Raw genomic sequence first — 121,896 nt, 5'->3', positions numbered from 1 at the left:
CTTCTTATTCAGTAGTAATTAAAACATATTTTTTTCTCTTTAGTACGTGAAACAGAAACACGCAGCCATTACTCACACAATGTAAACCTCCACTCACTGCCATCTTGGTGTGGCGAGAGAACTGACCTTCAGGCTCGGGATACAAAATGCTAAGAGCACAGCTTCGTGGCGAAACGAGAGCGAAAAACACCAGTAGTCGTTTTTTGATAAAGCTGATGAAATGATGAAATCTCTGCTATGATGTAAACGAGGGACGATGTAACGTCAAGGTGCCAATGTCATTATCGTCTTGGAGTATATAACGTGAGATAACTGCTTCTCAACACGTTGTAGAGATAACAACCTAATTACGATTACAACACACGGTCTTTTCTTGGAAACAAAGACAGATTATCAGAGATACTCCGTCACATAACACAGGCAGCCGTCCAGATAACAGCAGAAAGTATCAGCGAGTTACTCTTAACATATTATTTCACAAAAATCAGTAACTTCCTAAGTTGTTTCTGTCTTCGATTTTTGATTGTTAGGAGCGTGTCCCACTTAAGAAGAAACTTCGAGCGTTCCAGGTTTTTCAAGACAAGCCAAAATTAAAAACAGGAAAGGTATGGACACACTTTTATCTTCGATATCTACGGTATTTTGGTGCTTGTAGTAGTAACAGTAGTGTGTGTGTGTGTGTGTGTGTGTGTGTGTGTGTGTGTGTGTGGGTGTGTGTGTGTGTGTGTGTGTGTGTGTGTGTGTGTGTGTGTGTGTGTGTGTGTGTGTGTGTGTGTGTGTGTGTGTGTGTGTGTGTTGATCCACTAGCGTTGCTTAGTTGAATAGACGTTCACCCTCAGTACTTAGTTTTTTTGTTTTTGTTTTTTGTTTTTCTATTTGCTTTACGTCGCACCGACACAGATATGTCTTATGGCGACGATGGGATAGGGAAGGCCTAGGAATTGGAAGGAAGCGGCCGCGGCCTTAATTAAGGTACAGCCCCGGCATTTGCCTGGTGTGAAAATGGTAAACCACGGAAAACCATCTTCAGGGCTGCCGACAGTGCGGCTCGAACCCACTATCTCCCGATTACTGGATACTGGCCGCACTTAAGCGACTGCAGCTATCGAGCTCGGTGACACTTACTTGGCAAGTAAAGATGTTTAGAAGGTGTGACTAGTAACAGGAGGCTTATAGTCACGGTAAAAGATACCTTTTGTGGAAAAATTCCAGAACCGAGGCCCTTTAAGACCGGCGGTAGTTGAGGAACGTTATATTTGGTATTACATATTATTATTAATCTGTGGTTATTTAGAAGTCCAGTGAGTTGGAATACAGTACAAAATAAAATTTTCTGAGAGTACCTGTTCATGGAGAACATCCAGAATACCTATACCGACTGGAGATATACTCTACAAACTGTCAGAAGCTGTTCATGGATGTCGGCCGTGTATTTTATTATTAGATCCAATGGTCGCTGGTCTCTTATTACTAAGTAATTGCATGTATTTTTAACTCGACGACCTTTGTGTTTGTTTGTGTGTTTGTTTGTTTACACAGAGTCCCTTTTTTCCCTATCTTTCTTCTTTCTTTCTTTCTTTCTTTCTTTCTTTCTTTATTTCTTAATCCGTTTACACTCCAGGGTTGGTTTCTCCCACAGATTCACCTCTATCGCCTCAAGGGCAGTGCCCTGGAGCGTGTGAGTTTGGGTCGGGGAGATACAACTGGGGTGGATGGACCAACCAATACCTCGCCCAGGCGGTCTCACCTGCTATGCTGAACAGGGGCCTTGTGGGGAGATAGGAAGATCGGAAGAAAGAAGGAAGGAAGTGACCGTGGCCTTAAGTTAGGCACCATCCTGCCATTTGCCTAGTGGAGGAGAAGGAAACCACGGGAAACCACTTCGTGGATCGCTAAGGCGGGAATCGAAGTCCCTCTATTCAGTTTACCTTCCTAGAATGAGTGAACCCCGTTCGAGCCCTCGTACCACTTTTCAAATTTTGTGACAGAGCCGGGAATCGAGCCCGGGCCTCCGGAAGTGTCAGCTAATCACACTAACCACTACACCACAGAAGCGAACTATGCCTTCCTTACAAGGAAAATACAATAAACCTCTCGCGACCACGACTTTTATACTTTTTTAAAGAAAAATACGTTTCTGTCAGCGAAGTTATTGTCCTATCGCCATGACGTATGTACACAGCTATATCTATCGGCATGAGTTCGAATTACGTACATCCTGACTCCTGTTGCCTTCCAACTGGAACCAGATACGGGTTATAAGAACATTCAATGCTGACCATCGTACTGTTTAGTTAAAAATGCTACCTTTCAGTAAAATGAATGAAACATTTTTCCATTCTGGAGTCCGGAAAAGCATTATCTCCATCGATAAGCACGAAAGAAAACCATCTGCCTGTACCCATCGTCGTTAAGGCATTAAGTCGATGGTGTGACACTGTTGTTGGCCGGTTCGCTATTTGTTTTACGTCGCACCGACACAGATAGGTCTTATGGCGACGATGAGAGAGGAAAGGCCTACGAATGGGGACGAATCGGCCGTGGCCTTAATTAAGGTACAGCCCCGGAATTTGCCTGGTGTGAAAATGGGAAACCACGGAAACCATCTTCAGGGCTGCCGACAGTGGAGTTCGAACCCACTATTTCCCGGACGCGAGCTCACAGCTGCGTGCTCCTAACCGCACGGCCAACTCGCCCGGTAGAACCGGTTCGAGAAAAATGTTTTAACCATCAGAATGTTAGACTTCCACAGAGGGAATAAAATAGGTACCAATCATGGATTACAAAAATAATGCAATGATGATCATCATACTTGTCTGTTCAGTGAAAAATACCATCTTTCAGCGAAATATTGATCTTTTTTTTCCTTCGTGGGTTTATCGCAATCGATCACGAGATTGAGCAGCCCACGCGGTGGCCATGGGCGTTAACGCGTCAAGTCTATATGGTCTGACACCATGGTTGTCCGGTTCGTTGAAAATATTTTTACCATCAGAATGTTTGCCGACAGGGTAGGGGAAATGAGGTGGTGTTATAGAATTTCTAATCATTAGAATGCGAGCCAAACTCCTGGATTAAATTCTAAACCTCTCCACAGCGCTTCCGCAGCCTCGGGAGGTCAACAGAGTACAGGTGGGTTCGATCCCCACCTCAGCCATTCTCGAAGTTGTTTTCCGTGGTTTCCCACTTCTCCTTCAGACAAATGTTGGGATGCTACCTAACTTAAGGCCACGGCCGCTTCCTTCCCTCTTCCTTGCCTGTCCCTTCCAATCTTCCCATTTCTCTACGAGGCCCCTGTTCAGCATAGCAGTTTAGGCTGCGTGGGCGAGGTACAGGTCCTCCTTTCCGGTTGTATCCCCTCAATCCAAAGTCTCACGCTCCAGGACACTGCCCTTAAGGCGGTGGAGGGGGGATCCCTCGCTGAGTCCGAGGGAAAACCGACCCAGGAGTGTAAACAGATTGAGAAAGAAAGAAGGGAAGAAGCAATATATATTAATAGTCCATTTAGAATTTCCAATTACTTTATGGATAGTAATTTCGACTGTCGAAGACAGGCTTAGGTACTATTACAGTGTAAATTTCTTGGTTCCTCTTCGAGCATTGGTGAAGGTCGTAAACTACGGTGATGCGAACAGTTCGCAAGGACGAATATTCACCCCGACAGCGTCAACTTGAAAGGACTAACCTACATTTCGATAGCTGCACCATGTATGATGATGTATTATTATTATTATTATTATTATTATTATTATTATTATTATTATTATTATTATTATTATTATTATTATTATTATTATTATATGTTTTAGTTATTTTTAATATGTGTAGAAATGAGCGTTTTTTCAAACTGTTGTGGTGATGGACGTGCAACTTACATGTACTTATTTGATTTGAATATATATTCAATGGTATGCTTTAGTTTCCAAAATTCTTATTTTGAACTAATTTATAATATAGGTACAATATTTCATCTCTAGGTAAAATATGCCCTCTGCGAACGTAGGAATTGCAAACTTACTCCCAAATAATTATAAATATATTTGAAACAAACAACATTGAATTTCTTACTGTGAAATTTGAATATGAAATAATACCGCGGCGGATTATGTTGTGATTATCGCTTGAAATATCATGCATGCTATGGGGGTGCAATCATTTGATACGAAATCATTTAATAACTTGTAGGAATTCCAATGTAGCAGAACAGTTGCTGTGAAGACCACGACATGTATTCCAATGTTAACTCATCAATACAACCTCAACTCTGTGAGTAAAATATAATTCGATGTAAGACTGAAAAATTGTTGTTTTGTTTCCTGGATGTAAGCCTACGTGTGAATTTTGGAATCCGACAGTCACAGTTTCTTGGGGTCGGTACCCCATGCAATTTGAGCCAAGATTTACGACCGAATGCCCTGCCTGACACCAAACTTTTGTGGTGAGAAGAATTCACTATTGCGTGTTTACGTGGTTGTTAATATTGTGGTGTTTTGTGTGTTAATGAAGACAGTCACAACTTACTCAGAACCTGGGCTAGAGGAATCAATCATTCGTGAGTAAAATACACCACCCGGCATACTGTACTTGTAACAGAAAGCGGTTAATAATACCCGGGCTCCTCTGGTGTTTGGGAAATGAAAACCGCCCATGCTCTTAATGCCATATCTGTGGCGTAATGAGCGTAATCCATGAGTGGGCAATGAGAGATCCCCGCTCCTTGAGCTCGGACAGAGCCAATAGCATCAGACTCTTAATAGTTGGTGCTGTAAAGACTAGATGGCGATATGTGGAGTCAAGGCGCAAGCAAGGTCACAGCAAAGTACCTGGCTGAGCATATTATAGCCGGTCCCATGCTGTAGGAGAAGCGCGCGTGCCTCTTACCCGGAAGACCCCAGTTCTTTTTTGTTTGTTTGTAAAAGTTGCTTTACGTCGCAAGACACAGGTAAGTCTTATGGCTACGATGGGATAGGAAAGGGCCAGGAATGGGAAGGAAGCGGCAGTGGCCTTAATTAATAAATAATATTATTTGCTTTGTCGGCTCCATGGTGTAGAGGTAGCGTGTCTGCTTCTCACCTGGAGGCCCCGGGTTCGATTTCCGGCCAGGTCCGGGATTTTTACCTAGATCAGAGGGCTGGTTCGAGGTCCACTCAGCCTAGGTGATTAGAATTGAAAAGCTATCTGACGGTGAGATAGCAGCCCCCGTCTAGAAAGCCAAGAATAACGGCCGAGAGGATTCGTCGTGCTGACGGAATGACACCTCGTAATCTGCAGGCCTTCGGGCTAAGCAGCCGTCGCTTGGTAGGCCAAGGGCCTTCAGGGCTGTAGTGCCATTGGGTTAGTTTGGTTAGTTAGTTATTTGCTTTACGTCCCAATAAGTACTTTTACGGTTTTCGGAGACGCTGATGTGTCGAAATTTAGTCCCGCAGGAGTTCTTTTACCTGCCAGTAAATGTACCGACACGAGTCTGTCGTATTCGATTGCCTTCAAATACTACCGGACTGTGCCAGGATCGAACCTGTCAAGTTGCAGTCAGAAGGCCAGCGCCTCAACCGTCTGAGCCACTCAGCCCAGCGTGGCCTTAATTAAGGTGCAGCCCCGGCAATTGCATGGTGTGAAAATGGGAAACCACGGAAATCTATCTTCAGAGATGCTGACAGTGGGGCACGAACCCACTATCTCCCGAATGCAAGCTCACAGATGCGCGCCCCTAACAGCACGGCCAATTCGCTCGGTGGACCAAGGTTCGATTCCCGGCCAGTATAGGGACTTTTACCTGGATCTGAGGCGGATATTCTGTGTACCTCGTAATTTCGATAACTCGGAATAAAATTCAGCTCGCGAGGTATTTGTTGTTCCCCTACAAGCAGTGCTATGGTGTTTTAGACCGTTATTTATTCCCCTATATGACATCAGAGTTCTCAAAATTACTCCTCAATTCAGCCCGCCAAATTCAAAGGAGTACCATTGTCCACGACGGGGATAATTACCTGCTGGAACTTCATTTAATATGCAGCCATGTATCATGGTGTTTTCCCTTGCTTTTGGAAACGTCATGACAGTCGTTCAGTGATATACAGTCGCGCATGTTATTATTTAAGTTCCTCGCAGGGGCACATTTCTCAGAAGCAATTCAACCTATGGATATGTAACATGTGTTGTGGTTATCCACTGAGTACCTACGTACACTGACTGACAGAGCAAATGCAACACCAAAAAGGAGTGGTCAGAACTTTATGCCAATTGCAGGGTAGACTGACGTCACTGAGGTATGCTCATGATGTGAAATGCGCCGCTGTGCTGCGCACGTAGCGAACGATAAATGGGACACGGCGTTGGCGAATGGCCCACTTCGTACCGTGATTTCTCAGCCGACAGTCATTGTAGAACGTGTTGTCGTGTGCCACAGGACACGTGTATAGCTAAGAATGCCAGGCCGCCGTCAACGGAGGCATTTCCAGCAGACAGACGACTTTACGAGGGGTATGGTGATCGGGCTGAGAAGGGCAGGTTGGTCGCTTCGTCAAATCGCAGCCGATACCCATAGGGATGTGTCCACGGTGCAGCGCCTGTGGCGAAGACGGTTGGCGCAGGGACATGTGGCACATGCGAGGGGTCCAGGCGCAGCCCGAGTGACGTCAGCACGCGAGGATCGGCGCATCCGCCGCCAAGCGGTGGTAGCCCCGCACGCCACGTCAACCGCCATTCTTCAGCATGTGCAATATCGACCAGAACAATTTCCCGTCGATTGGTTGAAGGAGGCCTGCACTCCCGGCGTCCGCTCAGAAGACTACCATTGACTCCACAGCATAGACGTGCACGCCTGGCATGGTGCCGGGCTAGAGCGACTTAGATCAGGGAATGGCGGAACGTCGTGTTCTCCGATGAGTCACGCTTCTGTTCTGTCAGTGATAGTCACCGCAGACGAGTGTGGCGTCGGCGTGGAGAAAGGTCAAATCCGGCAGTAACTGTGGAGCGCCCTACCGCTAGACAACGCGGCATCATGGTTTGGGGCGCTATTGCGTATGATTCCACGTCACCTCTGGTGCGTATTCAAGGCACGTTAAATGCCCATCGCTACGTGCAGCATGTGCTGCGGCCGGTGGCACTCCCGTACCTTCAGGGGCTGCCCAATGCTCTGTTTCAGCAGGATAATGCCCGCCCACACACTGCTCGCATCTCCCAACAGGCTCTACGAGGTGTACAGATGCTTCCGTGGCCAGCGTACTCTCCGGATCTCTCACCAATCGAACACGTGTGGGATCTCATTGGACGCCGTTTGCAAACTCTGCCCCAGCCTCGTACGGACGACCAACTGTGGCAAATGGTTGACAGAGAATGGAGAACCATCCCTCAGGACACCATCCGCACTCTTGTTGACTCTGTACCTCGACGTGTTTCTGCGTGCATCGCCGCTCGCGGTGGTCCTACATCCTACTGAGTCGATGCCGTGCGCATTGTGAAACCTGCATATCGGTTTGAAATAAACATCAATTATTCTTCCGTGCCGTCTCTGTTTTTCCCCAACTTTCATCCCTTTCGAACCACTCCTCCTTGGTGTTGCATTTGCTCTGTCAGTCAGTGTACATGGAATAGGAATTATATTTTTATAATGATTAAATCATATCTGATGAGATATTAAATGCGAGGAATACACTGTACCATGCGCTCATTCTTTGTTTGAACGACTATACACTTCATGACTCAATAATTGAGCGAAGCATAATACAAGTTACACTGTTGTGCAAAAATTAAGGACGAAAGTAACTTTCGCATGTTGTGTCACTCTTTAGTAACATAGCTCGATGAAACTTGACGCATATGCAGCAAGAACTGCTACAGTATGCTTTGTTCTGCTTTTCTTTTCTTTTTTTTCTTTTTTGCTTTACGTCGCACCGACACATTGGTCTTATGGCGACGATGGGACGGGAAAGGCCTAGGAATGGGAGGGTAGCGACCGTGGCCTTAATTAAGGTACAGCCCCAGCATTGCTACAGTATGGTACGGTAATGCAACTGTGAGGAATATGCGAGACGGACAGAAATGAGACAATAAAATACCCGTAAGTCACTGGACATCACAAAAGAAGGGACATGGTTTTTAAAAGGATGTGTGGTCACCACGGCCAGCGATAGGCTACAGTATATGCTTTGCAACATGGTCCCATGCTGGCCACAAGATTGGTAAGGAGTTCTTGTGGTAGGGCGTTCCATTCCTCCACCAGCGCGGTTGACAGCTGCTGGGTGGTCGTTGGTGCATGTGGACGTGCTGTAATATATCTGCCCAACATGTCCCACACGTGCTCAATGGGATTTAAGTCGGGGGAACGGGCAGGCCAGATCATTCGCCAAATATCCTCTCGTTCCAACAGCTCCTCCATCTGCGTTGTTCGATGCCGTCATGCGTTGGCATCCATAAAAATGAAGTCAGGACCGAATGCACCCCTGAAAAGACACAAATGGGGAAGGAGTACACTGTCACAATAACGTTGACCAGCAAATGTAACTCGTTCAAAGATTTGGAGGTCGGAACGCACATGCAACATTATGCCTCCCCACATCATAACACTAACACCACCAAATGATCATGTGCGACAATGTTTCTTGGTGCATTATGTGTTCCCACCTCTCGCTAGATGAGAGTACGTCTAGAATCACTACTCAGACTGAATCTGCTCTCATCTGAGAAGAGCACGCGACCCCACTCTTCGTCGCTTCCGACCTGATGCTCTTGGCACCCTCGCAAACGGTGCCACCGATATGCGGGTGTCAACGGAACACAACTTAATGGTCGTCGGGCAAAGAGACCACATCATGCAGTCGCCGTGCTACTGTGGAGCGTGAGACTGGGTGCCTTGCAGTCCTGTTAAATGTGGTTGTAATTGCACCCGCTGTTTGACGTGAGTCTCTTCTTGCCTGTTGCACAATGTAGCGGCGATCTGCTCTTGTAGTTGACCGTGCTTGATCCTCTCCTCTCCTTCGGGTAGCAATGCCTGTGGTTCGGAATGCTCTCCACGCACGATTAAAAATGCTGTGAGCAATACCAAATTCCTGGCCACACTCGTCACACTTCGTCCTTCTTCCAGTTTCCTGATGGTCCTTCCCCGTGTGAAATCATCCAAAGGTTGTCTCCGGGCCATGTTGTGATGAATAACTCCATCACAGTTCACTGAAACAGCTCGCTGATTGACTCTCACTGTCTTGTCCCGTTCCTTTCAACTGTCTCGTTTTGTGGGCCAGACACATTTGGTGCTAGGTTTTGTGCATAATTCCTGCAGAGTCCAACGCCAGACTTCTGTTGATAGGGGCGACAGACACGTCTGTGTGAGCGAACATGGAACGCCCAGTCTTCGGCAGTTCAGCAGCTGATACGCATATACGTTTGAATGCCACAACAGTTTGATATAAGGGGACGTGTACCTCATACGGTTGAGTACTGGTTTTCTGAGGTCAGGTTGGAGGGATCGATCCCAGCTCAATCCAGTGGTATTTGAAGGTGCACAAATACTTGATCCTCGATCGGTAGATTTACAACTCCTGTGGTACAACACTCCAGCACCTCGGCGTTTCCGAATGCCGTAAAAGAGGTTAGTGGGACGTAAAACCAATAACATTATTATTGGTTCGATATGGCAGAGCTCTATCACTCAACGCTTCTCTTACCTCCACATGACACTGACGTGAATTTCTGCCACTGAGAACTGACAATTGTCACGTACGACCTCTGTTCAACTGCACGTATATCCACCTTGCACCACGGCCCTGTAGCAAACTACATATTCCGTGCGTTGTTAACGCACTAAGGCGCCATCTGTCCGCTATATTCAGTAGGCACAGGTTTTGAAACGTGAATTGTGGACTTTCCATGCTCCCACGTGTTCGGAAGATATAACCAGGTTGTCATGACTGCAGAACCACTCTAGACTCACAACCTGCGAGATATTGCTTTCACAAACTGCTCCCATGCTCCCTCCTAACCGATCACCCTTGATCAACTGTTATACTTGGCATTAGCTTTGCTAGGCCGCTTCCTTCGGATCAGGTAAACGCGAAAATCATACGGAAGGAAAACACTGTTTCGGTCTACCGGCACGGGCCAGATGTTTCCTACCATTATTCTGTGGCGCATGTGCTCAATGCCTAGCAAATTTCAATCCTTAACACATATATGCGAGGCAAGGTGAAAAAAGGTATTTTTGTACAACGTCGCGCGACGTGTGAAATAAAAGGGAAGTTAAATAACAATAATAACAAAGATTATGTCAGAAATGGCCCACCTTTTCAATAAGTGATGTTAAGGTTACATTTTTAGTCGAGGAATTAGTTTCGGCCTTGGCTGGCCATCATCAGCCATATTACAAATCTGTGATGATGATGATGCTTGTTGTTTAAAGGAGCTTAACATCGAAGGTCATCGGCCCATACAAATCTGTACAAACACATCTAATATATAAAACAAATGTACAAATATACACAAGTAACGTTAGAAAGTATTAAAGACATCTGGCCAGCCAATGCCGAAACTAGTTCCTGGACTAAATAATGTACTTTAATGCAAAAATTACGTAATATAGTATTAAAAAGGCGGACCATTTCTGAAATAATCTTTGTTATTATTGTGATCACAATTCAATACGGATAAAAGCGTGAAGTTGATTTCTTATGAACACGTTAGATTGCCAATTCAATACTATTTTACTGCAGGGCTCGTCACCTGGATGGTATTTTATAATAGCCCGAGCAGGCGTGAATCTCCCCACTTCATAGGGAACAGTCGCGCGTGCGCGTATGTAAGTCGATGATTCCGAGAGGTTATAATATATGATGACACAGTTCAGTCCTATTTGAATTCCCCATTTTAGGGATATCAAACACGGTAATGTTTAAAAACATACGGTAGTTTCTGAATATATATATATTTACAATTGGCTTTACGTCGCACCGACACAGATAGGTCTTATGGCGACGATGGGTCAGGAAAAGCCTACGAGTGGGAAGGAAGTAGCCGTGGCCTGAATTAAGGTACAGCTCCAGATTTTGCCTTGCGTGAAAATGGGAAACCACGGAAAACCATCTTCAGGGCTGCTGACAGTGGAGTTCGAAGGCCCTATCTCACGAATGCAAGCTCGTAGCCGCGCGCCCCTAACCGTACGATCAACTCGCCCGGTTTTTTTAATTTTTTACACAATATAAATAGTGCCTTACTTGTTTAAGTCTACCACAACGGCACTGTATGTCGAATATAAGATTCTCTATTCAGTGATATACACGTCATGAGTAGGAATTTATATTGAAAAGTCTAAATGCAGCAAATTAAGATATTTTTACATTTTCGACCCCAACATAACTTTGTCCCTAAGTGCCGAAGTGTTACCGATGTGATATCATCATCTTGGGCTTAGAGAGAGTTTTCTGCACGATGGGCCGGAATTGACTTTAGATGTTCAAATCGCCGTTCTTCAAAACTAATTCCAGCTTCAAATTTGGGCTCTCTGATATATATATATATTGTGCCATTTCTCCGTTCTATAGTTGCAGTATTAGGAACAAAAATGGCGTTCCAGCTATTAATGGATCAATATAAAAGCAATTAACAGCGGTACGAGCCGAAAAGATAATAATTTCAACCGGCAATCACGGAAAGAACCACTCTTAGAAGGCGGTGCGAAAGAATGACGAGAGCGGATTATTTAAACTGATTATTGAAAAAAAGACTTCCATTAGAACAAAATCTCAATCCAGCACTGCATCGAAGAAAGGACGGAGTCGTGTAAAGAAAGAGTTGCTTATCAGATTCTATAATCAATTATTGAAGAAGAGATTAAATCCGCGACAGCCCACTCAACGTCAGCTGTAGGTTGACAAATATACGTGAGATTATAGACCAGCTGTAAGGAAACGTCAAGTTGGTTCTGTACTACGTCACGGTTGGGCTCGGAAACATTATATTTGCCCGATACTGCACAACGTGAAGAAAGCAGAATTCAACGGGATATAAAGTGCAATTCTAAAAGCACGTAAAATGTACATCTGTTCGGCGAGCAAGGCAGTTGAAAATAAGAGGACATTTAGAGCTGTTATAAGCAAATTAGACGGACCAGAATACATATATTCTTTTCTCATTAGCACTACGAAACAGTTTACAGCATGCATGAATCAACTAATGCCTTGTGTTTTTCTGTCCTTGACGTAATGAAGACCACTATGATGTTCTAAGAAGCTGAGGCAGAGACTACTCCGGCTATGGTGGCGCTTCACGAGATTGATGACCCAGGAGGGTGGTAATCAGCTGAGAGGACGAGATGGACCCGATTACCTAAGCCGAACCATGGAGCGAGGCCTACCATTCCCGATGAACAACAGCGAGATGGAAGTCACTACCCAATAAGTAAAGTTAAGTCCCCGATGAGTCGTTTCGTAAGTAGAAACCTTTATTCTTTTGGCTAATATGTGATGTGCATTATGACATTGTGTGTGCGTAGCTAATATACAAGTGTAGTTACAAGGAAATAGGTATTCATCTGAAGTTACCGTTAATCCCATACATAGGTGTAAAATACCAGTGAATGCCGTTCGCAAGTTTATCAATATGGTGTTAGAGAAGTGATTGATATTTTTTTTTAAATCGTTGTCAGTGAAGTGTTAGAGTATTAAGCGGAGGTTAATATACATGCGTGATGGCTTTAACCAAAATAACAAGCGTAGAGATCGTATTTAGGGAATGTTTACGACAAAATATAGTAGCACAGTTTAATGTTGTGATGTGCTGTTCTTTGATACTATGACAGTAATGATAATGGTTTTATATGTGTAGGTTATAGCACATATGCTGCGTATTTGATGAAACGAGTGCTTTGAGACGCACTAATATGAATGCTACGTGATAATTGAAATGATAAATGGTGAATGAAATAATGATATGAGTTGATAGTAGATTATGATGGTGATAGTTATTGTTATTTAGAAAGTTGGTCATAGTATTCTTCGAGAGATGATAGTATGTGTAAATTGCACATGCTAAGGTATATACATATTGAAACGTACTGTTTTCAATTGCTATTTTATTCCCTGATATATAATATAGATTAGGATACGATCTCAATGCCATCAATATAGAATTAATTGAGTATGTAGGATCATCAGAAGAGCCGAGAGGCCAATTACGTCAATATTTAGGCCTTCACTGACATATCTACGATCGTTTTCATGTATTCTCACACACGGCAACTTAATTTATGGTTTTATGGGAGCAGTTTTACACATCACTGGTAACTTAGTCTTTCATATGTGGATTTTAGATGAAGGTAGAGTCTTCTAATGTGTCAATTTTTCCACCTATGGTATTATTTGTTTGAAAGTTAGTTAAATACACTTGGCAATGCTACAGTCAGCCAAGTACGCACTTTAATTGAATTTCGACCATGAATTAAAATAATAATGGAATGATTTAGCCACATAAGCCTTATGATAGAATTAATTGGAGATTACTTACGACTTAAAGTGGACTTGAATTTGCTTATATGGAGATCGGTTAATATGAAATATGAAACATTATGAAAATTTGAAACTTAAACTAGTGGAAATCCGTAATGAACAGACATTATTTTCTCACACGATTTTCCTACTGTGCATGGACATTGATGTGAAGTTTTCAGCCAAGTGATATGCATTTCTCTAGTCACATGTGAATTTAGGTTCAAATGATTGAATTTTTTTGGTAATTTTGAGGAGCAATCCAGCTCAATAAGGAAAGATTCCAGATCTTAATTAATTAATTGATTAATTATTGGCCACTTTCATTGCGTTTTTCGCGTTCTTAATTGAAAACCCCAATTTGAAATATTGTATATAGTAGGGAGTATAGTTTTGTTTTGCTTAAACCAATTGGATGCATCTGATTATTACAACTATATTGAATAATTTTTCACTTAATTATGTATAATTTAATTTCTTCTTTTCATTTAATTTTCACGGATGTTACTTAATTACGACATAATTTTTCGACAGGCCAGGATTAGCATATCGATGAATGAGGCCTAATTTCCATTTATTTGTTGAAGGTTTTCCAAACCCGTTTTCTTTCAATGCAACATAACTACGGCACTTAGAGATGCTGATTGCGTATGAAACCAGCCACATTGTATAAAATAATTTCTCACGAAACTCTACGTGATTTTCAAATCATTCTTAGACTGATTTGTTAATAAAAGCTGAGTAGTGAAAATATTAAAATTCTTTTAATGCCTACTTAGAATAAGTGCTAGATATAAGCCTATAATGACTATTTCTGATTGCGATTTTGATGATGACATGCACGAAATTCTTGACAAGCCGTAATAACCTGGATTTTGAGATAAAATTTCGGCAACATGCAAGTATGGTATCCGACTGATAGCGTGTTGGAGACGTCCTTCTACGTAGGTTGGGATTTACCATAGGCCATCGGTGTACTTTCTCACGCGGAACTCACAACCCAACAATATTAGGTAGATGGAATCGTTATTAAGAGCTAGTCTGGAACTCATGTATCCCCACCTGGACGCGGGAGTGGTGCAATATATATATATATATATATATATAGAGAGAGAGAGAGAGAGAGCGATTTCTCACTCACCCTTCCCCTATTTTTTGTAGGGGGTTGGAAGGTAGCCCCCAGGGAGGGGGTTACGTTAGAGCCCGTGGTTGCAGGTTAGGTTAAGACGTCATTGACTAAGGGTCAATGACATTGCCTGCACCAAACATTTTTGCAGACCCAGCAAACATTCAAATTTCCCGCCAAAGCATGGGAAAATACTGACTCAGCACCTATTGTTTTAGAACATACTGTGCCCTTTTCAAGGCATGTGTGGCGGTGCTCTTCTTGAAGACTGTTGCCTCGGAAGCTGCTGAAATATAAAAGTACTCACCGCTCACGTAGACTCTTACCTCGGGTGTGGTGCGTCCGCTGGACCTCCTCGTGGTTCAAGGGCCAAAAATAATGGGGTGAGGAAATGACATAACTACGGGTCTAACTATCTACAAATAACGTTACCCAAGACTGATTCAAATTAAATGTATAGAATTTATTAATTAAAAAGTTGCAATAGCAGGATTAAGTGAAAATAAAAATAATAAAAGATCGAATTTAAAGGTGTTTAGCTAAATAAAAAACTCAAAAGATTTGCTAAAATATGCAATTTGATCAGATGGATTAGTTCCAAATCAAACAATGAACACAGTGTATAAACAAATACTCATCGATAGACGCTACTGCAAAAACCTGTAGCAATCAACGCTAGACTCAACAAACATGAACTTAAGTCTCAGATTTATAAATATCGAAGATTGCAAATCAAATGAATTAAATCATTACTTAAACCAATTAGAATAATCTGAGACAACTCACATATTTACTTATCTGCATACTCTAGAATCATGACCTTTAAAAGTTACCTAAAATGTTAAAATAAGCTTTAATGGACACTCTTCCAGTTGGATATTACTTTTCTTATAATTATATAAACGTTGACACATAATTACCTCCAATGGCTGAAAGAAGCCCAAAAAAAGGCTGTGTTTACATAAAAATAAATGTTAGAAATTAATTATTCAGCCATGATATAACCTAAATTTAATTACTATGATGGCACTGGACAAACCATTACAAAAAACTGGCCAAAAACCTCATTTACATGCGTCAAATGAACTCGCCGTTTAACATAGTCTTATTGCCGTTTGTTACCCTTAACCTAGACAAATAAAACACATCAAGTCGTTGCTGGTGGCAGATTCCACCTCATTAGATAAACTTGCGGCATTAATTCATATTACAGGCAGTACAAGGTCGGTTCATTTGCAGGATTCAACGTTAATTACAAAAATTTATGGTGGCGATTACTTTACTTATTTGCGGTGCCTTTTGGAAGCGTATAGAACTTGCCGTAATTTAATGACTGTGAATAACGGGTGGCCCTACTAATCCTATCATTTGAAACTCATATTTACAAATATACACCGCACTGTCCACATAGTGCACAAAAAAGAAAAGTCGAACACACAAATAAATCTAAGCTACACCTACACAGAATTCAATGAAATAATATGATCTCCGCGTACCTTCTATGCAAAACTGGGAATGAATCACGGTTAATCAAAAAATTAGCCATAATAACTTAATAAAGAAAGTCTCCACATAAAAAATATTAAGTACACGGCTATATAAATTCCTTATTACAAGCTTTTAGAGTCGCTGTGGTGCTATTGGTGGCAATCAAATGACATAAATACTTTCTCTATAACTGGCAACCCAAAATTTTAAACTAGAAAATAAGATAATTCCACAATATAGGTCCGAATCCCATTGCTAGCTCCGCTCAGATCTCATGTTTCAACTCGGCCCCTTTATTGGAATATCTCCGACTAACTTTTCATCCCTGTTACAATTTACGTATACCACATTTTCCTTTCATTATTATCATATGTATTACATCGTAGATTTACACTCACATTTCTTGAGCTCATAACATCATCATCATCATTTCCCATTATTCTCTCAGTATATCAACGCAGCATTGCTCTATTACACATGAGCTAAATAACCTCACAAATTCATTTTGTCCTTCTCATAAGCATAATACGACATTCGTTTGATATTCGCGACATGGTCCTCAAAACTCTATTCTTTTACCTCATGGTTGTTACACTCAGGGATGTTATTTCATACTTGCAGTCATATCTCCATATTTCATTCATATTTCATAATTCACACTAAATTTCACCATGTAAAACTGTACCAGTCAGCAATGGTTGCTTACTTAATCCTGTAATATCATCCACATCTTTGAAACTTGATTGCCTGCCAATGACCTTACTATCCAATTTCATTATGTACCAAAGGTCGCGAATTCAAATTGTTGATCTACAAAACAAAATCCACAGAATTATCATATGATTATTATTACCGTCGTGCCTAAATATTATTATTATTCATTCCAACACTCAAGATAAATTATTATTTGATGAATTATACTACCTCAGCTGAATTTAAATAACTTGACAAATTATCATTATGATTATTATTATTATTATTATTATTATTATTATTATTATTATTATTATTATTATTATTATTATTATTATTATTATTATTATTATTATTATTATTATTATTATAGCCTCCCGTGGGACAGCAATAAGTCTGAACTTGAATTAATCCTGAGGTCAAGTAATTACCTGAGTAACCACAATCATGAAGATTTATATCCTTTAACGACTCAAAATTTGATTTCTATTTCATCTTAGTTATTATTATTATAGCACTCCATCAAACATAAGACAGTTATTATTACATACAGAAAAATGCGTTAGACTTCAAAAATTTGTAACCACACAATGAAAATTTTACATTAACGCACGCACAACTTGATATTACATGATTGGCTAGTCGAGCTCGGAATATTCACATTCCGATCGTTGAATCTGACTACTCCAACCTCGACCATCGGTTATGATTATAAAACTGACGTCAACATGATTCTTATCAATATCAGGTACGCGAATTCTCACATAAAAAACTATGGAAACTTAACCTAACCGGACTACGCGTTATTCACGTCATTTTAATTACAAGAGATATAAATACAACATGCTCTTTACCTTGTGCTGATCGTGGGCTGCATTCTCTCAGTCCCCGCTTCACATCAAATTAATTCATTGTGGACATGGTGGTTATATTACACAATACATTACATACGCAAACTGGATCCATTTTTAATTATGGAACACTCGCAGGTAGGTTAAATCACACGCATTCTTCAAGCTTAAACTAAGACACAATTGATGTAACATGAGCAGAATTAATAGACACAAAGTTGGTCTTTCGTTTGCACTCAGAACGACAGGAATTCTCTAATCGAGGTACCTTCCGTGCTGCCTGCCACTGCCCTTCCAATCCATTGTTTGTGTAGTGGATTAACTGTCATTCACCTGCTACCGAAACAGAAAGGATACGTGTTGGCCTGCCTATCTCCCGTTATTTACAAACTGGTCAAGCGACTCTGTCACTCCATTGTCACAGCTGACATTGTCTTTAATGAAACATCGATTATCTCGGGGACGTTACTGATTACATAATCCCCTGCTTAGTTTGTCCTTCTGAGTTGCTGAATTTCGTGATATAATTTTTACTTAACATATGAATTATAACACAGTAGAGGTTTCCAGCTATTCAATACTAAGATGTATTTACAATATTTTAAATTACATGGGACTAGTTTCGACCCACCTAGGGGTCATCATCAGCCATTTTAAAGCATAAACAATTTTTGGCGAAATCCTAAAACATGTTATTTAAACGGTAAGAGTCTTATGGGTTTATAATTTACAATGTGAAGTGTGGTGGATGAAATGAGAGATGTTAGTGTGTTACAGGTGAGTAATAGTTAATAATTAATACAAGGAAATAATACATACTGAGAAGTTTGAAACAAAGTACAAATAGGGTGCTCAATGTGTTGAAAAAATTATACACTCATGGAAATGCGGACCTCTACATTACGATTATTTTAAAATGAAGTTTTTTTTACTATTTGCTTTACGTCGCATCGACGCAGAAAAGTCTTATGGCGACGATGGGATATTAAAGGTCTAAGGTCGTGGTTAGTATGATTAACTGCCACCCCCGGAGGCCCGGTTTCGATTCCCGTCTCTGCCTCAAAAGTTTGAAAAGTGTTATGATAACTAGAACGTGGAACGGGGTTCACTCAGCCTTGGGAGTTCAACTGAGTAGAATGGGTTCAGTTCGCACCTTAGCGATTGATTCCCATTTCCCAATCTCCACAAGGCCCCTGTACAGTATATCATCTGTTCAGATGTCATGATTCAACTCAATACATTTCACCTAGGAAGTTTCAAAAGATGTGCCCCGATTAATGCCAAAATATGTTTCGCTATAAAATTTTAAAACGTACTGTACCAGGAAAATCGGTATCAAAGAGCATGAGATCTTTCTAAGGGGTGCCTAGTCCTTAGGAGCGGGTTCAGAGAATAAGGATCGCAAGGCGAAATAACAGATATCACAACTTTCTCCCATTTATTCAATCTATGAAATGTTATCCTATTATATCGCTGAATTGTAGTGATGAAAGATGTTTATTGGAAAATATGTTCCAATTCCTACATCAAAATATCGAAAAATTGTGTTGATCGTATAGAAAATCTTTCTATCAAAATGAGTAATGGTTTTTTCAACCAGTTATGCCCATCATTCTTTTCCTGATGTAAAACAATAAAGCAGGTTGAAAGTAAGTTAATATTTTGTAACCGCACAACAGGGTTACAGATTCCATTCAGTATTTATTATTATTATTATTATTATTATTATTATTATTATTATTATTATTATTATTATTATTATTATTATTATTATTATTATTATTATTATTATTATTATTATTATTAACCCGATTCATTAGATTTTATATTCTGTTACTCATCACTTAGACTGTAATAATTAGGTATCACGTATATTATTGTATTTAATCATAGGTTAAGTGAAATTTGTTTGTAATTATTCTGTATTGTAGTAAGTGAGTCGTCAGGCTGTGGCTTGTAACTCTGGCTAGATGAGCTGGCATAGTATTTTGCAATCGAGGCTATGTTTAACTGAGAATGTTATGTGCATGTAGATTTCCCGGTGACGCATGAAACTTAGTCATCTGCAATCCGCTTGGGCACGCTTAGACAACACTTGACTGATGACATCAGTGCGTGGGCACGTGATTGCGACCAAGTGTCAGTATTCGCCAGCTACTGTATGTTGAAGTGGAAGGGATGAACAGAGAGTAGGGAGATGAGTCGTCATCGCGAGGTTATAAAAGTCGATGCAACGGTGGTGAGAGGTATTCAGATCATATCGTGCAGATCATATGTAACAGTCAGATGTATCAAATAGAAGAAGTGGTCTTAGTGTGATGGTCAGAGCTAAGAGTTGTGTTTTCAAGAGGTCTTGTAATAATCGAGGAGGTCTACAAGTGGTGGTTGTATCCGAGCAGAGACGGGTACTATGCTGATAAAGAAACATCATCTTCTTGTGAGGATGGACTTCACAAGATGTTTCAATAATATTTTCCAATTTCTTATAATATATTGAGTGGACGTAATTACATTGGAGCTCCCTACACGCGCACATGGTATGTAGGCCAACTCCTTGTTATATAAGAAGATAACAGCAGACGGCTCCCGACTTCAGCTCATAGGTTTTCCCAAGAATTTCAAGTTCAACAGTGGTGTATGCAGACATCAGGTAATTAAAGCATCAGACATGTTATGCATTCATAACATGAAGAAGAATGTAATCAGCGGCGATATCACATCTCAGTTCAAGTTCATGCCAATAGCTTTTTTGTTTAGATTAAATTTTCCTTTTATTATTACCGCAAATCTCACTATATATATTTTTTGTTAAATTAAAAGACGTCAATGCTTGTTCATTGTGACGTAAATTATAGTCATAAACTCAGTTTTATTTTAATTATAATAAGTGATTCCAGTTCCATGTACAATCCTCAGTTGAGGAAATGCAACAGTAATTTAATATTGCCCTGATCCATATCCCTGTATATTGCCAGATATGTGAGTTTATCACCTCACGCCTTGAGATAATTGATATAAGAGGTATGCTGTACCGAATTTTGTTGTTTTTCTTAAAAAAGCAACCGGCGCTCAAACAAATGTCATTTATATTGTGTGGAAGATATGAAGATATAAGAGTAGTGGTAAGAGTAGCCACAACGTGTCGCCAGCAACGTGGGACTCGAAAGGTTCAGAAAAAGTGTTTCTGAATGGCAGTATACATGGATCAGTTCTTTTAATGAGTACGCACATGTTAAATTCACCGAGTAATGTTAGGAAGGTCATTTTGTTGAAGTTTGTATTTAGGGGATAATGTCAGAGGAATTGCAAGGGGAAATAGCTTTGAGATCGCGAAAAATTAGTAGGAAACCGAAGATGGACAAGGATAGCAATATGCAGTCAGGTGATGAGGCTGAGGTTATTGTGTCCAAGGAAATCCAAAGTGGTAACAAAAATAGGAAGTTGGTGACTAAGGTGGGACCTGCTGAAAGTCAGAAAATAGTAGAAACTGAGGAAAACGCTGTCACGCAAGATCAAAGTAAAGGGGTGATTGAACTTGGTTTATTTAATTTGCTGATGTCCAAAATGACTGAGCAGAATAATATTATTAGTGAGAAAATTGAATCTCAGAGTAACATTACGAGTAAGAAAATTGAATCTCAGAATAATATTATGAGTGAGAAAATTGAATCTCAGAATAATATTATGAGTGAGAAAATTGAAACGGTCATTAGTGAGAAAATTGAATCTCAGAATAATATTATGAGTGAGAAAATTGAAGCGGTCATTAGTAAAAAAATTGAAGCTCAGAGTAATGCCATAAATAGTATTAATAAGAAGATTGATTAAGTTAGTAATAAGATAGATCATAAGGTGTTAGAAATAAGCAAATTAATAATTTAGAAAGTAAGGTAAATAGGGAGTGTAGTGACATCAGAGCTGAGATGGAATTGGGTCGGACCAATCTCCATACGGAAATAGAGCAAATTAGTGAGACATGCATCAAACAGATTGATGAATTAGGCGCCAAGATCGAGTCTAATAAAGGGGAAATCAATGAGTTAGTGGAAGAAAGGTTTGAAAAGATAACCAATACAGTGGAACAAGAAACTAGGAAATGTATTAGTAGGGTAGAAAATGTGGAAAGGAAACTTGGAGAAGTAGGTGATCTAGGGAGTGAGCAGAAATCATTATCACAGAAGGTGAGAGAATCGGAAAAAAGTTGAAGGAATTAAGAAAAATTCAAAAAAAGACTGAGGAAACAGTGGAAGAAAAATTTCTGAGTTGCCAGAGAGTACTCCAGCAAGAAGTGCGTGATAGTAAGAATGTACGTGAGATAATTGTAAATAATGGTTTAATCACTAGAGATCATGATATACCTACGTTTTCTGGGAAGGAATTTAACCCGATGGAATTTATGAGAGTAGTAGAGAAGAAATTTGCTGTCCAATTAAGAGACAATATTATTAGCTGGGAAATTGTATTGGAGATCTTATCTAATGCTTTCGTAGGAGAGACTAAGTATTGGTTTCAAGTATATAAAAGCTCGATGTCTAGTCTAACTGAATTTAAGGAGAAATTCATGGTTAAATTTTGTAGTGAAGGTGTTTAGAGTAGAGAGAGAGAGAGAGAGAGAGAGTAATGTTTGGCAAGTATAATTCTAACGAGGGTGTTAGAATGACAGAATATTTTTTGGCTCATGTTTTGGTGTGGAGAAATTTAGAATGTATTGGACCTGAGGCTGATATAGTTAGACTTATGGCTAAGCACTATCCCGATAGAATAAGAGAAGCTGTTTGTATGCAAAAAGTGGAGACTATTAAGGAAATGGAGATTTTGTTGGAAAGTTTTGATGCTTTAGGTAGTAGCTTGAATAATAGTAGGACACTAAATAGGAATGTAGAAGGAAGGGGTAACCAATCTAATAATCAGGACAGGGGTATGAATAATCGTAACTACAGAAGAGAATATCAGGAGAGACCTAATAATAATTTCAACAGGGAGAGAAATTATCAAAATAGTTCGGAACATTTCAGGACTGGGAGGCGTGATTATGGAAATCAACCAGAAGCTGGGAGGCGGGAGAATCCAGGCCATAATAATAATAATAATAATAATAATAATAATAATAATAATGACGCTAGAGGAAATAGGCAACAGGGGAGGCCGACTGAGGTGTGTAACCAACAAGTTGTAACCGAACCAAGTAATTTAAACGCGCAACGGACTGTATAAACAGGTCACTGAGACAGTCCGTAAATGGTGAGTTCACGTATAAGGTAGATAAGTATGTTAATGTCGACCAGCCTATAGTAGTAAGTGAACATGATTGTGACCTAAGTAGCAATAATTCAAATGTTTTAAGTGACGACTTAATCGTAGACAATAAATTTTATAAGTGTAATTTAAATTTAGATATAAGGCAAGATTTTGTTAAGTGATCTTATATTATGTAATGAGGATAATTTAAGTAGTGTTACTGTTACACCGACGATTGAACTGCTGATATGGGGCAGAAAAGTAAAGATTTTGTTGGACTCTGGTAGTGAGAAGTCATGTGTAAATTCCAAGCTGTATGAGGAAGTTTTGAGAGAGAAGTATGAGGTAGCGGAAATTCCAGTGAGGAATACGTTCATCGTAACAGCTGTTGGAAACAAGTCTCAAAGAGTGAATAAACAAATAGCTGTTCCCATTATCATAAGTGGAGAATGTATTTTCCAACCATGCTTAGTTGTGCCTAATTTAGTTTATGCCGTTATTTTAGGTACCGACTGGTTAACGTGTCACAAGGCTAAATTAAATTTTGATCTGTTTAATGTCAATCTTATTTGGGGAAAGAGTAGCAGGGAAGTCAGGTTACCATATGATAGTTTGTCAGAAATTAGTGCGAATAAAGTGTGTTCTAGTACGGAAGGGCCTTGTGAAATTCCCAATATTAGGAAAAATATTGATGTCTGCCATGTGTCTATACAGAGAGATTCTAGAGATGAATTGTATGAGACAGTGGAGAAATGTAATTTAGCGGAAAGTCAGAGGGACGAATTGTGTGAATTGTTGATATCACATTGTGATGCTTTTAGTGACCGACCTGGTAGAACACATCAGTAGTATAATTGGACAGTTCTGCGGCCTCCTCCCACGGGAAATTTGAATTCTGGCGGGAAATTTGAATTTTGGCGGGAAATTTGAATTTTGGCGCGAGATTTGAATTTGTAAACAAAGCCACGTGCTTTTTGACAGCTGTCATCGACAACAACGCATCGCTAACCTCACTGCTGCCATCTTGACGGGCCTAAACCTCAGTAGTGCCAACTTAACCTAACTAGCGCGAGGTAAACAAAGCCACGTGTTTTTTGACAGCCACGTGCTTTTTGACAGACAACAACGCATCGCTAACCTCACTGCTGCCATCTTGACGGGCCTAAACCTCAGTAGTGCCAACTTTAACTAGCGCGTGGTAAACAAAGCCACGTGCTTTTTGACAGCCACGTGCTTTTTTGACAGCTGTCATCCGCCATCTTTAAACCACAGAGCACTGTGCTGCCCTCTTTATCGCAGTAGCTGCAAATTCGTCACCTGTCATCCGCAGTGCTGCCATCTTGACGGGTCTAAACCTTAGTGCTACCAACTTAACCTAACTAGCGCGAGGTAAACAAAGCCACGTGTTTTTGACAGCTGTCATCCGCCATCTTTAATCTATAGAGCACAGTGCTGCCCTCTTTAGCTACTTACCTTTGAAATGTGGTGGCGGATAATTTGAAAAATGCTTTTTGACAACAGCCATCTTTAATCTAGAGAGCACCGTGCTGCCCTCTTTAGCTAGATACCTGTGGTGGCAGGCAATTCCACATGACAGCAGCCATCTTTAATCAAGAGAGCACCGTGCTGCCCTCTATGTGGTGGCGGCAAATTCTACATGCTCTTGTTTGGAAACAAACTCACGCGCTTTTTTGACAGCCGTCATCCGCCATCTTTAATCAACAGACCACAGTGCTGCCATCTTTAGCTAGATACCTTTGAAATGTGGTGGCGGCAAATTCCACGTGCTCTTGTTTGGGAACAAAGCCATGTGCTTTTTTGACAGCTGTCATCCGTCATCTTTAATCAACAGAGCACAGTGCTGCTATCATGCGGGCAATTTCGTCAGCTGTCATCCGCCATCTTTAATCCACAGAACACCGTGCTGCCCTCTTTATGGCTACTACCTTAAGCATGTAGTAGCGGGCAATTTGAAAAGTTCTGTTAGCTATCATCCGCCATCTTTAATCAAGAGAGCACCGTGCTGCCATCTTTAGCTAGATACCTTTGAAATGTGGTGGCGGCAAATTGAAAAATTTCACGTGCTCTTGTTTGGAAACAAACTCACGTGCTTTTTTGACAGCTACCATCCACCATCTTTAATCAACAGAGCATAGTGCTGCCCTCTTTAGTTTGAAATGTGGTGGCGGCAAATTCCACGTGCTCTTGTTTAGAAACAAAGCCATGTGCTTTTTTTGACAGGTGTCATCTGCCATCTTTAATCAACAGAGCACCGTGCTGCTACCATGCAGGTAATTTCGTCAGCTGTCATACGCCATCTTTGATCTACAGAGAACAGTGCTGCACTCTATGTGGTGCTGGTAAATTCCACATACTCTTGTTTGGAAACAAATTCTATGTGCTCTTCAGCTGTCATCCACCATCTTTAATCAAGAGAGCACCGTGCTGCCCTCTTTGTGGTGGCGGATAATTTGAAAATTTCTTTTCGACAAGCAGCCATCTTTAATCCAGAGAGAACAGTGCTGCCCTTTTTAGCTACTTACCTTTGAGGCGGTTAATTTGAAAAATTCTTTTCGACAAGCAGCCATCTTTAATCCAGAGAGAACAGTGCTGCCCTCTTTAGCTACTTACCTTTGAGGCGGTTAATTTGAAAATTTCTATTTAACAAGCTGCCATCTTTAATGAAAAGAGCATCGTGGTGCTATCTTGCGGGTAATATTTTACGTCACAGCTGTCATCCACCATCTTGCATTGCTAACCTTAGTGCTGCCCTCTTTAGCTACTTACCTTTGAAAAAAATCTATTTGACAAGCTGTCACCCGCCATCTTGCATCGCAAACCTCAGTGCTGCACTCTATGTGGTGGCGGATAACTTGAAAAAATCTTTTTGACAAGCAGCCATCTTTAATCAACAGAGCACCGTGCTGACATCTTTAGCTACCGCCATCTTACATCGCTTACCTCGCTGCTGCACTCTTTAGTTGAAATGTGGTGGCGGTAAATTCGAACAAGTTTAATCACGCATCGGGAAAGCTAGAGTAAGCACGTGCTGTTGTGATGACGTCATTGTGCATGTTTAAACCCGTTCGTTGACTAAAAGCTTTAGTCTTCGAGAAACAGTGATAGAGTATGGAGTGCAAACATGACGAAAACATTAATAGTTGATGTGCAAGGCTTTAAAGTAAACGGAAACAAATTTGTGTTTAAAGAGGTGGCTGTGTTAGATTGCAGTGTGTTGTGGGCTCCAAAACTTGTTAGTTTAGTATTTAGTCCACCGTTCCCTTACTGTTTGCAAACAGATGAAGATAAAAAGCAGACTCAGTGGATTGAAAACATTTTAGGTTTGAAGTGGGAAGAAAAAGGAATACCTTATCGTTTTCTACCTTTAATGATGAATGCACATTTGTCAAGAGCAGATCTTGTTCTTTTAAAGGGTTGTGAAAAGAAAGAATGGTTGCGTGATTTTCTACCATCATCATGTGAAATCGACATGCATGAATTGGGGTGCCCATCATTTAAAACTCTTCCGAAAGAGCATAGCAGAGAAACAAGTAAACAGTCTTTACAACAAGTATGCATGCTCTTTGATTGGTTGTGTCGCAGTGCATGTCGGGAAGTGAACAACATATGTAAACTGCAGTGTCGAAATAACCTTAGTGTAAAAGAAACATTTGTTGAGTAAAGACATCATGTCATTTCTAACAGATACTAAGTGTAACGCAGTTGAAAAGGCGATCGTAAAGTTTTATGCATGCAAAAAGAAACTAAACACTTTTACTGAAGAAGAGTTAAATGCATTACCAAAGGCATTTTTGGTTAATGTAGCTGCGAATGCTGTAAAGAAGATTTGGGATAAGGTGCCTCGTGAGTGGACTCAAGATCCTGTTTTGTCAGAGCTTCAAATGTGTAGTTTACATCATAAACACGTGAGTTTAGGTAGACGACCTTCTGTGAGACAGTGCCGTACATGTCAACTAATTAAACTGTATCACGGACCTAAAACTAACGAGTTGTCTTCGCTTATAAACACTTATCATGGCTGTGGAGAGAGTAAACAAGGAAAAGGTGAAGAAACGTGCTGGGAGAAAGATGAGGAAGCATGTTGGGCGTGGACTCATCAATAGAGTGATTGATCTTCTTTTCTTCGTGCTTCATCTCCCCTGCGGCCCTAGAACACGTTCGCCTGACACGTAGTTACATGCTGCCTGCATAGAGTATGTCGTGTAGCTGTTAAAATCTGCTTCGTCAAGTTATGCTGTGTGTGTGTGTGTTATTACCTAGTGCTTTAGCTGCTCAGAAGATAGCAGCACTTGTCGTTCTTGGTGCAATAAAACGAAAACTGAGTGACAAAGACCGTAAAATACACAAAGGATAAAAATGTATATATATATTCTAAAATAAATATGAATTGTCAAAACATATTACAGGTGTTATTTAATCCTACAGCATGTCCTAGTGACTTAGAAGAAAGGAAACGTGGAGGATTAAAAGAAAACACACATAAGATTTAAAGTACATCCTCTTTATTAATCCATGAATTAAAGCTGTTATTAAAACCAAGCCATTTAACATACAGTTTATTGCCACGACGTCGAATAACACGTTCAACTAAATAGTGATCAGGATATTTTGTTTTCTGCAGTTCTTCGATGTAGAATCCTCCTTCAATAGGCTGTCCTCTGAGATCGCGAAGTAAATACGTAACTGGATTAGTAAGCTTAACACTTCTGAATTGAAAAATTTCAGTGCTCCAGTTAGGTGTGTATCCTTTTGCAAAGATAGACTTGTGTTTGCTGATGCGAACAAAATCACCTTCTTTAAAGCGATGGCGACGTGGATCAGCTGTTTTAATTACAAGATGAATAGTATTTATACGAGGTGTATTCTTTGTAACAAGACGTGGCTTTGTTCCGATAGTGCGATGAGGTGTATCGTTGTAGGTAGATAAAAGTCTAGGTAGCAGATCAATCCAACGATATGAACCTTGCGCTGTAAATTCTCGCCACATCATTGTTTTGAGTGTACGATTAAAGCGTTCTACAACACTTGCTTTGAGATTGCTGAACGTAGAGTAGTGTTGAATGCCAAGTAACTTGAGGTAAGAAGAAAAATCCTTGTTGTAAAACGCTTTACCTTGATCAGTTTGAAGAAGCCTTGGGCAGCGTTTCGATTCTTCAACAATATGTTTAAATGCTTCTTTAACTTGAGCTGCTGTTTTAGAACGCACGGGTTGTGCAAAAGCAAACTTCGAGTACACATCGATAACAGTAAGTAGATACTTATACCCCTTATTACTAGAGGCATATGGAATCATTTCTATTAAGTCTGCTTGCCAGAGATCATCTTTTCCTCGTGTGATAACGCGTCTGCGACAGTAGGCGCGACGTGCTGGTTTATGTAACTCATGTGCGATGTTTACCTTTACAGGTGAGATCTTCTCTTGACGAGCCATTACAAAATAATACCGGCATAACGTAGTTATCTTTCTATTTCTAGAATTTCTGATCCGTGACCAGTGTGACCAGCCTCTTGCGATGCTCTTAAAAGTTGTAATCGTTCAACGAGTAAGTTTGGGTCATTCCAGTATCTTACATCCACATACGGCAACAAAGGCTTGTAGATAACATCAAGACTACGTGCAGTCCGAAACAGCTTAGAAATAAGCTCACGATACTTGTAACTCTTATTCGCATTTACAGCTTCTGTTCTCTTGTAATTACGTCGTGTTGCGTCAGTAGCAAAAAGTATTGCTTTATATTTTTTAAGATCATCTTGTAAAATTATATCCTTGTCAGGTATTCGTGAGAAAAGAAGTTCTAAGAGTCCTTTCGTAGGTTTATATGTAGCACCTTTTACAATGAGTTTGTTGTTATTAATCTTAACATTTGAATTTCCTATCCAGAAACAGTCATCTTCGTAGCGAATACCGTAGGTAGTGTCAGTTTGTCCTGTAAAAAGTTTTTCTATATAAGGTGCAAAGAGAGATCCATAGGTATCTTGAGTAAAAGTTCTAAACTGATTGCGATACTCTGGTGTAATCATAACCTCAGACAAAGATGGTAGATTTTGCGTCGATGTAGTAGGTGTTTCAGCAATAACATCTGTAGTTAAAAACTCAACACGCTTAGATGGTGATATATCGTTAAGTTCTTCTTCTTCTTCCTTATCTTCCCCTTCCTCTTCCTCTTCTTGATCTACATCCTGCTTCTTCTCTTCCGTATCTTCTTCATGCTTTTCTTCTTCATGCTTCTCTTTATGATATGATGTTTGCATAGAAGCAAAACTTGAAGTAGACTGCGGTAATGAAGTAGAATTAAAAATTTCTTTGAGTGGTGTACTTAGTTGTGTTTTTAAAAATAAATCCGTGTCTGCTTGAATACGTTTAAGCTCTTTAAATTTCCGTCGAATATTGTTTCGAGCTTGGATGATATGTTTTGTGATCTCCTTGCTAGATGTTAACATGATGATGGTTTTTAATCAAGTAGTTACTGTAATTCTGTGTTAATGCATATAAAATGATCGAAACCCATGCGATATCGTCCATGCTGTACATCACTTTCTTTATCAATAACTAAAAAGCTGTAACGGTGTAATGACCAACATTTAGCACACATACGTTTAAAGTCATCGAATGTCATATCAGTGTTAACATGATCGTTATACACATGTCGCATGTTGCGCTCATCTTGCCGAAAAAGCACAATAACATTTGCGTTGTCGCGTATCAACTGCTTAGGCACACGAGAATAGGTTTGGCACAAATAGATGCAATCAACATATTTATGCCGACCCATACTAAAGAATGCACGAATAACGTTTTGCTGTTCTGTTGCGACATCATCAAAGATCATAAGAGAATTAGGAAGCACATCGTCTGGTGATGGTACCTGCTCATGTGAATTAAATTTAAAATATCTTATTCCATCTTTAACTAGATCGTGCATTACAGTTTGTAGAATAGTATATAGCGGCTGATAGAGTGACTTTGCGAAAACGTAAATATTCTCAAAGCGTACACCATTTACAGAAGTAATAAGTGTGAGTAAAAGATTTGTTTTACCGCATCCCGACGGACCTGATATAATACATCGAACAGTAAAAGGAAACAACGTTCCATGACGTTTTCTTGTAGTTGTACTAGAACTAGGTAAGAAATGTGGTACAATGTCGGTAACAGGTAGCGTGTCTTGCTGCTTTATAATCTTCATGATAACTGAATCATAAAGTACGTAATAGTAATATATATATTAAACGAAACAAGAGGCAACGGTTAGTTTATGATTTGCTCTTGACTAGTAAAGTCGTGTCCAGCATGGTGAAACAACGATATCCAAACGACATGAAGAAGAAGAAGAAAGTAAAAACTGTTGGATGGAAAGATGTTATAAAGGCTGCGCAAAAAGCTATTCGAGGGGAATACAATCCTCGTGTAGCTATTACTAAGGCGTTACGCGCAGCAAGAGCGAGAATTTCTCCAAAGTGCAGAGCAATATTTAGTAAACGTGCACGAATTATTCCTGTACCAAAACGAGGAGGATTTCTTCCTGCACTGTTTGCTGGTTTAGCAGCTTTAGGGTCATCGCTAGGTGGTGCTAGTGCTGTAGCGAGAACTGTCAGAGCTGTAGAAGAAGCGAAACAACAGTTGAAAGAGAGTGAACGTCATAACAAGACGATGGAGGCAATTGCGTTACGAGGCAAAGGTGTGAACATGAAGCTAGCGCCATACAAGAAAGGGCTTGGTATCTACATTTCTCCAAAAAAGTCTATTGAATGCACTGCCATATCGAGCTCTAACGCATGATGAAGTTTTTACGTTTGCTAAACAACTAGGAATTCATTATTTTCGAGGAGTGTATATGCGCGATCAACTACCAGTGCGCCCACGTGAACGTGAAAGTGCCGTAATTAACTTGGACGACAGTCGTGGACCTGGAACTCATTACGTTGCTTATGTAAAACGTAAATCTAAAGTATGGTATTTTGATAGCTATGGAGATTTACCTCCTCCTTTTGAGCTCATACGTTATTTCGGAAGCAGTGCAGACATTGTTTACAATAAAAACCGTGTGCAAAACTTTAATACACGCATGTGCGGACGATTATGTCTTATGTTCTTATATCAAACCCAGACAGTAGAGAAAGTGCATTAGTGTCTACGTGATGACGAACAGTGAAAGAACGTTTGCTGTACGTGGAGAAGGACCTGAAACAACCGTCTATTTTAATCCACCAATCGAACTTGGTTATCAGCCGCATAGCCTTGGACTAGTATCGTTTGAAAGCTACAATAAAATCTATAATGTGCGTGATGGTTTAAACAAGTTCTATTACGATGAGTATATGCTAACACTACCCTCAGGTAGTTATACAGTAGACGATATTCACGACTATATTGAAAGTACGTTAATTGATCAGTTTGGGGAAGATAGTTTTAGTAATCATAATTACAAGTTCTCAATCACTATAAGCAACATTACACATAAATGTGTTATTGAATCATCATTTAAGATTGACTTCAAATCACAACCTGATTCGATAGGACCACTGCTTGGATTTTCATCGAGGGAGCTCCTACCGAACGTACGTTACGAGTCTGATCAACCTATAAAACTCTTCGATGATTATAATGTGAACATTACTTGTAATATTATTACAGACTTGAATAGTAATCTACAACCTTCGCACGTCCTGCACGACTTTATTGTTACAGAGGAACGTGGATATACTATTTGTGAGAAACCAGCAGTAGTTCTTTTTCATCCTGTGTCTGTAAAACACATTAGCAACATTACTCTTAGACTTGTAAATAAACATAATCAGTTTATTCATTTAGATCAGCACGCGTACGTAGCTTACAAACTACATCTTAAACCAGTATGAAAACCATCTATAAAACACGGTGTACATTCCGAAGACATACTACATGTGTGCAGAGACTCATCGAGTTAACAGATACCCATAAGCAGATACTCCAAGATTTAGGATATACACTACTACAACAGAATGGAAGAAATGCTAGACATTACGAATACAGTAGAAAGTCGTGAAGGTGTAGTACGAAGTGAGCTTCATTCCTATCAACCTTTTACGTTTGGATTAAATAACAATGATGAAATTAATTTTATTATTAATCAGCAAGATGTTTACACCTTACCACACGAAAGCTACCTCTATATTGAAGGACGACTAGAAAAGTCTGATGGAAGTGGACCAAGCACTTCACAACTAAACAACCATGCTCTAGCTTTTCTCTTTTCTGAAGCGCGATATGAAGTAAATAATGTTGAAATAGATCGAACGAAGAATGTTGGTATTACAAGTGCAATGAAACTCTACCCTTCTTTCTGTGATGATGAAAGTAATCTTTTGCGGATGGCTGGATGGTGTCCAAAAGCTACCAACAACTGGATGATTAATGAGGATGGAACTTTTACGGGTATGTTATCACTGAAACATATTTTTGGATTCGCAGAAGACTTTACACGTATTATAATCAACGCAAAACAAGAGCGTATTCTAATCCGTGATCGAAGTGATTACAATTCTCTTAAAGCAGTAGAAACACCAGTAGAATCGAAAATAACACTGCATCGTATACTGTGGCGGATTCCACATGTAACCTTATCTGATCGTGAAAAACTTCGATTGCTCAAGATTGTAGAAAATGATACACCATTACCTATACGTTTTAGAAGTTGGGAGCTGCATGAATATCCTGTGTTACCACCTACAAACAAGCATAGCTGGGCTGTTAAAACATCACGTTTTACTGAGAAGCCCTTGTACATTATTTTTGGATTTCAAACTAATCGTAAATTCAATCACGAAAAAGATAGCTCACTGTTTGATCACTGTAAATTAAGACACGTTAGACTATATCTCAACGGAATTACGTATCCCTACGAAAACATCGACATTAACTTTGAGAAAAATAAGTTTGGGATGCTCTATGACATGTTTTGTAAATTTCAATAATCGTATTATCAGAAAGAAGATCGTCCGCTATTTACACCTCAAGAATTTAAAAATAAAGCTCCGATTGTAGTTATAGACTGCTCTTATCATGAAGAATCTATAAAAGAATCTCCAGTTGATATTCGTTTAATATTTGAAACATCTGAAAACATTCCTGCTAACACAGCAGCCTATTGTCTTATTATTCATATGAGTGATGTCACTTACCATCCGCTAACGAATATTGTTACGAGACAATAAATAAGAATAGATCTTTATCATTTTCATTAGTGTGTGCTTCGACATCGTATGCTATGGAACAAAACTGTAAATGTGCATGCTGTTTGCATGCTCATACGCAACATCTTATTTATGTTTCACGAGTGAGTGAGGCTATTAAGATGTTCTATAAACATAGATCGTCGATGCCGAAACATCTTATTCAATACTTACCACCAGGATTTTTATATACGTACGCTGCCTCTTACGTACATAATTTTTGGGACATCCTTCCTCTACACAGTAAGATGTCGATCGAAGTAGCTTTATGCAGAACTTGTGAACGACATTACAAGCATCGAGGAGAAAATGGTGATGATGATTGGGATGGACCAAATCCTAGGATTGAACACTGTACACAGTGTATGAATGAACTTTCTCTAGTACCTCATGATGATGATTCCGAAAAGGAATAACAGCAAGGTAAGAAGTATATGATCTTCTCTGTAAAGCATAACATACTTAGTATAATATATTTCTAAATGCTTTGTTTAATTTGAATGTTGCAGGAGGCATTTCAGAAGCATACGTTGTTAAGAAGCACACCAACCTTGTCAGCAGCAAAAACGAACACTGTTGTAGTACATTTGTAAATAAATATTTGATCGCATTCAAAAAATGTTGTACTTATTGCATTGCTTTACACCGACTTTCTCTTAAGAAAAACGATCAGGTCTAAACGTGCACAATGACGTCATCACAACAGCACGTGCTTACTCTAGCTTTCCCGATGCATGTTTAAACTTGTCCGAATTTACCGCTACCACATTCCTTTACACCGACTTACTCTTAAGAAAACGGACAAGTCTAAACATGCATGATGACGTCATCACTGCAGCACGTGCTTACTCTAGCTTTCCCGATGCGTGATTAAACTTGTTCGAATTTACCGCCACCACATTTCAACTAAAGAGTGCAGCAGCGAGGTAAGCGATGTAAGATGGCGGTAGCTAAAGATGTCAGCACGGTGCTCTGTTGATTAAAGATGGCTGCTTGTCAAAAAGATTTTTTCAAGTTATCCGCCACCACATAGAGTGCAGCACTGAGGTTTGCGATGCAAGATGGCGGGTGACAGCTTGTCAAATAGATTTTTTTTCAAAGGTAAGTAGCTAAAGAGGGCAGCACTAAGGTTAGCAATGCAAGATGGTGGATGACAGCTGTGACGTAAAATATTACCCGCAAGATAGCACCACGATGCTCTTTTCATTAAAGATGGCAGCTTGTTAAATAGAATTTTTCAAATTAACCACCTCAAAGGTAAGTAGCTAAAGAGGGCAGCACTGTTCTCTCTGGATTAAAGATGGCTGCTTGTCGAAAAGAATTTTTCAAATTAACCGCCTCAAAGGTAAGTAGCTAAAGAGGGCAGCACTGTTCTCTCTGGATTAAAGATGGCTGCTTGTCGAAAAGAAATTTTCAAATTATCCGCCACCACAAGAGGGCAGCACGGTGCTCTCTTGATTAAAGATGGTGGATAACAGCTGAAGAGCACATAGAATTTGTTTCCAAACAAGAGTACGTGGAATTTACCAGCACCACATAGAGTGCAGCACTGTTCTCTGTAGATTAAAGATGGCGTATGACAGCTGACGAAATTACCTGCATGATAGCAGCACAGTGCTCTGTTGATTAAAGATGGCAGATGACACCTGTCAAAAAAATGCACATGGCTTTGTTTCTAAACAAGAGCACGTGGAATTTGCCGCCACCACATTTCAAACTAAAGAGGGCAGCACTATGCTCTGTTGATTAAAGATGGTGGATGGTAGCTGTCAAAAAAGCACGTGAGTTTGTTTCCAAACAGGAGCACGTGAAATTTTTCAATTTGCCGCCACCACATTTCAAAGGTATCTAGCTAAAGATGGCAGCACGGTGCTCTCTTGATTAAAGATGGCGTATGATAGCTAACAGAACTTTTCAAATTGCCCGCTACTACATGCTTAAGGTAGTAGCCAAAAAGAGGGCAGCACGGTGTTCTGTGGATTAAAGATGGCGGGTGACAGCTGACGAAATTGCCCGCATGATAGCAGCACGGTGCTCTGTTGATTAAAGATGACGGATGACAGCTGTCAAAAAAGCACATGGCTTTGTTCCCAAACAAGAGCACGTGGAATTTGCCGCCACCACATTTCAAAGGTATCTAGCTAAAGATGGCAGCACTGTGGTCTGTTGATTAAAGATGGCGGATGACGGCTGTCAAAAAAGCGCGTGAGTTTGTTTCCAAACAAGAGCATGTAGAATTTGCCGCCACCACATAGAGGGCAGCACGGTGCTCTCTTGATTAAAGATGGCTGCTGTCATGTGGAATTGCCTGCCACCACAGGTATCTAGCTAAAGAGGGCAGCACGGTGCTCTCTAGATTAAAGATGGCTGTTGTCAAAAAGCATTTTTCAAATTATCCGCCACCACATTTCAAAGGTAAGTAGCTAAAGAGGGCAGCACTGTGCTCTATAGATTAAAGATGGCGGATGACAGCTGTCAAAAAACACGTGGCTTTGTTTACCTCGCGCTAGTTAGGTTAAGTTGGTAGCACTAAGGTTTAGACCCGTCAAGATGGCAGCACTGCGGATGACAGGTGACGAATTTGCAGCTACTGCGATAAAGAGGGCAGCACAGTGCTCTGTGGTTTAAAGATGGCGGATGACAGCTGTCAAAACAGCACGTGGCTGTCAAAAAGCACGTGGCTTTGTTTACCACGCGCTAGTTAAAGTTGGCACTACTGAGGTTTAGGCCCGTCAAGATGGCAGCAGTGAGGTTAGCGATGCGTTGTTGTCTGTCAAAAAGCACGTGGCTGTCAAAAAACACGTGGCTTTGTTTACCTCGCGCTAGTTAGGTTAAGTTGGCACTACTGAGGTTTAGGCCCGTCAAGATGGCAGCAGTGAGGTTAGCGATGCGTTGTTGTCGATGACAGCTGTCAAAAAGCACGTGGCTTTGTTTACAAATTCAAATCTCGCGCCAAAATTCAAATTTCCCGCCAAAATTCAAATTTCCCGCCAGAATTCAAATTTCCCGCGGGAGGAGGCCGCAGAACTGTCCAATTATACTACTCACATCTTTACGAACACAAATTTAATGTTCTTGATAACTCAACTTTTGTAGGATTAAATTGGATGAATTTGAGCTTGGTGACAAGGTTTTACTCAGAGTGCTACTCCCGTCATCAGCAGAAGTTGGTAAATTTTCTTAGTTTTTCTTGTTATATCAGGATACTTCACCGTAGTGAAACGGATTGGGAAATGTGCTTGTTCATTAGAAGACAAGGAAGGAAATATCGTAGGCACATACAATATAAGAAATCTTAAGAAATATATCATGTGAGTTTGTTGATTAATTTTCATTATTATGTTAATTCACCATGTTTTATGAAGCTCGCATTGCGAACAGGACTTCAGTGAAATTAGCGTGTGTTGTGATATTAAATGAAGCACGGCAGTGCAATAAACTCCAGTGCTTGGAGACAGTGTATATAATGAAATGTCTCCGAGAATTACTTTCGAACACTAAATTAACGTTTGAAACGACAGAAGTGAGAAAGAAATGTAATCTGTATGTAAATAATACTGTATAATCAAAGTGAAAATGATAATTGATCAATGTTTTATATGTGTAACAACGAACATCCAGATGGATGATAACATGTACCCAATTTGTAAAGGGCATTTTATACATGTATCTATTGTGTACTCGATTTCAGGTGATTATGTATATATTTCATGTATCAATCGATTCATTTAATCGATTATTTCATGAGGGAGGCGTTCTGTAACCGTACAACAGGGTTACAGATTCCATTCAGTATTTATTATTATTATTATTATTATTATTATTATTATTATTATTATTATTATTATTATTATTATTATTATTATTATTACTAGTATTATTAACCCGATTCATTAGATTTGATATTCTGTGTATCACATATATTATTGTATTTAATCATAGGTTAAGTGAAATTTGTTTGTAATTATTCTGTATTGTAGTAAGTGAGTAGTCAGGCTGTGGCTTGTAACTCTGGCTAGATGAACTGGCATAGTATTTTGCAATCGAGGCTATGTTTAACTGAGAATGTTATGTGCATGTAGATTTCCCGGTGACGCATGGAACTTAGTCATCTGCAATCCGCTTGGGCACGCTTAGACAACACTTGACTGATGACATCAGTGCGTGGGCACGTGATTGCGACCAAGTGTCAGTATTCGCCAGCTACTGTATGTTGAAGTGGAAGGGATGAACAGAGAGTAGGGAGATGAGTCGTCATCGCGAGGTTATAAAAGTCGATGCAACAGTGGTGAGAGGTATTCAGATCATATCGTGCAGATCATATGTAACAGTCAGATGTATCAAATAGAAGAAGTGGTCTTAGTGTGATGGTCAGAGCTAAGAGTTGTGTTTTCAAGAGGTCTTGTAATAATCGAGGAGGTCTACAAGTGGTGGTTGTATCCGAGCAGAGACGGGTACTATGCTGATAAAGAAACATCATCTTCTTGTGAGGATGGACTTCACAAGATGTTTCAATAATATTTTACAATTTCTTATAATATATTGAGTGGACGTAATTACATTGGAGCTCCCTACACGCGCACATGGTATGTAGGCCAACTCCTTGTTATACACTGACTGACAGAGCAAATGCAACACCAAGAAGGAGTGGTTCTAAAGGGATGAAAGTTGGGGAAAAAACAGAGACGGCACGGACGAATAATTGATGTTTATTTCAAACCGATATGCAGGTTACACAATGCGCACGGCATCGACTCAGTAGGATGTAGGACCACCGCGAGCGGCGATGCACGCAGAAACACGTCGAGGTACAGAGTCAATAAGAGTGCGGATGGTGTCCTGAGGGACGGTTCTCCATTCTCTGTCAACCATTTGCCACAGTTGGTCGTCCGTACGAGGCTGGGGCAGAGTTTGCAAACGACGTCCAATGAGATCCCACACGTGTTCGATTGGCGAGAGATCCGGAGAGTACGCTGGTCACGGAAGCATCTGTACACCTTGTAGAGCCCGTTGGGAGATGCGAGCAGTGTGTGGGCGGGCATTATCCTGCTGAAACAGAGCATTGGGCAGCCCCTGAAGGTACGGGAGTGCCACCGGCCGCAGCACATGCTGCACGTAGCGGTGGGCATTTAACGTGCCTTGAATACGCACTAGAGGTGACGTGGAATCATACGCAATAGCGCCCCAAACCATGATGCCGCGTTGTCTAGCGGTAGGGCGCTCCACAGTTACTGCCGAATTTGACCTTTCTCCACGCCGACGCCACACTCGTCTGCGGTGACTATCACTGACAGAAAAGAAGCGTGACTCATCGGAGAACACGACGTTCCGCCATTCCCTCATCCAAGTCGCTCTAGCCCGGCACCATGCCAGGCGTGCACGTCTATGCTGTGGAGTCAATGGTAGTCTTCTGAGCAGACGCCGGGAGTGCAGGCCTCCTTCAACCAATCGACGGGAAATTGTTCTGGTCGATATTGGAACAGCCAGGGTGTCTTGCACATGCTGAAGAATGGCGGTTGACGTGGCGTGCGGGGCTGCCACCGCTTGGCGGCGGATGCGCCGATCCTCGCGTGCCCACGTCACTCGGGCTGCGCCTGGACCCCTCGCACGTGCCACATGTCCCTGCGCCAACCATCTTCGCCACAGGCGCTGCACCGTTGTCACATCCCTATGGGTATCGGCTGCGATTTGACGAAGCGACCAACCTGCCCTTCTCAGCCCGATCACCATACCCCTCGTAAAGTCGTCTGTCTGCTGGAAATGCCTCCGTTGACGGCGGCCTGGCATTCTTAGCTATACACGTGTCCTGTGGCACACGACAACACGTTCTACAATGACTGTCGGCTGAGAAATCACGGTACGAAGTGGGCAATTCGCCAACGCCGTGTCCCATTTATCGTTCGCTACGTGCGCAGCACAGCGGCGCATTACACATCATGAGCATACCTCAGTGACGTCAGTCTACCCTGCAATTGGCATAAAGTTCTGACCACTCCTTCTTGGTGTTGCATTTGCTCTGTCAGTCAGTGTATAAGAAGATAACAGCAGACGGCTCCCGACTTCAGCTCATAGGTTTTCCCAAGAATTTTAAGTTCAACAGCGGTGTATGCAGACAGCAGGTAATTAAAGCATCAGACATGTTATGCACTCATAACATGAAGAAGAATGTAATCAGCGGCGATATCACATCTCACTTCAAGTTCATGCCAATAGCTTTTTTGTTTAGATTAAATTTTTCTTTTATTTTTACCGCAAATCTCACTATATATATATATATTTGTTAAATTAAAAGACGTCAATGCTTGTTCATTGTGACGTAAATTATAGTCATAAACTCAGTTTTATTTTAATTATAATAAGTGATTCCAGTTCCATGTACAATCCTCAATTGTAGAAATGCAACAGTAATTTAATATTGTCCTGATCCATATCCCTGTATATTGCCAGATATGTGAGTTTATCACCTCACGCCTTGAGATAATTGCTATAAGAGGTATGCTCTACCGAATTTTGTTGTTTTTCTTAAAAAAGCAACTGGCGCTCAAACAAATGTCATTTATATTGTGGGGAAGATATGAAAATATAAGAGTAGTGGTTAGAGTAGCCACAATTTCACTTTAACGAAATCCTAAAGTCCTTTCTACTATCATTTGTGATTTCAGAGTATGTTTTCTACGTAAATTAAACAAGGTAATTTCTATAATTTCTTCTCGTGAAATTCTCAAAAATAATTTTAGTCATAAATATATATAAAACACTTGAAATTAACTTCGATCTTCCGGTAGAATGTTCTAAGTATTGTCCTATTTTACGTAACTTATTGTACACTTCATATGAATATTGTGAATTAAGAGTTTATTGTACGCCTTCACTACAAATAAAACACTGAATTGAAATTCTTAAGTTCTAGCAAGTGAGAGCATACGATATTACGAGAGATAACGTGATAACACAGTCTTCCAAAAGTCTGTCTGTATTTTTAATGAGAGTGAAATATTGCATTAAGTTGTAAAACGTTAATTTTCAAAGCTTATAATCTGCAAATAATTGTTCATCAAAATATTAAGTGAGCTTTTGAACTGAGTTAATGTTCTTTGTCAGCAATGACATTGTCTATAAGAATTCTGTTGAGAGTCAGAATTATGTTTCTGAATGAAAAGACACATATATCACCTGTAATATGTCTTCTTGTTGAGCTCGAACTGTTGAATACTGCTCTGCAAGCAACAATCTGGAACTCAGCTAACAGCAAGCACCGCGATGTTCCATAGTATCGCGTTCCAGGAACCGTCCCTCGTAGTATCAAGCCCACGTTCCGCGTTGATCTGTATCAATCTCCGTCGATCTGCGTCATCTTCATCGATCTGCGTCGTCTTGAGTCAGGATCCCTCATGTTTATAAAAGAGTGGCTTTAACACAAGAAAGTCCATCTGACTAGGCCACTGTTAGAGTGTCCTATGTTGAAACAAGCACAGTTTGATTTGCGGTATTAGAACTGATTAAAACGGCTTCAAAAATAATCACCATTCACTACATGAGAAATTTGTCGAAGCACTGTTTCTTTTTTACCAGCCCCAGTTTGTACGTAAGTTGAAATAATTGGAAAATGAAAAACACATTTCTATGCATAGTTCATCTTTACACTCACTGCACACCGTTCGTATTGTCAGAAATGATTCTCATTCGAAGCACAGTTTATCATGACTCACTTTCACAGTAAAAAAGGAAGTAGCTCTCTCTCGTAAAATAGAGCAATGTTCCTTCTCACTGTCACAGTTCCTCAAGTATTCGTGTACGAATCCTATAATTCACAATGTCACTGAATTACGAAGTATGCGTAATGTATTACGGCGTATTTACAGTTCATTAGACAGTCTATTTACACGAATTGGTTTCAAATGGTACAGTCTGTTACGAAAATTAGTAAACAGTCTTTTGCACAAGTTACAGTGGTTTTAGACTTTGATAACATTCAAAATAGTTAATGTGTTGCAAATCTACACTCACGGTGTTCTAAGTTGAAACAGTTCGCGACCATTAAAATTTAAAGTAGTCGTGCTAGCTTCAAGTTAAAGTTATTCACGCGGAAATAGAGATATTTTATAAGTTCTAATACTGGCGAAATATTACAAGTCTTATAACTTCAATGTTATAAACACATTAATTTCCAAAGGTCAAATGTTCCTGACGAATTGTAAGTCCAACAATTTCTCAAGGAAATTCATAGGTTACTCACTGGTGTTCAAATAAACTAAGTGTCAACTTGCTGCCGAAAATAATACAAGTATCACGACGTTCCCGTAGAATGAACACTAAGTTCGACTTCACTTGTAGCGAGCAGCATGACTGACAAGCCAGCTGTTAGTGAAGAATTGGTACTGCCTTGCTCTGGCCGGAGCCTCAGCTTTTATTTCGCAGGGTCAAGGTTACTCGCTACGTCACGAGAAAATGTGTTTCTTTCTCGCTTGATATCTCTTGAACGCCTTGGTGGAATTTGCTGAGAATGACATATGTTTGCCTTCAGAATACTAGCTACACGATGAGGTATGTCACATTTCTGTACCTTTATCGGTTAAAAAGTTAGTAAATTTTTGTTCTCGTACATTCGAGAGAAAGGCATACGACATGTGGCATTGACGTCACCCGCAAGTTCATCGCTCGCGACGTGTCCTGCTTGCCACGAGGAACTTCGTATCGAGCTCACATATTACTGCCGTCCTTTTCCAAATATTCCGGTAACTTTTAGAATAATGTACCTGGCTAAAACAGTTCCTGGTACAGTACACATAGAGGTCCGGAGTTCTTAGGAAGTGCAGTTATTGCACGCTGTTGCTCGAAAGTTGTTCTGAACTGAAGCAGCAGCACCCACCTACGTCGTGTAACGGTTAGTGCTATTGCCTGCCGTCTTCGCAGGTCTGGGTTCGAATCCCGGTACTGTCAGAAGTTTAGGAGCAGTAGGAGGGAATGCAGTTTACTTCCATATGGCCTGGCTACGACGGAATGCTAAGAACATTTAAAAGATCCTAAGTGCTTTTATGATCTCATAATGTATACAGCACGAGCCAAGGACAGTGAACTGAACACAGTAGTTCATGGAGACTTCTGAAGCAGCAATAATATTATTATTAGCTGATCCATCTTGATAGTTTTTCTAACAATAATGAATAAATTAATAATAATAATAATAATAATAATAATAATAATAATAATAATAATAATAATAATCAATGTCCTCATCTACCTTGTGCGGACCATTAGAGTTGCCACCATTTAGGCGACCACCATTGATAATGGTCCTTAAGTGAAAACATCATTGACCTATCTCGAGTTCTGGTATTCGCGTTCTATGGACTCTGGAAGTTAGGATGCAATGTTTTCAGGAAGGCAGATATCGCTACTCTTCAGTCAGACCGAAAAGTGCCGCGTTTTCGGAAGACATATTCCACAGCCTAGCAATCAAGTCATCTCCAAACAGTACACCGTCCCTTCATTTTGAGCAGTTCGAGAAACTACTGAAAGGTGGTGATCAACACGTTTATATATACGTCACCATCCTTAAAGAGAAAATTCGTACTGTATTTCAAGTACCATCGTTGTAGTACAAGACATTAACAAATATTCCCTAATTTAAATGCAATTATTTCCCCAATGAACAACTCGTTAGTAAAATATCGCACTCTTCATACTATTTGAGAAATTGTAAGTTGAACCATCTCAGAAAATAATATGGTGTTTCTATTCCCCGTGGCACTACAGCACTTAAAGCGCCTTAGCCTACCAAGCGACCGCTGCTCAGCCCAAAGGCCTGCAAATTACGGGGTGTCATGTGGTCAACACGATGAATCCTGGTGCCTTTATTCTTGGCTCTCTAGACCGGGGCCACTATCTCACCGTCAGATAGCTCCTCAATTCTAATTACGTAGGCTGAGTGGACTTCGAACCGGCCTTCAGGTCAGATAAAATCCCTGATCTGGTCGGGAATCTAACCGGGGCCTCCGGATAAGAGGCAGGCACGCTACCCCTACACCACGGGGTCAGCTTGTTGTTTCTATCAAGATTCCTTTTTACTGTGTCACCTACTAACTATACCACATCATGGAATTAGAACTACTGCACAGTACTATGAAGTAGCAGAAGACACAGAAAAATACATTAGGCTTGCATAATAACATGTCGATAATTCCCTGATAAACATATCATTGTATGCTTGAGATAAAATCATAGACTAAACATCTTGAGAAATGAGTCTGTTGGAAAGTTTATTCTTACTGAATCAACTTCAAGCATGCTTTCTTGTGATCCATTTAATTTTGGTGTCTGATAATTTCAGATAGTGTCCCGCCCATCAAAATGGCTGAAGAAGTCCAGGATACGAGACCATCACCGCCATCTTGGTTAGACAAGAATGTCATCCAGACTGCTCTACGGGAAGGAGATGGAGACCCCACCATTACCGTACTGTCCTGTGACATCACCATGGCCAATGCTTTAGGAGATGGCTACGCAAGCGACATGTACCGTGTTGTAGCTAAACTGCAAGACTCCCAGGAACGACGTGTGATTGTCAAGTGTCAACCTTTGGGAGGGCAACGGGAGGATATGATCAAGAAGTTAAACGCGTTCGAAACTGAAAGAAAAATGTTAATGGAGATCCTGCCATCTATGTGCAAACTTCTAGAAGGAGCCAAGCCTGGTGAATATGAACCGTTTTCTGCGAAGTGTTTGTACTTTGGTGAAGACCCTGTTCAGTTTCTGGTATTAGAGGACTTACGTCATTCAGGGTTTACTCTGGTTGAGGTGGCAAAGGGCTTGGACCTAACTCATTGCAAACTTGTAGTCAGAACACTTGCCCGATTCCACGCATCTTCCCTTGCTCTTTTGGAGGCAAATCCCAGTATTTTACAGAATCACCGGAAAACCATATATACTGAGGAACTTCGGAAAGACGTGACTCCAGTTTATGAAAATTCTATGAAATCTTTAGAGAAGACTGTTTTGAAGTGGCCTGGCTACGAAAAATACGCTGAGAAAATAAAAAATATTCGTAAGAATATTTATGATCGGATAATGGAGGCAACGAGAGCTAAAGATGGTGAACTGAACACACTAGTTCATGGAGACTGTTGGAACAGCAACATGATGTTCAGATATTCGGACACTCGTGTGACAGACATTAGGCTAGTAGACTTTCAAACATGTTACTATTCTTCCCCAACACTTGACCTTCAATATTTCCTACGTGCTTGTCCAAACGAAGAAGTGCGTCGTAGTGGTATAGATGGATTGATCAAAGAGTACCACTCCACATTTTCAGACACTCTGGATATCTTAAACTGCTCTGCACATAAAATAACCTTGGAGAAATTCAAGAAAGAATTTGACAAGCACTTTATTTTCGGCTTTGCAGTTGTGACCTCTTATCTTCCCTTAATATTCGTCGATCCATCACAAAGACGTGATTTAGAAGATATCATGAATCCGAATGATGCTCTCACTAATACTGTGGAGAATATCATGGTAGATGGACCCTTCGAAAGAATTATAAAGCAATTTTTGGTGGAGAGTGAAAATTTAGGATTGTTGTAAAATATAACAAAAATAACTCGTATAGAATACAATTGTACACTTCAATTAATTTGTTCTAATTTTTATAACATGCGTTTGTTCATTTAAAGTTTATATTGAAAAATGTAATCAGCAATTTTTCACTTTTTTAAATCCTTAATACTGTACTTTGTACCGTAAAATAGGTTAATTATATTGGAAGTAAATATCTATTATGTATTTATATATGTAGGCATGAAGATCAGCAGACTTTTTCACAATTTCCGGGGACTGGTATGAACATATGTAGGACTAATATCTGATTTTTTATTGTGTTAAATGTTAGTTTGCCATTCAGTTACAATAAATAAATGAATAACTTCACATACATGTTTAAAGGATGAATATTCTAATGGTACTTACTACTTATTTACTCACTTCATGTTACCACTTCCGTGACTCAAAGACTGTTGTGCTCTTTTGTTCCCACGTGTTCTACATCAAAGGTTTTCCGGTTGTTCCCGATACTAAACGGAGTTTCGCATTAAGAACAAACTGCTGCAATTTCACTTACATCTTGACAGGGGAAAACTACATTCTTTGATTATGGAATCACTTACAACACGTTAGTTTTTCAGACATTTTCAAACAGTATAAACTATTCTACTAATAACTAATATAATAACACGACGCAAGGGTGCCGTGTGTTTACAGACGTCACAATCTGCTTCAAACTAAGGGGAAGCTACACGCCACAGAAATGGCATGTCCCAGCGCTTTCTTGGCTTACGCGACCTGAAGTATGTGTAGAGAATTGTTGAGCATAAAATGCTGTACAAAATGTTGCGACGGTACCGGTACATACCTACCTAGCTAGGCTGTTACACGATTTGAATCACGTTTTCCTGAGCTTGCATTCAGGAGAACATATGTTCGAATCCCTTTGTCAGCACCCCTGAAGATGATTTTCTGTGGTTCTCATTTTCATGCCGGGCAAATACACTTTTTTCCCAGTCCTAATGCTGACCTATCTCATCGTCGCCATAAGACCTGTTTAAATCGGTGCAACGTGAAATCGATAGCAAGAATGTACCTGTACAGTCAACTCTAGATAAAGTGAACTCGGTTAAAATGAACATTCGGTTATGGTTAACCTAAAAGCATCGCCCCGATTCACATACCTTATAATACTTAAAAATTGCCTCTGTTATAATGAAACAGAAATTTTTTAAAGAAAATCTTATACAGTACGTTACATTCTAAAATAATATATACGAAGTACGTCCAGAAAGTAAGTTCCGTTTGGTAATAAAACTAAATTGTGTACAGATACAGAAAAATTATTTATTGCACAAAATTCTACAACTCTTAAACTACTTTTCCACATAACTGCCGAAATTTTGCAGGCATTTGTCATAGCGGGGCACACGTTTTTGTATACCTTCTTCATAGAAGTTTGCCGCCTGTGTCTTCAAGCAGTTGGAAACATTTTCTTTCAGCACTAATTGTAAACCTGCGGTTTTCCCGGATCTTGTCATCAATCGCGTGAACCAGTTCTTCTGTCCAAAGATGGACGCCCACTTCGTTCTTCATCGTGCACGTCACTACGTCCTTCATTGAACTGTCGGACCCACCTTCTCACCATTGAATCACTCATCGCATTTTGTCCGTACACGTCGCAAATTTGTCGATAAATTTCAATTGGTTTCACTTTCCTAGCATTCATAAAACGAATCACAGATCTGATTTCACAAGCGGCGGGATTTTCAATCAACACCGACATTGTAAACAAGCACAACAAAACGTACGTGGCTGACAGCGATCTCAAAATGGCACACGCTTCTTCTCCTTGATACAGAGCGTCTACCGTGCATGTGCGGACCTGCGATCGCAGCGCTGCAGCGGAGATAAATTGAAACGGAACTTACTTTCTGGACGTGCCTCGTATTTTTCTGCATATACTTGATTTTCAGAAGAAAAACATCCTCGTCTTCCTTCTTTCACTAAAATTAAGAACAGGTGGAGCTCCTGAAGGCGAGGCGAAAGACTCACCCTACTAATCACCGAAAAAACGACAACCTCTCGTTGGAAAAAGGCAAACCTCTGTCACTCATATCATCAATTCTGCCCTTGTCAATGTCAGTGGACTGACCATACTGGACACATCTGGGTCACTGTGTAGGGAAGAAGGAGAGCCGTTCAATGAACGCTTCTGTCTGTATCTTCCTCCTTTCACTTCTAAACAGATTTTAATTAAAACAGTGTGCAGTAAACAGCTGCGAATAACAGATTCCTTCAGGGCTCAATAACCATGAGTACAGTGTGTGAAAATGATTCTTTCCGTACTGAACAACGTACCGTACGTCGTTAATAGAACTGTTTCGACAGCAATATACTTCTTGATTAAGGTCATTTCTTGGATCAATTCTTCCCTTAATTCTTCCCGGAAGAAGATTTTAGGTTATAATGAATTTTGGATATAGTAAACCAAATATCTGAGTCCGCAGAGGTTCATTAGAGCCGGCGTTGACGGTATAAAGGTAGCTCTCAACAAGCGTTTATATTTTATACTAGCTGCAGACAACCCGCTTCACTGGATGTTATTGTACAGTACATCCGTGCGGTTTTCTCTGTATAATACAGAAGACGTGCATTAAAAGATCACCTTTTTTCTGTTTATTCTCTTATTTTTGTTCTTTTTTGGGGTACATAAATATCTTACATACTAAGTCACTTCATAAAAATAAGAAATAAATACATTCTTATACATTTATACACTTCGTGTGGAGCGTGGCATTGTATGGATGTGAAACATGGACATAACTAGCTCATAAAGAAAGAGAATAGAAGCTTTTGAAATGTGGTGTTACAGAAGAACGCTGAAGGTGAGATGGATAGATCGAATCACGAATGATGAGATAATCGAATTGGTGAGAGGAGATTGATTTGGCTAAATTTGACTAGAAAAAGAGATAGAATGATAGGACACATCTTAAGACACCCAGGACTTGTTCTGTTCGTTTTTGAAGGAAGTGTTGGTGGTAAGAACAGTAGGGGTAGACCATGATATGAATATGACAAGCAGATTAGAGCAGATGTAGGATGCAATAGTTATGTAGAAATGAAAAGGTTAGCACAGGATAGGGTGACATGGAGAGCTGCATCAAACCAGTCTATGGACTGATGACTCAAACACAACACCACTTTTGATGTCTTCTTGTCTGGCGCGTGCACAAACACATTTTCTACTTGTCCGACACGGGAGAAAGAAACGTAGAGCTGACCCTGTGTGAAACAGGAATCCTTCAAATAAACTCCACAATAGTGGAACGTTTGACCCTGAGCCTCATTGACAATCATACTGTAAGATAACCTCACTGGCAATTGTAATAGCATTATACATATCAAAAACATAGATGATGTCTTAGCTCTCTCTTCCCCTTAGGACTTAGGTAGGCTATTTACTTGTAGACACATGAAAAATCAACATTATTTTTTATGGAAGGTTCTGAATTCCAACTAAGTGAACTACAGGAGCTTACTAACAAAGATGGAATTAGAATTCTGTACATCAACTCCCAAAGTATTCGTAATAAGTGGAGTAATTTACTTTATACAATACAGGAAGCACAATATCCGGAAATCATTGTAATTGTTGAAACATGGGTTTCCCCTGAGGAAGAAAAATATTTTAATCTAAATGGATATGATGGTCTCTTTTGCTCTAGATCACATAATAGGGGTGGTGGAATTGCCATTTATATAAAGGAACCATATAAGGCTAATGTATTATTATCTATTAACAGTAATGCCAGTTCATATAGTATATTATTAATCGAGATAAAGGGTTTTGTGAATGACATTCACTTAGTAGCAGTATATAACCCTCATACCAAATTTTCCAAAGATTTTCTAAAATGTTTAGAAGATATTTGAAATAAAAGTGGTAAAACATTTTGTATTACTGTTGGTGACTTTAATATAAATAAATTAGAAAATAGTCATATATCTACTGAGCTTCAGAATCTCTGTGGGTGTTATAATCAGAGTTCATGTAACACTGTCTTTCCTACTAGAATTTCATTGACAACTAGTACACTTATAGATCATTTTTACATAAACATAGTCTGCAAATATAAAATATATAACATAATAAATGATCTGAGTGATCACAATTTATTAATCTTGGATATTAATATTACACCCAAAATGAATACACAAAGAAATCATGTAATTCAACCTACAAAATACCATGTCCCATCTATGGAAAAATACATGTCTCAAACGCCATTAACTATAAATGAAGAGGATAGCTCGGATATCATAACAAATAAATTAATGACATATTTTAAAGAAAGTACTGCTTTAGTTAAAACTGAAAGTCCTAATCTAAATAAGAAAGTTAGACCCTTTTGCCCATGGTTTACTTCAGAGCTGTTAAATTTAATCAAACAAAAAAAAATTATATTATAAAATTAAAAGACAACAATTGAGATTTAGTATGGGATGTGGCTATGTTTCACAGCAGTTAATACAAGACTATAAAGACATACGTAACAGAGTTACTAGAATGAAAAGAGATCTAGAAAATAATTATTATATCAATAAGTTAAACAGCACAAATAATCAGTGGAAAGTTATTAATAATATTCTAACAACTAATAACAGTAACAATGAAGAAATACAACTGAAAGTAAATGATAAGTTGGTGACTGATTCTAGTCAAATTTCTACTATATTTAATAACTATTTCACTGATATGGGTCTGTCTTTAGCTAAGAAAATTCCTCAGTGTAAATACCCTCACCTTGAGCCTGGCCCATCTAATTCCTTATTTTTAACCCCTACTAATGAAAATGAAATTGAACAAATAATTAATAATCTTAAAAACAGTTGTAGTGTTGACTGTTTTGGTATTAGTAATATTCTTGTAAAGAGACTCTCCAAATTTATTATACCTCACATCACAAAATTAGTTAACAAATCTCTATCAGAGGGTAAAGTACCAGCCAAACTTAAAATCGCCAGAGTTGTACCAATCTATAAAGGCATGGATAAATTTGATGTAAGTAATTACAGACCAATCTCCGTACTACCTCCTTTATCTAAGATTTTAGAACAAGTGGTTAAAAAAAGATTATTAGATTTTTTGTTAAATAATAAATATTTTTATCAATTTCAGTATGGTTTCCTACCACACTCGAGTACCAGTAATGCTATTGAGGATATTATTATTAAACTACAACAAGCTTTAGACTCAGGTATGTTAGCAGCTGGTTTATTTATAGATCTTAAAAAGGCTTTTGACACAGTTGATCATAAAATTTTATTACATAAATTAGAAGCAGCAGGCATTAGAGGCATTGCATTGGATTGGTTTGTTGATTACCTCTCTAATAGGGAGCAGTTTGTTACATGTAATTGTTACCGGGTTTTAGCGGTAGTTATGCGTAAAAGAAGGTGCGGGTGTGAATGGGTTTCAAGCTACGAAATTATAGTGCATGAAAATTAATTTAAAATTTAACAAGGTTATATTTTCTTTTCAAAAACAAAGAAACAACAAACATGGCAGGTACAACGTAGCAAAACAAGGGGAGTTACAATATTTACAGGTTTTGGGCTTCACGCCCTGGCTTCAGCGATCAGCTCAGTTTTACCACAAACACAAGTTTTAACAGAGGGGCAGAAAACCCCATTCATACCTAGGAGCTCCTGGCTCCGAATTACATAGAAAAGCCTCCACGAGGCATATGACACACCATTTGCAAAAGAGCCACTCGCGCTCAAGATTTAAGCCTCTCAAAGGCCACGCCAAACTCTACCTTTAAGCTGTCCTCAAGGGACCTATACACAGGGGTAGAATACCCAACCTACTGAGGTCTATTGAATGAAAAAGAAAGTTGATTACATGACCTCTAAAATAATAATTTGAGAGGAGGCTAACCGCACTCCTGATACACTTTGTTTAAAACCTACTTGGCACTAGGCCGATAATACAAGGGCTAATCCCATACTACAGAGGTGACTTAAGAAAATAACAATTTACATTACATCACGGAAGAATTGGTTTGGGAAAATAAGTTCACCTCAAAACAATATGAGTGGGAACTCGAGAGGGTTAGCACTCTCTATCCCAATATGTAGTTTAGAAGATAGGATAGGTACCAGTAGTCTTTACATTTTAAAGGAAAGTTACATGGTGGAAGGCCTAGAACCCGCCGCGAGTGTTAAACTGCCGAGCAAGCAAAGAAAGAAGTTATTACTTGGCCATTACCTTGTTGTAGACGCCGCCGAAGAAAGAGGCGCTTCCCGCCTCCTGCTATGTACTTAATACACTGAAAGATGGAACAGAAGTGGCCCCGAGACCCTAAAATCAGCAGTTTATATCCTCTCGCGGAAGATTCTAGGCGTTATGGGAAAGAAAACACCCTCCCACAAAATTTTTATTGGCTAGGGAAAAGAAACCCCTACATAGAGGAAAAAGAAACACATTATTGGTGGAAAATTAATTAAAGAAATTCGGGATTGGCTAGATCCAAACTAAGGGGAAAAAGAGGGGTATACAGCCAACTTAAACAATGACAGAAAGAAATTTAACAAAGAACAAACTCTTGAAATAAAAATTTCTCCAACAAAATAGTTCTTTGACTCCGCACTAGGTCGCACTATTGTTGATCTTCAGTAGTGTCCTCTAGAAGGGAAAGTTCGCACTTCTTACTTCAAGCGAAACAAAAACACATCAAAAATGACACAGTTCACAAACTCAAAAATTTCCAGGTAGTGACATCTTCTGAGGAATTAGTAGATTAATAGTGTAGATAAAGTTCAGACTTCCTCCAGAAGAGGAGTTTCAACTGGCGCAACTTTTAAATAAACCGAGTAGAGGTGTACCGCCCGGTACAGACCTCCCCCCCCAAAAGTTCCTCCAGGGGTGACACATGAAATCAGTTTGAAACAAGTTCCAAGTTATAAGGTGAATGTGAAAATAGATTACAAGATTTTCAGAATGTTGTGTGATTCAGTTTCATAATTTGTTGTTGCAGGTGAAGTAAAGTCTTTCTGTTTGTAGAAGTTGAATTTCTGAAGATAAACTTTTAATACTTGAAAGTGATGAAACATTTGGCAATGTCCACCAAATATAGTTGTTGAATTCCCAAGTGTAATCATTACTTATAGTAACTGTTCATGTAGTTGATGTTGATGAAGTGAGGTGGCCAGACCGGCCGTTGCCGCTTGCGTCCAAAGGAGGCCGCTCGGACCCCTCAAGTACCCTGAGATACCGCTCGCCCGCACTATGAGGGGAGCAGAGGTGTTGAAGTACGCCGCGCCCGCGGTGAACAGATACAGGCTGCAGGCATGTAGCAGGTCGTGCGCCGCACATCAGCCTTGGCCGGGAGGAGAGCTCCGGCTCGCCGTGCACATGTCGTCCTCGCTGGAGAGGAGGGGGCCCATCCCCCTCCCCAGTCGCTGCACGGCGCTGCGCGGCTGCGGGGGCGCTGAAACATTAAAGCTAGGCGGCAGAATTGTGTTGGACTATCATCTTCTTTGAGGGTACGGGCTTGTGGAGAGGTTGAGGGGCCAGCGGCGTGTAGATATCCATGGCATTTACTATTATGAAGCCACAGTGTAAGGTGGAGCAGGAGACGGGAGCGTGGTAATGCCGTGGCAAGAACAGGATGGCAGTTTAACGGGTCGGGGCAGGTTTTACACAAGGCTTACATCTAAAACCAAAATATTACAGAAGGGGCAGAATGCCTTAAAAGTGAAACTAAAAAAAAAATATAACCTTCATATCCTTTCAAACTAATATGAAGCAAGTTAACACAGAAATTACACCGGTTTCACCTGGGACAGGTGAACTCTAAATATCCTCTCGGTGGCTGGATTACTTAGCAATAAGGTAACCGGCGTAAGAAAATCGAGAATGATACAAGGCCCATGAAATCTGGGGGCAAGCTTGCCCGCGGGAACAAAATTTTTGACCATAACCTGGTCACCTACCTTCAAAGTGGTGGGTCTCCGTCCACGATCATACCTTTCCCTAACCTTTTCATGAGACACTTTAAGATTGGCTTTAGCCTTCTTCCAAAGATCTTTAATGTTATCCGGATCTATTGTCTCGGGTAGAATGTCATTCAAAGACCAGAGGTTAGAGAGCGGCGAGTTGGGAACAAACTTGAACATCAAAGAAGCTGGAGTAAACTTGTGAGATTCATGAACCGCCGAATTCAAAGCAAAAGCTATCCAATGCAGGGACGTGTCCCACCTGGAAGGATCTTCATGATGATAGGCAATGAGTGCGGACCTGAGATTACGGTTAACCCGTTCAGCCAGAGATGGTTGAGGGTAATAAGCAGATGTAGTTACATGAGAGATGGACAAGTCAAAACAGAATTTACGAAACAGATTTGATGTAAAAGCTTTAGCATTATCAGATACAATGTATTGGCACGGGCCAAAAGAAGCAAAAATAGAATTTAGGCAAGTAATGGTGGACTGAGCGGTAGCCATCTTAGTCGGAAATAACCAAGAAAATCTAGTAAAGCCATCTACGCACACAAAGATGAACTTGTTAGCATTACCCTTTGACTGGGGGAAGGGTCCTACATAATCAATATACAGGCGTTCCATGGGGCGCGACGCTTGCTGAGAAGACAAGAGGCCTACCTTGGTGGACATGGTCGGTTTACTAAGCAAACAAGATTTACAAGCTTTTACAAGTTCACGGATTTCACCGTCCATACCTTTCCAAATGAACATTTCACGAATTTTTTCACGGGTTTTAAAGATTCCAAGATGCCCTCCTAATGGGGTCTCATGATAATACTTGAAGATCATAGGCACAAGAACAGCTGGAACGACAACCTTCATCATCTTATCATGCCTCGATGGGCAACATAAAACACCATTCCTCAGAACATAAGGGACGACATGTTCCCCAGAAGAAAGGGTTTCCATTATCGGACCCAGCGTCGGATCTTCACGTTGGTATTTCTCAATATCCCTAAAGAGCATGGGAGCATCTGTTAAGATGGCATTAACCTCAGATAGTATGGACTCGGGAGGTGATGAACTGTCGACAGGTTCATGGGTCTCGGCGTCGTTAGAAAACATACGGCTGAGTCCATCAGCAACAACATTTTCAGTACCTCTGATATGTCGTACATCGAATTGGAAGGCAGAAATACGGATGGCCCAACGGGCTATACGACCAGTACGACGCGGCCTACCTAAGACCCAGCTTAAGGCTTGATTATCTGTCTCCAAGTCGAATTTGACATGTTCCAGATAGAGACGGAACTTTTCTAAGGCAAATAAAACTGCCAAACCTTCAAGCTCATATATGGAGTACTTTGCTTCTTGAGCCGAGAGAGTCCTAGATGCATAGGCGATGGGACGCCTCCCTAGTTCAGTCTCTTGAAGAAGGACTGCAGCTACAGCTGACGACGACGCGTCCGTTTGGACGATGAATTTCTTCGAGAAATCAGGCATAGCAAGTACAGGGGCATTACAGAGAGCTAATTTAAGATCTTCGAAAGCGGCTTGTTGAGAAGGTCCCCACTCGAATTTGATGCCTTTCCTACGAAGAAGGTTTAAGGGCGCCGCTCTATTAGCGAAGTTAGGAATAAACTTCCTGAAGAAATTCACCATACCAATGAATCTAGCGATACCTTTCATGTCCTTGGGAGGTTTAAAATCACGGATGGCCTGTGTTCTAGAATGATCGACTGCTACTCCATCGGGTGACACAATATGCCCTAGGAATGACATAGAGGGCTTAGCAAAGGCAACCTTGGACAACTTAACAGTTAACCCAGCCTTACGAAGGCGATCGAGAACTTCTCGCAGATGATCTAGATGTTCTTCAAAAGTCTCTGAAAATACGACGACATCATCTAAGTAGTGATATAAGTACTCAAATTTGATGTCGGAAAAGACCCTATCTAGTAGCCTAGTGAGCACAGCTGCCCCCGTGGGGAGCCCGAAAGGCACGCGGTTGTATTCGTATAAATTCCAGTCCGTGGCAAACGCTGTAAGATGTTTAGACTCTTCGGCTAGAGGAATTTGGTTGTAGGCCTGATTCAAATCCAAGATAGTAAAGAACTTGGCCTTACGAAACCATGAAAAACAAGAATGAAGATCGGGAAGGGGCACAGATTGTAACACCACCTTCCGATTGAGAGCCCTGTAATCAATGACAGGCCTGAAGCCCCCTTGGGGTTTCGGGACTAGAAAAATAGGCGATGAATACGCTGACTTAGAGGGCCTAATAATACCATCTTTCAACATCTGCTCGATAATTTCTTTTAGAGCCTTCATTTTAGGTGGAGATAGCCTATAAGGTGGAAAACGGACAGGAATCGAATCCGTGACCTCAATTTTGTATTCAATAAGGTCAGTAACACCAAGAGTATCAGAGAACACCTCGGGAAACGACTGACACAATTTGCGAATACTATCAGCCTGTTCCTCAGGTAGATGTCTAAGGTCTAACAACATCTCATCCTGGGTAGGCGAAATAGATGAACATGATGCAGAATTACACTTTAATAGAGGGATTTTATAATTAGAGGCAAATTTGAATGTGCACGACTTACTCTGAAGATCGAGCACAAGACCTGTGTGAGACATGAAGTCCGCTCCCAGTATGATGGGGCAAGACAAATGCTTGGCCACAAACAATTTGATTTTCCATGTAAATTTAAAAACCCGAATTTTGACATGTAAGGAACCTAGAATTTCTAATGGAGATGAATTAGCCGAAACATATTTAACAGGAGATGAGTCATAGTCAGGGAGTTTACAAACAGATTTCAATTTAGAATACCAATCAGCCGAAATAATGGAACAAACACTGCCTGAATCTAAGAGAGCTGTTATAGGCTCGTTATTTAACTCAATCTTAAGAAAAGGAACAGGTGCGGGGGTATCCGCCGCAATCCTAAGACACTCTTTAGGGCATTCAAAAGATGAATTTGAAGGCTGGTCGTTCTCTGCATTTACAACCTGTTTACTAGGGGCTGAGTCTCGGGAAGATGGATTAGTCGGCTCAGCCGACGCCACTAGTCACTTTTTATTATTGGCATGGGTGGAATTTGCACCAGAAGTTGAGCAGGAGGGGGTGCTATTCGAATTGGGACAATTCTTGGCGATATGTGAGAAAGCCCCACATTTAAAACAGCCTTGTGATGACCCGGCTCCATTCCTTGTCCCACTTGACTTGATCAGAGGACACTTATTCCGCAGATGGTCAGGCGACCCGCAAGCATAACATTTACGGGGATTGACTGGTCGGCGAGGTGGAGGCCGAGTGTTACTAAAGGAAGGCGGGGGTTCTTTCGCGACACGCAAAGAATCGGCGTATCTAACTCCTTCCGCTGAGACGGCCAATGCTTCAAGTTCAGAGAAGGTTTGCGGACACGCCGCGAAACACAAATATGACCTGTAGGATGGCGAAATACCTTCTACAATAGCCTGCACAATCTGATCTTCAGGAAAGTGCAGAGCAAACACTCTAGTGTAGAATTTGATATCTTGTATGAAATCAGCCAAGTTTTCATCCAAGCGCTGTACACGGTAATAGTACTTCTGAATCAGGGAGGACCTGGCCCTAGCCGGGATGAAGTTAGCTAGCAAATGGGCATGGAAATCCTCAATAGATGATTGCTCGGCAATGGCTCTTACGATTTTATCAGAGAGAATACCAATAGCATACGGATAGATAATTTGCAAAATTTGACATGGCGAAAGAGAAAAAACAAGAGCATGATCCTGAAATTCCACTAGAAATCTTAAAAATGAAATTACATCACTGGTGGTGTTGACGGAAAACTTAGAGATACCTCTAAGCAACATTGCCAATGGATGAGGCAAGCTACTGAACCCAGGTGACATAGTCGTTAAAGGTTTCAATGGCAAAGAAGTTAATTCAGAGCGGATGTTACCCAATGACGCACGGCGTTCAGATTCGTTGTTCGATGGGGCAGAGATAGTTTGAGCAGCAACGGTTATCCTATTGACTTCTCCCTGAGGAGGCTCTTCCTCGTTACCTACATTCACCGTGGCGAGTTGATCAGTTTTGGGAGGAACTTCGCCGGTTAGCAATTGAGTGACCTTATTAGACAATTCAGAAATAGTTTCAAGGAGCGTATTAGCGTCCTTCCTCTGAACGTCATTCACCTTTAGAGACAACAGATCATTAACTCTATTTGCAAAGTGATACAGCCTGCCTTGCACACGCTTAATTTGATTAGGAGACGGATCGTTTTCATCAAAAAAGCTGACTACAGATGCTAGCCCAGTAATATTCTCCGTGATCGTGGAAAGAGAGTCGTCAATTTCTTTCTCTCTCAAATTGGGGATGGAAATGGGCAAATCAAGGGACTCTCTAAGCTTGTTGGTGTCGATTGCAACCGTGCCTCCAGATTGCACATTTCTGATAGTTAACTCGTATATCAACTCCTCTTTGCGCAAGTAGTTAAGGAGGAGAACATCGCGAGGGCCGGGCATGATGACAGAACAATTTTGAAAAACTCAAAAAAGTCCAGCAACTGAGAAAATTGTTAGAGTTCGAATCAAAGCAATGTTTAGCCGTCAAAAGGGGCTAAATTGAGACCCATTCAACCACGCTCTGCTACCACTTGTTACCGGGTTTTAGCGGTAGTTATGCGTAAAAGAAGGTGCGGGTGTGAATGGGTTTCAAGCTACGAAATTATAGTGCATGAAAATTAATTTAAAATTTAACAAGGTTATATTTTCTTTTCAAAAACAAAGAAACAACAAACATGGCAGGTACAACGTAGCAAAACAAGGGGAGTTACAATATTTACAGGTTTTGGGCTTCACGCCCTGGCTTCAGCGATCAGCTCAGTTTTACCACAAACACAAGTTTTAACAGAGGGGCAGAAAACCCCATTCATACCTAGGAGCTCCTGGCTCCGAATTACATAGAAAAGCCTCCACGAGGCATATGACACACCATTTGCAAAAGAGCCACTCGCGCTCAAGATTTAAGCCTCTCAAAGGCCACGCCAAACTCTACCGTTAAGCTGTCCTCAAGGGACCTATACACAGGGGTAGAATACCCAACCTACTGAGGTCTATTGAATGAAAAAGAAAGTTGATTACATGACCTCTAAAATAATAATTTGAGAGGAGGCTAACCGCACTCCTGATACACTTTGTTTAAAACCTACTTGGCACTAGGCCGATAATACAAGGGCTAATCCCATACTACAGAGGTGACTTAAGAAAATAACAATTTACATTACATCACGGAAGAATTGGTTTGGGAAAATAAGTTCACCTCAAAACAATATGAGTGGGAACTCGAGAGGGTTAGCACTCTCTATCCCAATATGTAGTTTAGAAGATAGGATAGGTACCAGTAGTCTTTACATTTTAAAGGAAAGTTACATGGTGGAAGGCCTAGAACCCGCCGCGAGTGTTAAACTGCCGAGCAAGCAAAGAAAGAAGTTATTACTTGGCCATTACCTTGTTGTAGACGCCGCCGAAGAAAGAGGCGCTTCCCGCCTCCTGCTATGTACTTAATACACTGAAAGATGGAACAGAAGTGGCCCCGAGACCCTAAAATCAGCAGTTTATATCCTCTCGCGGAAGATTCTAGGCGTTATGGGAAAGAAAACACCCTCCCACAAAATTTTTATTGGCTAGGGAAAAGAAACCCCTACATAGAGGAAAAAGAAACACATTATTGGTGGAAAATTAATTAAAGAAATTCGGGATTGGCTAGATCCAAACTAAGGGGAAAAAGAGGGGTATACAGCCAACTTAAACAATGACAGAAAGAAATTTAACAAAGAACAAACTCTTGAAATAAAAATTTCTCCAACAAAATAGTTCTTTGACTCCGCACTATTGTTGATCTTCAGTAGTGTCCTCTAGAAGGGAAAGTTCGCACTTCTTACTTCAAGCGAAACAAAAACACATCAAAAATGACACAGTTCACAAACTCAAAAATTTCCAGGTAGTGACATCTTCTGAGGAATTAGTAGATTAATAGTGTAGATAAAGTTCAGACTTCCTCCAGAAGAGGAGTTTCAACTGGCGCAACTTTTAAATAAACCGAGTAGAGGTGTACCGCCCGGTACAGTAATAATAATCAGAGTAATGTGAAGGTGATCTCAATTGGTGTGCCTCAGGGTTCTGTGCTTGGGCCTTTATTGTTTCTTATCTTCATTAATGATATTGGTCACCTTAAATTAAATGGAAGACTATCCATTTTTGCTGATGACACTAATATTTTTTATACAGGCTCTAGCAATCATGAACTTGAACAAAATATGCAGCAGGATATTCGATTACTTGAAACATGGCTTAATTCCAACCGATTAACTATCAATCTAACAAAAACAAACTACATAAATTTTCACAAACCTTTATATGTATTAAATTTGGATAAAAATCTGCTTTTCTTCAATCAAAGAGTAATGAAAGTGCACAGTACTAAATTCTTAGGACTGATTATAGATGAAAATCTGTTGTGGAGTAATCACGTGGAGACTATCTGTAATAAAATTATCCCTGTGATTGGTATCCTCAGTAGATTGCGATATAAGTTTTCTCGTGGGTTGTTGAAGGGTATTTACTATGCTCTTATTGAAAGCCACATCTCTTGCATGATACATGTCTGGGCATGCTGTAATAAAGAATTATTTGGAAAGGTAGAGGTCCTTAGGAAGAGAGCACTAAAAATAATTTTCAAACTGCCCATTCTGACACCGACTAAAGATCTGTATAAATATTGTAATATATTATCACTTCCAAACCTCCGCATAAAGGCTTCTATAATTATGATCTATAAAATTCAAAACAAATTAGTCCGCTCAAACACATCAGTAATTACCAATTCACAGATTCATAATTATGAAACAAGAATTATTTATAATATTCACTACAATCAGATTCATTCCACTAGTTATGGTCAAAACTCTCTTTGGCATTTCTCTATAACTATGTATAACTCGCTTCCAAAAAATATAAAAATGTTACCAACTTTATCTATCTTCAAAAGTAATTTAACTAAATACCTGAAGTAGTATGGTAATTATGGTTAGGAAGCTTTGTCCTATCTTATCTCTTACACCATGTTAAATTATATACTTACTGTATTTTATTTTGTAATCAGATTGTGAATATAGCTGCCATTGTCATTTATTTGTATTGCACCAAGAAGAGCCTTGGCTCAGGTGCCTATATTGAAATGAAAAAAAATGACAAATCAATCGATATCGTTAGAATTCTTGGTATGAAATCGATTTTCCTTTTTCTTTTCCGGTTAGGATTACTGCTAAAATGATATTGTTAAGGAGCTGTTTCAGCAAGTATCCGCTTTATATTCAAGAATTACAGAAAATACTCACAGACAGCGGCAAACTGTTATGATTCTGAGATCACCATACTCCTGCCAGATGAATCAAAGATGGTATATAAAACGAAGCCTTTTAAACTACATCCTCACTCCGATCCTTCCAGCACATTCTCTATCATTTTAATACATTCAATGACGAGGTCAGCCAATAACAAGCCCCACCACATCTCCCACACCACCACAGCTACAGACACGAAACCTCTGTAGTGCACGACGGGAGACTCGAAGCTACTACTACACACAAAATCCAGTTGTCTATGATAGGTAGTTGTTGCTGCAAGGTGAAATATACGAATACACACACGTCAATTTGCATGTATAGTCGCCCAATTTCAACCCCCACATCTCCCACACCACCACAGCTACCGACACGCAACCATTATAGTGCACGATGGGGGAATCGAGGCTACTACCACACAGTGGTCCACAATGGATAGTCGTGGCTGCAAGATGAAATATACGAATACGCAGGTCTATCTATATAAAAAAAAGTTGTAGGGACCCCACTGTCTGTAATTTCATTTGTTATGCCAATTTTTCAGATATTTATCCGCTATTTTTTGCTAGTGGCTTTACGTCGCACCGACACAGTTCTTATGGCGACAGTGGGATAGGAAAGGCCTAGGATTTGGAAGTAAGCGGCCGTTGCCTTAATTAGGTACAGCCCAGCATTTGCCTGGTTTGAAAATGGGAAACCACGGAAAACCATCTATAGGGCTCCCGACAGTGGGATTCGAACCCGCTATCTCCCTGATACAAGCTCACAGCCGCGCTACCCTAACCGCACGGCCAACTCGCCCGGTGGTTTCGATGAAAATACTTCCCTGTGTTTTCTCAACACATATAACAATCGGTCCCTCTGACCTTCTTCCAACTTGCTACTGTCTACCGCTTCTCTCAAAGCATCATCTTGGTTCTCCTCTAACCACACTTCACACAACTTAAAATCCGCTGTCTCTTCTTCATCCTTTGAAACCTCATTAACACACCACATGTTACAAACCTCCACTTTCGTCTGAACTTCGGCATCCCACGTGACTTTAACATCCTCATTATCCCACCTTAAATATACTATCGCCTCATTGTAATCTAACCGAGCTGAGTATAAACTTAGCCAGTCAGATCCCAAGATAACATCAAATATAAGATTCGGAATAACAAGACATATCTGAATTTTAAACTTCCCGTTAATACAAATACGCATTGCAACTTGTTTGCATATTTGCTTGGATCGTTTACCTACAGCAGTGACGATATATGTGGATTTCACAGGCATTTCCTCAATCTCCATATTCTCCTTTTTTCTGTCCTCATACCACTTCAAACTTACACATGATATTTGGCTGCCTGAATCCAATAAAGGCTGATACTGCGCCCTCCATATAACGATCGTAACAACGGGGTTATCACTTTTACTAGCAACTACGACTTGATCCGCTTCCACCTCTCGTAATAATTCATCTCTGATATCGAGATCATAATTCATGTGCGTCATTACACAGTTTCTCGCAACATGTACTGAAGACTGATAATCTGATCTCTCATTACCGTCTACTATCAGTTTAAATTACTTTGTCTCCTTGTATCCTGATTTCGGCTAGTGCCTTCTTCAACATTACGTTCTCTCTGAACATTCCTATTTTGCTGGTGTGACTGATTACCTATAGGTTGTTGTCTCGGTTGAAACTGACCACGGTGATTGTGTTCTTGTCTTCTGGGTGGTGTTTGATAGTTTGTGTGCTCTCGTGTACTATTACTATTTCCTAACGCATCGAAACTTGCTAGCAATCTTTCCATTCCCTGAATAGACTCTATCTGTTGCATACAGCTAGCTTCGCGGATTTTGTTGGGAAAATGTCTGAGTAATAACTTCACAATATCACTCTCCGTTGACATCCCATCTACGTTTTTTAAAAATCATAACGTGGACCAAAAATATTCTGTCATAGAAACTCCTTCGTGTGGCCTAAATTTCCCAAAGACAATGCGTTCTCTTTCCCTGCTTTGTATAGCTTCACTCCAAAAATTTTCCGTGAAATATTTCTGGAATTCCACCATACTGGTTATGCTGCTCTTATACACCGCAAAACATGATTTCGTTTCCCCAATAAAAGCTTTACCAATTATTTCTAACGCTTCTTCCCATTCAATTATTCCTTCTTCTATTCGCTTTTCAAACCGTTTCTTAACAGTATTTAAAAAATCTAAAGGGTTTGTCTGCCTCCCATTAAATTTAGGTAGTTCTGTCTCATAATGAAATTTGTACCATGGCACTGACTTCCTATATTACCTTGCTTTTCTCTAATTTCTTTACGTATTTGTGCCTCCGACCTATCAATACGTTCATTTATCCTTTTCACTTTAGTTTCTACGTCATTCGCAATGTGTTCCTGTCTTTCCTTGGTGGCTTTAATTTCAACCACATATTCCTCTGCTTTCTTAAACTTTTCATTACATATTTTAGCATTAATCTCTACCTTACCACACAGATCATCGTATTGTCCTTGTACTTCTTCTCTAACTTTACTAACTTCTCCTACTTGTTCCTGAATTTTACAATTAATTGCTGTGATCTGCTGGTCTACTTCGCTCCTATGTTCAGTTAACTTGCTTTCTACCACTTTCTCATGTTGGCTGCGTCTCATCTCCTGTTCCGCTAACCGATTCTCAAAGAGTGTCTGCTGCTCTAGTGCTTCATCTAATCTATGATTTAAAGCATCCATCTTAGTATTAACTTCTCTGCTAACTTCGGTTTTCGTCTGTTCTATTTCTCTGCTAATTTCGGTTTTCGTTCTCTCTACCTCCTTCCTAATTTCATTTATCCCTTTCGTTTCCTTCCTAATTTCATCAGTTTCCTTCCTAATTTCATCTATCCCTTTCGTTTGCTCTAATATCCCTTGCATCATCACAAACAGTTGTTGAATATTCATTTCACTATTCGTATTACTTTCTTTCTCGCCCTCCATCCTAGCTACATCAGATTCTGTGCAATTTTCCATGCCCCCACCACTCTCTACCGTTTTATCTACTTCAATGCTTTCATCTACAACATTCCTAGAATTCAGCGTCTCGCCTCCCTTTACTAAGTTTCCGCTAGGTAATTTCATGTCCTTTTCACCTTGTGCAGCCATGATTCCCCCAAAATCACACACATAAATTATACGGACACTCACTTAACCCCCACAAACACAGACTCTAGTTTACTGCTTTCTTTCCGCGAGTACTTAATGGTTTTCGAGCCCCACGTTGGGCGCCAAATGTAACTGTTCGACCCTAAGCTTCTCACTAGAGGAGACGAAAGTTAATACCTTGGGACACATGAATATCAAATAAACTATATGTGGCTTGCCCGCAAATTGCCACGCAAATAGAAACAATTAACATTCCATGGTTTCCCATTTCTCTATGTGAAGTATGGGCGCCAGCGTTACAGTTTTAAACACAACTGTAAAGCAAAATTTATAAATACGAGCATAGAGACTTATACTTATATCACAGGGGTAGGATTTTAAATAATTAACCATTAAGTATCGCTTAAGAAAAAAATTAACGCAATATAAAATACAAATGAATTTATTATACAAAAATAATGAGATGAATCGGAAAAGTCCCTTAAAGCGTGGAGGGATTTAGAATTTACGTTACTCAAATTACTATTGCTTGCTTTATCTAATTGAAGCTCACCAATTGCAGTTTCCGTTGAAGTCATCTGTTTTCCATGGTTACTCGTTCTCTTCTTCTCGATGTAGAATTGACTCCATGGACATCCTTCCTTCTCTAATGTGATACGGGCTATCTGGACTAGCACTCCCTAATTGCCTAGTCTTTAAATTAGACATTGGCCCTATACTTGTAAAAACTGATCAGCGTTGATCGTATGAGGAGAAAATTCAGAGATATGAATTTTTCCATGTTAGTAGAAATCGCAATTCAACTGAGCTATACTATTGATACGGTACAGACTTATACCAAATTCCATGGACGTGAACTAAACATAGTTCTTCGTCCAGAAGATTTACTGAATATAACACAAGCCGTAAGCTTGTTTCGTCTCACGTAGGTCCGATAACATTACCGCAGCTGAGTAAAGTGTTGAAGCGACAACACGCTGTATAAAAATAACTATGTCTCGGAGAGACCACACACTGTCTCAAAATCAATAACGTCGTTCAAAGTAGATGTTCACAGTAGAAGTTCTAATAGTAGTTAGGTTCTCAGCAGAAGTAGCGATGTGAGTGAGTATCCGTGACTCCGTGAATCGAGGAATGCTCTGTGCTACATAATATATCACCGGGCTCTCCCCACTCTTGTTAATGGCTCAATATCAATTCTCTATATAACGAAGCATCTGATTCGTAGATCGCATTATCATCTCCCTCTTCTTTCTTCTTGACAAGACCAGAAGGCGTGGTGATGATGTAGTCTGCAAGCCTAGCCTTGCACGCAGGTCGCTGTTTACTGCCTTGCTCATGAGTTTAACCCAATGACTCATGTAAATTTCCCCCGCTATAGGAATAACCTTTTCCGTATACACAAATATGAGATGAAATGACAACAACTATGCCTCAACATATTGACCATATTTACAGTACATAATGAATTCCTATCCTACCTAATATAATAATTTAAATAATAAATGATGTTATAACTATATAATATGATTCCTTGTTTACAAATGATTGGCGTAGAGTAAATATGTTATTACGAATAATTGCCGATGGCGGATAAACTTGATATCGAGTGATATCGCGTAAAATGATAGTATATTAAGTTAGTCTGGCTGGAGAAGCCTGGAGGGTTACAGTGTGAATGTGGGGATCTTCAAAAGGCAGAAGTATTCAGTCAGCAGTATGTAAAGATTGTTGGTTACAAGGATAATGTCCGGATAGAGGAGGTGACTAATGCTAAAGTAGTATTAAAATTTACCTATGACAACAATGACATTTACAGTAAGATACAAAAGTTGAAAACTAGAAAAGCAGCCGGAATTGATAAGGTTTCGGGGGATGTACTAAAGATAATGGGTTGGTATATAGTACCATATCCGAAATACTTGATTGATTATTGTTTTCATGAAGGAGCTATACCAAGTGAATGGAGAGTTGCTATAGTAGCCCCTGTGTATAAAGGAAAGGCTTCTAAGACAGAAAGCTGAACATTAGAGACCTGTCAGTTTGACATGCATTGCATGTAAGCTTTGGGAAAGCATTTTTCTGATCATATTTTAGACATGTTTGCGAAATTAATAACTGGTTCGTTAGAAGGCCTGCCGAGCAATTACACCTGGAATGCTTCAGCGCGCAAAACGATCTATTGGACACCGGGCCCGAATGTGCATGAACCAAAACGGTCATCACATCGAGCATTTGCTGCGGTAAAACATTGTCAGAGCAGTTGTGTTCCTATTATTTCCGGTCTGTATGTATCCGGCCTGCTAACTAATCGGCCCTTCTTAGGGCCACAGACACATTCATTCACACACAATTTGCATGAAATGCAGTCGGGTTCAGGGAAGATTATTCCACTGAAGCTCAATTTGTAGGATTCCAGCAAGGTATAGCAGATATCTTGGATTCAGGAGGTCAAATGGACTCTATCGCGATTGACGTGTCTAAGGCATTTGATAGGGTGGATCATGGGAGACTACTGGCAAAAATGAGTGCAATTGGACTAGACAAAAGAGTGACTGAAGGGTTTGCTATAATTATAGAACACTAGCTGATGTACCCGTGCTTCGCTACGTCATTCTACATTGAATACAGAATTCTAGGTTAGGTAGTGTACACGCTGTGAGCAAGATTGTATTAAATCGCATAGCTCTTAACGTTAACCTAGTGACATCAGCTAGTGTTCTATAATTATAGCAAACCCTTCAGTCACTCTTTTGTCTAGTCCAATTGCACCAAACATCTTTTCTCATATGAAGACTGAGTTGGCAACTTGCCTACCATCAGTCACAATCAGGTTGGGGAGTTTTCATTATAATGGCAGACACTCACTCTCCTCCTGCCTTTTACATCCTCAGAAAGACTGTCTTAGTGGTTTTCACAACAACTGAAATGAGCATAGGTCATTAAAATGACGTCATCAGGAATGGCGCGATTAAAAGCACTGCTTTATGAAATACTCGATCAAATGAAAAACCACACATTTTCCCACTCTTGACGAACAGTACTACGCTGCCGATCTAACAGTCCAAATTTCCAGAGCTGGAATGACCAAACCGCAGTCAGCCATGATCCGTGAACACTCTTCGTCTTTTTTCGGCGGGGTGAGGGATGAGGTGAGGTCGAATAGTGGAAAGTCCCATGGCAAAAATTATTCCCTTTTACCAATATGTTTCCTAGGAGTACCCGATGTGTCGGAAAATCTCAATTCACTACACTGGCGGCGGAAAAATCTACCTGACTTGGAGGTAAATTTTCCTCCCAGCCAGAGGAGAATCCCCATCTTCACTGCTAATGTGGTTACTACTAAGTGAGCCTCTGCCTGAAGTGTGCACACTGCTCATTGAAAACAACTTGCCAGAGTAGGGATCTAATAGCTGGAATACTATGACGATCCAGTGTGTTACGTTCCAGCAGTATCAGAAAATGTGTGAACCGGAGGAATGACATGCTAAAGAAGAAAATTTCTCCACAGATGTAGGGAAAAGAAGTAAAATTTTATTATTATTATTATTATTATTATTATTATTATTATTATTATTATTATTATTATTATTATTATTATTATTATTCGACCATCGGCTAAAGCCAACTTCGGCATAAGTAGATCTAGTGTCCTCCAGAAATGCATGTGGTAAGCTGAAGGAAGTTCATTATTACTACTATTTATCAGCTACTTCCCGTCAGTATTCAGTCAGGCTGTTATACCTGGTACGCAGCAGTAATCCCATCTATCGTAGTTCAGTGCTTTCCGTCGCACCGACAGAGATATGTCTTATGGCGATGATGGGATAGGAAAGGCCTAGGCATGGGAAGGAAGCGGCCGTGGCCTTAATTAAGGTACAGCCCCAGCATTTGCCTGGTGTGAAAATGGGAAACCACGGAAAACCATCTTCAGGGCTGCCGACAGTGGGGTTCGAACCCACTATCTCCCGATTACTGGATACTGGTCGCACTTAAGCGACTGCAGTTATCGAGTTATTGTTGATCAATGTTATGCGCTTTCAATATTGTTCGCCTTCACATTTAGGTTTCTTCCGACTCTGAAATACAAGTCTTATCATAGTCGGTACGGTAAAACCGAATAAAACACAAATAATGGGAAATTGTATTCTCTATAACTTTTGTTATGTTGAACTTTTCGATAGGACCAATAACTTAGGTATATAATTTTTAGGCGTCTTCCACTAAACTACAATTTCACCCAGGGTAAATAAAATTGTGTATATTCCCCGACTCTATATATCAATTTTCATTAAATTCTGTTATCCCATGTTCTCGTGACTCGGCGTTGATATGGACTTAGCACTAAAAATACAAATCCATGAATATCTGTGTTTGGCCTATCATAGCCGGTGCGGTAAACATGCATAAGACATAAATGATCGGAAATTTAATTCTATATAACTTAGTTATGTAGTATTTAACGATAGGACCCCTAAAAAATATTTGAGAATTGAATTTTAGGTCTTCCCCTAAACAAACATTTCACTCAGCGTGTATAAAATAATGTATAGCCTAGATTGTAGTGACTCATTCCCGACAATACATACCGATTTTCATTAAATTATCTTCAGCCGTTTTCTCGTGATGCGTGTACGTACATACATACATACATACATACATACATACATACATACATACATACATACATACAGACAGACAGACAGACAGACAGACAGACAGACAGACAGACAGACAGACCGAAATTACAGAAAAGTAAAAAAGTGCATTTCCTTGTTACTGTGAACATGATCGATACAGAAATACCATTCTTTTCAAATTCTAAGCAATGTACAGACAAAACCTATATTATATATACTTCAGAAAATTAGAGTAGGCGAAGCTTTATCTGGCCCTGCAATAATTAACAGGGGAATTCCTCAAGGCAGTATTATTGGACCTTTATGTGTTCTTGTACAGGGTGACCAAAAAATGCCGCACTTGGAGGTCGGCATGCGATTCCTCATCCCATTTCAAGACAAAAGTTTCTATAGCCAAATCAGATCTGGTGTTGTTCGAAAACTAGTCGAAAACGAGAAGCTGGCAACACTGTCACATCCTGCAGCGCATCGGAATGTAATAGAGAAACGTGCATCAACCCGCTCTACCGTATCCGCCGTCGCATCTCACTGAGTACACGGCTGGTTTATCAAACTCACATGCACCATGGAGCTACGGTTCGAATCTATGGAAGGTTGTTTTTCCCTTTCGTGTGTGTGACGTCAGGTCTCTAGTTCCCATCGGGTAACTGCGTTTAAAAGCATAACGTCTTGTTGTCACATGACAATAGTCGAGCACACGACAGTGTGATCCATTCAACTGAATGCATGAGTCGACTAACCACGCAGTGCACAGCCATAACTGGTCCTGCCAAGTGCATGTAGGGCGGCTTCCTGAGGGAGTACACAAACGGCGAATACGTCGATATGCTTTTAATGTTGGGTGCAGCCGATAACCAAACTTTTGCTGCTGCTCGTGAGTATGCAGCACGGTACTCTCAAAGGCGCCATCCCGATAAGAATGTTTACCGTCGCCTTGAGCAACGCCTGCGGGAAACCGGTAATCTTCGTCCACAAGCAGTGGACAGAGGTCGTCCAAGGACTAGACGTACTCCACAAAGAGAGGACGACATTCTTGAGGCCGTTCACCAATCACCTCGGCGAAGTACCCGTGATATTGCAAAGCAGTTCCAGGTATCTCAAACACTGGTTGTTGAAGTGTTGCACGACGAAAAACTGCAACCATATCATTATGTTACCTCAACACCAGCGGGCAGAAGCCCGCATTCAACGAGTACAGTTCTGTGAATGGCTTTTACAACAAGTTGATGATAAGGAACATTTTATAAAGAATGTGATATGGAGTGACGAATGTAGCTTCACTCGGGAAGGTATTTTCACCCATCACAACAGCCATTAATGGTCTGACCACAACCAACATGTCACCCGTGAACGTGGCTTTCAGGTACGCTTTGGCATAATCCTGTGCGCTGGAATCGTGGGAGGAGTGCTTTTAGGACCTTACCTATTGCTGGACAAGTTGAATGCGCCCCGCTATTGTACGTTTCTGGGCAATTATTGCCTGACACTTTAGAAAATATTCCACTTGGTGTTAGGCGACAACTATGGTTTCAGCATGAAGGTGCCCGCCACACGTTGGAATGACTGCGCGTAACTGGTTAAATGGAGCGTTCCCCGGGAAATGAATTGGTCGTGGAGGTCCGATGTTCTGGCTTCCATGTTCCCCGGACCTTAATCCTTAATTTGTAGGGACACTTAAAGGAACATGCTTATAGTACCCCACCCATGGATGTACAAGTCCTAATAGCTCGCGTGCATGCCGCATGGGCAATGGTGGATGCAGGTGTGTTGCGTAGGATCCGGCAAGGTATGCTCCAGCGAGTGGCGAAGTGTTTGCAAATGCAAGGTGGTCGCTTTGAACACCTGCTGTGAAGTGAACGTTGCTCGTACGTGTACGTACCGGCCAGGGGCGTATTCTCCTTGAACGCAAGGCATTCATTGCATGCGTTACGATAACGCAAAGAACTGTCTGAAGTATGATTTTTAGGTTGTTTCAAGTTAAATATTAACGATTTCATCTCTCAGAAGTTGAAGAGTTCCGCGCAACTGTACTAGATCTGTTGCTTCATTACGTGTGGTGCTGGTGTAGTCTCGCCATCTATTCCACTCTAGAATGAAAGAGACAGCAAATGAAGGAGTTGAGGATGCAAGGTATTCAATCTTAAAATTGCATTCGGTGGCAGACATAGGTCTGAAACCCTCCTGAATTCTATGCAACCCGTTAAGTACAGTATGTATTGTGGGCTGGCGTAAGCATTCGCCTGCAATTATTGGAGTGATCATTTAATGGTCCGCCTCTGTGTTGTAGTGGTTAGTGTGATTAGCTGCCATCCCCGGAGGTCCGGGTTCGATTCCCGGCTCTGCCATCCTGGAAGTGGTTTTCCGTGGTTTCCCACTTCTCCTCCAGGCAAATGCCGGGATGGTACCTAACTTAAGGCCACGGCCGCTTCCTTCTCTCTTCCTTGTCTATCCCTTCCAATTATCCCTTCCCCCGCAAGGCCCCTGTTCAGCATAGCAGGTGAGGCAGCCTGGGCGAGGTACTGGTCATCCTCCCCACTTTCATCCCCAGACCCAGAGTCTGAAGCTCCAGGACACTGCCCTTGAGGCTTAGAGGTGGGATCCCTCGCTGAGTGCGAGGGAAAAACCGACCCTGGATGGTAAACATCTTAAGAAGAAGAAGAAGAAGAAGAAGATCATTTAATGAATATTGAATTTTCACGACCGCATTGTAATCGAAATCGACTTTCAACCTATTGGGTCGTGTTACGTACATATAGACCTCGTGCGCATGGATGTTGCTGCGCTCTGGCGGCAAGTTGCTCGAATATATCATGTGACTTGCTCTCGTCAGTGAAGTGAAGCAACGCGATTATTAGGCTGCATTTGTTGAGATACGAAATCAAGTTCGAAATGGAAGGACTACAAAGAGTAGAACAAATTGTTCTATGGTGGGATGTAACTATTCCTATAGAAATTGTCCTCCTGGAACGAAATTCTTCGTATTCCCAAACAATAAGCGCACAATTGGTACCTAACTCATTTAGACAAAATTGTTAGTCTCATAGGTGTCTTAGTGAACTTCAGTCCACCGATCATTAAAGCAGACGACTAGTATCTTTTAGGTAAAAGCCTAAACTTAAACATGATTATATAATTATTGAATTGTACATGGTTCCATCAATTTAGTTCACTGTTTTTTTAATTTTTTTAAACTTCTAACTCAAGTAGAAATTATATCATGTTTGAAATGTCTGAATAGTGGTAAAATCTATGCATGAGCATGGTAACAATGTAACACTATGCATAACGCTTGAAAATTAGCGGAAGGTAATGTTCGAAATAAAACCTCCGTGCCGTGAGAATAATATTTGAAAGTAATTCTTCTTTTCTGGAGACACCCACTTTCACACTTTTCTTTGGAGAATATACAAAATAGTCACGGGAGTTGAGGTTCAAATACAATGATGCCTGTATCTGGGTGTAATATACGTGAGTTTCCTTAACTTGATATCACCATCAATGTCAATATTCAAATTTGGAACATTACACATGTTCTCATCAATCACGGGCTTTTCCCAACACGAGTAAGGGAACTTAACCTCCAAAAGAGAGGGTCAGTCCAGACCTAGCACTATCCCGTTCAGGCTACTAAGGTTGTTCTTCGTTTGTTAACAAACCCAGCTGTGACACGCAACATTGGGACGATAAACAGAACTCCTGAAGTGCCCTCTGCTCATTATTTCTGCCATATCTCACTGCAGGACTGTTTATGTCCTTAGAAATAAGAAGCTGAGTTGTCAGTTTATTAAAATCTCCACTCTGCAGTGTCATGATCTTGTGTACACTCTGGCTGGCAGATATGTGTAATTTTCTTTGATCGAACCACGCAGGATTTTTAGACTGAACCCTAGTCTCAATCGCAATAGCATACGTCTACGATTTTGTGACTTTTACGCTGTCATAATAAAAATTCAGGACGTCACTTTGCAACGTGCACTCATAATAATTGTTTGGCACTATTGATATCTTGCCACTTGACAAGTAATTTATTCCATAGCATCTAAACAGTTTATTAACGTGTTGAAGATCTAATTGCTGAAGACACACTGAAGTAAAAGTCTTGTTTCTCTCTGTTCTACAGCATCATCCACGATAGCTTCAACAGTGGAATTGGAGATAATTAAGGATTCACCTTCACACTCGGCCTTCAAAATTCTTGTAAAAGCACAGTCTATAAATTTAATTTTCTCATATAGTTCAGTGTTGCTGTATGTTTCAAATCCCTCACTTTCCAGTACGCTACAAACTAGCCGCTCACTTAATCTGTCCTTGAACATTTCTCCTAAATGTTCACCTTTAGAATATTCTGCGGCAACATTTTTAGGTTTTTCCCATTGTTGCAGAAAGGAAATCTTCGAAGAATCTCTTTTTGTATTAATATAAATGCAAAGCGCAGCAATGTGCTTACAGCATTTGGGAAGGCTTGCTTTGCATTCACACTCGGCTGGCTGAATATTCCTGTTGCAATCGATCTCTTAAATGTTAAAACAAGACTAGCATTAATTAATGAAAAAATAATTTACAACGGCAATGGACACGGAAAATGTGTACTGTATATTAAAGTTACGTTTGAAATTAATAGTCTGTATATACATATGACTTATGATGTAAAAAGAAAGGTAACTATTACTGTAAGTTTAAGTGCATAAGGCGTTTGATTAATGCTCGTTTCCCTCAAACAGAAGCTGGATATTTCTTTTCCCACTCGATCTTTCACCTGGAATATGTGATTACTGAAATATGACTTATCCCAACGAATATTCTGAAAGTCCACACACATCTCTATGGACGACGACAGTTCAGCTTTAAATAGCTTCCTTCACTGTCACACACGATTCTCCCGCACAAGCCACTACACACAGTCGTCACATGAATGTTCTGAGCGAGTTGCCGCTAGGAGCGCCAGCAGGTAAAATATCGCCATTCGCACGAGGTCTATAGTCCGTGTTGAAGAGATGTTCACTGAGTTGGCCCACAACGGGCGACTTGCACGCTAGTGATGGGTCGAACTAGCTCTTTCGAGGGAGCTAGCTCATTCGCTCCCGCTCCCAGCTGAGAGTCGTTCACAAGAGTCGACTCTTGGGAGCGGAAAGGTTGGAGCGAGCCGAGAAAGTCGGCGCTCTCCGCCTCCAGGTTCGTTCGTTCATTCGTTCTTCCGGTTTAGGGCAGACGGCTCTGTATTGGGCCCCATACACGCGCAGACTTAGTCGGAGGTAAGTCTGCACAAACCAGTCTCTTCAGACAAGTCTCTATGTGTATGGCTGATAAGTCTGCCGACAAAAAGTCTGCAGGCAAGTCTCTGACATTCTAGCGCTGCTTGAATTCAGCCGGAGACTTCGCGACGAAAGCGCCATCTCGGAGTTGCGGCAGAAAATGTAAATGTGGTAACCTACAAAGATGAAAACTGACATTTATTTTTTGCGCGTCTTTTTCGTGCAGAGCGCTAAATTGTGTCCAAATAACAACTCATCTTCTATACCGACTATCTAATTAATTTCGATCCGTATACATTTTTCAACCATCCGAGCCCATAATCTTAAACAGAAAACAGCTGAGCGTGACGTATTCAACTTCCTCGGTAAATAGTCATTTAGTCTGAGCGTGTGTGGGCAACTGCATACTTCCGACTTACCTCCCGGAGGCAAGTCTGTGCAGGTAAGTATTCCAGAAGTCTGCGCGTGTATGTGGCCCTTATGACTTCCGTTCGCTCTTCATGACTTTCGGCCGCTCTTTATGACTTCCGAGAACGAACGACATAGCGCAAATAGTTTACATTTCCCACGACAGATAGCAACACAATATCCAATTTGGCACGCTAGTTTTGGAATAAAACAAATGAACAACTAAATTATGCACAGCTGGCAACATTGACAATTAATCCAATGATAAAACTTTATATATATAGTAACGAAGAAATATATCACAAGTATACAGTATTAATGGATGACATCCGTGTCTGATGGCATCTAATATTACTTTGACTAAGTTCTATTCTTCTTAAATGATACCTTTCAAGGCTGGATGCGCCGTGCAAGACGTATATTCGAGATATTGGCACTACTTACACGTTAATAAATGATTATTTAAATGTAATGCCATGTAAGTTACTGTGATAGATATTAAGGCATGAGTTATTTATTAATTAGAGCCCAAAATAGTGTTATTTTACATTTTATAGACTACTCATGACTCCAGTTTTTATTTGAAGGAACGAAGTAGCGCGAGATAGTTCACGTTTCTCACAACAGATGGCAACACAATATCCAGTTTGGCACACTACTCTTGGAATAAAACAAATGAATTATTAATATAAACATTATTGGCAACATTGGCAAATAATCCAATGATAAAGCTTTATATACAATAACGAAGAAACGTATCACAAATATACAGTATTAATGGATGGCATATAATATTACTTTACCTAAGTTCCATTCTTCTTAAAATGATGTCTTTCAAGATTACATGCACCGTACGAGACGTATGTTCGAGTAGTGGCACTACTGCCGTTCGGTCGCATTAATCTACTGGAATTTCCTGTTCACGCAGTTCACATTTCACTCAACAGATGTCATCAGAATATTCTTGGTTTCGACAGAAATTTTTCCGTTCCACTCTGCACGTTGAAACAACAGATTCTTTCATTGAATAGTGCAGTGTAGGAAACATACTGATTAAATGCCATCTTTAACGAAAATAATGGAAAATACTATCAGCACAAAAGTAGCCTACATATAACCACGTATAGCATCTATTACTACGTTCTGTATTTTTTTTTTTCGCGTACAGTATGTTACACACTCTTCCAATATTTTTTCAAGAACGAGTAGGCCCTACACCGTAGGAGACGTATATGTTTGACATACAGTATTGACACTCCTTACACGATTAAACTACTACTTCTACCGTTTTTCCCACACCTGTGGGGTCGTGGGTGTGAACTGCTTCGCACATGTGGAGTTGGCCCTATTTTAGGGCCGGATGTCCTTCCTGACGCTAACCCTATGTGGAAGGATGTAATCACTATTGCGTGTTTCTGTGGTGATTGGCAGTGTGGTGTGTTGTCTGAATATGACGAAGAGAGTGTTGGGAAAAACACAAACACCCAGCACGAACACCCAGTTCCCGAGCCAGAAGGATAATCAGAAGAGATTAAAATCTCCGACTTTGCCGGGAATCGAATCCGGGACCCTCTGCACTGAAGGCCTCATCGCTGACCATCCAGCTAAGGGGTCGGACTCCTTACAGGACTACACGTTAATAAATAATTAATTCAAAATGTACTGCGGTATATACTTTGGTATGAGTTATTTAGCCTATATTTTAAAGTCAAAACTAGCGTTATTTCATATTTTCCTTAATTCGATTTAAAACTACGATATATCATTTTATCCACTGCACCGTAAAACCAAATGATGTTGGCAATATGTTGATTCATAGCTACAAACAAGACCTACTACAATTACATCAGACCCTAATGCAGAAAAAACATGGCGGACATCGGCGTGCGATATGAGAGGTTGAGGGAAAGGTTATGCATGTTTATTCCGAGTCACATAAAGAAAATATCACAAGTCGAACCTCATGAAATGCAACTCACTAACTCAAAATATGAATAATTAAACACCATAAGTAGCGTTATCGCGTATTGTAAGTCTAAATGAAATTTCAGAGGGGAAAAACGAAGGGAGAATTATTGTATCAACGTCAGGTAGAAACACAGAGTATAAAAATATTTCACATATGAATCTCCGGTCAGCAAATACGATATATAGATGTCAACAATAGTACATTATTAACCTTACATGAAATACTATGTAACACCGCCATTAACCACAGCCCGTTATGTAAAACACGCAAACAAATTACCCCAACAAAATTTCAACCCTCCAAAATCCACCTGTATTGTTGAGTAGGTACAAGCGATATTTGTATGATTAACTTGACCGTCCAAAGCACTCGTCACCTTAAAACTCGTCAGAATTGATGGTATAATTGTATTTTATATAAAAAATAACAATCCTCACGTTAACTCACGGGAAATGGGGTTAGGTTTAGTTTACGCATGTTCACTGTAAAACGTTGAAAATTAATTAACATCATTCTTGCACTACCGTTTAAGATTAATTTAGTCTCTAAATCATAAATCTTGGTCATAATTTTCCGGATCTTTGTGGGACTGATTTAATTTTCTTTGTAGTAAGGTACGTTGGCTGATAGGGTAAATGCTAGGATAGGCATCATTAGTTTTAACTTCGGAAGTTTGCGCGGCACTGGAATTAGATGACCACCTTCTACAGGTATATGTCTTCCCTCAGAATACATTTGATTTCAAAAATGATAAAATCATTAATGCACACAACATTATTAGTCCTATGATTCGTTTCGAAGTTTTCCTTACGAATGCTCTTAACCCAATTTTGCCTTAATACCAGCTCTATTGGAAACGGGAACACTGAGCTCTTACTTACATCCAGGCACACAGCACATTGAACTATAAACATATTGCATAGGTAACTAAAAATAAAGAAAGTACTTTCGGAGAAGAACACGAGAATCAAAATTAACCTAATCACCACCGACATTGTTGGAATAAATAAGCTCTTTGAGATCAAACAGCTTCTTACGGCACTGAAAGAGGATCTATAATCTTCTTAAGACCATAAATAAATATCATGTACGTTTAATAATATTCACATTTCCATAAATATTTGGTAACTACACGGCTTACACAAATCAAAACAAACGCATGCTAGCACTCCAGCTGCCGCCATTATGGACAGTTTCGATAGGTCGGTTAAGGTCTGAGATACTGTAGTTGGTCTTGCTACAAATACAGTAGAGACAATACGCGACACTGAGCGAGATATCGAGGGACAGCTATTGGAGCTCACTCTAGCGGATAGACCTGAACAGTACTGATTCTCTCAAAAGAGCACGTGTATTTTTGTGTGAAGTTTTTGGTGTTATTTATGCGTTTTCAGTGAGTTGACATAATTAAATAGTAGCGTGTGTCATTCCTTGATATCTCCTCTCAACATGAGGGGAAAGGTATGTGCTGTGTTTGGCTGCAGTAATTACGAAGTAGAGAAAAATGCGCGATCGTTCTTCAGGTTCCCTCGTGGCAAGAACATGTAAGTAATATTGTGTTTGCAGATATATTCTTCCAGTGACAGAGATCTTTATAGTACTTCATAATCTTCTGACCTGCCCGACCCATATTTTAATTGGCATAAAATGTACTACGCATATTTTATTGTTAGTGCAGCAGTTAACCTTCAATACCGATGTGTTGTTGTAGGTGTGATCTGTGGGTTTTGAAATGTCACAGAAGTGATTTGGATAAGGTGTACAAGAAAGAAGGGACGTTACGCATATATAAGATCTGTTCAGATCATTTCCAGGGCAGCGACTTTAAAAATCCTCGACTATACAGCCAAGGGTATGTTACATTTTTACTCTTAATTGTACGTAAATATTCCTCAAAGCATCACTATCGACAACATTTTCATACTTTTCTTTCTTTAATCCCTATTCTCAGTTTAAAGGCGGAATTTTATAGATTTTCTTTCTGTTAGTAGGCTTCATGTTAAGAGGAAAATTGTCCAGCTTTTAAATGTTAATTCATTGCATCATGTGTGTGAGGAATGTGCCGATATTTTTATTGACAAGTGTCTTAATGTGATCATACAATGTTTTTAAATGAGATAAAAGACAAATCCAACCGTAAAAGTTCAGGCAGGAATGCTAAAGCTAAAAAAGTAATGCATACATGAAAGATCAAGCCATTTCACAGCAGCCCATTTCATATCTTGTTTATGTGTCTAATTTCAGTCTTTGAATAATAACCTTTTAAATAATTCTTCATTCATTTATCCGGAATTGTTTTAGCAACTTCGAAGTTAATATCTCAATACCACTTTCTTTCTAGACGTAATTTATTTATCCATTTCCGTATATACATTTCCATTGATATTTGAATTTAGCGCGATTTGTTCAGGTCAAGTCACTAGGAGCGCCACCGTCGAATTGTCTCCCATTTTATCAAGGCGAAATCCGTAAGTGTCGCGTATTGTCTTTACTGTATTTGATAGCTATGACCGCATTTAAGAAATAGGTGAGGATTTGTCATAGTATTTCTTAATTATTTAGATAGAATAAAACAACGCCCTTTCTACTTGCCGGATGGTATATTCAGTATTCTGGATAGTGACTGTTGTTCGTGCTTAGTTTAAGATAGTTAACTCGAACTTGGTGTCGTTCATTTGCTCTTAACCTACTGGATCTACAGTACATCCTTCATAGACTATGAGTGACTGGTAAGTATTGCTCAATGATATGTTTACTTCAGTTTCTTGTTTCCTTAGGTAGCAGGCTGCCAGAACTATGGCACAAATAACATACATGGCCTACAGACCACAACCACTGGCGCACTGAGTGCGGGAAGAGGCTAGTCTGGGTAGTCTATAAGAAAGAAAGCGGCATCTGTATGTCACGTGATTATCTGAAGCATGGTATTGGCTAGAAATGAACGAGAGTCGATGTGACGAGCTAGCTCTTTCGTGGAGTTGCAGTTGATAAAAGAGTCGGCTCGTACTAGCTCTCAAGGAGCAAGGAGGGAGCTAGCTCATACAAGAGTCGACTCGTAATTGAATGACTAGCTCTCAAGGAGCGAGGAGGGAGCTAGCTTTTACAAGAGTCGGCTCTCAATGAGAGAGCTAGAGCTAGCTCTCTCCAATGAGTCATTCAAAAGAGACAGTTCGTTCATGAACTACCCATCACTATTGCACGCACTCTACTGTGTGATGGCAGTAGTGCCAGACCTGTATCTTAACATTCTTTCAAACGGATCAAATACGACCTAGGCCACCATAGCTCATTGGCAGAGCAACCTACACCAATTTGGCAGGTTGTAGGTTCGGATTCCACTGGTGTCTGGTTGGCCATTTTTGTTCTGTACTTAATAGCTCTCCAACATGTACGATATGTACGTAACACGACTTAATAGGTTGAAAGTCGATTTCGATCATTTGATGATTTGATTTGCTGATTACTCAAAGGTTACTGAACGTACAGGCCTATGAGTGCTTGATGATTCACCGACAGTTAATTCCAGAGAGAATAAAACAAAAAAAAAAGGAACCAGATCGGTCCAGTAGAATGGCCGGACGGACTAGACAAAGCTATTTTAGTAAACTTTTTAATATAGAGATAATAATAATGGCGTGTGTCCTACGAATACAGTAGGCCCAGTACAGGTCTTTCGAGCTGACGCCGTACAGGGGACCTGCACGTCTATCAGAATGGGGCCCTGGCCCTACCTATGAAGATTTTTAATGCTGAAGACGGTAAACACACCCTGCCTCCGGGCCAGGAAGGTTAAAATCCCTATCCTGACAGAGAATAGAACCAGGGACCGCCTGCACCCAAGGCCAGAACGCTAACCAGTTAGGCATGAAGCCGGACATAATAATAATAATAATAATAATAATAATAATAATAATACCAAAACCAAACCCCATGGCGCAAGAGTCCGTGAAGGGCCTTGGCATACCAAACGACCACTGCCCATCCCCAAGGTCTGCAGATTATGAGGTGACGTAAGGTCAGCAGGACGAATCCTCTCGGCCGTTATTCTTGGCTTCCTAGACCGGGGCCGCTATCTCACCGTGCGATAGCTCATCAGTGCTAATCACGTACCTGAGTGGACGTCAGACCAGCCCTCAGATCCTAGTAAAAATCCCTTGCGTAGTCAGAAATCGAACCCTGATTCTCCGAATAAGACGCAAGCACGCTACCCCTACTCCACGGGGCTGGCAATAATAATACACTGACTGACAGTGACAATGCAACACCAAGGAGGAGTGGTTCGAAAGGGGTGAAAGTTGGGAAAAAAACAGAGTCGGCACGGAAGAATAATTGATGTTTATTTCAAACCGATATGCAGGTTACACAATGCGCACGGCATCGACTCAGTAGGATGTAGGACCACCGCGAGCGGCGATGCACGCAGAAACACGTCGAGGTACAGAGTCAATAACAGTGCGGATGGTGTCCTGAGGGATGGTTCTCCATTCTCTGTCAACCATTTGCCACAGTTGGTCGTCCGTACGAGGCTGGGGCAGAGTTTGCAAACGGCGTCCAATGAGATCCCACACGTGTTCGATTGGTGAGAGATCCGGAGAGTACGTTGGCCACGGAATCATCTGTACACCTCGTAGAGCCTGTTGGGAGATGCGAGCAGTGTGTGGGGGGGGCATTATCCTGCTGAAACAGAGCATTGGGCAGCCCCTGAAGGTACGGGAGTGCCACCGGCCGCAGCACATGCTGCACGTAGCGGTGGGCATTTAACGTGCGTTGAATACGCACTCGAGGTGACGTGGTATCATACGCAATAGCGCCCCAAACCATGATGCCGCGTTGTCTAGCGGTAGGGCGCTCCACAGTTACTGCCGGATTTGACCTTTCTCCACGCCGACGCCACACTCGTCTGCGGTGACTATCACTGACAGAACAGAAGCGTGACTCATCGGAGAACACGACGTTCCGCCATTCCCTCATCCAAGTCGCTCTAGCCCGGCACCATGCCAGGCGTGCACGTCTATGCTGTGGAGTCAATGGTAGTCTTCTGAGCGGACGCCGGGAGTGCAGGCCTCCTTCAACCAATCGACGGGAAATTGTTCTGGTCGATATTGGAACAGCCAGGGTGTCTTGCACATGCTGAAGAATGGCGGTTGACGTGGCGTGCGGGGCTGCCACCGCTTGGCGGCGGATGCGCCGATCCTCGCGTGCTGACGTCACTCGGGCTGCGCCTTGACCCCTCGCACATGCCACATGTCCCTGCGCCAACCATCTTCGCCACAGGCGCTGCACCGTGGACACATCCCTATGGGTATCGACTGCGATTTGACGAAGCGACCAACCTGCCCTTCTCAGCCCGATCACCATACCCCTCGTAAAGTCGTCTGTCTGCTGGAAATGCCTCCGTTGACGGCGGCCTGGCATTCTTAGCTATACACGTGTCCTGTGGCACACGACAACACGTTCTACAATGACTGTCGGCTGAGAAATCACGGTACGAAGTGGGCCATTCGCCAACGCCGTGTCCCATTTATCGTTCGCTACGTGCGCAGCACAGCGGCGCATTTCACATCATGAGCATACCTCAGTGACGTCAGTCTACCCTGCAATTGGCATAAAGTTCTGACCACTCCTTCTTGGTGTTGCATTTGCTCTGTCAGTCAGTGTAATAAAAATAATAATAGTAATAATAATAATAATAATAATAATGACTGTGTCCTTGAAAAGTTCATCCGGGAGTGGTGCAAAGAACTGAATAATCAAGGAGTTCAAATCGGAGTCAGGCTATGGTGCAAAAGCCAGAATATTTATGTTTATTGCCTAGCCTTGGCAGATGATCTTGCAATTTTTTCCGATTCCTTAAACACACCCAAGGAACAGGTTTTTCAGCTTAGAACACCAGCAGCGAATGCTGGCCTCCAGATCTCTTGTGAAAAAACAAAATCTTTAACTACTGTAATATGAAGCTAGCACCAAGAGAGCTCATGGTAGGACAAGAAAAAGTTGGGCGAGTAGATAAGTTCAAGTATCTGGGAGAACTGATAACACCGAAAGAAGCCGTTACATTACGCATGAACAACATGGAAATGGCGTACCATTTAACCAAGGGCGTCTACAACAAAAGGTCCATGTCTTTCAAAGCAAAGCTGAGGTAATACTGCAGTGTCATCCGTTCAGAGGTCATATAGGCCCTACACTTCAGAATGTTTTGCAATAAACAAGAAAGGCTTGATCGAGAAACTGGAAGCCAAAGAAAGAAATATTTTGAGGAAAATCTTAGGTCGCGTCAAAGACAAGGGAGTACAGAAGACGGCATAACGACGAACTATACACCCACGTAGAAAAAATGAAATGGCGTATGGCTTTTAGTGCCGGGAGTGTCCGAGGACATGTTCGGCTCGCCAGGTGCAGGTCTTTCGATTTGACACCCGTAGGTGTCCTGCGCGTCGTGATGAGGATGAAATGATGATGAAGACGACACATACACCCAGCCCCAGTGCCAGTGAAATTAACCAAAGATGGTTAAAATTCCCGACCCTGCCGGGAATCGAACCCGAAACCCCTGTGACCAAAGGCCAGCACGCTAACCATTTAGCCATGGAGCCGCGTAGAGAAGATTACCGTTACTATCCGGAAAAGATGAATTACCTTTTATGGGCATGTGACACGAATGCACGGAACAAGACTGACTAACCGCATCATTACCTTCTCTCAGCAGCAGTAGCGGCGATTGGGGATTTAAAATGGGTGGGTGGGGGCAAAAATATACAGACAACAGAAAGTAGCCGGGTTGAGGGATATAGCGGGCGGGGGAGGGCGGTATACACATCAAAACTGAACAAAAGAGCTACAAAGTGGTTTTTGATGTTCTTTGAGCGAATCTCGACAGAGAGGTAAAGGTTGACACTTTACTAACTTAAGTGCGGCAATAATAGCTTTTTAGATTCTGATTCAATACTATACTATACTATACTATACTATACTATACTATACTATACTATAGTATTTGACTAAACTCTAAGAAACTAACAGACACTATTAAAGAGACTGCCAGACTGACGAATGCATGCAGGAAGCAGGTGAATCATACCTCCGTGTCCACGACCATGGCAAAAATATACCGCTGTTACCTTTCCTCATAGCATTTGCGAAGTCTCCACTACTTGCTGTGCCGCTATACAAATCGTTTAGCCGCAACGAACGACATTTTGTGCGTATATTCGATAATAATTTTGTTAATAATTAAAAATTAGCACAAATTGTTTTTTTGTAAATAATTGCTATAATTCCTAGTTTCAGCCGGCTGTAATAGAATACAAATGTAATGCTTTCTCTACAAAGTGTCGCCCCCCCCCCACTCTACTTAGTCGCCACTACTGGCAGAAGAAAACCAAAGGGGCTTGGTTCGCTGAGGTGGATAGAGACCTTGAAAGAATGGGAATCACACGTATTGACATCCAGGAGCGTGTCCCACTTAAGAAGAAACTTCGAACGTTCCAGGTTTTCCGAGACAAGCCAAAATTAAAAACAGAAGAGGAAAGAACGACACCGAGAACGCAGGCGGGAGTACTGGGCAGACATCAAAGCCAGAAGTAGCCAGTTGAAATGACGTGGTCCAAAGTTGGCCGATACGACATGAATGAACGAATTAATAAAATGTATGCTCCATTCTCCGTTGTACATGAAATTGAAATACAAAAATAACTTTATCACATCTGTTCTATAATTACAATTCTTCTTATTCTCTTATTCAGTAGTAATTAAAACATATCCTATTTTCTTTTGTACGTGAAACAGAAACACGCAGCCATTACTCACACAATGTCAACTCCACTAACTGCCATCTTACAACTGGTGTAGCGAGAGAACTGACCTTCAGGCTCGGGACGCAAAATGCTAAGGGCACAGCTTCGTGGCGAAACGAGAGCGAAAACCACCAGTGGCCGCTTTTTGATAAAGCTGATGAAATGATGAAATCTCTTACATCTGATTATCTGTGCTACAAACGATGGATGATGTAACGTTAAGGTGCCCATGTCGTTATCGTCCTGGGGTATATAACGTGATATGACTGCTTCTCAACACGTTGTAGAGATAACAACCTGATTACGATTAAAACACACTGTCTTTTCTTGGATACAAAGACAGATTATCAGAGATACTCCGTCACATAACACAGGCAGCCGTCCAGATAACAGCAGAAAGTATCAGTGAGTTACTCTTAACATAATTATTTCACAAAAATCAGTAACTTCCTAAGACGGCTTAGTTTGTTGTTTCTTTCTTGGATTTTTGATTTTGAGGTCTAAGTTCCATATCTACGTTATTTCGGTGCTTGTAGTAGTAACAGTAGTGTGTGTCTGTAACTCTAGTAATTTGATCCACTAGCATTGCTTAGTTGAATAGGCGTTCACCCTCAGTACTCAAGTACGGGAGATTGACACTTAGTTGGCAAGTAAAGATGCTTAGAAGGTGTGAATAGTAACAGGGGGCTCATAGTCACCAGTCATGGTGGCCATGGGCGTAAACACGCCAAGTCTGTATGGTCTGACACCATTGGTTGCCCCATTCGTTGAATATTTTTACTATCAGAATGTTTGCCGACAGGGTAGGGGAAATGAGGTGGTGTTACAGAATTTCTAATCACTAGAATGCGAGCCAAAATCCTGGATTAAATTCTAAACCTCTCCGCAGCGCTCCTGCAGCCTTGGGAGGTCAACTGAGTAGAGGTGGGTTCAGTTCCCACCTCAGCCATCCTGGAAGTGGTTTTCCGTAGTTTCCCACTTCTCCTCCAGGCAAATGTCGGGATGGTACCCAACTTAAGGCGACAGCTGCTTCCTTCCCTCTCCCTTGCCTGTCCCTTCCAATCTTCCCATTTCTCTACAAGGCCCCTGTTCAGCTTAGCACTTGAGGCTGTCTGGGCGAGGTACAGGTCCTCCTTTCCGGTTGTATCCCCTCAATCCAAAGTCTCACGCTCCAGGACACTGCCCTTAAGGCGGTAGAGGGGGGATCCCTCGCTGAGTCCGAGGGAAAACCGACCCAGGAGTGTAAACAGATTGAGAAAGAAAGAAGGGAAGAAGCAATTATATTAATAGTCCATTTAGAACTTCCAATTACTTAATGGATAATAATTTCGACTGTCGAAGACAGGCTTAGGTACTAGTGCAGTGAAAATTTCTTGGTTCCTCTTCGAGCGTTGGTGAAGGTCGTATACTACGGTGATGCGAACAGTTCGCAAGGACGAAACTTCGAAATTCTCACAGTTCACCCATACAGCGTCAACTTGAAAGGATTAACCTACATTTCGAGAGCTGCACCATGTATGATGATGAATTGTATTATTATTATTATTATTATTATTATTATTATTATTATTATTATTATTATTATTATTATTATTATTATTATTATTATTATTATTATATGTTTCAGTTATTTTTAATATGTGTAGAAATGAGCGTTGTTTCAAACTGTTGTGGTGATGGACGTGCAACTTACATGTCCTTATTTGATTTAATATATATTCAACGGCATGCAATAGATACCAAATTCTTATTTTGAACTAATCTGTAATATAGATACGATATTTCATCTCTACGTAACATATGCACTCTGTGAACGTAAAAATTGCAAACTTACTCCAAAATAATTATAAATATATTTTAAACAAACAACATTGAATTTCTTACTGTGAAATTTGAATATGAAATAATACCGCGGCGGATTATGTTGTGATTATCGCCTGAAATATCATGCATGCTATGGAGGTGTAATCATTTCCTACGAAATCATTTAATGACCTATAGAGCTTCCAATTAGTGATGGGACATTCGATTCATTTTACTGAATCGATTCATTTGATTCCGTTCACGTTACTGAATCGATACAGTGATCCGATTCACGGCTCATTGGTCACCGCTCCTACTGCATCTGTGTACTATGTGCTGGTAAGACAGCAGCAACAGCATTCAGTGCTCGCAGCTGCCATCTGGTCTTCATACCATGAATTCCTTTCTTAGAAAAGTGCTAGTTACTCTAATACATCGAAGGTTTCCGGCGACGCAGGGTGGGAAAGGTTAGAATTAGGAAGGTAGCAGCCATGGCCTGAATTAAGGTACAGTCCCAGCATTTCCTGGTGTGAAAATGGGGAAACTACGGAAAACCATCTTAACGGCTGCCGACGGTGGGATTCGAACCCACCATCCCCCGAATGCAAGCGCATAGCCACGCGATATTAACCGCACGACAACTCGCTCAGTCATTTTTGAAAATATGTATTTTTCTATCCGCTGAGGATTTTTTAATCGTCATATTTTGTATAGGCTACCCGAGATGTACAGTAGCCCGCTGGTTTTCTGATTCAACATTCTGTTATTGCGTCTGTCCACATATGATTGAAGTCTTGTGCAACGATGTGACATATGAACTGAGAAAATACTGAGCCGTTCTTCCCAATATAAAACAGGTACTTTTGAGTGGTCATGAGCATGACTCATAGTCATAGGGTAGGCTAGAGACGAGTTTAATTGTCAAATGTCAACTAAGTTATAATACTAAGATTCATTAAACTAATAAATAGTATAACCTAATAGCCTACCTACTTACTAGCTACTTCAGAATTATGTTGTGACTAACTTTTTAACACTGCAAATAAATCCATCTATTATTTAAACCTCCCTGTAAGAAGAGGACAGTGAATGCAAATGGGTATGCAAATGAGCTGAACTCGAGAGTTCATTATAGCATACGATTCTTTCAGTGTAGCATGGCTCACTGTATGTCTCGCTGCAGTGAGCCGATAAGGAGCCGTGCGTATCTTGTGTCTCACTGTGCCGGCTCGTTCACGATTCTTTCCGTGTGCTATGGCTCACTGTATGTCTCGCTGCAGCGGAAGGTCGGCTCTCCGCGTGTCCAGTGAGCCGATAAGGAGCCGTGTGTATCATGTGTCTCACTGAGCCGCGCTCGTTCACGATTCTTTCGGTGTGCCATGATTCACTGTCTCGCTGCAGCGGAAGCTCGGCTCTCCGCGTGTCCAGTGAGCCGATAAGGAGCCGTGTGTATCGTGTGTCTCACTGAGCCGCGCCCGTTCACGATTCTTTCGATGTGCCATGATTCATTGTCTCGCTGCAGCGGAAGCTCGACTCCCCGTCAACGTCCAGTGAGTGCGCCACTCAGCACTGTCCGCTGGGAGTAAGCTGAATCGTGTGCCGTGAGCTCGCCGTTCCTGTGAATCGATTCACTCGGACACTTGAATGAATCGATACACTGCTTCGAATCATGCATTCAGTAGCCAACACTACTTTCAATGTGGCAGAACAGTTGCTGTGAGGGCCACAACAGGTATTCCAATGTTAACGTATCAATACAACCTAAACACTGTCAGTAAAATATAATTCGATGTAAGACTGAAAAGAAATATTGTTTTCTTTCTTGGATGTAGGCCTACGTGTGAGTTTTGGAATCAGACAGTTACAGTTTCTTGAGGTCGGAACCCCATGAAATTTGAGCCCAGTTTTTACGACCGAATGCCATTCCTGACACTAAACTTTGGTGGTGAAAGAATTCACTATTACGTGTTTCCGTGTTTGTTAATGTTGTGGTGTGTTGTGTGTCAATGAAGACATTAACAACTTACTCATAACCTGGGCTAGAGGAATTAATCATTCGCGAGTAAAATACACCATCCGGCATACTGTACTTGTAACAGAAAACGGGTAATAATGGCCGGGCTCCGCAGGTATTTGGGAAATGAAAACCACCCACGTTGACCGGTGAATGTACCCCGTTCAAAGATTTGGAGTTCGGTTCGCCCATGCAACATTATGCCTCCCCACATCATAACACTAGCACCATCAAATGATCATGTTCGACAATGTTTCTGGATGCATTATATGTACGTCTAAAATCACTACTCAGACTGAATCTGCTCTCATCTGAGAAGAGCACGCGACCCAATTCTTAGTTGCTCCAGACCTGACGCTCCTGGCATCATCACAAACGGTGCCGCCAATATGCGCATGTCAACGGAACACAACATAATGGTCGTCGGGCAAACAGACCAGCTCTTGCAGTTTCCGTGCCACTGTGGAGTGTGGGACTGGGTGCCTTGCAGTCCTGTAAAATGTGGTTGCAATTGCACCCGCTGTTTGACGCGAGTCTTTTCTTGCCTGTTGCGCAATGTAGCTGCTATCTGCCCTTGTAGTTAAACCATGGTCGACCCTCTCCTATCCTTCGGGTAGCAGTACATGTGGTTCGGAATGCTCTCCATGCACATGCAACAATGCTGGGAGCAATACCACACTCCTCGGCTACACTCGTCACACTTCGTCCTTCTTCCAGTTTACCGATGATCCTTCCCCGCGTGAAGTCATCCAAATGTTATCTCCGCACCATGTTGTAATAAATAACACCACCACAGTTCACAGAAACAACTCGCTAATTGACTCGCACTGTCTTGTCCCGTTCCTTCGACTGCCTCGTTTTGTGGGCCAGACACATTTGGCGCTATAGTCGCGCTGACCTGACGCCAGTTTTTGTGGATAATTCCTGCAGAGTCCAACACCAGACTTCTGTTGATAGGGGCGACAGACACGTCTGTGTGAGCGGACAAGGAACGCCCAGTCTTCGGCAGTTCAGCAGGTGATACGCATATACGTTTGAATGCCACAACAGTTTGATATAACGGGACGTGCAGCTCAGACTGTTGAGTACTGGTCTTCTGAGGCCAGGTTGGAGGGATCGATCCCAGCTCAGTCCAGTGGTATTTGAAAGTGCATAAATACTTCATCCAAGCATCGTTAGATTTACAACTCCTGTGGTACAACACTCCAGCACCTCGGCGTCTCCGAATACCGTAAAAGAAGTTAGTGGGATGTAAAACCAATAACATTAATATTAGTTCGATATGGCAGAGCTCTATCACTCAACGCTTCTCTTACCTCCACATGACACTGACGTGAATTTCTGCCACTGAGAACTGACAATTGTCACGTACGACCTCTGTTCAACTGCACGTATATCCACCTTGCACCACGGCCCCGTAGCAAAGTACATATTTCGTGCGTTGTTAACGCACTAAGGCGCCATCTGTCGGCTGTGTTCAGTGGGCACAGGTTTTGAAACGTGAATTGTGGACTTTTCCTTCTCCCACGTATTTGGAAGATATAACCAAGTTGTCATGACTTCAGAACCACTCTAGACTGACAACCTTTGAGACTGGGAGTGACTCCAGTCTGATATTGCTTTCACAAACTGCTGCCATGCTCCCTCCTAACCGATCACCCTTGGTCAACTGTTATACTTGGCATTAAGTTTGCTAGGTCGCTTCCGTCGGATCAGGTAAACGCGGAAATCTTACGGAATGAAAAACACTGTTTCGATCCACGGGCACGGGCCAGTAGTTTTCTACTATTCCGTGGCGCATGTGCTCAATGCCTAGCAAATTTCAATCCTTAACACATATAGGCAAAGAAAGTTGAAAAAATGTATTTTAGCACAACGTCACGTGACGTGTGAAATAAAAGAGACGTTAGATAACAATAATAACAAAGATTATGTCAGAAATGGCCAACCTTCTCAATAAGTGATGTTAACTTTACATATTTTAGTGGAGGAACTATTTTCGGACTTGACTGGCCATCATCAGCCATAACACAAATCTGTATAAACACATCTAATAACTAAAACAAATGTACAATCATACACAAATAACGTTAGACAGTATTAAAGACATCTGGCCAGCCAATGCCGAAACTAGTTCTTGGACTAAATAATGTACTTTAATGCAAAAATTACGCAATATAGTATTGGAAAGGCAGACCATTTCTCAAATAATCTTTGTTATTATTGTGATCACAATTCAATACGGATAAAAACGCGAAGTTGATTTCTTATGAACACGTTAGATTGCCAATTCAATACTATTTTACTGCAGGGCTCGTCACCTGGATGGTATTTTATAATAGCCCGAGCAGGCGTGAATCTCCCCACTTCATAGGGAACAGTCGCGCGTGCGTGTATGTAAGTCAATGAAATGTCGTATGGCTTTTAGTGCCGGGATATCCCAGGAGGGGCTCGGCTCGCCAGGTGCAGGTCTTTCTATTTGACTCTCGTAGGCGACCTGCGCGTCGTTATGAGGATGAAATGATGATGAAGACAACACATACACCTAGCCCCCGTGTCATTGGAGTTAACCAATATAAGGTTAAAATCCCCGGCCCGGCCGGGAATCAAACCCGGGACCCTCTGAACCGAAGGCCAGTACGCTGGCCGTTCAGCTAACGAGTCGGACTGTCAGTGATTCCGAGAGGTTATAATATACGAAGTCTGATGACACAGGCCAGTCATATTTGAATTCCCCATTTTAGGGATACCAAACACGGTAATGTTTACAAACATTTGGTAGTTTTGAATATATATATATATACAGGGTGTTAGGTGTATACGTGCAGATATTTATTGTAGCAATAGAGAACGATGTGACGAACCACTATATATCAAACTTTTAGTAATCCTCGGAAGTTATTTTCGAGAGCAAAGGGGTACGATGTTTTTAGAATAGGTAGTATGCCTTGTTCTTTTGAATGAATAGCTTTCCTTTGATAACAGGCAAGTCACGCGCCATCCCTGCAAACTGGTTTCTGTTCTGTTTATGTTTAAGAGCAAATCTACTACTGTGACAGCTGAGCGCTCCCTATTCAATGCCACGAGATGTTACGTAATATACTTGCCAAACTGGTTTTATGTTTACGAGCAACTGACCTACGGTAACAGTTGAAGGCTACCAGTCTACAACATGTTACGTTACATTATCGCCAGACTGGTTTGTTGTTGTTAGTATTTAGTTTTCGTCTTAGGGGTTTCAGACAACACTAGTTATCGGTTTCGGACCCTGGAGATGTATTGAATTCTCAGCGTTAATACTGGTTCATTTGCTGTTACGTCCTTTAGGGGATAGGGATATCCTCTGGTGCTGGTCGTCAGCCCTGTGATCTAGTGAGTATGGAAATGACCTGAAAACCTGTGTCGGTGCGCGACCTGTACGAGCGTGTGATATAATTATTGGTTGGGATAGGCACGCCGGGACGTGAAATGCGGTACGATCCCCGTTGTGCATTGCGTAAAGGTAGAAGAAGGAAGACAGTTCCTTACGCCAACGAACAAATGCATGGCATAGGATATCCATATGAGTAGAATCAGAATTGAATTATCGAAGCACATCGAACGTTTTGTTTCAAACGAAAAATGGACATATTATACAACTAAGTAAATTAAACGTACCTACATTTCGTGCTTCCTGCCTGGTTGAGTGGCTAAAACGGTTGAGGTGCCAGCCTTTTGACTCCAACTTCGCATGTTCGAACCTGGCCCCGTGCAGTGGTATTTGAAGGTGCTCAAATACGTCAGCCTCGTGTCGGTATATTTACTGGTACACCGAGCTCGATAGCTGCAGTCGCTTAAGTGCTACCAGTATCCAGTATTCGGGAGATAGTGGGTTCGTACCCCACTGTCGGTAGCCCTGAAGATAGTTTTCCGTGGTTTCCCATTTTCACACGAGGCAAATGCTGGGGCTGTACCTTAATTAAGGCTATGGTTGCTTCCTTCCCACTCCTAACCCTTACCTGCCCCGTCATCGCTATAATACCTATCTGTGTCGGTGCGACGTAAAGCAACTTGTCATTCGAGCCAAGACACCACTGTGGTTCAGAATATCCTCTGGTGCTTAAACATACGTTCACGGAGGTCATCCGAAGTGGTTACCTCAGTTCGGTATACTTTGTTTCTCATGTCCCCCCAGGCATAACAATCCACTGGAATAAGGGCTGGCCAATTGATAGTTCCACATCGTCCTGTCTACCGTTGAGGAAATGTCTGCACCATCGTGTAAAATCCACGTGGTTCGGCGTAGTCGAAGCGACACGTCCTCTGAAAGCTCCAGTAACGTACTGTATCTACTGTACAGGAGCAAGATAACATTAATAAAAAGATGTAACCGACCTCCAACTACACCCATCCTGATATTAATTAGAACCGGTGCTGGAAACTGCCTTGTCCTATTGAATGGGGATATTCCACAGCTCATGAGTGGGATATAGTGGGTTCCAACCCCTCTGTCGGCAGCCCTAAAGGTGGTTTACCGTGGTTTTCCATGTTCACACCAGGCAAATGCTGGGGCTGTAACGTCATGAATGCCACGATCACTTCCTTTCCGATACTAGCCCTTTCCCGTCCCATCGTCACCATAAGGAAAGCTACACCGATCAAATTTATGCAAGTAAGGTGATTGGTACCGGTCTGAGTGTCTGAGACCGTTGAGGTCCTTATCTTCCGACCTCCAACTTGGCAGGTTCAATCTTGGCTCAGTCTGATGATATTTGATGGGGCACACATACGTCAGTCTCGTGTCGTAGAAATACTGGCACGTAAATGAACTCCTGCGATATGAAATTTCGTCACCTCAGCGTCTCAGAAAACGGTATAAATAGTATGTGGGACGTAAAGGAAAATAACGCTAATAAAAAGACGATTGGTCAAAGAGACAGACTTCCCACTGCATCCATCCAGATATTAATTGAGAGCCGGTGCTAGAGGTTGCCTTGGTATACTAAATATTAAACACTCCTTCTATAAAAATTGCCTCATGTGTCACTAATACACTTGACAGAAATTCTGGATTGAGTGCTTGATCAATTAACCAGCGGCAGAAATCCAATCTTAAATCATCACCGAGCTTGATAGTAGCAGTCGCTAAAGTTCGAACAGTATCCAATATTCGGGATGTACTGGCTTCGAATCCCTCTGTCGGCAGCTTTAAAGATGATTTTCCGTGGTTTTTCATGTTCACACCAGGCAAATGCTGGGCTGTACCTTAATTAAGACCACGGTTGCTTCCTTCCCGATCCTAGTCCTTAGTTATATCTGTCGCCATAAAACCTATCTGTGTCGGTGCGACGCACCGATACAGATAGGTCTTATAGGACGATGGGATAGCAAAGGCCTAGGAGTTGGAAGGAGGCGGCCGTGGCCTTAATTAAGGTACAGCCCTAGCATTTGCCTGGTGTGAACATGAAAAACCACGGAAAACCATCTTCTGGGCTGCCGACAGTGGGATTCGAACCCATCATCTCCGGGATGCAAGCTCTCAGCCATGCTTCTCTAACCGCACGGCCAACTCGCACGGTAATAATAATAATAATAATAATAATAATAATAATAATAATAATAATAATATTTTTTGCTGCCGGGCAGAGTGGCTCAGACGGTTGAGGCGCTGGCCTTCTGACCCCAACTTGGCAGGCTCGATCTTGGCTCAGTCCGATGGTATTCGAAGATGCTCAAATAAGTCAGCCTCGTGTCGGTAGATTTACTGGCGCGTAAAAAGAACTCCTGCGATTCTAAATTACAGCACCTCAGCGCCTCCAGAAACAGTAAGAGTAGTTAGTGGGACGTAAAGCAAATAACATTACCGGTATTATTATTATCAGGTCATTAGGAGCTGAAAGGCAGGGAAGAAAATAGTAAAATATGCGTGGTGTAGGAGGAAACAAAATGAAATGTACTTCACCCGTGCCTACATCGCTCGCAGTAGTTTACTACAGGATAGTATGCGTAAGACCAGAACCAGGTCTCTTTGCGATGAGTCAGGTGTATCTCGTATTGTGGTTAGCACTAGAGGACAAAGTGTGACAAACAGGTTTTGTGTATAAACATCAAACATGCACAGCAACAGACACACACACGCAATGTACCCAAACCAGTACAGTGTAGAATGAAGAACTGCCATGCTGTGTTCAAGGTCAATATCTAGCGTTTTAACAAGCACGTCTTCCGTGTGTTGTGTTCAGCTTGCGCCACGTACAAGGCAATCGCGAACTGAAACTCTAGATTTATAATTTTTGTTACCGGTACTTCAATTTTTCTGCTCGGATTTATGAGAATATCGAACTATCGAGACTCGAAATACTACATCGATTGAGAACTGAATTCCCAACTCAATACGCTGCAGAAATGGTGTATCATCTGACATACCAATGTGAAACACGTAGCAATTGTTCAAGTGACCTCCCTGGACTACTCTGCAGGCTTCACTTCTCCGTACCCGGCGAGTTGGCCATGCGGTTAGGAGCGCACAGCTGTGAGCTCGCATCCGGGAGATTGGGGCTTCGAACCCCAATGTCGGCAGCCCTGAAGATGGTTTTCCGTGGTTTCCCAAGTTCACACCAGGCATTGCGGGGGTTGAACCTTCATTAAGGCCACGACCACTTTCTTACCATTCCTAGGCCTTTCTTGTCCGATTGTCGCCATAAGACCTCTCTGTGTTGGTGGGACGTAAAGCAACTAACAAAAGAAAATCACTTCTCCGAATCCAGTCTTCCGTAATATCCACTGGAGATCTGGCGGGCCATTTGATGGGTCCATGTAGTTCTATTCGCCATAGACCAAAGGACTGATCCAAATGATCACGCACTAAGCGGCTTATATCAGGTGGTGGACCATCGTGTAAAAACCACATGTTTCGGCGTAGTCGAAACGGAGCGTCCTCTGAAAGCTCTAATAACGTACCTATGAGGAACTCCAGGTAAGATACCCCTATGAACTGTGCAGGTAAGATGATGATAATAATGTCATTGGCTTTACGTCCCACTAACTACTTTTCACGGTTTTCGGAGACGCGGATTTGCAGGAATTTAGTACCATAGGAGTTCTTCACGTACCAGTAAATCTACTGACACAAGGCTGACGTATTTGAGCACCTTGTCAAGTCTGGACTCAGAAGGCCAGTGCCTCAACCGTCTGAGCCACTCAGCCCGGCAAGATGATTGGTGCAGCACTGCGTAAAGTGCTGGCCTTCTGAACCCAACTTGGGAGGCTTGGTTTTGGCTCAGTCCGGTGGTATTTGAAGGTGCTCAAATACGTCAGTCTCGTGTCTGTAGATTTATTTGCATTAAAAGATACTGCGATAAAAAAATTCTGGCATTTCAGCGTCTCCGAAAACCGTGAAAATTAGTTAGTGGAACGTAAAGATATTATTATTATTATTATTATTATTATTATTATTAGTAGTAGTAGTAGTAGTAGTAGTAATATTATTTTTACGGAAGTTCTAATTAAACGGGTCCATTACAGTCATCATTTTACCTATCGGTACTTGCTGTTCAGTAATAAGCCTTCCGTCCGCCTCTGTGGTGCAGTGGTTAGTGTGATTAGCTGCCACCCCCGAAGCTCGGGTTCGATTTCCAGCTCTGACAAGAAATTTGAAAAGTGGTACGAGGGCTGGAACGGGGTCCACTTAGCCCCGGGAGGTGAAATGAGTAGAGGTGGTCCGATTCCCACCTCAGCCATCCTGAAAGTTGTTTCCCGTAGTTCCCCCCTTCTCCAGGCAAATGCCGGGATGGTACCTAACTTAAGGCCACGGCCGCTTCCTTCCCTCTTCCTTGTCTATCCTTTCCAATCTTCCCATAGCCCCGCAAGGCCCCTGTTCAGCATAGCAGGTGAGGCCGCCTGGGTGAGGTACTGGTCATTCTCCCCAGTTGTATCCCCGATCCAATGTCTCACGCTCCAGGACACTACCCTTGAGGCGGTAGAGGTGGGATCCCTTGCTGAGTCCCATGAAAAACCAACCCTGGAGGGTAAACAGATTAGGAAAAAGAAGAATAAGCCTTCTATTAGAAATGCCCGGCGGCAATTCCACAGTAGGTCTTTTTCCTTCGAGCAATGTTCACGATGGATGCAACTACGGTTTTTGAAATTTGTCTCATTAATAACAATTTCACTGAATACTTATAGCCTTTTCTTTCAGTGTCCACCGTCCTTTCAATGACCTAAAAAGTTTATGAATAAGCATCGACAACCCGCATTGTCTATTGTCAGAAATTCATCGTAGACTGTCGCAATAACAGCACAGAAATGTTGCGCCCATATTTCATTTACTTATTAACCATTTCCTTTCATTTTGTCAGCTTGGATCACTGAGTAATGCCATTGACGTTTAAAAATCGCACACAAATACACAACACTTGATTCGCACGTATGTGCTTGTACGGATCTTCGACGTCACTGTAAGGATTCTGTGTACTTTTCACACAGAGTACCCTACACCGGTTTTCGAGTACAGCAAGTGACCTGGCACGTGAGTCATCCTCTTCTACTTGCCAAGCCTTTAGGGGAAGTGCACAACAACATGTGTTGGCCTGCGATAAGAAACAGGTTCAACAAGCTCTATACTCGGCTACTGTACTTCCGCTACGCGTGGACAGAATGACATCACCGGCGTATCCTGCTACGGCCGTTCAAAACACATTAGGTCCTGAAATATTTGGCTCAGTTATGGGCAAACTAATAGGACAAGGTAAAAAGTACATAGCATATATTATGAGATGTATTTTTCTTAGCCGACTAGCTTAATATCTGCACGTATACACCTAACACCCTGTATATATATATACAGGGTTATTCACCTAACATGTTACACGGAAATAACTTCTAAACCATTAACGATGTCGCCATTCAGTTTTCATATTCGTAAATGGTACCCAGGGACTTATAAAATATCGTGCTACTTAGTAGCATAAAGTGATTAATAACCGATATATTGATACTAACTTCAGATTTTTAAATGGAACGGCACAAATTTATGCAGCTGGCATAGAAGTTCAACTTCTTACAAGTTCAAATATGTAATTATTTTCAAACTCGGACAAGTACTTTTTGAGATATAAATAAGAACAGCATGCGCGGTTTTGCAAGTTGGGCAAGGACATATTGACGCGCAAGCAGGTTCTTGGGTGTGATTCCGGCCACAGGATGGATACCAGGAATGTAAGCATATCGTACACATGTGAAGGGTTCGCAAAGTGTGTATGCCAGGCGAACTCATGACAGGACAGGGAGGGTTGGTGTGTTTAAAGGGAATAAATTAAGTACTTTGGCTTGAAAGGAACATAACGAAAGCTATCATTGTCACTGGTTTTAGTGCACAGTACATACTACTGTATGAGTTGAGAAATGAACATAACCAAAACACCGGAAGAGCTCCTTCTAGAAAAGCGAATTAATAATGTCCGAGGTACGTGATTAAGACATTCGAAGTGGTACAGAGAATAGTGGTTGTCATTTCATTTCCGGGGCTTGAACATCGTGGTCGTGTAGCCCCATTGTAATTCAGGTGGGGAATTGGGATGGAGGCGGCCGTTGTCGTAAGTAAGGAACCATCCCGACATTTCCCTGGAGTAGAGGTGGGAAACCACGGGAACACTTCCAGGATAGCTGAGATGGTTACCGAACACATCTCTTCTCCGTTTTGCCTCACGAGGCGAAGTGTACCCCGTTCCAGCCCTCCAACCAGAATGAAATTGCTCATCAGAGCAGGGAATTGAACCTGGACCACCGCGGCGACAGCTACGAATGCTAGCCGCTACACGTGATTGAGAAACTCGACAGACTGCGGAGAAGAGTGGCTGTTTGTTGTTATTTCATTTCCGGGGATCTGACAGTGTGGTCATGAAGCCCCGTTTGCATGGGTGTGTGTGTAGTACAAAGCGCACCTCGTTTTGTGCTGGGCTATTTCAGGCGAAGGAGCAGTGTTACCAATGCTGGATTATTTGGGTTGGAATAGGTTAGATATTAGGAGACAAACAGCTCGACTTATTATGTGGGATGTTCAGCGCTGATCGTGGTGTGATGGTATCAACACTACCATTTATTTATTTTACACGCATTAATCTCCACGGAGCTCAAGCGCCACTGTAGTAGCGTGCAATCAGGAGAGCGCAGATTCGAGTCCTGCCTCGCCCAACCTGAAAGTGATTTTCATAGCGTCCCTTGTTCAACACCATGCAAATGCCGAATAGGTACCTTTGGTATAGGCCACGGCCGACGTCTTTTCCAAATCCTTCCCATTCCCCTCCGTGAAAAACGACTCTAAACTGAGCGCAACCTATTACACATGGATGTCAAAACAAAACAAAACAAAACAAATTTAATTTCCCTTCCCCGTTGTGTGTTTGCCAGTCATACAATAACGTTGCAAACCCAGGGTATGTTACGGTACATCACATTATGTTTACAGTACATGCCTGGTATCCGTTCTGTGGCTGGAATCAATGCCAGGAAGCAGCTTGCTTGCCAATACGTCCTTGGCCGACTGCACGCCGTCTGATGTGGCACGCAAAAGCCCAAATGTGGTTTTTATTAATATCTCATAAAGTAACTGTCCGATTTTGAAAATACTTACATATTTGAAGTTGTACGCAGTTGACCTTTTAGGACAGCTGTAGGAATTTGTGCTATTCTATTTAAAAATATGGAGTTAGTATCAATATCTCTGTTATTAATCATCCCATGAGACTAAGTAGCACGTTATTTTACGCGCCTCTGGGTACCATTTACGAATATGAAAACATAGTCTCGATATATTTAATTGTTTAGAAGTTATTTCCGTGTAACATATTAGGTGAATAACCCTGTATATACAGTGACTCACATAATTATTCGGACACGTTAGTAATTATAGTCTATGCTACACACTGGCCCTATATTTCAGAGAAGATATCGTACATGCAAACTAGTTTCTGACAGAACCCAGTTTGACAGATTCAACACGGCGTTCAAATGTGTACTTTTAGAAAACAGGAGAGAACCAGTGACCACAGAACCTCAGAACGCAGTTAACGTGCTTCAACAAAATTATTCGGACAAAAGTCAGTTGCCGTGCAGAGGTCGTGTGTAAAAGAGCCACGGACAGAGTGAACGTAAACATTCAGTGTGTTAGAGTGCTGTGTACATTGTAGGTGAAAATGGGCCGCAGAGGAAGAGAGAGCACAATCGAACAGCGGCAGCTAGTAATTTTTCACCATGCTAAAGGTAAAAGTTGTCGTAAAATTGCTGAAATGTTACAAATGAAGAAAAGTACAGTCTCTGATATTATCACAAGATTCCGGGAGGAAGATAGGATTGACATCTACCACATACGGGACGTCCAAGAACTTTTTTCTGTGAGGGAAGAGTGTTATATCATCAGAAAAATTAAAAAGGCACCCAAGTTAAGTGCTCCAAAACTCGCTACGGAGATTGCTGCAGACACCGGAAAGAAAGTGCATCCCTAAACATTACGGAGAGTGCTCGGAAGAAGTAACTTTCACGGCCATATTGCAAGAAGGAAGCCCTTCATAAATCAAGTAAATCGAAGAAAGAGAATGCTGTTTGCCAAAGAGCATGTTAAAGACAATGAGTGGTGGAATGACGTTATATTTGCTGATGAGAGTAAATTTAACATATTTCAATCTGATGGGAGGATAACAGTTTGGCGGCGTCCTAGTACTGAGCTTCAAGAGAAAAATCGGAAAGCAACTGTGAAGCATGGTGGTGGACATGTGATGGTGTGGGGGTGCATGTCGACGAATGGAGTTGGTGAATTGGTTTTTATTGAGGGTAAAATGGACCATTTTCAATACCTTAAAATACTGAGGGACAATATGAAAAAGAGTGCCGAAAAGATGGGGATTGGTGAACATTTTAAGTTTTATCAAGATAACGACCCAAAGCATATGGCCTGGAATGTAAGGATGTGGTTATTGTTTAATTGCGCAAAGGTGCTGCATCCTCCCCCTCAATCACCAGACTTGAATGGGATTGAGAATCTTTGGGACAACCTGGATAAAGAAATAAGGAAAATAACAATCACATCTAGAGAATAACTGAACAATGGACTTCAAGAAGAGTGGCAGAAGGTATCTCCCGATTACATCCAGAAATTTGTGGAGAGTATGCCAAGTCGACTCAGGGAACTAATTATAATTAAAGGAAAGCCCACCAGATACTGACCCTTTAGGACCATAAGTAAAACGGCAAGTGTCCGAATAATTTTGTGCAATATTGGTTTTGATTTTGATTTTATTTTTAATGATTATATTTTCATTGAACGTGTTCATTAGAAGAATGATGGATGTTTAGCTTTTATATTCCATACAGAAACTTGTATCTAATTTATATGAGTGTTTTATTATTACTGACACCATTAATACAAAGGAAACTATAATAAATCATGTCTGTCCGAATAATTATGCGAGTCACTGTATATGTATTTACAATTGGCTTTACGTCGCACCGACACAGATAGGTCTTATGGCGACGATGGGTCAGGAAAAGCCTAAGAGTGGGAAGGAAGTGGCCATGGCCTGAATTAAGGTACAGCCCCAGATTTCGCCTTGTGTGAAAATGGGAAACCACGGAAAACCATCTTCAGGGCTGCCGACAGTGGAGTTCGATGACCCTATCTCCCGGATGCAAACTCACAGCTGCGCACCCCTAACCGAATGGTCAACTCGCCCGGTTTTTTAAATTTTTACACAATATAAATAGTGCCTTACTTGTTTAAGTCTACCACAACGGCACTGTATGTCGAATATAAGATTCTCTATTCAGTGAAATTCAGTGAATTTATTTGAAAAGTCTAAATGCAGCAAATTAAGATATTTTTACATTTTCGACCCCAACATAACTTTGTCCCTAAGTGCCAAAGTGTTACCGATGTGGTATCATCATCTTGGGCTTTGAGAGAGTTTTCTGCACGATGGGCCGGAATTGACTTTAGATGTTCAAATCGCCGTTCTTCAGAACTAATTCCAGCTTCAAAATTTGGGCTCCTTTCTTACCGTGTTATTCCTCTTGGGATTCGGATTACTTTATTATGCTAATATAAGAAGTCAAATGCTCTATCTCTAGGTATCATAACAACCTTCATACGTCATTTGGTTTCGGAGTTATTAATATCAAACCAAATCATTTACCTCAAAATCGTCACTCGTTTAGGTCCTTTCAGGATGAATTTCAGTTCGCGGAACAGAAAATAGTCTGCAAGCGTCTTCGTTGTCTTAGTGTTCATCAAAAATTCACGAATCAACAGCGACACATGGGCAGGCGTGTTGTCATCGTGGAGGCTCTAGGTGTTGTTTCTCTCCTAGTCTGGTCATTTTCTCTTGACATTTCCTCTGAAACATCTCAACTGTTCTACATAGTACCAGCGGTTCACCGTTTGACTTTCAGGATTTCCTGATTGATGCAGAAGTGTACGAGGTGGAAATTCACTATTTAGTCTCCTACGGACATTCTGTAACATTCTAATGGAGTAGAAATTATGTAAAGATTACGTGGAATACCGTGTAGAGGGTAGATGCCTTCATTACGAGAGCCAGGGAACCATCGGCCAGCCCCCAGAAGTACATTTACTTTTACAGCATAATTAAATGTAGCGCGCACCATTTTCCATTGCTCAAGCACGGACTAGCATTTTCATTGGCTGAGATATAATCGGACATGATGTCATTCCCAGCAATCAAGAAAAACGCATTCGGTTACCAAACCGCGCGCAATAAAAACGCAACTAAATGCAACCTGTAAAGGAAACCATGTACCGCATCGATGCCTATGTTTGCACATCCAGGGCAATGTTTGTCATCTTCGGGGCCACACTCTCTTCCAAACGATTTTTCTATGGCCGCGGCGCATACTGCCCGCACATCAAGATAAAATGTAATTTATTAGCTGCAACCTATCTTTACGAACCCAGGCCATTTAGCCTTCAAATTTGATCTGGGGATTGTGCAATCATCTTCTGCCTAGTTCCTAAGCTGGCAGCCTTGTGTACCAAGTGATCACATCGTCCGCGAGAAAGAAACAAATGACAGTGAAATCCCGCTTAGATATCTGCGCTGCAAGCGGTGGCTCATGGTACTAATATTCCGCAGTACATACTTGATCTTTGCGGTGTGCGTTGATACACAGCTCGTAATTACCAGACATCTCGACAAGCAACACATATTGTATTTACACACTTGAAACTAACAGCTGCTGATCGATAACTGATTGTTTGGGAAATGGCTAGATAGGCCTAATTACAAAGGATACCACTTTACAGGGTGACTTTCTGGAAACCGCTAAGACAACAAGGTGTTTTCAAAGTTCGTTCAGTTTTTGAACAAACCTCTCACATTTCATTTCCAAAACGATAAACCTCGCGCTAAATGAAGAACACGTCCCCAACTATCCTGACACGCACGTAAATAATATATACTTTTGAAGAATTTGGAGCGATATTTAGTGTTATTTCGGTTCTGAAATATTAAATTTCTAATTTCGAACTGCCAAATTGAAGTTAAAGGTGTTCGTGACACTAGTGATCATAAGACGCAGGACCTAGAAATAGTACATATAATCTGTATTCAATGAAAAATATCACGCAAGTTATCGGGAAACTAAAATGAAATAGAAGACACCCGTCTCCTAGTTTCGGAAAACTTGAAAGTAGAGAGTATTAGTTCATTGTGACTCAAATTACTTTGATACATGAAGTTCGTTAATATTACTTATTAATGTAATTTGTTCCTACTTCTATATTATACATTAAACTACTGTGAACGAATGGAGTACCCATTGGTAGAAGGGCAATTTATGTTTTAAAACAATGGGTGCAGAGTCAGGAACATTTTCAGTGCAGGCAAAATCATTGACCCCTAGTCAATGACGACATTGTGATGTCAAACCTTACCTACGTGAGCAGGCCTGATCTCACGTAGGTAAGGTTATGACGTCACAATGACGCCTTAACCTACAGTAACTTGCAACCGCGGACGCTAACCTAACCTCATTGGGTTAGGTTAGGGACCGAGGTTTTAGTTTTTTGTGAGGGTGGAGAGGGTCTTCACCTCCCTCCCTGGGGGCTATCTCCCAACCCCCTACAAAAATAGGGGAAGGGTGAGTGAGAGATTGCTCTCTCTCTCTCAGAGGACCACCTCCCGGTCCTCGACCAAAAATATCGCCGGCTTCTTAGCCAGGCATGGACGTCTTCCCTTGCGGTAAGACTGACAGTTATCTCTCTTCTTCTTGAGAAGGTTTCATTCCCCGCCCGACCGGGCGAGTTGGCCGTGCGCGTAGAGGCGCGCGGCTGTGAGCTTGCATCCGGGAGATAGTAGGTTCGAATCCCACTATCGGCAGCCCTGAAGATGGTTTTCCGTGGTTTCCCATTTTCACACCAGGCAAATGCTGGGGCTGTACCTTAATTAAGGCCACGGCCGCTTCCTTCCAACTCCTAGGTCTTTCCTATCCCATCGTCGCCATAAGACCTATCTGTGTCGGTGCGACGTAAAGCCGCTAGCAAAAAAAAAAAAAAAATCCCCGCCCGAATGGCGGGACGGGCCCCGTACAGAGTTACGCTCTCTGTCAGGTCGGGAAAAGTGCAGAGAATAGGGCGGTGTGGTAGTTGAGAAAGATGGGTAATGGGGCTACGGTGTTAGGAATGAAAGAGGATTTGTGAGAGAGAATGCGTAGAAAATGAGTGGGGTTATACAAGAGTGCCAGGGTGTAGTTGACTGGAGGGGAGAGTGGCAGCGATCTGGTTTAACGAAGTGGTGAATAGTCTGAAAAGGGCAGCTTGCAATTGGAGTGGGAAGAAGGAGCAAATGGAGAGGGGAGGTGGGCGAACAGAATATCGATATTGTGGTGGAGGGGCTGGCCGGGTACGACGTCGTGAGGGTCTAGGAGTGTTCGTGGAGGGGAACGGGAGGGTGATGGCTGAAGATGTAGATTACGTTGAGAAGGAGATGGCGGACGTCTGCTTCCGTAGGTAGTTGTAGCTGGACCAAGAATGTAGGTCTAGTGGGATACTTGATTCGAAAAGCTCTGTGTGTCGGAATGCGTGCAGCGTGGGGTTCTCGCAGTATGGTTGAGACAGAGATGGAAGGGTCGACACCTCGGATGACGCAGCTATATATTTCTGGAGAAGACTGAGGTGGTGTAGCTGGTGCGTCTTGAAGTGGCTGACGTTGCAGATGAAGGGGCGGTTCAGGGACATAAGTAAAAAGGAGGACATGATCGGAGAAGGATGAGAAGACGTAGTCGTGGTGAGAAAAGCAGAAAGATGGATGCGACTGGAGGTTGTGGTTGTAGTGAGGGTGGTGGTTGTGATCAATGTGAGAAGAAGGAAAGGATCGTAGATGGGGAGGCCAACTGCCAGTGCGGAATCAGCCTATGTGCTTTCTTGAGGTCGGTGGGAGCTGCAATTAAAGATGAAGAGCCACCCGGCCGAGCAAAAATAGGAGTCGCGGAGATTGGAGATGCCCAATAACAGCGATGTCGATGAAAGACGAGTGATATCTCTGTGCTCTGACGTTTTATAGCATGGTCGTGCGGGTGGGGTGATGTGCGAGGACTAGGGGGAATGAAACCGCGCCTGCGCACTGATAAGAGGGGAGACTACAGCGCAGTCACGCGAGGATTTGGCGAGCGTGTGGTGGGGAGGAGGACACATATCAGCGCACACTTTTGCCGTCTTTGTGAGTTACTACAATCAAATATCGCGCTAGAGAGATAACAGCACACTCTTTGTGTGGACTTGCGTAAGTTACTGTAAGCAAATGACGGAAAGATCGCACAAGAGACATATCACTGCCCACCTATACGGCGACTTTGTGAGTTACTCTAATCAAATGACTATCAGATCCCGCTTGTGTCATAACAGTCCACTCTTGCAGCTAAGAACAAAGCAAGCAGAAGTTGTGCCGCCTAGCAGCTAGTTGGTAAAAATGGCCAACAGATCACACAATAGCATAATATATTATGAAGAGTAATTTTCGAGTCAACTGGCGATTCTGCTGCTTTTAAAAAGAGAACTAGAAGTTCTTCTGTCTACATTTTCATAAAAATAATATGGTGACGACAATTTACATTAATGCTTAAGTTTGCCACATTGAAATGAAAAGGCGTATGGCTTTTAGTGCCGGGAGTGTCCGAGGATATGTTCGGCTCGCCAGGTGAACTTCTTTTGATTTGACACCCGTAGGCGACCTGCGCGTCGTGATGATGAAGATGAAATGACGAAGACGACACACACACAGTCCTCGTGCCAGCGAAATTAACCAATGATGGTTAAAATTCCCGAGCCTACAGGGAATCGAACCCGGGACCCTTGTGGCCAAAGGCTCGCACGCTAACCTTTTAACCATGGGATTATTTATGGCAAACAATATATTTGTCTTTCCCGGTATGATACACTCTCTGTTCAATAGAGGGACGATAGAGAAACTAGCGACGATGTCATTGACACTAACAATAATTACACTGACTGACAGAGCAAATGCAACACCAAGAAAGAGTGGTCAGAACTTTATGCCAATTGCAGGGTAGACTGACGTCACTGAGGTATGCTCATGATGTGAAATGCGCCGCTGTGCTGCGCACGTAGCGAACGATAAATGGGACACGGCGTTGGCGAATGGCCCACTTCGTACCGTGATTTCTCAGCCGACAGTCATTGTAGAACGTGTTGTCGTGTGCCACAGGACACGTGTATAGCTAAGAATGCCAGGCCGCCGTCAACGGAGGCATTTCCAGCAGACAGATGACTTTACGAGGGGTATGGTGATCGGGCTGAGAAGGGCAGGTTGGTCGCTTCGTCAAATCGCAGCCGATACCCATAGGGATGTGCCCACGGTGCAGCGCCTGTGGCGAAGATGGTTGGCGCAGGGACATGTGGCACGTGCGAGGGGTCCAGGCGCAGCCCGAGTGACGTCAGCACGCGAGGATCGGCGCATCCGCCGCCAAGCGGTGGCAGCCCCGCACGCCACGTCAACCGCCATTCTTCAGCATGTGCAAGACACCCTGGCTGTTCCAATATCGACCAGAACAATTTCCCGTCGATTGGTTGAAGGAGGCCTGCTCTCCCGGCGTCCGCTCAGAAGACTACCATTGACTCCACAGCATAGACGTGCACGCCTGGCATGGTGCCGGGCTAGAGCGACTTGGATGAGGGAATGGCGCAACGTCGTGTTCTCCGATGAGTCACGCTTCTGTTCTGTCAGTGATAGTCACCGCAGACGAGTGTGGCGTCGGCGTGGAGAAAGGTCAAATCCGGCAGTAACTGTGGAGCGCCCTACCGCTAGACAACGCGGCATCATGGTTTGGGGCGCTATTGCGTATGATTCCACGTCACCTCTAGTGCGTATTCAAGGCACGTTAAATGCCCACCGCTACGTGCAGCATATGCTGCGGCCGGTGGCACTCCCGTACCTTCAGGGGCTGCCCAATGCTCTGTTTCAGCTGGATAATGCCCGCCCACACACTGCTCGCATCTCCCAACAGGCTCTACGAGGTGTACAGATGCTTCCGTGGCCAGCGTACTCTCCGGATCTCTCACCAATCGAACACGTGTGGGATCTCATTGGACGCCGTTTGCAAACTCTGCCCCAGCCTCGTACGGACGATCAACTGTGGCAAATGGTTGACAGAGAGTGGAGAACCATCCCTCAGGACACCATCCGCACTCTTATTGACTCTGTACCTCGACGTGTTTCTGCGTGCATCGCCGCTCGCGGTGGTCCTACATCCTACTGAGTCGATGCCGTGCGCATTGTGTAACCTGCATATCGGTTTGAAATAAACATCAATTATTCGTCCGTGCCGCCTCTGTTTCTTCCCCAACTTTCATCCCTTTCGAACCACTCCTTCTTGGTGTTGCATTTGCTCTGTCAGTCAGTGTATTATGTTCCAAATTCAAAACTGTGTACTGTTCGAAAATCACTTGTTTGCTAGCGCGGGTTTTAAGTGTGCAGCAGAGGACGTGCTACTCTCTCCACACAGCAGCCTCCTTACCACTAGGTAGCGGAAAATATCGTACCGCTCTTCAGACATTGTCTGAGTGGCTTTCTTGGTGCTGATCAGTTCGTACCTGCGCTCCAAGTCGTTATTACCACGCACTGCTGTGGGTTCTTGTTTTCTCTTGAGACTTCCTAAGACATTTCTTTGAGTGGGCATAAATTTTTATGATTCGGCAAATATATGTTTTGTCCTCTTTACGTCTAGCATGTACAAGAAGTACAAACCTAGGAAAATAACAGGAAACATTATTAAGCAGTATGATGAAGAAACTCAAACTCAAGTACTGTACTGTTTGAGTCAATTAAAACGTGTGTGCTACTGTTTACACTGGTATTTGTAATAATAATAATAATAATAATAATAATAATAATAATAATAATAATAATAATAATAATAATAATAATAATAAAAAGAACAAGAGGAATGTTATTTTCTTTGCATCGTTCTAACTACGTTCACGGTTTTCGGAGACGCCGAGGTGCCGGTATTTAGACCCGCTGGAGTTCTTTTACCTGCCAGTAAATCTACCGACAGGAGGCTAACGTATTTGAGCACCTTCAAATACCAACGGATTGAGCCAGGCTCGAACCTGTGAAATTGGGGTCAGAAGGCCAGGGCTTCAACCATCCGCGCCATTCAGCTCGGCTATCTGTTCGAAGTATCACTACTATTCGAATGGAGGGAATTTCTGCTTGTTAATCTTCACTTAATACCCCAGATAAAATACGACGAGTGACAAGATCCATTATAAGGGAAAACAATTTCTACTTCGTTTTTAAAAACTCGTAATGAAGAGTTCGTTCGGTGCTAATGATTAATCATAGCACTTTTTACTCAGGACGTTTCAGTAGATGTGCCGATGAATTCCAAACTATGTGTTGCTATAAAGCTTTAAAAGTACTTCCTACAGCATCAAAACTTCTTGCTGCCATTCAGGAAAAAATTAACTTTCCATTCAAGGTCAACTCTTTGAGGGGATTGTTTTATGAATTGGGAGTCAAGTGGAAGAGATGTGGTAAAAACATGGAAATATTAATTGAGCGTCCGAATATTGTTAACTGGCTAGCCAAGAATTTAAGGAGAAAAGTATTTATGTATGAGGACTGGGTGGATTATAACCTTACGTTTGGTAAATGTTGGCAGAATGAAAACTTTCCTGGAATAGTAAGCAACAGAAGCTCTTCAAATAGGTTAGTACTCGTCCATGCTGGATCTACAACTGGCTTTATTACTGGAGCATGGTTAATCTACAGAACAGGTGTCGTCACGGATGGTTACAATGGGCAATTGTATATTTGGGAGGTGGCTGACTGAAAGATTGCTTCCTAACATATCCAAATAAATACCCTATCACGTAGTAGTTAAACCAACCTGTCAATATGCTCAATCAATCAATCAATCAATCAATCAATCAATCAATCAATCAATCAATCAATCAATCAATCAATCAATCAATCAATCAATCAATCAATCAATCAATCAATCAATCAATCAATCAATCAATCAATCAATATTGATCTGCATTTAGGGCAGTCGCCCAGGTGGCAGATTCCCTATCTGTTGCTTTCCTAGCTTTCTCTTAAATGATTGCAAAGAAATTGGAAATTTATTGAACATCTCCCTTGTAAGTTATTCCAATCTCCAACTCCCCTTGCCATAAACGAATATTTACCCCAATTTGTCCTCTTGAATTCGAGCTTTATCTCCATATTGTGTTCTTTCCTACTTTTAAAGACACCACTCAGACTTGTACGTCTACTGATGTCATTCCAAGCCATCTCTCCACTGACAGCTCTGAACATACCACTTAGTCGAGCAGCTCGTCTCCTTTCTCCCAACTCTTCCCAGCCCAAACTTTGCAACATTTTTGTAACGCTATTCTTTTGTCGGAAATCACCCAGCGCAAATCGAGCTGCTTTTCTTTAGATATTTTTCCAGTTCTGTCAAATGCTGTCGAATGAAACGTGATGGAATGGCTACAGTAAAAGCAATGTTCAGTTTACTGAACATTTGAACTTATTCGAAAGTTCAAAAGTTATCACTGAAAAAAATGCAGGAAATGACGAGAGATACTGTCTCATCTGAAACACCAGGAGACTGAAAATTATTTGAACGGCAGTTGTTCATCATCTGATTCTGAACTATCGCGACCTCTGGATGACAGTGGCAGCGATTACAATAATTTTCAAGACATAAACTTTTCTTTAGTGGGGGTGAGGGGATGTATCTGTTACTTGCTTTTAAATTTCGCTATTCTTAGGCCATTCTTATTTATGTCCTATTATTGCTCGTAAAAGTTTAAGCTGTTGCAAGTCACAATCATCTTGCAGTCTGCTATATATTGTTTTTAGAAGTGTTTTGAGTGGAATGGAATTATCTTTATCTCAAAAGTAGTAGAAATCTTCTTCTTTCCCTTCTTATACCGCTTTTCCCGCATGTGGATTTGGCCCTGTTTTACGGCCGGATGCCTTTAATGACGCCAACCCTGTATGGAGGGATGTAACCACGATTGGGTGTTTTTATGATGGTTTGTCGTGTAATGCCTTACCAGAATATGAAAAGGAATGTGTTGGGACAATAAAAATCACACACACCCAGTCCTCGAGAAAGAAGAATTAATCACACGCGATTAAAATCCCCGACTCGGCCGAGCATCGAACACGCGACCCTCGGAACCGAATGCCTCAATGCTAGCCATTCAGTCAAGAATTCGGACCTGACAAGTACTAGAAATGACTGAAGTAAACATCACTTTCTGCGAGTCGGATCATACAACTACTTCATTCTAAACCGGGCGAGTTGGCCGTGCGGTTAGGGACGCGCAGCTGTGAGCTTGCATCCGGGTGATAGTGGGTTCGAACCCCACTGTCGGCAGCCCTGCAGATGGTTTTCCGTGGTTTCCCAATTTCACACCAGGAAAATACTTGGGTTGTACTCTAATTAAGGCCACGGCCGCTTCTTTCCCATTCCTAGACCTTTAATATCCCATCGTCGCCATAAGACCTTTCTGCGTCGGTGCGACGTAAAGCAAATAGTAAAAAGAACTTCATTTTAAAATAATCGTAATAAAGAGGTCCGCATTTGTGGTGTAGTGGTTAGTGAGATTAGCTGTCATCCCCGGTGGCCCGGTTTCGATTACCGTCTCTGCCTCAAAAATTTGAAAAGTGGTACGATAACTGGAACGTGGAACGGGGCAGCTGAGTAGAATGGGTTCAATTCCCAACTTAGCCACCCCGGAAGTGGCATTCCGTTGTTTCCCACTTCACATTCTCCACGAGGCCCCTGTTCAGCATACCAAGTGTTCGGATGTCATGATTCAACTCAGCACATTTCACTCAGAATGTTTTAAAAGATGGGCCGATTAATGCCAAAATATGTTTCGCTATAAAACTTTAAAATGTACACATAGAGGTCAGGAGTTCTTAGGGAGTGCAGTTATTGCACGCTGTTGCTCGATGGTTATTTTGAACTGAAGCAGCAGCATCCACATACGTAGTGTAACGGTTAGCACTATTGTCTGCCGTCTTCGAAGGTCTGGGTTCGAGACCCGGTACTATCAGAAGTTTAGGAGTAGCAGGAGGGCATGCAGTTTACTTCTATGTGACCAGGCTACGAAGAAACGCTAAGAACATCTAAAAAAATCCTATGTGCTTTTTGATCTCATAATGTATACAGCGAGAGCTGAAGATGGTGAACTGAACACAGTAGTTCATGGAGACTTTCGAAGCAGCAATAATTTTATTATTAGCTAAGTCATCCTGATAGTTTTTCTACCGGGCGAGTTGGCCGTGCGCGTAGAGGCGCGCGGCTGTGAGCTTGCATCCGGGAGATAGTAGGTTCGAATCCCACTATCGGCAGCCCTGAAGATGGTTTTCCGTGGTTTCCCATTTTCACACCAGGCAAATGCTGGGGCTGTACCTTAATTAAGGCCACGGCCGCTTCCTTCCAACTCCTAGGCCTTTCCTATCCCATCGTCGCCATAAGACCTATCTGTGTCGGTGCGACGTAAAGCCCCTAGCAAAAGATAGTTTTTCTAACAATCAAGATTAAGTTAATAATAATAACGATAGTAATAATCAATGTTCTCAACTACCTGGTGCGGACCATTAGAGTTGACACCATTGTCCTTAAATGAAAACATCATTGACCTAGCTCGAGTTCTGGAATTAGCGCTCTATGTACTCTGGAAGTTAGGATGCAATGTTTTTAGGACGACAGATATCGCTACGCTCCAGTCACACCGGCAAGTGCCGCGTTTTCGGAAGACATATTCCACAGTCAATAATCAAGTCATCGTCATCCCCAATCAATCAATCAATCAATCAATCAATCAATCAATCAATCAATCAATACTGATCTGCATTTAGGGCAGTCGCCCAGGTGACAGATTCCCTATCTGTTGCTTTCCTAGCCTTTTCCGAAATGATTTCAAAGAAATTGGAAATTTATTGAACATCTCCCTTGGTAAGTTATTCCAATCCCTAACTCCCCTTCCTATAAATGAACATTTGCCCCAGTTTGTCCTCTTCAATTCCAACTTTATCTTCATATTGTGATCTTTCCTACTTTTATAAACGCCATTCAAACTTATTCGTCTACTAATGTCATTCCACGCCATCTCTCCGCTGACAGCTCGGAACATACCACTTAGTCGAGCAGCTCTTCTTCTTTCTCTCAATTCTTCCCAACCCAAACAGTACACCGTCTCTTCATTTTGAGCAGTTCGAGAAACTACTGAAAGCTGGTGATCAAGACGTTTATCCCCTACTCTATGATAAACGTCACCATGCTTAAAGAGAAAGTACGTACTGTATTTCAAGTACCATCCTTATAGTACAAGACATTAATAAATATTCTCTAACTGAAATGCAATTATTTGCCTCATGAACAACTCGTTAGTAAAATATCGCACCCTTCATACTATTTGAGAAATTGTAAGCTAAACCATCTCAGGAAATAATATGTTGTTTCTATTAAGATCTCTTCTTAATGTGTCACCTGAAAACTATACCGCATCATGGAATTAAAACTACTGTACAGTACTGTACTGTAATATATAGCCTATATTACATAATCAAATGTCCATAATTCCCTGATAAACATATCATTGTTTCCTTGAGATAAAATCATAGACTAAACCTCTTGAGAATTGAGTCAGTTGTTTATATCAAAGTTTATTCTTACTGAGTCAACTTAGCATGCTTTCTTGTGATCCATATAATTTTGGTGTCTGATAATTTCAGATAGTGTCCCACCCATCAAAATGGCTGAAGAAGTCCAGGATACGAGACCATCACCACCATGTTGGTTAGACAAGAATGTCATCCAGACTGCTCTACGGGAAGGAGATGGAGACCCCACCATTACCGTACTGTCCTGTGACATCACCATGGCCAATGCTGTAGGAGATGGCTACACAAGCGACATGTACCGGGTTGTAGCTAAACTGCAAGACTCGAATGAACGACGTGTGATTGTCAAGTGTCAACCTTTGGGAGGGCAACGGGAAGAAATGATTAAGAACTTAAACGCATTCGAAACTGAAAGAAAAATGTTAATGGAGATCCTGCCATCTATGTGCAAACTTCTAGAAGGAGCCAAGCCTGGTGAATATGAACCGTTTTCTGCGAAGTGTTTGTACTTTGGTGAAGACCCTGTTCAGTTTCTGGTATTAGAGGACTTACGTCATTCAGGGTTTACTCTGGTTGAGATGGCAAAGGGCTTGGACCTAACTCATTGCAAACTTGTTGTCAGAACACTTGCTCGATTCCACGCATCTTCCCTTGCTCTTTTGGAGGCAAATCCCAGTATTTTACAGAATCACCGAAAAACCATATATACTGAGGAATTTCGAAAAGACGTGACTCCATTTTATAACAATTCTATGAAATCCTTAGAGAAGACTGTGTTGCAGTGGCCTGGCTACGAAAAATACGCTGAGAAAATAAAAAATATTCGTAAGAATATTTATGATCGCATAATGGATACAGCGAGAGCTAAATATGGTGAACTGAACACACTAGTTCATGGAGATTGCCATAGCAACAACATGATGTTCAGATATTCTGACACTTGTGTGACAGACATTAGGCTAGTGGACTTCCAAACATGTTATTATTCTTCCCCAACACTTGACCTTCAATATTTCCTACGTGTTTGTCCTAACGAAGAAGTGCGTCGTAGTGGTATAGATGGCTTGATCAAAGAGTACCACTCCACCTTTTCAGACACTCTGGATATATTAAACTGCTCTGCACATAAAATAACCTTGGAGAAATTAAAGAAAGAATTTGACGAGCACTTTATTTTCGGCTTTGCAGTTGTGACCTCTTTTCTTCCCTTAATATTCGTCGATCCGTCACAAAGACAAGATTTAGATGGTATCACGAATCCGAACGATGATCTCACTAATACTGTGGAGAATATCATGGTAGATGGACCCTTCGAAAGAATTATAAAGCAATTTTTGGTGGAGAGTGAAAATTTAGGATTGTTGTAAAATAACTCGTATAGAATACAATTGTACACTTCAATTATTTTGTTCAGATTTTTTTATAACATGCGTTTGTTCATTTACAATTTATATTGAAAAATGTAACCAGACCATTTTTTTGTCCTTAATACTGTACTTTGTACCTTAAAATACCTTAATTATAATATTGGAAGTAAATATCTATTATGTATTTAATTATTCAAGCAGGAAGATTAGCAGATTTTTTCACAATTTCCGGGGACTAGTATGAACATATGTAGGCCTAATATCTGATTTTTTATTGTGTTAAATGTTAGTTTGCCATTCAGTTACAATAAATAAATGAATAACTTCACATACATGTTTAAAGGATGAATATTCTAATGGTACTTACTACTTATTTACTCACTTCATGTTACCACTTCCATGACTCAAAGCACTGTTGTACTCATTTGTTCCCACGTGTTCTACATCAAAGGTTTTCCGGTTGTTCCCGATACTAAACGGAGTTTCGCATTAAGAACAAACTGCTGCAATTTCATTTACATCTTGACAGGGGAAAATGGCATTCATTGAATATGAATCACTTTAAACACTTTAGTTTTTCAGACATTTCCAAACAGTATAAACTATTCTAGTAATATTTAATAACACGATGCAAGGGTGCCGTGTGCTTACAGACATCACAATCTGCTTCAAACTAAGGGGAAGTTACACGCTACAGAAATTTCATGACCCAGCGCTTTCTTGGCTTACGCGACCTGAAGTATATGTGGAGAATTGTTGAGCATAAAAAGCAGTACAAAAATGTTGCGACGGTACCGGTGTATTACCTATCTAGCGAGGCTGTTACTCGGTTTGAGTCACGTTTTTCTGAGCTTGCATTCAGGAGAACATATTATGTTGGACTCCCTTTGTCAGCACCCCTGAAGATGGTTTTCAGTGGTTCTAATTTTCATGCCGGGCAAATTTGCTTTTTTCCCAGTCCTAATGCTGACCTATCTCATCGTCGCCATAAGACCTGTTTAAATCGGCGCAATGTGAAATCGATAGCGAAAATTTACCTGTACAGTCAACTCAAGATAAAGTGAACTCGGTTAAAATGAGCATTCGGTTATAGTTAACCTAAACGTCTTGTCCCGATTCACATACGTTATAATACATACTTAAAATCGCCTCTGTTATAATGAAACATAATTTTTTTAAAGAAAACTTATACAGTACGTTACATTCTAAAATAATATATATTTTTCTGGATGCTCTTGGTTTTCAGGAGAAAAACGTTCCCGTCTTCCTTCTTTTACTAAAATTAAGAACAGATGGAGCTCCTGAAGGCGAGGCGAGAGAATCGCCCTACTAATCTCGGAGTAAACGACATCTCTTTGGAAAAAGGCAAACCTCTGTCACTCATATCATCAATTCTGCCCTTGTCAATGTCAGTGGACTGACCATACTGGACACATCTGGGTCACTGTGTAGGGAAGAAGGATAGCCGTTCAATGAACGCTTCTGTCTGTATCTTCCTCCTTTGACTTCTAAACAGATTTTAATTAAAACAGTGTTCAGTAAACAGCTGCGAATAACAGATTCTCAATAACCATGAGTACAGTGTGTGAAAATGATTCTTTCCGTATTGAACAACGTACAGTACGTCGTTAATAGAATTGTTTCGACAGCAATAAACTTCTTGATTCTATAGTTATTTTAAGGTCATTTCTTGGATCGCTTCTTCCCTTCATTCTTCCCGGAAGAAGATTTTTGGTTATAATGAACTTTGGATATAGTAAACCAAATATCTGAGTCGGCAGGGGTTCATTAGAGCCGGGGTTGACGATATAAAGGTAGCTCAACAACCGTTTATATTTTATACTAGCTGCAGGCAACCCGCTTCACTGGATTTTATTGTACATCCGTGCGGTTTTCTCTGTATAATACAGAAGACGTGCATTAAAATATCACATTTTTCTCTTTTTTCTCTTATTTTATTCTTTTTCGGGGTTCATAAATACCTTCCATACTAAGTCATTTCATAAAAATACATGCTTATACACTACCTTTGATATCTTCTTGTCTGGCGCGTGCACAAGCACATTTTCTGCTTGTCCGACACGGGAGAAAGAAACGTAGAGCTGACCCTGTGTGAAACAGGAATCCTTCAAATTAACTCCACAACAGTGGAACGTTCGACCCTGAGCCTCATTGACAATTATACTGTAAGATAACCTCACTGGCAATTGTAATAGTTTGAGACTAAATGACAAGTCATTCGAGATCAATAGAATTCTTGGTATGAAAAGCGATTTTCCGTTTTCTTTGCCGGTTAGAATTACTGCTAAAATGATATTGTTAAAGAGCTCTTTCAGCAAGTATCCGCTTTGTATTCAAGAATTACAGAAAATACTCACAGACAGCTGTTATGTTATGGTTCTGAGATCACCATACTCCTGCCAGATGAATCAATGATGGTATATAAAACGAAGCCTTCTAGAGTACATTCTCACTCATTTTAATACATTCAATGACAAATTCAGCCAATAACAAGCCCCACCACATCTCCCACACCACCACAGCTACGGACATGAAACCCCTATAGTGCACGAAGGGAAACTCGAAGCTACTACTACACACAAACTCCAGTTGTCTATGATAGGTAGTTGTGGGTGCAAGGAGAAACGAACACACACACACACGTCTATTTGTATTTATAGTCGCCCAATTTCAACCTACACATCTCCCACACCACCACAGCTATCGACACGCAACCATTATAGTGCACGATGGGGGAATCGAGGCTGCTACCACACAGAAACGCCAGTGGTCTGCGATGGGTAGTTGTAGCTGCAAGATGGAATATACGAACACACACGCCTATTTTAATGTATAGTCGGCCAATTTTAACCCCCACATCTCCCACACCATAACAGCTACCGAAATGCAACCACCATAGTGCTTTACGGGAAACTCGAGGCTAATACCACAAAGAAACATCAGTGGTCTGCAGTGGGTAATTGTTGCTGCAAGGTGAAATATACGAACACACACGTCTATTTTTACATATAGTCGGCCATTTTCAACCCCCACATCTGCCATACCACTACAGCTACCGACACACAACCACTAAATTATAGTGTACGATGGGAGACTCGAGGCTTCTACCACACACAATCACCACTGGTCTAAAGTCCAAGGTGAAATAAAGTGCACATGCACCTAGTTTTGTATATAGTCGGTCAATTTCAACCACCACATCTCCCACATCACAACAGCTACCGACACGCAACCACCACAATGCACGATAGCAGACTTAATGCTACTACCACACACAATAATCAGGGGTCTGCGATGGATAGTTATGCGCTGAAATGTGAAATATACGAACACATAGTCTATTTTTATAAGTAGTCGGCCATTTTCAACTCCCATATCTCCCATACACCACAGCTACATACACACAACAATTATAGGGCACGATGGGAGACTCGAGGCTACTACCAAACACAAACAGCAATGGTCTGCGGTGGTTATTTTTGGCTGCAAGGTGAAACATACGGATACACGCGTCTATTTTCATGTATAGTCGGCCATTTTAAACCCAAATATCTGCCACACCACCACAGTTTCGTACACGCAACCACTACAGTGCACGGTGGGGGAACCTCGACTACTACCGCACACAAACACCAGTCGTTTGCGGTGGATAGTTTTGTGTGCAAAGTGAAATATACGGACACACACGTCTATTTTTATATGGATATAATAGATTTAATACGTAGTTGGTCATTTTCAATCCCCATGTCTACCACACCACTACAGCTAGCGACACGCAACCACCATAATGCACGATGGGAAACTCCAGGCTACTACCACACATAAAACCCAGTGGTTTGCGATGGGTAGTTTTGGCTGCAAAGAGAAATATACGGACACACACGTGTATATACAGAGTGTACCAAAAATCGACGGCAAAAATTTAGGACTGGATTCCGCACATAGAGAGAAGGAAAAAAGGTTATGACAACATGGGTCTGGAAACGTATACTTACAGATTTATTCAAACTTTTGTACATTTACACCGTACGTCTGTAACGGCAGCTGAAACACTTTGAGCATGTATCAGAGGAAATTTTCAAAGAGACAACCTTCAGCTTGAATACAAGCCTCCGCTCGTGGTTGCATGAAGTTAAGCACGCCTGGTGTTGTGCGCACTGCCTGAAAGGTTGTCGCAATGTTCTCGCATAAAGTTGCTTCATCAAGAACAGGAGTCCCATACACGAGAGACTAACCGTGTCCCCACAAGTAAAAGTCCAGGGGGTTCAAGTCAGGATAGCGTGGTGGTGGTCAAGCAATCGGTTCTCCTCTATCTATCCAGCGCTCAGGAAAATGAACATTCAGGTACCTGAAGGCAGCAGAGTGAAATGTGCGGGAGAACCTTCATGCATGAAAAACATTCGTCGAGAGGATGCAAGTCGCATGTCTTCCAAGTAATCAGGCAATGCAGTACGCGAGAAATTCATGTAGTTTTGTCCAGTAAGCCTATTCGGAAGAACGTAGGGTTCCAACAAGGAATCACCAACAATGCCTGCCCGGATGTTAATGGCGAACCTCTGTTGATGAGACGATTGGATGATTGCATGAGGACATGTAAATTATTACTAAAATTAATTTGTGTCCAAAAGTTTGAATAAATCTGTAAGTAGGCCTATACGTTTCCGGACCCATGTTGTCATAACCTTCTTTTCTTCTCTCTATGTGAGGAATCCACCCTGTATACATATACAGAGCTATGTACATTATCTACATAAATCAGGAGGAATAGAAAGTAGTGCCACTTAAAAGAAATCTTAAGGGGCCCGTTCACATTCGAGTGGGTTGGCGAGCCGTTCCACGAAATAAATCCCCGCCTCGAACCCAACGAGCTCGACTTTTACCATACACTAGCGAAGCCATTGGCGCACCGGTCCGTCACTCTGTAAGTATACCCCAATCTGAAAGTTCGCTACGATTTGAAAATAGTACGTGCATTGCCTAGGTTTTCATTATGGCCCAAGGAAAACATTATAAAGTGGCTGTAGCTGTTGCAGTATTATTGTGCGTTGATAACGAAAAGAAGAAGGAACGCGTATGGATGAGGGAATGGTTGAGGGATAAACTACGATTTTCACATGCTAATCTCTGAAGAATTCTGCATCTATAAGAGCCTGAAGATTACAAGGACTTTCTACGTATGGACACCAGTATTTTCCGGAATTGTTGGAGTTGATTCGGCCAAACATTGTGAAACAAGAGACTCACATGAGAGAGAACATCAGTGCTGAAGAAAGGTTAATTGTAACATTGCGATTTCTAGCGACAGGGAGAAGTTATGAAGAGATGAAGTTTAGCGGTGTAATATCTCCTCAGGTATTAGGAAACCAGGACTCGACCATTATTTCAATCAATTCTTCCCAGAACTACTTGTTCTCCTCAAAGCATACTGTTTTTCGTGGTAATTAACTTCAGAAATTAACTCACTGAGAAACACTTGAAAGCTGCTTGAAGCCAATAGCTCGGCGAGCCGGTCGGGTGGTTGGCCATACACAAACTGACGGGTTCGCCGGTCTGTCTGTCGAACCGGCAACATGGACCACCCACGATACAAATTCGAGTCAGTCAGTGCGACCAAGGTCACGGACAGGTTGGCGAACCCGTTCGAATTTGAATGGGCCACTTTAAAAGCCCTCGTACTATAAAACAAAATTGCTCCTATGCAAAGCTGCTGCACGTCGCTAGTATAAGGTAAGAGACAGCAACGCTACACCTAGACAACAGGCCTGGTTCTCACAATTGAAATAGGAATACAAATAATGTTTTATTGTATAACAAAACTCAAAAAGTGTTCTTACGGGTATTACAAATGCTCAATGTGTGCGTCACTCTGCAGACTTCCGTGTGATAGTCCATTTATTCCCATATTATTGGTGGTGTTTTGAAGGATGGCCCTGATACAGACTTTCATATCCGGAACAATCGCAGGTAGAAAACTTGAGATTTCGTAGTAAAATTCCATTGAACGTGGCGATCCAGACGGGAGTATGCCATCATCGGCCCCACATCTCATGCATCCCTGTGGTAAGTGCTGGTTCAAAAATTCCATGACCTACGAATGGAAATGGAGTAGAGTGTGATCTTGTTGAATGTGAATTTCAATCTGTCTTCACTTAGCCGTAGTAGCAGCTACTCGGTGATCGTATCGAGGAAGGTCCATCCTGTCACTATCCTTTCCATAGACCGTTTTCAAATTGCGTGCTGAATTGATGCTGACCAATGACAATGCACCGAAGTCAATGATATACGAGAGTGTTAACCGCCATGTTGCTAATGTTGACACCTGGTGGCAACATTGACAACAGACGGAACTGCTGAATGACACGTTGCACAGAATAAAACCTAGAGAGCTCCTCTAACCATCCGTTAAGCGATAATTCATGCCCGTGTTTACGACGTTGAATGTAGTGCTTCCGTACATTTTTACGATATCTGGTAATGTAACATTTTGTTTATTTGTGATTACTGAAGGTCATTTATCTATTATGAATTTTTTATTAAGGAAATATTGCGAAATATAACCCCATGGCACTACAGCACTTGAAAGGCCTTGGCCTACCAAGCGACCGCTGCTCAGCCCGAAGGTCTGCAGATTACGAGGTGTCGTGTGGTCAACACGACGAATACTCTCGGCCGTTATTCTTGGCTTTCTAGACCGGGGCCACTATCTCACCGTCAGATAGCTCGTCAATTCTAATCACGTAGGCTGAGTGGACCTCGAAACAGCCCTCAGGTCCAGGTAAAAATCCCTGACCTGGCCGGGAATCGAACCCGGAGCCTCCGGGTAAGAGGCAGGCACGCTTACCCCTACACCACGGGGCATTGCGAAATACAAGGTAAATAATATATTTTCGTCACTGAAGTATGATGAATATAAATTCAGGTATGTATCATGTATCTTTATCCACAAGTTCTTACTTCTCCACTTCTCATTCCACAAGAATAAGACAATCATCTGTAATTTATATGCATCGTGAATATTTTGAGGGGGAAATAATTTACGGTCCATCTCTGTGGTGTAGCTTTTAGTGTGATTAGTTGCCACCCCCGGAGGCCCGGGTTCGATTCCCCCCTCTGGCAAGAAATTTGAAAAGTGGTACGAGGCTGTAAAGGGGTCCACTCAGCCTCAGGAGGTCAACTGAGTAGAGGAGGTTCTATTCCTACCTCAGTCATCCTTGAACTGGTTTTCCGTGGTTTTCCACTTCTCCAGGCAAATTCGGGGATAGTACTGCACCCATGATCTTTGTGCCCTATGAATTTTAAGTATGAAAAAGTTACTACATTTCTGAACATTTCGTGATATCACGGGAGTGACACGTGGCAAGGAGGTAGCTACTTTCCGTCCCACGCTCTGAGATGTAACGTCATCCGCACGTGTCGGCAGTGGAAGGATACAGAAGAAAGTTTATGTCGAATAAATATAATTAAATGAAAGAATTAGTGGTGAATGCAATATAATGAGGGTCCTGTATTTATCTGTAAGACAATATTGATCTTTAGCAAGACAAATTTGAGACTGCTAAGCCATTTTGGTGGATTATTTCAGAAGGGCGCGCGTGTCTAACATCCCAACGCAAAGTCGACGGAAATAGTGCCTATCAAATGAGATCATTTAACCAGTTAAACGAATAAGTATAAAATGTAAATGTTCAGGATCACTACTGCTAGTGAGTTAACAAATATATGGTTACGTCCAAAACTCTTTTAAATACGGTTCATTTAAGTCGAAAAATTTTCTTGGCGGCAAAGGGAAATGCCTGGAGAGAGAGGGTAATGGATATAAATATAGAAGGGACGCCATGATGAAACCCCTGTATTGTGTTATTGAATCTTGAGCGAGAGAGTTAGGCTGTTCTGCAAATCAAGCGACAAAAAGTAGACTGAGTCCGACGAACAGATTTTGGCCGATGTGGCTAGTGTCTTAAAACCAAGTGGATTTAGTTTGATAAAAAGACCGTCAAGATACCGTAGAAGTAGAAAGTTGTAAAATATTTTTGTGTTGTTAAAAGTAATTCGTGTGCGGGCAGTAACTACCATCAGTCGAGTGCGATCAACGGAGACACGTATAAAGGGTATTTCCTTTTTTATGTTTTATTTCTAGGAGAAATAAATACATATTATGATGTACAGCCAGAAATGTAAAATGGCTAGATAAGCGACGGAAGGTCGCGGGTGAGCCTAAAGATGCAATCCGACGAAACCTAAGGTAGGTGCCTTGCCATCTTACCACCTACTATATCTTGTTTTGTGATGTCAAACTTATGTGCATTTGAAATGTTTTTATGACGAAGTTGGTCACCCATATGTTTTTTTTTTTTTTTGCGAATGTCTGAAATATGACGAAAGGTCATTTGTTTTATTTTCTGCTTGGATAAATTTTTAAAATATTGTGAGTGCCGTGTGACATGTAAAAAGTTATTAGTGAGGGTTTCGAAGTAATATCACGTTCAGAGTAGATCGTCATTTCCGAGAATTTATTGCTTATACTTTTGTGATGTTAAATTAAGATAATTTTATCTGACGTAAAATTTTCTGTTTGATTTTTGACGTAAATGATGTAAGAAATCCGTGGTTACCTATTTGCAATCGAGTGGAAGCGCGCTGTCGGGTTGAGAAATGTAGAGTGGTGAATTTTGTCACGAAGCGAAACGTTATTCTAGGTCCATTTAAACTGTGTCTAACTGACAATAAAAATAGTAGAATTTTGACATTCATTTTGTGAAATCCAGTTTCGGAAAATACGAGATAATTATGCGAAGTGTTCATTATTAATGTATTTGTGCGTATTATGCGTCGTGGATTCTAAGTATTTTTATTCCACTTTTTTGTCAGTGAGAGCCGTCGAGTTGAGGCGAGAGTTAGATTGCCGTATGAGTTGAGAGAGGATTTGTGAATCAGGTGATTGGAAACCTGTAAATGTGCCGGGATATGTATAAGCCCGAGGAAGATTTTTGTGTAATGTTTGGGATGGAAAGTAGAACTGGAGAATCCACGCCGGTATTAATTTGCGACGTGTACAATTATTGTAGGGGCATTTTGGAGTATAATCTATGTGCATTTTGTTGGTCAGAAACATCGTATTTGTTTAATTATGTCGGCGAAGTTAAAGGTTTCATTCTGAGAGGCCAGAAAGGCAAGACGAAACAGATGTTTCATATCACAAAGGAGCGGGGGTCCTGTCCCAATGCCGTCAGCTGATAGGAGTTCGCAGCTCGAGTAACGGGATTTGGGTAGTGTGTTAGAATTGAGATCGCATTTCTTGGCAACGGAA

General features: G+C 41.4%; 2 protein-coding genes across 3 annotated transcripts; both read left to right on the top strand.

Annotated features, from left to right (window-relative positions):
* Positions 1–389: 389 nt before the first annotated feature.
* LOC136876039 (uncharacterized) lies at positions 390–45,039 on the top strand. 2 transcript variants are annotated; one of them, XM_067149676.2, is made up of 3 exons: positions 390–451; positions 531–605; positions 43,429–45,039. In XM_067149676.2, the coding sequence occupies exon 3, from the start codon at positions 43,449–43,451 to the stop codon at positions 44,682–44,684; it is 1,236 nt and encodes a 411-aa protein (XP_067005777.2). In that variant the 5' UTR covers positions 390–451; positions 531–605; positions 43,429–43,448; the 3' UTR covers positions 44,685–45,039. The 2 variants fall into 2 exon arrangements, with proteins under 2 accessions (XP_067005777.2, XP_067005761.2); XM_067149660.2 differs by having other exon boundaries at positions 412–605.
* Positions 45,040–83,514: 38,475 nt separating this feature from the next.
* On the top strand, positions 83,515–112,896 carry LOC136876034 (uncharacterized). Its single transcript, XM_067149650.2, has 2 exons — positions 83,515–83,634; positions 111,313–112,896. Exon 2 carries the CDS (start codon positions 111,333–111,335, stop codon positions 112,566–112,568), a length of 1,236 nt encoding a protein of 411 aa, XP_067005751.2. The 5' UTR covers positions 83,515–83,634; positions 111,313–111,332; the 3' UTR covers positions 112,569–112,896.
* Positions 112,897–121,896: the final 9,000 nt, after the last annotated feature.

The sequence above is a fragment of the Anabrus simplex genome, chromosome 1 (assembly GCF_040414725.1).
Source record: "Anabrus simplex isolate iqAnaSimp1 chromosome 1, ASM4041472v1, whole genome shotgun sequence".
Taxonomy (NCBI): domain Eukaryota; kingdom Metazoa; phylum Arthropoda; class Insecta; order Orthoptera; family Tettigoniidae; genus Anabrus; species Anabrus simplex.
The sequence above is the reverse complement of the archived record's forward strand: the minus strand, read 5'-3'. Positions and strand labels throughout refer to the sequence as shown.

Excerpts from the sequence above, each read along its gene's own strand:
- LOC136876039 (XM_067149676.2), top strand. The coding sequence starts at position 43,449 with ATGGCTGAAGAAGTCCAGGATACGAGACCATCACCGCCATCTTGGTTA.
- LOC136876034 (XM_067149650.2), top strand. The coding sequence starts at position 111,333 with ATGGCTGAAGAAGTCCAGGATACGAGACCATCACCACCATGTTGGTTA.